This window comes from Phaenicophaeus curvirostris, chromosome 5 (assembly GCF_032191515.1).
Source record: "Phaenicophaeus curvirostris isolate KB17595 chromosome 5, BPBGC_Pcur_1.0, whole genome shotgun sequence".
NCBI classification, from domain to species: domain Eukaryota; kingdom Metazoa; phylum Chordata; class Aves; order Cuculiformes; family Cuculidae; genus Phaenicophaeus; species Phaenicophaeus curvirostris.
In genome coordinates this window covers 62,453,268-62,595,899 of record NC_091396.1, presented here as the reverse complement: position 1 = coordinate 62,595,899, position 142,632 = coordinate 62,453,268, and the positions used below count along the sequence as shown (strand labels likewise).

The 142,632-nt window shown below is 44.1% G+C and overlaps 6 protein-coding genes and 1 long non-coding RNA gene across 16 annotated transcripts; 5 read left to right on the top strand and 2 right to left on the bottom strand.

The window, feature by feature from the left end:
- The first annotated feature begins 24,185 nt into the window (after positions 1 to 24,185).
- Positions 24,186 to 27,007, top strand: LOC138720751 (uncharacterized). The gene is made up of 3 exons (XR_011337465.1): positions 24,186 to 25,153; positions 25,753 to 25,868; positions 26,734 to 27,007. It is a non-coding gene; the product is annotated as an uncharacterized lncRNA (long non-coding RNA).
- A 5,701-nt stretch (positions 27,008 to 32,708) lies between these two features.
- PPM1A (protein phosphatase, Mg2+/Mn2+ dependent 1A) lies at positions 32,709 to 63,730 on the bottom strand. Of its 5 annotated transcripts, none has more exons than XM_069856892.1 (6): positions 63,643 to 63,730; positions 47,404 to 48,255; positions 45,603 to 45,720; positions 40,563 to 40,671; positions 38,033 to 38,090; positions 32,709 to 35,746 (listed from the first exon to the last, which is right to left on the bottom strand). In XM_069856892.1, exons 2-6 carry the CDS (start codon positions 48,235 to 48,237, stop codon positions 35,699 to 35,701), a joined length of 1,167 nt encoding a protein of 388 aa, XP_069712993.1. In that variant the 5' UTR covers positions 48,238 to 48,255; positions 63,643 to 63,730; the 3' UTR covers positions 32,709 to 35,698. The 5 variants fall into 5 exon arrangements, with proteins under 5 accessions (XP_069712993.1, XP_069712995.1, XP_069712992.1 ...); XM_069856894.1 differs by having other exon boundaries at positions 32,709 to 35,674; XM_069856891.1 differs by having other exon boundaries at positions 32,709 to 35,630.
- A 22,257-nt stretch (positions 63,731 to 85,987) lies between these two features.
- On the top strand, positions 85,988 to 87,516 carry LOC138721376 (inositol 1,4,5-trisphosphate receptor-interacting protein-like 1; the record flags this gene model as incomplete). The annotated part of the gene is made up of 1 exon (XM_069858408.1): positions 85,988 to 87,516. A coding segment is annotated over one exon (1,476 nt), but the record flags the coding sequence as incomplete, so codon positions are not given.
- A 1,523-nt stretch (positions 87,517 to 89,039) lies between these two features.
- LOC138720750 (inositol 1,4,5-trisphosphate receptor-interacting protein-like 1) lies at positions 89,040 to 94,060 on the top strand. Its single transcript, XM_069857101.1, has 3 exons — positions 89,040 to 89,190; positions 90,529 to 90,605; positions 92,431 to 94,060. Exons 2-3 carry the CDS (start codon positions 90,585 to 90,587, stop codon positions 93,943 to 93,945), a joined length of 1,536 nt encoding a protein of 511 aa, XP_069713202.1. The 5' UTR covers positions 89,040 to 89,190; positions 90,529 to 90,584; the 3' UTR covers positions 93,946 to 94,060.
- Positions 94,061 to 95,537: 1,477 nt separating this feature from the next.
- Positions 95,538 to 100,522, top strand: LOC138720534 (inositol 1,4,5-trisphosphate receptor-interacting protein-like 1). The gene is made up of 3 exons (XM_069856861.1): positions 95,538 to 95,672; positions 97,010 to 97,086; positions 98,893 to 100,522. Exons 2-3 carry the CDS (start codon positions 97,066 to 97,068, stop codon positions 100,405 to 100,407), a joined length of 1,536 nt encoding a protein of 511 aa, XP_069712962.1. The 5' UTR covers positions 95,538 to 95,672; positions 97,010 to 97,065; the 3' UTR covers positions 100,408 to 100,522.
- A 1,479-nt stretch (positions 100,523 to 102,001) lies between these two features.
- DHRS7 (dehydrogenase/reductase 7) lies at positions 102,002 to 122,791 on the top strand. Its single transcript, XM_069856904.1, has 7 exons — positions 102,002 to 102,137; positions 108,660 to 108,812; positions 114,850 to 114,956; positions 115,950 to 116,189; positions 120,256 to 120,378; positions 121,717 to 121,932; positions 122,597 to 122,791. Exons 1-7 carry the CDS (start codon positions 102,011 to 102,013, stop codon positions 122,630 to 122,632), a joined length of 1,002 nt encoding a protein of 333 aa, XP_069713005.1. The 5' UTR covers positions 102,002 to 102,010; the 3' UTR covers positions 122,633 to 122,791.
- Positions 122,792 to 125,734: 2,943 nt separating this feature from the next.
- On the bottom strand, positions 125,735 to 142,333 carry PCNX4 (pecanex 4). 6 transcript variants are annotated; one of them, XM_069858982.1, is made up of 13 exons: positions 142,286 to 142,333; positions 139,109 to 139,185; positions 138,933 to 138,988; positions 137,533 to 138,259; positions 136,194 to 136,373; positions 135,585 to 136,099; positions 134,698 to 134,798; positions 134,428 to 134,550; positions 133,807 to 134,170; positions 130,997 to 131,100; positions 128,907 to 129,940; positions 128,148 to 128,334; positions 125,735 to 127,783 (listed from the first exon to the last, which is right to left on the bottom strand). In XM_069858982.1, exons 4-13 carry the CDS (start codon positions 138,219 to 138,221, stop codon positions 127,532 to 127,534), a joined length of 3,549 nt encoding a protein of 1,182 aa, XP_069715083.1. In that variant the 5' UTR covers positions 138,222 to 138,259; positions 138,933 to 138,988; positions 139,109 to 139,185; positions 142,286 to 142,333; the 3' UTR covers positions 125,735 to 127,531. The 6 variants fall into 6 exon arrangements, with proteins under 6 accessions (XP_069715083.1, XP_069715080.1, XP_069715081.1 ...); XM_069858979.1 differs by having other exon boundaries at positions 138,936 to 138,988; XM_069858980.1 differs by having other exon boundaries at positions 139,113 to 139,185.
- Between the last annotated feature and the right edge of the window lie 299 nt (positions 142,334 to 142,632).

Here is a 142,632-nt window from a genome sequence, read left to right as displayed (position 1 = left end):
CCAGATCACCACCTTTCACACTGTGGCCCCCGGCTAATAAACAGCAAAGGAGCAGTGAGTAAATTTGCTGAAAGATGCAATTAAAAGCAATCGGGACATTCTGCCCACTGAAAGCAATGTATTCTTTACTGCTTGTTTGTGGAGGAGGGAAAAAAAGAGGAAAGGAAAAGATTTTCTCCCTTCACTGTGGACCACCCAAGAAACTTTTTGTCTCCTAGTTCTGACACCAGAGAGAAATGAGGTGCTTGTTTCTTACATGTCTTGAGCTCTCATGCATTTCTCCCCACTCTCCAGGCTTCGGGAAGTTGATTGCATTGATGTCTTGTCCAAGTAAAAACAGGTGTTGCAATAGCTGCATTTTCTAAAGCAGAATTTCATTAAGAATCTGCATTTTTGGAGGACTGGAGGTGTGGTTTACACAGAAGTGATGTTTAAGGGACTGGGGCACAGAACCACTAAATTGGAAAGGTTAGTAACTTGTGCTGTGAAACCCTGCAGATTATTGACTACCAGAGCTAAATCCTGGATAGTGCGGAGTTGTCTGCAGGAATTCAGCATAGGAACGGTTTTCAGAAAGTGGCGGTGGAGTCAGTGTGTGTGATTAAAACCCTTCGGCCCATGCTTTAGCCTTTGCCTGACAACAGTGCTCAGCACTTTACAGGATGCAGCCCCTTAGAAGCCTGTAGAACTGAAGCCAGCAGGCTCTTTGCCACTGTCTGCATTCATGAGCCAGGTCAGAACGAATGAGGTAGCTCTCAGTGAATAAATATTATGGTTGCAAAGAACATGACAGAAACGGCAGTAAGGCTGGGAAGCCTCCTGGTACTGAGGATTTTCTAGGAACAGGGGAGCAGCTTATGGGATACAAGGGCTGAAGTGGAAGATCTGCTTGCTCACACGGGTAAGGACTACTGGCAGTAGGAAGGACTGCAAGATAAAGGTCTTAAGGAAGATGCGCTAATGAGTGATAGAGATGTGGCTCTGCAGTTGCATACAGAGTTGAGGATATGGCCAGTGACATAATACACTCGGCCATGCAAGCTTCATGTGCACATATCCGTGTCATAACACCAGCAAACTGCTAAGTGCAGACAATCCCTCCCATCAGAGACATGAGAGTTACCTCCTTGTAAAAAGCATGTTACAATCCTGAGAATACACACTGCCTTTTGCCAGCACTCACTCGTACACTGAATCATGGAAGGAGGGGGAATATACCTAGGCTGAGATACCCTTGATGCCCTCTTCAACCCTGGTGCATTTGGTAGCGTTCTAAAGGGTCAGAGCAGCTGGAAGAGGTTTGAAAAGCTCTATTAAATGTAGAAGGATGATTCCTGCAGTGAAGACAACAGAAGGTGGCAGAGCATCCACATTCCAGGCACAAGTTCTGGTGCTGAGTGTGTGCAGAATTGAGACCTTAATGAGGCAAACCACCAAACAGAGCTGAGTGATAACTAAGGTAACTTAGAGAGCTTGTGCAAGTACAAGTGAAAGCGGGGCTTTCAATCTCATGCTGCTGGTCCAGGCCTGAGATCACTTGGAAAGTGTTTAAAATCAATGTTGAGCTTTGGTGAGGTCCAGCTATGAGTCCTTTTGGGTACCACGGCCATACTTCATGCAGTGCTTCATATTAATAATTAACATCTAATTCAATTAGGTATTACTAAACTACATTATTAGCATTATTATTTCTACTACTACTACTACTATTATCATTATTATTATACTAATTACTTACATTCCGCCTGATCCTATTCTCATGATCTGTACATAAAATGCTGCATGGTTTCATTCAGGCTCATTATAGCTTTCAGCCCAGTCAGATATTTTGCTGAGACTTGCTAGCTGCCCCTGGCCACAGACAGAAGTGCTTTTATTCTCCCCCTGTCCTTCTGGGGGCATTGAGTTTCCCACCTGGGTTGCAGTATTTCCAGGGGACTTCCTGGACACACAGGCTAGAAATCCATCACAAGGGAAATAATTTTTTTACTAGCATCAATCAAAACATTTAGTTCAAATGCTTTATAGCACAGAAAAGCAGTGCCACGCTCTGTCTTCCCCAGGAAGCAGATTTGCCTTGTAGTGATTTTGGGACAAAGTTTTCCAAGGGGAAATGAGAGAGTGGCAGAAATGACTGACATCTGTTTCCTTCCTTCCATTGTGGGCTATTTTCAGAGATGATTGACAACGTCTTTCCCACTTGCTTCCTCTGAAGTCCACTTATTTTCTAGCAAATACGTGGTTCCTTTCTCCTGTATCACTATTAGCAAGAGCACAGATTCTCGGGAGCAGAACTTTCTATGTATGTAGATGGTGTGTTTGCACAACTGTTCACCGAAGTAGCCTGCCCAAAGCAGCCTGAGAAGAAGAACCACTGTGCACAGCGGAGTAGGCTGCAGCATGATCAGCTCTTCCCAGAAGGTGCTCCAGAAGCAATTTCCATGTGTGCTAAAGAGAGGAAAACTTTGCTGTCATGTAGCACTCTTCTCACCAGGAGATCTCAAAGTACTTCACAATGGCAGCATCACTTCCTCCTTTCCACAAAAATGATCAGTTCCCTGGCTGGTTACAGAATCACCAGGTTGGAAGAGACCCACTGGATCATAGAGTCCAACCATTCCTATCAATCACCAGACCATGCCCCTCAGCACCTCATCCACCTGTCTTTTAAACACCTCCAGGGAAGGTGACTCAACCACCTCCCTGGGCAGCCTCTGCCAGTGCCCAATGACTCTTTCCGTGAAAATTTTTTAGGTTTAGGTCATCATACAACCAAGAACAGAAGAAAAGGCACTAAAGGTCCCCAGTCATGGCTCCAGCCTCTAGGACACCCCTACCCCCTCCCCAACAAGAGGTAGGGAAGGTGGTAAAGCTGCTTTTGTACTGCTTGATGATGGCAGGTCAAGCCTATACCATAGAATCATAGAATGGTTTGGGTTGGAAGGGATCTTAAAAACTCCTCCAGTTCCAACCCCCCTGCCATGGGAAGGCACACCTAACACCACATCAGGCTGCTCAAGGCCCCATCCAACCCGTCCTTGAACACCTCCAGGGATGGGGCAGCCACAACTTCTCAGAGCAGCCTGTGCCGGTGCCTCACCAGCCTCACAGGAAAGCATTTCTTCCTAATGTCTCAACTAAATCTCCCCTCTTTCATCTTAAAACTGTTCCCCCACGTCCTATCCCAGCATTCCCTTATAAAGAGCCCCTCCTCATCTTTTCTGTAGGTTATTGTAGCATCCTTGATATTCACATTTAGGAAGAATCTAATTTAAGTCCTTGTTTGACAGGTATTGTTCACCTTGCAAGGGTTCTCAACCTATGAAGGCAGGGTTTGTAAAGCACAGGAGGCTGTGGGCATGCAGCTGCAGGGTGGCTTGAGGAAAACACTGTGGCACCACAACTTGTTGAGCCAATTTCCCCTCGGATCGGAGGGCAGCTGTGTCTTCCCGAGCTGAGATGCTGTTGCCAGGGTGCCTCAAGGCCATCTGCTCCTCTACGCGTGGACAGGGGACAATGGGCAGTGCACTCCGTGGGCCTGCCTGGTTCAGAGCATCAGCCTGAGGAGGAGATGAAGACTGAGTCAGGCTGCAAGAGCTGGAGCAGTCAGGGTGAACTTCTCTTGACCTTCCCCTAATCTGCCAGGGCTTGAGCACAAAACCTCAGGCTTTCATACGCCACGCGTTTTCATTCATTTTTACAGATACATTCAAGCTGCTATTATTCCAGGTTTTTCTGCTTCCATCCCCTGGGGAACAGCTAGCCAGGCACAGACAAGACATCTTCTGCCAGCAGTTACGTGCTGCTCTTTGTCATCACGCTCCACTACTAAACCATGAGGAAATTGCTCCTCTCAGCCTTGCTGTGCTCTTTTCATCAGCTGGGATTTTTCTCCTGGCTAAAGGAACTGGAGCCCTCTTGTGTTGAGCTGTGGAGCTTGCAACAATCCCTTCAGAAATCCCTTTAGCTTAAACCACCCCAGATTCATGGAGATGCCGTGGATGAGCTGCTATTAATAGGAACTCGACTGCTCTGCTTGTCTTTAAGAGCAACATTACACACAATGATACTCCAAAACAGATTTCAGCTTCAAAAGCCACAGGCTTAATTATAAGAAGATAAATAAAAATGTCTTATGATATAAAACAAGCCTACTCTAAACTCAGCTGCTGGAAAACAGCGGATTTTTTCAGTCCCTGGAGTTTAATTAGTATTGTAAGATATATGCCAACTGTGTAGGAGGTATAAATTAGGAAGAGCGGTGATGACTGCAGGATTTGCCATTTCACTTGAATTTTGAAGGCATCTAGAATAAATCAATCTCTGTTCACACAGAGCTCTGTGAAATGACTGATTTCCACTGAGGTGAAACTCAGAATGAGTTTCCCTAAATCTAAGAGCATAGAATCATAGGAAACCTCAAGCTGGAAAGGACCAATAAGGATGATAGAGCCCAACCCACTGCTCCTGCAGGACTATGGAACAGAAAACCAAACACCAGCACAATCTCTGCTGTCCTTGGGATCAGATGCTTTGGGCTACAGATGTTAATTTGTACTGGTAGGGGACCAGGAGATTCGTTTTTTACTGGAACAGGGCCCAGTCTGTCCTGGGAAGAGGCCAGGGGATCAAGTTTGTTCTGGGATCAAGTTTATACTGGGAGAGAATCGGGGGACCTGGTTTGTACTGGGAAGTAGCTGAGTGATCCACTTTGTACTGAGATGGGTCCCAGTTTGTACTGGGAGTGGTCTCGGTCTGTACTGGGAGGGGGGCAGGGGATATAGTTTGCACTGAGACTGGTCCTAGTCTGTACTGGGAAGAAAGCAGGGGGGACAGTTTGTACCAGGAGGGGTCAGGATCTTCATTATGTGGCTATGGTAGAACAGCACACACACTTTGGAAGAGGCAGCACCTTAATTGCTGAGAATTCCCAGGATTATTTCAAACCAACATAAATTTGGTGTTATTTTCATTTATTATAGTTATAACTTAAGATTTTCTGCCTCTTTCAATGATAACAGCTTGACAGAGAAAGCTAATGTTGAAGTCACTTTGAGTACCAGTACCAGTATTTTATTTTGAGAAACTAAAATATTTTTCAGAGTTGAGCAAATCCTAGGATTATATTTGCCTTAGATTTGCAGGCGGGAAGAAATTTTTACTTGTCGCAATCCTCTTCTGATAAAAGTTGCAGTAAAACAATCTGTTCAAAATGTTTAAAATAATTTCTACTGCAGACTCGTTTGAAACATCCTAAAAGAATTGTTACCTGTGCTCTTAAGACTTACATACAGGTTTCCGACAGTCTCCTGGGTGGGATCTTAATTCTATATTGAGACTTTTAAGGCCATTTTATTGGAAGTAATATTATTGTTGTTGTTGTTGTTGTGTGCTGCAAATTGCAATGGTATTTTACCATTGTGAGCTGACAAGGTCCTTGCCCGGTAACACCCTCTAGCTCAGAGACACATGATCTGCGGGATAACATCATGTATACGTGGCCTTGTAGAGACACAGTCCCTATACCTCCCTGCACCAGAGGAGGTTTAGACTGGATACTAGAAAAAAATTCTTTACTGCAAGAGTGGTGAAGCATTGGAACAGGCTGCCCAGGGAAGTGGTGGAGGCACCGTCTTTGGAGGTGTTCAAAAACAGGTAGACGTGGCACTTTGGGACATGGTTTAATAGGCACGGTGATGGTCTGTAGGTTGGACTGGATGCTCAGAGGTCTTTTCTAGTCTTAATGATTCTGCGATTCTATAATTCTATGAAGGTCAGCCCTAAAAGGTCACATGAAGGAAGCAAATTCTAGGGAGGGTTTGAATGTGGGGAAAAGGGAGGTTCTGTTATTAGCATGAGTTGAGCCCCCTCTACCACTGGTGCAACACATGGAAGACTGAGACCCAAGGCCTTCCCAGACAATGTACTCACTAACAAAGAGGCAGACTCAGTGTTGTGCCTTTCGCTGCTTTCATTGCACTTTGCTATCTCCTGCATCTCTAAGCCCAATCCAAGACCATGCATGAGAAAATCACGAAATTATAGAATCGTAAGATGGTTTGGGCTGGAAGGGACTTTAAAAATCATCCAACCCTCTGACATGGCAGGGACACCTCTCACTGGGTCTGATTGTTCAAGGCCTCATCCAGCCTGGCCTTGAACACATCCAGGGATGGGGCAGCCACCACTTCCCTGGGCAACCTGCACCAGTGCCTCACCACCTTCACAGGAAAACATTTCTTCCCAATATCTAATTCCCTTTCAGCTTAAAACCTTGACTCTCTAATCTTATTCCTGCTCTCCCTGATAAGGGGCCTCTCTCCATTTTTCCTGTATCCCCCTTTGAGTACTGGAAGTCTTCTAAATGATCTCCCAATAACCTTCTCTTATCCAGGCTGAACAACCTCAACTCCCTCAGCCTGTCCTCACAGCAGAGGTGCTCCAGCCCTCTGATCACCTTCGTGGCCTTCTCTGAATCCGCTCTAGCAGATCCATGTCCTTCCTGTGCTGTGGGGTCTCATACTGTACGCAGGACTCTAGGTGAGGTCTCACAACAGCAGAGTAAAGGGGCAGGATTACCTCCCTCAACCTGCTGGTCACACTTCCCTTGATGCAGTGAGAGAACCTAAGCTGTGGACCAAGCTTCTCTGAGTTTCTAGGGCTTTCAAGGCTCCCAGCTTGTAAGACAATACAGAGACACTGCTTTTTATGAATGGCTGAGACATCTTCCCAAAATTCAGGCCTTTTAAAGTGCTTCTAATTGTTCTCCTGAAAACAAAAAAGGCATTCATAAAAATGCCCCGAAGCACTAATCACTTGAAAAAATGTGTCTACATTTGGTTGACTATGTCGTTACATACTGTACAGGTGAAGGTCATGATCTTTCCCTGTTTTGCTTCCTGGTTCTCACCACATGTAGCAGATCATGATTATAATCTGACACAAAAGCATCTTCGGCGAGTGATGCATTTCCTCAGCTTGTGGTTAACTGCAACCCCTACAGACAAAACGAGTTCTTATGTTTCAAGACTGCAGGAACAACAAATGGGAGAGCTAACGTATAGGTATCTCAGCTTTTGCTGTCTGGATTGCAGAGCACATCAAAGATTGAACAACAGCGTGCAGTTGCTGACTTTCAGCCTGGCACATCTGAAATGGAAATAATTGATGGCAATAGTACCTTTCACTGAGGGAGACTTCCTAATGCCTCATGCACACAGCAGCTGCGTGTCTGAGAGACACGACAGTCCAGCGAAGCAAAGAAGGAAGACTCTGACAGAAGACATTATGGTAATGTACATTAATGGCACTTGCTGATTTGAATAAAGTAGCATGTTAAAAACTCCACAGTCTCTTTACTGTGTGCCACGGCCCTATTTACAACTCCATATTTGAGATATTTGCACTCAATACAATTCGAGACAAGTCAACACGCCCGGATTACAGCATTTTTCCATTAATTTTGGTTTTAATAATTTAAAAAGGAAACATAGAAACTTCGTCCCTTGGTGGAAACCTGACAGCTATGAACAAACTTTGTGGCACCATTCCCAATGTTTACCTCTTGGATGCATCTTCTGAAATGAAATGTTTGTTCCAAGCCCAAGGTCAGAGCAAAGTCACTTATCATTTATAGAAACACTGCTGGTCTCAGAAAACAGCAAACGCTTGGTTTTGTAGTTGTTAGAGCAACAAACATGCTTTATTGCCCATTCATAATGGGAAAAAAACCAAAGCAAATATTAATAAACTTAACCATTAATAACTACAAAGCACCATAACTCATGTTGTATGCATGTTGTTGTGCCTCAGCCCAGGCCCTAGCTGAGCACACATGTTCCTCTCAATGGAAACAAGAACACACTAGTAAAAATAGATGATGGAAGTGATGATAAATTATACCATTTAATGATTTCAGTCTACTACTCCATTCACCTCTGCAGTGCTTTGTTCTTCAACTATCTTTTGCAATCCAGCCTCTCCTTCTACAGCCAGGTTAGAGCATTCATTATTCTTTCTGGTGCTCCACACCCCTGACCCCATGTATCTCCCTCCACCACCTTCACCTTCTCAAACATAGAATCATAGAATCACAGAATCACAGAATGGTTTGGGTTGGAAGGGACCTTAAAGGACCTGTAACTCCAACCCTTCTGCAATGGGCAGGGACACCTCCCACTGGATCAGGCTGCTCAAGGTTTCATCCAACCTGACCTTGAACATCTCCAGGGATGGGGCAGCCACAGCTTCCCTGGGCAACCTGTGCCAGTGCCTCACCACTCTCATGGTGAAGAAATTCCTCCTTATGTTTAGTCTAAATCTGTTCCTCTCCAGTTTATACCCATTGCCCCCAGTCCTATCACTACAAGACTTTGTAAACAGACCCTCCCCTTCCTAAAATCCTCCAGCGGAGGCATGGATTTCATAGAATCATAGAATCATAGAATCATAGAATCATAGAATAACCAGGTTGGAAAAGACCCACCGGATCATCAAGCCCAACCATTCCTATCAAACACTAAACCATGCCCCTCAGCACCTTGTCCACCCGTGCCTTAAACACCTCCAGGGAAGGGGACTCAACCACCTCCCTGGGCAGTCTCTGCCAGGGCCCAGTGACCCTTTCCGTGAAAAATTTTTTCCTAATGTCCAGCCTAAACCTCCCCTGGCGGAGCTTGAGGCCATTCCCTCTTGTCCTGTCCCCTGTCACTTGGGAGAAGAGGCCAGCTCCCTCCTCTCCACAACCTCCTTTCAGGTAGTTGTAGAGAGCAATGAGGTCTCCCCTCAGCCTCCTCTTCTCCAGGCTAAACACCCCCAGCTCTCTCAGCTGCTCCACACAAGGCCTGTTCTCCAGCCCCCTCACCAGCTTCGTTTCTCTTCTCTGGACTCGTTCCAGAGCCTCAACATCCTTCTTGTGGTGAGGGGCCCAGAACTGAACACAGGATTCGAGGTGCGGTCTCACCAGTGCCGAGTACAGAGGGAGAATAACCTCCCTGGACCTGCTGGTCACGCCGTGTCTGATCCAAGCCAAGATGCCATTGGCCTTCTTGGCCACCTGGGCCACTGCTGGCTCATATTCAGTCGCTGTCAACCAACACCCCCAGGTCCCTCTCCTCCAGGCAGCTTTCTAGACAGACTTCTCCTAGTCTGTAGCTGCACAGGGTTGTTGTCCCCCAAGCTGCTCACAGATTTTCTGCTGTGCAGGAGCTTTTTGCTATGTGTGTTGTGGAACAGGATGGCCAGCAGCATCTGGCATGGGGGCGGGGGTCAGCCCTGACGTCAGGGAGAGCTGTGCCGCTGCGCTGCAATGTCATGAGCTGCTGCTGCTCGTAGGGCCGTGGAGAATACATGAGAATTGACAGAGAGGTCAGGGAGATAATACGAAGAAGCTAAAGTGGCTGGAAACCTGGAGAGAAAATGACAAGTTCTTTTGCACTTTTTGAAGCTGAACCTTATTTACTTCTGGGGACAGATGATCTGAAGAACTGATATAGAGTTAGAAATTCCAGGAAACTAAAAGACCATCCTCTTGGTAACCTGTGGGTAATAAGTAGCAGAGGAAAAAGAGGCAAGAGTAATCTTGGATCTAAAATCAATCCTACTAGAATTTTTTTCAGCTGATTTAAGGAAATATGCACAAGATGCCTCATTCGTAGAAGACTCAATGACAATACAGTGTGTGACCAGATCTGAAGTGTAATTCTCTCAATGACATGATGGACACTGGGGTGGTTTTTTTTGGTATAGCTGCGGGAGGAGTGAGACAGAAGTCAGCCAGTAGCTGTCCTGACCAGACAAATCTTTCATCTTGCATAAATCTAACATAATTCCCTTCTTGCTTTCCCACAGGAACTGTGCTGTGGACACTGAATTCCTGGTTCGTAACACTCTGTGAGCCCGTGTGAGAGGGCAGGAAGCACTTGGCACAGGTTAGGTTCAATAGAAAGAAAATTTGCTGAGTGTTCCAAGTTTAAGTGCATCATGTTTTAAGTTCTGCAAATGCAGGAATGCAAACTGGCCGACAAACTTTTGTGAATTGGACGAAGAGTCATGATTAATTTATCAAGCTGTTCTAAATACATCAACTAAAATAATGGCAATATAAACAAAAGTTATGTAATTCCTCCTTGCCCATGCTTGGTTCCTGCTTGTGATGGCAGAAACATAAACTGAACTGGAGCGCATAAAAAGGTTTCCAAGAAAAAGCCTTTGTTTAATGTTTCCTCTGCATCAAATATTCCACTTGCCTCCCAGTCGCATATATTCTAAATCATGCTTTTGCTGTCCACAGAAAATTCCTCCATCTACTTAGACTTTCAAATCTACGATTTTGCACATTAATAAATAGTAATGAAGTCCTGAAGTAAATACCAATGTTATGGTTTCATTGGCGATCTTGCTGACATTTATAAATATCTGCAGCTTTCATGGTTCAGGACACTGGAAGAGCTTCCAGATTCTGTTAAACTTTGTCACATAATTGTACATATGGTCTCTCTTTTAAAAGTATAATTTTTTAAGCAGCCCTGCATGTGTTTTCCTGCTTTATCAAAGGCCATGTTTCTGTGTGGGTGAATCTTCGCTGACCTACTAAACCCACCGTTTTTCATCCCAGCTGACACCAAACAGCACACACAGTCTGCCCTTTCCCAAGCTATGGAAATATTGCTGTCTTGTGGTTACTCACTGCTCTGAATTAGTCATCCACTTCTATGTCTGTCCGTTTATACGCTAAGAGATAATCCACCAAGATTAATAGCCATTTCACTTCTTGTGTATTCCTTTGTCTATCAATAGGATTACAGGACTTGGTTCCTGTGGTGGAAAGTTTAGCTCAGTGACCCAAGAAATACTTTCCAATCAAACACTATCGTTTCCCTGCTCCAAAAGGTAAGAAAGAGGAATTCCACAATACATCCTGGAACTGAACTGAGCATGGGACAGTCCTGGGCCAGGGATTTTGCTGCTGGGATAAAGCCAAACTGAAGAGCTGAAGAGCATCAGTAGCAAATGGTTTGAGTCTGGCTTCATTTAAGTGACCAAGAGCAAAGAACATGAGATGGAAATCAATTTCAGCCTCAGATTGCATGGTTAGACTTGATCTCAGAGGTCTTTTCCAACCTGGTGACCATGATTCTATGATTCAGGGGTGGTGCAGTGATCTCTGAGTCTGTTAATTGTCGAAAGCTCCTAATCATGCAATACTGCCTAACTGTGCAAAAAGACAGATGCCGTAACATATATTCCTTCAATAGAGTCCTAAGTATGCAGTATCTTGCATTTATACCAAACATGGCAAAGTTGGAGGGAATTCTCCACTTCAGAGAACTCTGTCGAAGCATGGGTTTGCTCCAACAGGGAGCTCTTGTCTTAGGTCTCCCAAAAGTCCTTCCATCCAAGCAGGAACAAGTAGCTGCAGTATCTCTTCTTTGCTCAGACTGGTAGGAAAGCAGTAACTTCCAAGAAAAACAATGGTAAGCGTCTCTTTTTACATGAATAACCTTTCCAAGTCCAAGAGAGTCCCATGATCAGTTGGCCCCCATATAACATTGATGGAGGCCTCAGGACAGCCAGAATGAGAGGAACTGTTCAGACAAAACTTCCATGATTTGTGTGCAGAAGCTGTTGTGCAGATACAGTTGCCCCCAGTAACTCTGCCCTGCCTGTGTGGGACGACAAAAGAAACTTCTGCCACTTGCTAAATGGATTCTGCCAGCACTTCTGAAGCCCTAACGCTATTTGCATTTAAAGAAAGTTAAAAGTGTTATGTGTAATCTCTTTGGGAAAGCTGTTGTGAACCTCTGGGAACAGCCACCTTAATCCCCTGTCTGGTCACTAGAGACACGAGACCTGTGATTGCCACCTTGAAGGGTATGGTCAAGGCAAGTGAGATGGACAACTATTGAGGTACATCATAGAATCACTTGGCTGGAAAAGACCTCTGAGATCATTGAGTCCAACCATACCTATCTGCCACTAAACCATATCCTTAAGTTCCTCATCTACCTGTCTTTTAAATACCTCCAGGTATGGTGACTCCTCCACCTCCCTGCACAGCCTCTACCAGGGTCTGATGACCCTTTCAGTGAAAATTTTTTCCTCCTGTCCAATCTGAACCTCCCCTGGTGCAGCTTGAGGCCATTCCCCCTCATCCTATCACCTGTCACTTGAAAAAAGAGACCGGCACCCACCTTGATAGAACCTCCTTTCAGGCAGTTGTAGGCAGTGATAAGGTCTCCGTTCAGCCTCCTAGATCTCAGAAACAGGTGGGATTTTTCTTGCAGGCTAGAGAAGGGCAGCTCTGAGCACAGTGTGTAAAGCTAGCTTTTCAAGAGAATGCATGAAGGACCTTTAGATTTTCTTCTCTCCAGATTTCCAAAGATGTATTTATACTGGCCTAAAATAAATATAACACAGAGGAAGGGAGAAAGGCTTGTTGCATATGCCACAATACAGATCAAGTCAAGTGAAAAAGCCAGTGTTGGTGGCACATGAAAAATTACCTCCCTGAAGCAAAATAGGCAACTACTTATTTATGCTGGCTGGAAAAAACTGCTTGTTCTGTACACTTGGTCTTCTCCTACCTATAGCTCTTCCTAAGTAAGGCCTGGTGATTTTGCATATCAGATCTTTTTATTATACACAATAATGTCTGTAGATGCTGGCTAATGAAACATGCGTGAGGTGAAGCACTTGTCTGTGAACCATGGCTTAAGAAATGTAGCTCCATCTCCAGTTATCTTTATTCTGATAAACGGAGGTAAAGCAGCGATGAAATAATTGTGTATCTAAGGAAAGGTTGTAAAGTCATGCTCTGATCCACATTTAGCAGTGCTAAATTGTGAAATAGCACAATGAAATCTGCTTACATTCAACAGAAAACTAGAGAAAATTGTTTGCCCTAATGTCCAACCTCAGAGATCTGCGACGGTTTGTATAGAAGAAGATCAAAAACTAAGTTCTTTTGTCTGTGCCAAACCATGAGCTGGCCCAGCAGCGAGTTGAGAATGAGGGTGAAACAGCTAAATTGCTTTCAGCATACACAGTGAGGCTGGTAGGACCACTGCCTCTGCTGCGAGCCCTGCCTCTGCTGCCTCTTTGCCTTCTCCACGGCTGAAGCCCGTCCAACACACAGGCACGTTGGGGCTGACCCCACCAAATATTTCATGGCACCACGGCGGGCAGAGAGCCCGTCTGGGACCCAAAGGCTGTGCAGAGGCAGGGGCAGGGGCAGTCCTTGCTCTGAACACCACCTGGTTGGTTTGAAACCAGCAGAAAAGAAAGGTAGGGTAGTGGGAGCAGGAGGAAAGGGCAAGTGCAGTTGAATGTGCAATCTCTATGACCCATTAAGGGAAAGATGGTTGAATATCGCTACAAATCATAGAATCATAGAATAACCAGGTTGGAAAAGACCCACTGGATCATCGAGTCCAACCATTCCTACCAAATACTAAGCCATGTCCCTCAGCACCTCGTTCACCCGTCCCTTAAACACTTCCAGGGAAGGGGACTCAACCACCTCCCTGGGCAGCCTCTGCCAGTGCCCAATGACCCTTGCTGTGAAGAATTTTTTCCTAACGTCCAGCCTAAATCTCCCCTGGTGGAGCTTGAGGCCATTCCCTCTTGTCCTGTCCCCTGTCACTTGGGAGAAGAGGCCAACACCCTCCTCTCCACAACCTCCTTTCAGGTAGCTGTAGAGAGCAATGAGGTCTCCCCTCAGCCTCCTCTTCTCCAGGCTAAACACCCCCAGCTCTCTCAGCCGCTCCTCACAAGGCCTGTTCCCCAGCCCCTTCACCAGCTGGAAATCACAGCTGGAAAAGCAGATTTTAAACATCTTTACCTGAACCCACTGACTTAGTGTATGATTTCTTTTATTGGTTGGAAAATCTCGCTACTAAACCAATCATTTCTTAGGCTATTTCCTTGCTAATGCGTATAATTGCTGCCAGTTCAGATAAGCACAAAGGTAACAAAATAAAATCCTTTCTACTTTTTGTTTATTTTGATTCTCCAAAGATGAGGTCTATTAAAGGTCATATCTTGACAGAATTCCTTTCCCCCCCCATCGTGCTAAAATAGATCAGTATTATTGACCTTGACAACAATGCCTGAAAGGTTTAGTGACAATCCGTTCTGTATCAATGAGCACATAAAACTGCTTTTATGGGCTGAGGCGCTCTCCGTGCATTTGATAGCAGGCAGATCAGCTTTTCTTGACAAGGCACGGAGTAAAAAGATTTAATGTATCCATCTCAATGTGAATTGGATCGTACCCTCCTGACATGAGATCCCCAGCCCCAGGGAGAGCCACGCTCAGCGCTGTGTTGCTGCATTAGTCACTCGTAATGGCTACAAGAAGAAACAGAGCATGACAAGGGCTAAATAACACTGTGAGCGCAGAACTGTCCAGGTTTCCCCAGCCTCTCTGCTTTCCCAGACTTTTTAAGCATGAAAAGCAATAAAATGATTTTAAAGGGGGCTCGTTTTTAATTTCGAAACCACTCATCTCTGGAGCGTGCTTTGTAAAGGTAGATCTTGCGCAGTGAATAACACAACCAGGGGTTCTGTTAAGAATCAGATGAGAACTCTCCGCTGGCTCTTTCAAGTGGCTCCAGATTTGGGGTGTTAAAGCAGCTGATCTGTTAATGTTTAACTGCTCTCCTGCTCCTGACTCTGGTTTCAAAGCAGCCAGTCCTCAGCCTGTCTTTGCCCTACACCTGCTTTGGGGCAATAGGTCCCATGCAGCTGAATTTTTCTTTTCCTCCAAATTTTCTTCTTCGCTGATGCCCCCTCCTAAATAATCACCAGAAGTACAGTTTCACTGCTGCATTTGGTGAAACTCTGGCCCAGAAGAAGGCAACGCAAATGTGCCAGTGGTGTCAGTGGGGGCAGGATTTCACTTGTTTAGCTAGAAACAGGTTTTGCTAGAATCCTGACTCTTTCCCCTTGAGTTATGGTGATTACTGGAGGAGAGGGGAGGGGGGAGGGAGAGGGAAGCACTACAACAGATAAAGAGATGAATAATAAAGCCGCACAGGAGGAAGATGTACAATGACTATTGCTGTTCTGATGGTTTGTATTAAAACTTGAGAAACAAGGCATGTGAAGAAGAGAAGACAAGATGGAAATTAAGACCTTTGTTTAGAATATACATGTCTCTGGTTTAAGGGGTTATAAATAATCTTTGCTAGTGGGCTGAGTTGCCTCCTGTCATTAGTCTTATCTCCACGATGCCTGTTCTATCATGTTGTTCACTTCAGGGTCAAAAAAATTGTGTGGAGAAGCAACAGCACACAGCAGATTTTCCTGAACCCAAGTGGAGAGACCTGTTAACCAGCCCTTTCTTTACTCCATCACTGGGAAGCTAACCAAATCTTTGAATGTTTGGCCACAGCCTGCCCTCCTCTTTATTACTGCGTCTAGAAGTGGGGTGGAAGCATCACAGCAACCATTCAAGATCTCTTCTGGGGATGCAGAATTATTGTTCAAGGATCAACAGCTTCTGTATCAATCCAAAGGCAACCGGTATAACTGAAAACAATATTTGGAGAGGAAAGGTGTAACTCACTGTGGCACAATCCCCAGGACTGGAGAAATGCTGAGTATAGGTACACCATTCATCCCACCTCTGGGAGAAGAGGGATGGAACTGGGATGAACATTTGTGTGCATACACATTACTGAGCATCAGGGTTTATGCAGAGACCCTTAAAAATCCCATTCGTTTTTCCTTCTCAAAAGAAAGAGAGCTACTCTCCCAGGAAAGGCTGTTTCTGCACTTTGTATTTCACCCTTTTGTGCTTGCTTGATTCCTGCAGAAGCAGAAGGCACAAAAAATGCCAAAAAAAGAGCTTATGGCAAGCTCAGCTGCATAACACATCTCAGTGCAAGTCAAGGACCACCACCATTGCTCACAACATCAGCTGAGCACGGCAAAGTTGCTGCAGGTCTAAAGAAATCCAACTCATATGGCTGGTAAAGCAAATTCACTGGCATTAAGATTCCTGTTTCAATCATTTAAAGGATAGTTTGCAGATCAAAGGGGTCTTGGAAAAAAACCAAGGACCCAGGTTATGTGAAATACAATCTTGGTTGGAATGAGCCACTGTGGGGTTCCTTTCCTAAGGCAGCCCCTACCTCCAGGTGCTGCTCTTGGAATGAGAACAAAGGGGAGAGGCAGGGGAGGATGAACAAAACCCCCCAAAAGTCAAGAAAAGAATGAAGAGGAAAAGAGAAAAGATTAATCATTCCATCACCAGCAGACTCCTGAGCAGGGTATTTGTTCCTCCTGCACGAAAAGTCCTTCCTTTGCCATCCAAAACAATCAGCTGGAATTTAGCTTGCCTTCAGCCCTTTCCCCCAATTTCAAGCATGTAATTATTTACACCAGGTGCTTTGCTTCAGCCCATCTCTTATGACGTCCCCATTCACAAGTCAAGGATTGTAATTCGCCAGCGTTCACTGAAGTTTCTTTGTACAAGTTTTCTACCCTGGGTGTAACGTTACATTGACAAGCGACATGGCACAATGGAAAGGGAAATAGAATTTACCCGGCAAACAAAGGGTATTAGTGCTCCCTGCTCTAACCCCAGGTGACCGTACAGAGCTGACTGCAGGGTCTCTGCTGACAGAAGGCTCAGGTCATATAAAAACTGTGAGCGTGGCAGCAGTGCTGGCAGACAGCTACACCTGCAGCCCACGGCTGTGTGCAGCCGCACTGCTTTGCGCTGTCGCTTTGGGTGTAAATTTAAATTTTATTTAAATTCAATTTTATTTAAATTTAAATAGGTTTAAATTAATGAAAGATTTCAGCTAGCGGGGTCCTCGGTGCTGATGGAGAGTGTTTAACCCAAGCAGAGCTCACCCCCTCCCTTCCCAGCCTCTAACAGAGGGTTGCCCCATCGCTGCACGATTCACACTGCAGGGTCTGGCCTTTTGTGCCCTGGGCTTTGCTGGTGGCTGCATTCAGGGTGAGGTGCTGTCATAGAAGTGCTGTGAAAAGCCAGGTCTCGTGGCACCCGTGATGCTGCCTCTTTGTTCCACTGAAGCTCCTGGAACGTGCCTGTTGCACCCACACGCGGCAGGACCTCTCCCTGTGTGTCTGGCCAGGGCTGATGCAGGACAGATGCCCTTGGGCTTTGCTGTAAAACAAATAAGCACTGATAAGGATAAGGAGGGGAAAGTGAGAAGTGGGATTATTACAGTTTGCAGCTCCTGTCCTTTGATTTGGTTTGATGCTGGCCTCTTCTCTCAAGTGACAGGGGACAGGACGAGAGGGAATGGCCTCAAGCTCCACCAGGGGAGATTTAGGCTGGACGTTAGGAAAAAATTTTTCACAGAAAGGGTCATTGGGCACTGGCAGAGGCTGCCCAGGGAGGTGGTTGAGTCACCATCCCTGGAGGTGTTTAAGGCACGGGTGGACGAGGTGCTGAGGGACATGGTTTAGTGTTTGATAGGAATGGTTGGACTCGATGATCCGGTGGGTCTCTTCCAACCTGGTTATTCTATGATTCTATGATTCTATGTGGCAAGTCCAGGCATGGATGAACTCGGAGAGGAAGGGAGTCTGAGCGCTCCCCCTTAGCCCTGGCTCCGTAGCACGTACACCACTGCACGCGAGCACAATCCCTTTTCACCTATCTAAATCAAGGGCGTTTCCTGTCTTTCCCTCCCAGAAAAATCTCAAGGTCATGGACTGCCCAGAGATGCAAATAAAAATACTGAGACAATGATGGCAGATAAACCCTGTCTCTCCCATCACTTCTAATTCTTCTTTTCCCTGAAAAGTGGGTGCAATAAATTAAATGAGTCCTAGATTCTAAAGTGGAGAAATTCCTGCTTATTCAACTTCAGTCTACATCTCCCAGCCTCTGTTGTGTCATCTACACTCACAGTGGATGCAGTAGGAGCCCTGGTCGCTTCTTTTCAGAAGCAATTCTAGTTCTGTGAATATGAGGAGTGCTCTGGTCAGACTTTCTTGTGATCCTGCCCCAAAACCAGTCTTTAAAAAGTGGCAGCCCAGTGCTCCCAGCCTGCCCTCCAACCAGGAGGCCAGAGGGGAGAGAAAGGTGCACCAGAGAACACCACCATGACTCACACGTCGCACCTGAAACACTGGTGTGGCCCAGCGGTCGATATAGGGGCTGATACTGTTTAAGCTTTTCTCCATTACCAACCTGGGCAATGGGAAAGGATGCAAACCTCATCAAGCACAGTATAAAAAAATTAGGAGGAGTGGTTGATACACCAGAGGGTTGGGCTGCTGTTCAGAGAGAACCTCAGCAGGATGGAAAAGCAGCTCAACAGCAGCCTCACTAAGCTCAACAAAGGGAAATGCAAACTCCTGCACAGGGGAGGAATAACCCCACGCACCAGCATAGGCTCGGGGCTGTGTGGTTGGGAAGCTGCTATGCAGAATCACAGAATCATAGACTCATAGAATCACCAGGTTGGAAAAGACCCACTGGATCATCGAGTCCAACCATTCCTATCAAACACTAAACCATGCCCCTTAGCACCTCGTCCATCCGTGCCTTAAACACCTCCAGGGAAGGTGACTCAACCACCTCCCTGGGCAGTCTCTGCCAGGGCCCAATGACCCTTTCCGGGAAAAATTTTTTCTGAATGTCTGGCCTAAACCTCCCCTGGCGGAGCTTGAGGCCATTCCCTCTTGTCCTGTCCCGTGTCACTTGGGAGAAGAGGCCAGCACCCTCCTCTCTACAACCTCCTTTCAGGTAGTTGTAGAGAGCAATGAGGTCTCCCCTCAGCCTCCTCTTCTCCAGGCTGAACACCCCCAGCTCTCTCAGCCGCTCCTCATAAGGCCTGTAAATGTCAGCAGGGCTGGGGGTTGGTGGTGGGACTGGAAATCTTCACACATCTGTGCAGCGTGTATGGCAGCAGAGCCAAGAGTGGGACCACCACTGCTGCAAAGCTCCTCTGAGCATCCCTAAAGCAGCAGCTACAAAGGCTCAAAGAGGATGGCGCTGGCTGCTCCAGAGGGCAGCTTTGCTGGACTCAGCACAGCTTTCTGCTGCCTGGCTTGCCCCTGCTAGAGCACTGCTCCTTCTGACACGAGCGTGCCTGTTGCTTACGGTGAAATGCGCTCCCAAGGCACCTTTCCGTTCTTCCTGCAGATGCTTCTGACTCATGCTGATCAACCAAAGATTAGGGAGTCCAGCTTTTGAAGTGCACTGAAACACGTGCTTTAAAAGTAAATAAATTAATTGAAGCAACATTGGTCCGAGCCCTATCAAGGAAGAAATCAGACAGAGGCGGGAATAATGTCCTTGAGGCTTTTTTTCCATGGCTTCCTCTGACCCACAGACTGTAGGAAGAAGAGGGCAAATGTTTCAAATAGAGACATTACATCACTGTTTTATTTATATTCTCCATCTGTGTGATCTGTAAGATATAAGTGGGGCCAAGTATAATTACTCCTAAAGAAATTAAGGTACAAGCAAGGCACGTGCACAGCCCCAAGGTGTAGCCTGCAATGCAGGGAGAAGTTTGTCTTCCCTTTGGGGCAAGTGAAGATCCCTTCCCTCCTTTCTATCACCTCCATCTTCTCCCTATAAACCTGGAGCTACCTCTAGAGCTCCCAGGACCCATGGCCATGTCCAGAACCATCTGCACACTCGCTGGGTCTGGTGTTAGTGAGATAAACCCAGGGGTACTGGAAAACAATTTTCTTGAGGGATGCTTTCAGGGCATTTGAAATAGCAGTCTCAGCTTTGCTGTTTGATGCAGTAGATATTTCTCCCATGGACAAGTTATTTTAAATTGGAAAGGAATAGGAGAAAAAATTAATAAGAACTGCCTGTCTCCAAGCTGGACTTGGTCCCAAGGACTGCAGGAAACGGACCCGCTGGTGGGATGAGGATCTTATTCAATATGCAAGCACTCACCAGGCTTTTGCTTGCCTGTTTCTTCATGGGTTTCCCAGGTCCCTTAGAGGTTTTCCTCAGCTGCTGAAGAGTGCAGAAACACTGGTTGGAACCAGAGTTAGAACACATTGCCCAGGGAAGCAGTGGATGCCTCATCCCTGGTAACAGACAATGTCAGGTTGGACGGGGCTCTGAGAAACACGATTGACTTTAAGATGTCCCTGATCCTGCATGGGGATGGGATTGAATGACTTATAAAGGTCCTTTCCAACACAAACCATTCGATGATTCTATGAAATGGGTAAAAGGCTGCAGTTCAGCACTCATGGAGTTGTCAGGTTCCAGATGTGACAGCAGCGTGTCTCTCTCTCCCACTCCACCAACTCCCACTGCCTGACTCTCGCAGAGGAGGAAGCGCTGTTGTAGAGCTGAAGAGCAGAATTGGAGACATCCTCCCCTTGGAAAGGCTTTGACATCCCTAGGTGAAGGTTTTTCCTCAGTCAGAAGCATTGCAGACCATCGGCGTAGGTTTATCACAGTGCAACATTTTTGAGCACACTGCAAATGCAAGTCTTTTTATCAGAGACTGCAGATTTAAACTATAAGACAAGTAGGAGACAACCAGCTTTTGATTTACTGTTAATTTTCTATCAATTCCATTTGATTTTTATTCGATTTTATTAATTATAATTTATTTTCTATAAACTTCCTATTATTTTTTCTATTTTGATTTTCTATTCCACTTCCTACGCTATTTTTATATCATTCTGCACTACAATGAGTTGCGATGAACAGGCAGTTCTGGCTTCATCCTATTTGTTACATGGGATTGTTTTGTTTTTCATCAACTTGTTTCTCTCTCCACTGTTTTTTTTTGTTCTGGAAAGTCTAGTCTGTCTGCAAAGAGAAAGAGAAGGCAAGTGCAGCATTTTGACCCTCTAATTTTTGTCCAGATTTCTACTGTTTGGACCTTGTCTTCATCCTGGCTGCATTTTCTGCTGCTCCAGCCTGCAGCAACAGCAACAGACTTAGTGGCAACAGCCCAGATCCAGCATTCACCACTAACCAGGAGAGAGGCCATCTGATTCTAGGACATCTCCCTGAGAACAGGCAGACAATTATTTGAAGCACAGGAGGAAAGAGGGTGAGAAAACTTCAGCAGTGACAGCCTATTTTACAAGCATTTACATTTATAAAAAGGAGATTACTGCAGGAAAATTCAGTATTCACATCTGGCTGGAAAATTCCCTCAAATACAGTTTCCTTTGACTCTCCCTCCTGCAACAGTTGGGACTTGGTCTGAAATTCAAATTAACTTTCATACCCAGCCTACAATTCCATTTTGTGCCCCAGAGCAAAATTTCCTGCATAATTGTGTGTATTTAGGTCAGTTCTCCATTGTTTGCTTCTGCAAAGAAAATAGCTGATTTGCCAGCGGAGAAAATTCCTAATGCAGTTTTCAAAAGCACTTTTGCAATTAGAGATTGAGCTCTGAAATGAGACTGGAACGTAGGCATGTATTTGCTTGGGTAATGTCTCGAGACTTTTAATGTGTGTTTTAAACAGCAGGGCAACTCCATTTAAACCCAGAGCATATTTGACATTTATACAGGAATAGCTGCTTTGCCAAACTATATTTTAAAAAGTAGTTACCCTATTTGCATACTTTTATCGAATATTAACCGTAAGTATGTAATATGTGCAAATATTAATCTAATTAACATTTAATCTCAAAAAGCAACACACATAGTCTTTTTCTGTTCTAAGGTTCTTCCCACTGCAAATCTCCCCTACATTTAATTTGTGTGGATTTCTTGTTTCTAACTTTCTGCTGTGAGAAGTCCTCTCTTAGTACATTCTAATTATGTTTGACTGTAGAGCACAAACGACATGCATAGGCAGATCTATATAAACATTTTAACTCATGCAGGTATCTAATTAAAGCAAAATACTCTGAGCTGAGTTTAATGAATAAGAAAGCTCTCTTGATTGCTTGTTTAATTGGCTTAGACCAGGGATCTACGCAAAGTGACGTCTTTATCTCTGTATCTTGCAAAGAAGCAGGGAGCATGACTCAAAATGTGTATTTCCTCTCCATCTTCGAGACCCAAGGTGTGGTCTTGTGCCTTCATAAACATTTTTGTGAATGCACTTCCAGAACAGATCCAAAGAGTTTGAACACACCACACAAAGGCCCCATCAGGGCTTAATTTAGGGCAATGATACTAAAGGTTGGGCAGCGGAAAGTAAAGAGCTGATGTTACATGTAGATTTCTAGGCATTAATTAAAAAATCAAATTAAATGTCTACCACCCCACCCCCCGAGATGCTTGTGAGGGACAACAAAGTGTGGCAGATCTACCTCAGGATGCTGGGAGCGAGGGGGAAAAAGAATCAGGTCAAAGCACACAATATACAAATCCTTGGGATGCCGTAGGGCACAGTATGCAACGACCTCAGACTGTTTTGAAAATCGATTACAGAAGGCCTTCAGCTGAATGGAGTCAATGACCCTGTCTATGCATGGCAAAAGGAAAACAGCTACATCTTCTCTGAGCTAATACGCACGAGGTTTCCTGGCCCAAGATCCCCACGGTGGCTGGCAAAAGGAGTCCTAAGGAAGCAGCCCCTCCCCGCTGTTCTTCACACCAGGAGAGGAAAACGTTGGGTTTCTTTTCAGAAAGGTTTGATTTCTATGATATCAAAATAGACGAAGCCCTGTTTTCCCTTCAAAAAAACCATCACCAGCTGTGCTAAGGGTCACGGTGTAATAGACAAAGAACGTGTGTAATTCGGGAACTACAACTGCCTAATGAAATATATGTCAAAAGAGACAGCTGGCCTGAAGGCTTGGGCTGCCCAGTCTTTGTCTTAGGGTTTTCTCTAGCTAGAAGTACAGAAGAATTAGGACTGGTGAAATCGGGTGCGTTTTATCTGCTAAATCCAATTGCTGACGTCCCCTTTTTAGTACTTAAGGTTGTGTCCTTCAGGATTTGTAACTGCCATCCAGTTAAAGCTTTTCTGCTTAAACAGTGTAAGCCATAACCAACACAAGGGAACGAAAGGGTTTGCTCACAGTGAGCAGAGCACTCAAACACAGGGAAGAACTAGTGTGTGTGATTTGGGCAGCAAAGAAGTGGTGGCATTAAGACTCAGGATGCTCCAGCAGACAGAAAAATTAATCTTATAGTGTTACTGCTTTGGAGAGACTGCTTCCAATAGCATCCTCATTAGAGCAGGAGATCTTGATCTAATAAAGATCTTGGTTCACTGATACGCATGGAATCTTCTCTCTCCACCAGTGCTTAGAGCATAAAAGACAGATAAAAAGATATTTATTTGCTGGAGTGTGTCCAGAGGAGGTCAACAAGGCTGCTGAAGGGTCTGGAGAATAAGTCTTGGCTGAGAGAAATGGGATCGTTTATCCCGTAGAAGAGGAGGCTGAGGGGCGACTTTATCACTCTCTACAACTATCTACAAGGAGCTTGTAGCAAGGTGGGTGTTGGTCTCTTCTCCCAGGTAACAACCAATAGGATGAGACGGAATGGCCTCAAGTTGTGCCAGGGGAGGTTTAGGTTGGATGTTAGGAAATATTTCTTTACTGAAAGAGTGGTGAAGCATTGGAACAGGCTGCCCAGGATAGCGGTGGAGTCTCCATCCCTGAAGGTGCTTGAAAAATGAGTAGATGTGTCGCTTTGGAACATGGTTTAGTAGACATGGTGGTGCTGGGTGGTGGTTGGACTGGATGATCTTAGAGGTCTTTCCCAACTTCAACAATACTATGATTCTGTAAGATATTTACGCCAACCATACATAAAAACATTTTTAAACTGATAAAGATGAAGGAATTGGGAATAAGGTTGAGACAACTATGTCTAAAAAACTTGTGAACTGGAGCACAGGGATTATATTGCCTAAAAGCATTTACTCTTAAAGCACAGAGAACATGATGTGCCAGCACCAGTTCACTAAGCTAAATATATTTTCCAGGCAATGATGCAAACCCTTTTGAACCCAAGCAATACTGAAGTGGAAAAAAAAAAAGGGTCAAAAGTAGCTCCATTAACTTTCTTTGCCTTAGCTACCGTAGACTGTACTTTTGTGTCTTCCTTTGTTTCTCTTTCTTCTTTCAGAAAAACCCATGGCAACAGCAGAGGAAATGAATTGTGGGTTCTGTGCCACAAAAACATATGAATGGGGTTACATTTAAGCACGCGAGCAGCTCACAGGCTTCGTCTGGGACTGAGTGTTCGGTATGTGCTGCAGGACTCTGCCAACGCAGGACCTGATGAGGGGATGTGGGTAGAATCTCTGCGCGTGGTCAGGTAACCTGAGACAAGATATTCTAACTACAGCATGAATGAGCTGCCTGGAGAGATGGAAGAAAGAGTTTAGCAGCTGACCTAAAAGCCTCAAACCCTACTAGACCAGGTGTTGAAGAAAGCAAGCACGTGCTATTCCTAATACAAGCAAATGTAGAAAACACACACAGAAGATGCAAGAGGCAATATGATAACACCTAGAGGATGTGCAGACTTTTATAAAACGCTCTGGAAGCTTCAGGGCAAAAAGAGATGGCGTAAGGAAGAAAACTGAAAGGGAACGGTTGTATGCGAGAGGCAGCAGAAGGAATGCGCTTCATCGCATGCAAAGCAAGCACCGACCACAGGACAAGACCCAACTGATTTGTGTAAACTGGGAATGTAAAAATCATGCTAAAGGTTACAGTCTACCTAGAAATAAGGTGATAAGGTGAGCACAGTCCCTTATCGAATTTTAATGGGAAAGCTTTATATTAGCTTCAAATGATAAAAGCTGGGCTGTGGCCAGCAGCAGCGTTCTTCTGGCACTGACCTCATGCCCTTGCCAAGATTTTCAGATGCAGGTAAATTGAGACCCTCATCCTCAGTTTAGCATCTGAAGCTGGGGGCAAGATTCATCTCTGCTAGGCTGGCCACTTATTAATGTTTCCTAACAGCAAAAAAAAGTTGATATTGAAACTGCAAGTTTTAGAAGTGGAAAAGCATTAAGCTAATATGCTTATGTAACTAAATATTTACATTATTTCAATTCATTCTGTATATTTTCTTGCTAATCTTTTCAGTAAATGTCTTCTGATCAGCCTTCTGTTTCGTTTTGTTTCCCAGAAACGGATTCCTGAAATCCTGCCAGTCTCCAGTTCATTACTGGGAGTCAAAACCAACCCACTGGAGGGTGGCTTAACTTAACTTTCCTGTTCTGATGGTATATGGCCTTCTAAGACAGCTGAAGGTGAGCATTAAAATCTCCTAAATAAACAAAACAGTGCAAGGACAGCAAACCAAAAATTTCTTGAGTGCACCCTTCCTTCAGGATTCTTATAATATGAAAGAAATCATGTCAGGATTAACACTGATTTAAGCCAATTGCGTCCCTTCATATTCTTCAAGTCAGAGACTCCCACTGTATCAATGATAGGGGCAAGCACAATAAAACCGATTAATTCCTCTTTAAAGGAATACTTAAAAATGCTTCTGGCCTTTTGGAAAAAGTAATTTGGATAAGTAGGAAATGTGGGGGGAATAAAAGCACAGCTACAGAAGACCCAGGGGACAGCCATGTCCAAATATCCTACTCCTATTGTCTAGTTCTTAGTCCAGGGACTCCTCAAGTTATTTAAAATCAGATCAGAAAAACAGTTGATTCCTAAAATGCCTTCTTTTTTTTTTTTTTTTTTATGCTTGTAACATGCCTTGAATTATTTTGTTGAGCTAAATGAAACATAGCTGGTTTATCCTGTACCTTCTTCCAGTTTACGGGGCAGGATTCAAGTTTCAGGGGAAGGTGACTTTTCTCATCACTAGCCAGCAGCATCAAACTGATTATTTCAGAGGAAAGAGGAAGAACCACGATGCATCTTTGGCAAGGTGACACGATGACAGTTCCAAAAGAGAACCAGCAGGAGCCTGGACAGTGTCACAGACACTCCTGTTACTCAGAAGTGCAGGTAAAGACAAGAAAACACATACAGCAAATTGTATTTACTTCATATCCACTCTACTGTATAAACAAACTCATTGGTTTAAATGTCTGTTTAGCAAATTTTGAACTCAAGTCTAAGTTGTAGGTCAGATCACAGCAGTTTTCAGCCCTGTTTAATAGGACTAAGCACCTGGTTAGAAAATATTGTCTTAAAGGAAAGGACAAACATCAGACAAAGGTGCTAATTGGGAAAAGAAAATAAATCTTGCTCACAGCTGTGGCTCCTAAGTAGGATCTTTGAAAAGCTGGAGATGATTTCTAAGCTCTCTCACTTTCATTAAGAACATTGGGAAGTTTGCAATAAAATTGGTTAGTGCAAATTAACTTAATCAATATATGAATTCTTGTTATGTTGATAAATACCCAGTCCTGCAAGCTCACATATGACAGACATACACCAAGTTCACTCAAATCCCAGAGCCTCTCTTGTGTGTGCATATTTGCACTAGTAATTGTCTTTGTTATTTCAATCAGTAATTGCAAACACTTCTTGCTACTCTTTGCCAAATTCACCTTCATTCCTTCAGAACATCACATTAGAATAAACTCTTATATTCTTAAAAATCGCTGAAATCTAAAAGTGAATCAGTTAAATCATTTAACTGGGCTTCAGGGTTCCATCTTTCCTAAATTCTTTCTTATGTCTAGTCTCAATCTGCCTCTCTCCAGTTTATACCTATTGCCCCTAGTCCTGTCACTACAACCCTTTATGAACAGTCCCTCCCCAGCTTTCTTGTAGCCCCCTTCAGGTACTGGAAAGTTGCTATAACATCTCAGAGCCTTCTCTGGAAACTCGCTTTAAGATCTCATTGGAGCCTTCTCTTCTCCAGGTTGAACAATCCCAACTCTCTCAGCCTGTCCTCACGTGGGAGGTGCTCCAGCCCTCTGACCATCCTTGTAGCCTCCCCTGGACCTGTTCCAACAGTTCCATCTCCTCATGTTGATGATTCCAGAACAGGACGCAGGACTCCAGATGAGGTCTCACAAGAGAGGAACAGAGGGGCAGAATCCCCTCCCTCGACCTGCTGGCCACTGCTATTCAGACGTACATTATTCTTTGGCTTTGAGAAAAAAATACAGTAAAATGTAAATTTCTAATTGGATGAAATATTCTTTTTATAAACTTTGAACTAGAAAGCAAAGGTTATAACTTTGTCTCCCATGTTTACTACATTAACATGAACCAAGGCTATAGTCAATCATTTCATTAATAGACAAGCATTTTCAGGTTTTTAATGCATAGAAAATATTCCCTCATGTTTTTAGACAACTCGGCATTTTCCAGCTTTAAACCTTAAAGGGGTGGGGCTGAACCTCTAGAAAAGCCAAGTTTGCTCCAGGTCACAGATGACAGAAGATCCCCCCCCCCCTCGCCTCTGGTTTAATTTCTACAGTGCATGTAGACTGGACTCAAGACTTCCAGGGAAGATAAACATGAACAGATAACATATCATTTTCTCTCTAAATCATACAAGCTAAAACCAATGTAAAGATTTATTTTACCCTTTAGTATCCTTAAATTCTTACAAATTCTGTTACAAAGGTCTATGCTGTGTTTTACAGCACTCAGTCAGGACAGAAGATGCAAATCTATTTTGCTCCTGTGTGACTTGGTTTTCCGAAAGTTGGAAATTAATCCCTAGCTCTCCCAAAAACCCCAGACCAGATGACTTCTGAGGAACATAGTGGCTGGATTCATCTTGGAATTTCAACACATAAAGGGAAAACCAGTGAAAAGGGGGAATTTTTCTTTTTTTTATATTTTATTTTATTAAGTAATAAAATTGATTTTATTCATATTTATTATTGTAACTAAAAATGCTAGAAATAAACACTCAATATACCACTTGAATATAACCAGCTTGAATCAGGAAACTGAAGGAGGCCTGATAAGTTTGTAAATGAGCAAATCACTCAAATACACACACATGATGTAATTGCCTGTTTTATTTAGTGGAATCACTCTTTCAGATTAGAAATATTTCCAATTCCCGTGTACTCCAACAGAAGCCTCCACCATCAACAGGCAAAATGCAGTTTGTTCAGCTGATTCCAAACAAAAAAAAAAAAGGAAAAAAAGTACAATCTCAAAAGTTAAGTTAGAAACTAAGTTCACACATTTTCTTTGGGACCAGGAATCTGTACATAGTACAAAATATACATTTATTGAACTTTCTGTAAACACACAGTTTGAATTGTGTAAAACTGTAAATAGTGGGTGAACTATGTGGAGAATAATTTATTATATATCGTTATACATTCTACTTAAGGAAAATAGTTATGCTCTTGTATATCACACTGTTAAATTTATAAATCCCGTAACGAAGCTGTATCATCTGCAAACATGGTTTTTTCAAGCTTAAATCTCTCCATTTGTAACACAAATTTATACAGGTCATCAATGAAAAAAGTTACACTTTCTAGGTAGATAGAAAAATAGAAAGAGGTCATGAATTTTCTAAAAAGACAGGCACGGCATGTCACTACAAACGAGACTCTTCTGATAAGACGTGGACTCAATTCTGTGAGAAAACAAGTGAGAACTCTCTAATTCAGCATGTTTGTATGTGGTCTTAGTAACAAGACAGATGCTAGAACCCCATATCTCTGCTTAGATTTATAAAGCAGCCAGTTCTGGAAACCACACTTCACGTTTTTCAAACATCTAGTACTCCCCGACTAGGAGAATCTATGCTTTTGTCTCCTATTAACCCTTCATTGCTAGTAATTTAGTTTTCCAAGTAATGAACTACTCAGCACGATTCACCAAGAACGTTTGCATAAATCAGCCCTTAATTCAAAAAACTGAATTCCTGGCACCGGAGTTGGATCCAGTTAATAAATACAACTCTTGGTTCTCATGTTCATTGCGATTCACATCATCAGCAATAAAACTTATGCTAAGAAATCCCAACTTCCAGCATCAAACGTTTGCATGGCTTTAACCCGCAGAACGCGTGGCAACAGGTATTGCAGCACCTCCCGCACTGCGGACTCCATGGACTAACACCCAGTTTCCTATTTAAGAGTCTGGGAATTTCAAACTGCAGCAGACTCGCCAGTCTAGCATCAAAGACTTGGCAAGAATAATAAGTTCCCCTAAAACCACCAGCAAAGATCCCTCCAGTAGGTCCATCACTGGACATGGAATTAATGCTAACTAAATTCAGCACATTTCTAGAGCTTTCGGGCCTCTTTGTTTTCCATCCCAGGTAACTTACTTAACTTACTTTAGGTTCCATTCTTTTATTTATTTTTTTAACGGTAAAAGCACTGCATGAAAGACCAAACCTTTTTAACTGTGCCCTTCTGATGTTTTAAAGAAAACAAGGCTGATTTAGGAGTTTAAAGAATAATGAAATTGTTATTTCCAATTAATCTAACTTTTTGCTTTACCACTATCCCTTTGGCTTTGAGAAGCTTTTTCAAAACCAAAACTGAATAAGGATTCCATTTTGTTTTCATTCCAAGACGAGGGGGGCAGTTAAGGCCCCAATAATACATGTGCAAACTGTGTATATTGTAAGTGAAGCTCCATCAACGCCAGCAGGATGTAAAGTTAAGTACAGGCCTGATTTTCCCAATTCCCCTGTTAGCTGAAACACAAATATTGTGCCTCAGCCTGGAAACCCAACAGTGAAAATTCAGTATTTCCATTGCTCAGATGGGGTTGAATTCAGCAACGCAAGTGAAATTAAACTCTGAAGACTGTCGTCTATAGGCATGGACAGAAGTAAAAGCATGTAATGTTTTATGACTTGCCAGCCTCATTTTCTCAAAGACGTTTCTCGAGAGACCCAATAGAACCTCCTTCAGTTTTAGTCACAATATGTATCAAGAATTCTGTTTCCTTTAGCTGTAAAAAGACTGTGCTCTCATCAGCTCTTCCGAGGTGCTCACTTAATGGAAGCAAAAATGAATTTCAGTTTTGGCTCAATGAGCGAGCTGAGAAGTGCTGATGGAGTGCTCTTAAAGGAAAATGTTCTACTACCTGACACAGCACTCACCTTTATAAATAAATGGTTGGTTACACAGTAGTAAGGACATTGGTTCTATTTTTCTTTTTTTGGGGGGCGGGAGGAAAGATAAAGTAGATGTCTAGTGATATTTTAAAAAGCCTTTGGGCAGGAATCAGTACAAGTAAAGTGTAAAAATCTGGCTAGGCATAAAACAAGATATACTCTAGAAACCTGACCTGTCACCCCACCAATGTTGAAGTTTCCACACTTTCAGAATAGAACTATTTCGTTAATTCTATAAAAGACGTTTTCGAATTTAAGCTCACTTTCCCAAATTTTGTGGTTGCAAAGGTTAGGAGTTTTGCTGTTGTTGCTGCGTTTAAAACAAGCTTCCCACAAAACACTTTCCTAAGACATTGCTGTCACTCCTGTTCTCTTTGCTTGGAAGCAGAGACTTTTCTTAGAAGAGTGTCTCCATGAGAGGGAAAAAAAAAAAAGAAATGCTTTACTGCTACTCCAAAAGACATAAAGCTACTCAAATAAAGACATAAAGCAAGGAATATGCATAGAGCTTAGGTCACTATAGGTCACCAACTCTGACACAATCAGGAGATTAAAGCTTCAGACTTTTTTTTTTGTTTCCCACTTAAGTAAATAGTTGACTTACAGATTTTTCTGACAAGTTTTCAGCAGGACATGATGTAAACCCAGCTTCTAGCATGCAGTATATTTTTTTCTACTTGAAAGTATTTAGTGGTCCATTAGAATAAAGCAAACTTAAATTTTCCTACAGCTTCTTGAACTTCTGTGAACAGATGCCACGGTCCAGGTGATGGCAACCTCACTTACAATCTGACATTATCAACCAAAATAAGGCTAGGAAGAGGTTCAGAAGGCGCAGGCCTGGCTCTGCAGAGACCTCCAGACCCTGCAAGCACTCCAGAGACAGCTCTGAAAGAGCTCATCCAAAAATCGGATTCTCTGACCAATATTTCATTGACAGGTCAGTCAAAAGTACGTAGTCTCAGACTTTTAGTTTTAAATTTTACTCCACTTTCACAGCTTATAGCAGGAATCGCATTCACTTCATGCACTACAGCATCCTAGAAATTCAGGTGTGGAGCCTCTTACTGCCACTTTAAGAGTTAAAAAACCACAGCCAAGTAGAGACTTTACACCCTGCATTGGTATATAAAGGCTTGGGTTACCTTCATCTCAGATACAGGTGGCTGCAGGAGCAAGGAGCTACTAGTTATCTAAGAGACATTATTTTCACACCTCATGAAGCTTGGCACTGAGTAACAGTTTCATTTCATAGAATCATAGGATGGTTTAGGTCAGAAAGGACCCTTAACGCTCAGGTACAGCTCTACACAGTTTTGCCATTTCTGAACCTATGCAAGGTACATCAGGTTTGGGTTAAAATTTTGTATTTGCCCAGGGTAACATTTTACAAAAGGTCAGCCCGTTACAAACACAGCCAGGCTTAAATGCTGAGAAATTTAAATACACCAAGTCATTTGTGCATGAAAACAATTCAAGAAGGTGCAGGTACAGACGGAGGTGAACATCTCAGCATGATGAAATCCTGATGTACGTTGAAATAGGGTAAACTAACAAGCACATCATTAACCTGATTGTGGCAGCCCTGCTGTTTGCCCCACAGGACACAGCTATGTAAATCTAGAGAAAGCAAACAGAAAGTAAGCTTGTCAGCACGGAACTCGTACACAAGACAACATTAAAACCAAAGTCTCACGATTCCAGTTTTAAGAATGTTTATCAATACAAAATTAAGTACAGAGTGGAGGAAGATCTGCAAAGGCTTTGATGCTCCCTATACAGGTCAATCACTTATCTGCACTGAGGGTGTGGTTTCCCAAACTGTGGCAGAAGGAATGGGTGGTGCAACCATTCCTTTGCTCTCAGTCCGGTCTTCCCAGTCCAGAGCTGGCCCTAAATCCAGCTGTGGGTTGCTGGCACATCAACTTACCCTGCTGAAGAGCACAGATTACTTTTTTCTCCTAAGTGCACAGACTTTCAAATTTACAGCAGTTCAGTCTTAATACACATTGAGCATGAAACCACACCATTAGTCCATAAATTACTTAAGAATGAAATGCATCGGGAAATCTATCCTTTTCCAGTGTATCACATTAAGACGGAATTCTTATGAGAGACTTGATTCACGTGAAAACTGTTCCCTGACTTTGTTAAATTGCCTTTTGAAGTTTCTAATTCTTGAACTGAGCAAAACATCTCAGATTCTAACCTACATAGTTGAGACGGCACTAGCTTTGCAATAAACATTTTAATGGGCGCTGAAGTGAGTTTATCATAAGTACAAGTTGAAATTACTTGCTTTGGCACCTACATGAACTATTGAGGCAAGTGCTACCATCATTCTTCTGCTGTTTAATTATCACCAAGCACAATGCTGGTATGACACAACCCAGGGTTACTGCAATCCAGCACAGTTTAAGGAGGCAGATGAAAACTCTCTCTCCGATTCTGACTTTTGCTGGAAGATTAAAATGAACGATGGCCACACATCAAGATCTCTGTGGCGCTACTTCCCAGCTAGGTAAGAGCAAGCCACATAAAAGGCTCCACAACTTGCCTAGGACCTGTGGATTTCTGCCCCACCACGTGTACCGGGGACTCTGATACAATAGATTTACAAAGCCTTGCAAATCTAAGACCCTGCTTAATGTAACAGCATTAAGTTAATCCAACATTGGTTTTAAAACACATTTTAGAAGCCTCTGTCTTGAGCATATTTCAATGCTGAATTAGTGAGGATTATTTGAAACAGTTGTCTCTAAAGCAGTACAGGTATTCTCCCAGAATGATCAGCAAAACATTTAATCTGACTACAACAGAATTGACAAAAACTGAAGCCAGTGAAGCTGTCAAATGTAGAAAGAAAACAGTTGCACAGCCTATGAAGCAAAGTAGCTTTACAAATGTCATTTCCTTTTAAAAACAAGCAAATTGGGACCATCCTATTTGAACATGTATTTAAAAATACATCTTTTAACATCATACAATTTTCATTTTTGTCACACAGGAATCTTTTTCCAAGAGGGAAATAAATAGCACACAATACTTAAAAATAAAAATAAGATTGCTGCCTTGCCCCTGAGGTGCTAATGTTTTTAGCATTTAAAAAAAAAAAAAGTTTCTGGTGCAAGAAGGAGATGCACAAAGGTGCAAAAGTGCCTTTTTCTTTTCAGAGCAGTGAAAACTATAGCTTGCCTCTTCCTAGGATGCTTTATATATTTAATTCGTGTATCTTGTAATCAAAACCTGTATCTAAAATGGCAGTGTTTATGCATACGTAGTAGATTCAGTGCTCTGACCTCATCAAAACGCTGAACACAGGCAGGAGAGAGAAAGGCCTGAAACGGCCTTTCTTCCACTACCCTCAAACCTAGTTACATCGCCTGTAGCAATAGCAGAATTATTTTCTTTGTAACCTTTAGGAGACCTCATAAGAGGCTTCAAACACATCATTTGTCACTGAGACAGTTTAAGTGATTATGGTTTGAAGTATGGCTTTTCACACCACAGTTTTGCTTCTGATTTTTAAAGTTTAAAACTCAAAGGTTCCACAGTCCATTTCAAGGTTTTGCAGTTTCCAAAACTAAACTTTCATCTCTATGAAAAAGGACAGAACTTCATCTGCCTAGTCCTAAATTAAGTTAGCTTTTTTGCACTAACACACCATGTATTATTAAATATGCTTAATTAGGTGCCTGTGAAGCTAAAACTTAACATTATTATAGTTTTGCACTCTACAACAAAATTAGACACTTGAAGCATTTATTCATAGGTAGGGTAAGGAACTGGTTCTTTAAGCAAAAATTGCTATAAATTTATAAATACAAATAGTGCTTATGTTTTCTTCATTCATGCTTGAACAGATTACAAACTGAATACAATGAAGTTACGTTTAAGCACCCCACATAGACAAGAGGGAAAAAAAAAAAGTTTGCTGGTATCTACTATACTTGATTCCAAGACACTATAAGTTACTTTTTCACTGTTCAGTGTTCCCTAACTCTGCATTAGTTTTAAGGCTATATATACAAATATGTATATTTCAAAGTTAGGGATAGACAAATATAGCAAAATGCATTGTACTACATTTTCCTATCAAAAAGTAATTATACACCAAGTTTTGATTCTGTTTAACTGCAGTAACAATCTACTTGTTTTACTGGTTTTCCTTTTGGGGAATCTGCCTACTAAATGAGTAAACTACACATTCAATACAATATTCTTAACCAAAAAGACAATACAAGGTGCACAAAACAGCAGTTTTGCAAACACGACTGACTTGAAAACTTAATTTTTGTATGCTCAATGGGAGAAAGCTAAGCTTAAATCAATTTAGTTTATTATCTTATAAAATTTTAAATTAGAATTTTAAACAACGAACAGTTAAATATTGTCAACATGCTATATCTCAAATCACAGGTACGGTTTAACCACTAGTCTCTCATTCTACATAAGTGGGTCAATTAAAAACACACACCATAAAATGTTAAAGATTGTCAGGCTGTGACAAATGTATTTTTATCAAACAGTAGGCAAATTCAAACCAATGCACATCTTCAGTGGGGAGAAAAAAACCAAAAACAAACCACAAAAAGCCTGAAAAACCCCACACTTGTAAAAAACAGGGTAACATTAATCCCACATCATCCTCTAGCATATGGCTATGTCTCGGGCAATAATCAAAATCCTTCCCATTTTAAAAATGGGCTACCAATTAATAAAAATATTCTTCCACAAGTAAAATATCATTTACAATGGCACTGACATTTTAAAAGGCAAGAAAAAAGGAATTACACATTTATGGATAAATTTCTCGTTTGTTAAATCAAGCTTTATTGATAAAACGGAATTCAAAATATTTTAATTGGAACAGCAGCAGACCCAGCCGATGAGGATTGTAAAAATGCTGCAGACTCCTACTGTATGTAGAAAGCTGCCTGTTTGTGCTCAGTGATTAGTAGTTTCAGGTAAGGGTTAATGAAAAATAAAAAGAGGTGCAAAGAATCAAGGCATTCTAATCTCAAGATTCGAACAGGTATGAGCATGATACTCTTTATAGGGCATGATTTAACACCCACTGAAGTAAAATTCACAGCTCCCTTTAACTCAACGTGAGAGTGGGAGTGTGTCCAAGCAAATGAGATACATTTGTTGAAGAACGTGCACTGCTCTTAATTATTTTTCCATTGCTAAGCCAATTCACACTCCATAACGTCTGGTGAGCTGTCCACCAGCTCTGCTTTCATGTAAAGTAAGTAGTTATTCTTTACAGTTTTGTGCACCTCTTGAGCACCTACCTGGCTAGGCTGCTGCTCCTTGCAATCCAAAACCACAACAGGAATTTAAAGGGATATATATTGTTGCATCACACAAGCCAAACATTTCTTCTAACCTTTATAGTGATTTAAAGCAGTTCATAATTAAATATGAGCATTTTGTACAAAGACAATTGCACTTTACAAAACCAAAATCATACAACATAAATTGCTGGAGTCTGATTTATGTTTATTCACAACATGAATAATGGTTCAAAATCACGTTTACAGAAGTCTGTTTTACAAAAAGAGATCAGTTCCTGGGCTAGATGTCGTACTGCTGTAGTCAATCATATTCCCTTCTTTAATTAAGGTTGAAGATGGATGTTAAGAAGGGTCATTGAGGCTGGGCTGCACTTCCAATTGAAGGATGAAACGTGAACTCCACAGCTAGATGAGCAGTTTTACCACATATCATCAGTTGATGCAGAATCCTTAAAAAAAAAAGAAGGAACCCTTTAAAGTCTGGAGTGCCCACAGTTACAGCAGTTTCTGGATAATCCAGACTGAAAAGGGTAGACTTATATCATTTTAGGTGTCTCTTTTCTCTCCCTCTTCAGAAACAACATCTATAAGTATCTAAAATTTAAACACGCATCCTTAATTAATAAAGCATTAAGTACCAAGACATTTCAAAATCTGACCAAGTGCTTTACAATAACCATATCACTCCTCAAAATAATATCCCAGGAAAAATATTCAAGAGCATTCCCACAGTAGTTAGAAGTAAGAGGATACGGATACATTTACTACACAGGTGCTAAAAGAGCAGGATGCGCCTCCTGTCACTTGTACCCTTACCATCTTCTGTGTTCTCAGTCCTTCCTCACTGCATAGGAAGATGCACTCTTCAACTGACATCTTGTTATAATTCAGATCAATGTTAACACTTCTAATTTAATTTTAGAGAAGTGCAGTTTGGGTAAACTTTGGGAAACCCTAATTTTGGATGGTAATAAAACTGCAAGGAGAAAAAGAAATATATAATAAAAAGCCGGAGCCAGAGACACACCATAAAAATCATGCTAAATCATAACTGTATGGTCACCAGACCATATAACAACCAGATGTTCAGTACCTGAGTATCCCTAAAATTTGGCCCAGTTAGGCCCACAGGCAACAGTAGATTTTGTGTAACTAGGACATCCCTAAAAAATAGTTAACTGATTCCTGTTATCAGTTTAAAAAAACTTGGTTCAAATCAAATATTTTTTTCTAGTAAATGTTTTTTTTAGTCCACTTGTCTTTGTGTCATGTCTGTCTCCTCCTGCCTTCCTTAGGTTGTTCTACATTCTTCCTCTGCCTGCCTCATGAGGTGTGTACATATGTTAACATGACGACAAAGTGGGACCACAGCTCAGTAGCTGAAGCAACAGCTGAGCCTGTAGCAGAGGCATCAGAGCAAACCACTTCTGCACAGTAATTATTGGTTGTTTCAACAGTATCTGCTACCTTCTCCTATGTAATTAAGGGCCACAGCGGGCTTCAACGTGCTGGTGCTTCCACAGCTGCATTTCCCTACCATTACTAGAACCGCAGGAGGGAGAGATATGACTCCTCTTCAGAAGCACTGCCTTACTGATTCCTTTCAGAGAAAAGGAGCTAATTAAGTCTCTAGCAATGTCACATGACAATTTCTTAGCACTAAGTTCTGCACCCTTCATTCAAACTTGCACACAGAATTTCTTGCAAACCATACAGAAGAAAGGTTGGCACGGAGGTGTAGGAAAAAAAAAAAAAGCCAAAATCACTAAAATTACCCTTTGCAGAAGTACCACCTCCAGTTTTTCCTTCAAGACCAGAAGTAGCAAAGGAGAGCAATTATATGAAAGACCAAAATGGTTGTGTTTGTTTCAAGCACAAGGATGAAGTATAAAAGCAGTAGTGAGTAAAAAACACAGGAACTGCATGCCAGCTATTCAGTATGCAAATGCCAGCATCCAAGTTGCCAACATCATCACAAAAAGAAGTTTGTGTACTGCACATTTGTAGAACAGTAACACACTATAGCATGTATTTTGAAGGTAAAGCATCCTCTTTCAGCCAGTATTCAGGAATTTTTATGCTAAAGATGTAATGAGAACTGCCAAATAAGCCATAGCACCCAATTGTTCAGCCAATGCACAGTTCCTTACATCTGGATGCGTTCCACTTCGGTGGCACATCAGCCAGCAAGTAAAGGATCAATTTAACTACTTTATGAAGCACAGCACTTTTGGTGACTGAACATTGTTTCCAGTGATCTAACTGCAGTTGCGATCACTGTTCGTATTTTGGAGTTTTGGGTTTTTTTCTCCACTGACAGTGGATTCATGTCACACAGATGACTGACATCAGAAATTAAACTGTGTGCTTGCTGTAAGATGCTTTATGCTTACAAATGCTTACACAATCATTCGGAAAATTAACATATGCCTTAACTTGACAGTTACAAATCTGTTTAACCTACAAGGACAGTGTTTTTCTTCTTGATATTTGAGGAAAAATGTCTCCCATAAGAGGGGAAAAAATGTGCACTACTCTCGACCACTGGACAGGAAAGTATTTGGAAACCCAGGCAGAACTCAAAAACTCAAACTCCACAGGACAAATCAACCATACTGGAGTTTTGAGACTATGATCAGCAGAATGCAGCAGAAAACAATTACACAAGATAGTCCAAAAAGCACAGCATTTCTGTGTCTGTTTTTGGGATCTTTGAACAAGAACCAGAAAAATGTTTCTTTACAGAACACCTGAAATAATTGGGGTGCAGGGAAAGATAAAGAAATAGAAAGAGAAAGCATACTTACAGTATCATCATTCCTGTAGGGGTTCAGTCTGTTATAAACAGCTTCAATCACACTCCGTCTAGAGCAAAAAAAACCCAGAAGAGTTTAAGGTTGTGCCTTAAAAAAAAGTCCCTAAGTATGATTGTAATTTAAAATGCAAACTTTAAAAGGTTTAAAATGCACAGAAACAAGTTTACTGCAAGTTAGCACTAAGTGTCATTAAGCATTGAACACAGCTACCATATCCTTTAAAAATTTTAGTTTCAAGAAAAACAAGGCTGAATACCACTCAGAGTTCAGCAGAAGAGCACGATCTGATATTCAATGAGGCTGAGATGCAGTTCTGTTTGGCGATTTGTCTCTTGACTTTGAAAAAGGGCATCAGAAAACTTGATGGCTGTCGAACGCCCTGGTCATTTGTGTCTGATGAACACAGCAGTTGCATTTCCTTTATTATGGCACTTGCATAGGCAAACAGTGATTTTTTTATTTTCTGGTTGCACAAAAATTGCATTCTGAAGTACATTTTTGTTCATGTTACATTCCAAAATGTACTTTCCATATGCAAACCTGGAAAAATTACTCCTGAAGCAATGCTCTTTTACAATAATGTCCAATAATCCCTGCAACTTTTTTTTTAAAAAAAAATTCAGTGCAAATAGCAGTTCTACATCTTCAGACTAAGAATTCTGTCTAGTAAAAAATATTAAGAAATTCATTCCGGCATCTTGACAGCTTCCTTCTTTAAAAGGAAATTTGCTTAGCATATTTACAATAGCTTGTAGTTAACTTTTGTCTCTGGGATTCTTGGTTTTTCTAATATTGATAGGAAATATATTGATAAAATATTAAGAGAATTGCAAACATCATGTTTACAAATCGGTGAAAGTTTTCCTTGAAAACTGATAAAAAAAGAAGAAAGACTGAAGGAAGAGGAAGCCTCTGCCTTACCCAGCATATAAGCAAACAACTTTGGAGGGGGAGCAGGAAGGAAGGAGGAGAGTAAACCAGGAATTATACAATGCACTTGAAAAGCAACTTTCTTCCACATCCCACTCCTGCAGAACCAAATATGACAAAGCAGCAGACTACAACTGTGGTACAGAACAACCTTTTAACTGCCCATGAATGCATGCAGAGCAATCACAGAGGAGTGCATTAGAAGAAAAAGAGCAGCTGATAGGCTTTATGATCATCCCATAACACTAAAAAGTCAGGAACCACCATGCAGCAGTATAAACATCACAGTGAATCTACTGAATGATTACAGCACATTGAAAAGAATCTGAATTTAAAGCAATAAAACCAAGCAATTACACACATAGCATATCGCATACATGAACTGGAAAGTTTCCCTATCTTTCAAGAAATAGGTATCCTTGATTCTAAATATGGCAGGTTTCTTGAAAAGCATTATTTTCCTTCTAAGGTAGGGCTTTGAGTTCTGCTAACATCCAAATACATCCATCCTTCCATTAATTTCTATTCAAACTAGCACCGCTAAGACCAAACCCCACGGAAGTCAGTCTCTTCAGTGACTTCAGTGCTTCCTCACAACCACAATATCACTGCTAGCCAAAGGAGATTAAGAAAAATCAATTTGTATGCCATATTTCATGAGCACATTCATTGATAATATTTCCAAGACTACAGCAACACATCCTAAAAAGATGCTATTATATATACAATTGCCATCTCCTGTTTTCCACGTCCAACAGCTCATGTTAGAACAATTTTGTTTTGCATAAGTCATCATTACGTTATTTATTCAATTACGTACTTAACAGTCTTCATGTTTTGGTGTAATGATAAAAAAATCACAGTCCAAAGGGTTAAAAACATAAGCTGTGTCATATGTGCCCGATTCATTTTAACGTGGTACAGGTTCATGAACAATCTTTTGAACCAAAAACCACCTAGTTCGGTGAACAAATGAGCTAAGCACAGTTTCGATAAATACTGAACATCAATTTCAGAAGCCACAGAGCATCAACACTGAATTTCTTCAAGGACAAAGCCTACATAAAGCCATGAATTTAACTTCCCACTTTTCTTTCCTGATAGACTTCTATATAGTTTTCAGATTTGTCACAAGCGGAGATACAAAAGCAAACTTTTAAGCAATTACAACATTGCTTTAGCAACAGATAAGAAAGCTGCCAACCAAAGCATCATATGCATATCACTTCTCGCTGAAGTATGTAACTACATATCCAAGTAACTGCTAGCGTCAGTGCATTATTTCTTCATCTTCAGATGTAACCTCCCACCCAGAAACCCCAGTTAATTACAGAAACCAGACACATTCAGGCCACCCTTAAAAAACTCTGTCCTCCCCAAAACTACAGTTTGACATTTAATTTTAGCAGTGACTCACAGTCAACTCTGTTCTTATGCTCGTCCTTTTTATTTAGAACTGAGTAATAAAAATCAGAACAGATCATCACCTTTTGTCCTGTGCCCTTCTTCCCTCCCCCCACTTTTAAGAGTGGCCTTACAGTTACAGTTTCGATTTAAATCAAACCCCACATTTACATGGATGTGCACTCACTTGCTTGCCAATTCACCCCCCGGCGGGAGGTTTGGGATGCTCTCAGTTGCTAACGTACGCATCACGTGGACTAAGTCTGGGACTCCTTCACCCTGCTTCTTTATGATCTCTGGGAATCAGAAGTACTTTTTTTGTAAGTGCAGTCCAAATTTAACTTAAAAAGATTGAAACACTCAGTTTTATAAAAAGGCAGCTTAACTTCTGTTTATATATACATATATAAAAAAAAAAAAAAACAGACCACATTAAACATGGAAAATACTAACTTTGGTTCCGTAAGAAAATTAACATGTAACAGATTTGACAAAGATACACTGCTTTTAACATGCAAACCAGGTTAGGAAATACACAGCTACCTAATAAAAGTGGGAAACATTTCTTTAATGACCTTCCTGCTATATATTAGATATCATAGATGTAATATCTTCCCAACAAAACGCTCTGGGCATGAGGCAGATATTAACAGCTGCCTTACTGCTGCAACAGAAGATCAAAGATTATTGCTGTCGTAGCAAGCACAATATTTTTTAAGAAACAGAAGTTCAGACATCAAAAATTACTCCCATGGATGTACATACATAAGCAAATACTTGTACCTCACTGCATTATAGCACCATGCAAATTTTAAGAACTATTGTGCCCAAATTAAAAGCCAGGGACACCACATCTAAGACCATTCCATCCTCAACTCACTTTGGGAATATGTGAATACTAGGCAGTTATTTGAAGTTGATCGACTCCAACTTCAGTGCGAAGAGACTCTGTACTGTAGCCACAGTCACATTTATATTTATTTGTAATTCCTTAACTTTATTCTTACGCTTTTTTTTCTTCTCAAGTCATAAGCGCACAGTTTTATTTGAACTGAAAGAGATTTCACACCATACCACCCTTGAAGAGTCACTCCTTTAACAGGGATTCTTATGAAATGTAATGAACAAGCACATTTTTAAAATGCATCTGTTTCTCTGTAAACATAAGCTTTTAAAACTTATAAGAAATATGATTAAGACTTGGCATTGTTGCCCTTCAAGTGAATGCTGCAGCACTCATACAATAATGTGCACATACGTGCATATATACACACATGCACACTATTCTTCACATAGTAAAGCATTTACACAGCTTGAAGAGTAGCTGGAATTCACCAGTACAACTTTGAAAAATACTCTGGCACTTTGATTTTGCCCTAAACGATCATTCCAGAAGAGCATACCAAGTTTTCACTTCATAATTAGTGAGATAAGGCACATTAAAATCTTTTAAAACCAATACGTATCCAGTCCTTTTTAGTTAAAAACTTAAAAAGAAGAATTGTGAATTACTTTTTGTGAATAGTTTTTCCATGCTTTGTGTGTGTTTATGAAAGTAATCAGCTCTATTTTGCAGTCAAGCTGCGTAAATTATTTGCAAGGTACAGTGGAAACACTGTCTAGCCCTCAACCAGCACCAAACTCTGCAGCACAAAGCCTTCAGCTGTTTCCTTCAAGACCTACATTTTAAATACACGACACCACACACCATAGACACCTCAAGAACTTGCCACTTCCTCAAAACCTATAGCCAAAATTCATTTTATCATCTAGTATTTAGTAAATAAATAAGCTAACGCTCTTAAATCTGAATAAGAAGCAAAGATCTCAGATTTGGTTTGCCAAGTTCCTTTATTGTGCAATTTTGAACATCTAGTATATTCTACATTGTGCTAGTGCTAAAGTTCTGCTGTACAAAAATAAGGAATTTATAGTTTACCTATACTACACAGTTTCACAACTTGTAACTGTCGTACATTTAACATACAGTCTCCACTAAATGAACACATTTATATTTTGATAAAACTATAGATACAGACTCAATGAACACTGAAGACACAACAAATGGAGTAGGCCTGCTAGCTGTGTTTAATTTATTGGAATTATCTTCTTTCAACACATCTTACAACCCTCCCCCCAGCCTTTAATTTACTTTTAAACCTTCAACACATCATCATGGCATCAAGTACTGGATAAATGTACTTAAAAACCCTAAAATCAAGGATTTAAAACATATCTGCTTATTTTATACTCTGATTGGGAATTTTACACAAAGTTTAAGAAAAAGCCAGAGCTTTGATTTTGTGAAAATACGGGAAGGAACACATAACAGCTAACTTAAAATTATTTGTCTCTATATAAGTATAAATATCGCAAGGATTATCTATTACGGAATGTTTTTATGTAGAAAAATGAAAACAGAAAAAAAGACAAATTTCTTTTTAGAGTCAACACATCAACAACACATTAGTGCAAATGATAGCAACACATTTTGGAATGATTGATAACTTCTGCTATGAACTTCACATGATATTTTAGGAGTAACACTGATTTATTGCAAGTAATGGCACAATGATGCTTCTCCACACTTGCTGCTTCTTCCATTATTATTTACTGTAGCTATGAATTCAGACCACAAAGACATCAAATCAGTAAAAAGGAGAGTCCTAGGTGGCACGGCGAGTAGAAAACCTTGTGTTTTCAAAAATCTTAGTTGCCTCGCCTTATTCAAGATGGCCAGCAGTACTAAGCCCTGTTCAGTCATAAAGTTTGCACTGCTTCTTAACAGCATAAAGGTATATTAGAAGCTGACGGAATAGAAGTACCACCAGAAAAAAATGCCTAGTTCTAAACATCAAACTCATTACTTGTTGGACTACCTCGAGCACTGATGTGCATAAAGATACATAATTCGCATTTTCACAAAGTTTTCATTTTAATGAATTTTAACTTTAAATCAATATCACAGATTAGTAACATCATTTTAGAAGTACTCTTTACATTTCCTAGTTCCTCAGCTGAAGATCTGGCTTTTAGAGTTAAGCACTGCCATTCCTAAAGTACCCTAGGACAACAGCAAGATCATTCACTGCAGTGTTGGAAGTTTCAGATGCTGTTGCAGTCCTGCCCTACTAGCCAATGCTGCATTATCCATTTCCACCAGGAAACAACCGAACTGCACAAGCATTTCTAAGTTAAATATAACAAATTTAATAGACTCCTATTCTTGAAGTTCTGCTTTAGTTCAGTCTCTCAACTTCCCTCCTGAGCAAGACCTAAAAGGCCAAATCCAGCACACAGCTGATGCAGGTCACTGCTGGGTTGAATAGTGTTTTCTACATATTCATTAATTTAAATAATCTTTGTGCATCAGTAGACAAAAGATTGAGGGCAATCTAAAAAAGAAGCAACGACCCTCAAGGGAAAATACAATGTATTTCCTCAGGCGGTCTTGACATCATCCCATTAAATTAGTATTAAAGTGCTTTATAACTACATACAGAATCCTTCTGCCTCTAAGCAAGCATCACACCTTGCTCATTCCTGAAATTTGGTATTTGTATACGTGCAAAGCACTGGCAGCCAAATTCATTGAATGTACCATAATCACATGCTTAAATTCTCCATTTACAAAATGAAGTGTCAGTACAGAAATGTCAGCTTTACTCATTGTCATATTCCTGGGTACAATGAGGCTGCCTGAAAACGCAGCCTTAACTTGAACATGTTTTCATGTTCTAGGTCACAAGTCTCGCTGAACTCTGAGAAAGTATGTAAGACACAAAGGCAATACTTGCCCAGATTAGGAGAGTCAGCATGCTGTAAATTAATGTGTGAATTTACAGCATACTTGTTCCTCACCGGTTCTGCGAGTGGGCACACACAGCACTCTTCATGCCTGGTGCAAAACAACTCATCACTTTGGAACAAAGTCACCTAACTCAACTAATGCAGTGCTACCCTGCACTTGGACACTCCTGCTACACTGTCAAGAAGATTCACACTATTGCTCACCATGCACCAACTTCTATTAGGCAATAAAACACAGAAATGTCTGTCTGGACACTTGTTCAGGGGCTGATGGAGTTTGCCAAGACTTTGCAAATGAGGCCTTTGAAAAAGGTGACATTTCTGAAGGAGCAACACCACAGACAGCAAGTGCTGTAGAGCTGTGCAGTAATTTGTCTGAACCCAGAATTCAAGCCCTCTGAAAAATTTCTGAGGCCGCACTGTTATCTCTGTGCAAGCTAACGAGGAAAAAAGTGCACAATATATTCCTCTAACTTACTAATCGCTGATGCCATAACTGTGAAAAACTCTGCGCGTCATGCCTGGTGTGCTATTAAGGGTTCTTGGAGTATATACACATAACTCTGCTTATAACATGTAGGTCTAGAGGAGTCCACTTTCAAAACAGACTTTAACTATGCAAACAATGCAAACAGCGTGTCTTAAGTTTCAGCAACAAACTCCAAGCTGTGTTTGACTGTAAATACCGCAAGGCACTATAAATCCATTCTTAATAAGAAATCTTTTAAATCAAATTGCTATCAAATATTATTTTTATTTAGGTGACCCAAAACACCTAAGACATGCAGTTTCAGTTTCAAGTTTAAGAACTCCTGAACTACAAATTTGAAGAAAAATGTTGAACTTATTATCAGTGTAAGATGAGCCCCTAGCTTTTGTTCATCATGAATGTTTAAAGACTAACTCTGAGAAATTTCTGAAGTACGTTCAAATAAGTAAATACGTTAGCAGGTGCCTTCAAGATGACAGTAATCAAGTTGTAATCCTACCATAATTGAATAATAAGATATTACAGTTAATTCGCCCATAAATATACAGGAAAATGGCACCAAAACTGCCATTTTCACAGACTCTTGGCAAGATGTTCCGATTACTTCATTTAACTCCACATAGCTGGAAGTAGGATTTACTGATTGGAAGTTAACACTGTCAATGGACTCATGAAGAACACTGAGCACAAGCAAATTCTCTCTCTGCCATCCTGAATAATTTTTAGGGCCATAGGCTGCTTCACTTTCACAGCAGCATTTTTTCAGGATATAGAGCAGGGCAATACGAGTACCTTTTTCAGATGGCCAGCGGCACTTGAAGATCTATTAAAAAGCCTGCATGTGTTAAGAGTTTGGTTGTTGGAAGGGGAAGGGACCAGGGGTTCTGTTTATAAACAAAGCTACTTATTTTTTTTTAAATGATCCACCTTCTACTCTGCTTTCCAGGTACTTGTCCAACTCTGCCTCTCTTTTCACCGCCTCCGGTGATACCTTTGGTGCATTCGGAAAACAGATCAGTATCACACTCATGTTGTCCCGACTTCCCTGGTGGAAGAGAAAAAACAATTTGAGAATGGACACGTACCAGACTCAATACACAAAACACTTTACACAAAATTTCACATATCGTGTGGTATTAAAATACAACTTTTACTACTATGGATTAATATCAGTTTTAGCCTTAACCTCCCTCATGCCCTTACAGAACTCCACAAGTCTGGCCATTCATACAGCTTTTGAAGTCACACTGTTCTTTGCCCTTCCCTGGCCTGAAGACAACACAGAGCCAATTAGCTAGAGCGATTTGTAATCACAAAGTTGTGCTCCATCTTCTTTTAAGTACTATCAGTTATTTTGGGATCACAGCTGAATATTAGATGGGTAAACAAAACCATTAAAAGCACTAAGCAGGGTGGTATTGAACTCAGACAGTGCTTCCATGTAAAATCACAGCTACTGGGTACTTTATCCCCTTTTCTTTAAAAACAAGAGAAGTTGCAAGCGAGAGAACTGGCTAAAAGACCAGCTGTAAGGAGCCAAGGCCCTTACAAAAGCATTCTTTGAAATGGAAAAATTTCAAACTTCAACTAAACAGAACCCCAATACTCGAATACATTGAAAATACAAACACATTCGACTTATGAAAAGTAGCTGTTTAGTTTACTTTCAGAACCCCTGCGCTCTGGTCTACAAACACACATCCGTATGCTTGACTTCTAACACCAACTAAATCCTCTGAAGTCAGCAAGATCAACAACAAGCCGGGGTTTGTAACAAGAGAATATGGGTGTACAGGGAGGTGCTGACAGCTGGCTGATGCAAAGCTTACAGCATCCACAAGCCACTGTTCCTTCCCTGGTATTTGTTTTCAGGATGACCAGACAAAAATTTTAAACAAAAATGCACACATTACCAATCTGCCAAAGCACTGGAAAGCAGAGATGCTGTCTTGTGTATTTCATAACAAAAACATTGGCTCTTTTATGTAATGACCTGTAGATTGCCTTTGAAAATCTGTGAAGCTATCAAACCGAATACTTCAAACCTTTTCTGTAACTGTACCACCTTGCAACTCACTAATATAAAGTACAAGTTATCGTAGGCAAAAATCACACATCTGTTAAACAAAACAGTACCGTCTTCTACTTGAGCTGGTTGCACAGCTCAATCACACAGGACTAAATAAGAAATACAGTAATTAAACCACCATAAAAACTAGCTTAGGAAGTCAGATCTTCGTATAGCAAAGAAGAAAATTTAAACTGCAAAACATGAAGTCAAGGTTCAACCATTTTGCATTAAACTTGGTGCAATTATGGCAGTAATATTATGACTATATGCCCAGGAAAGGAGGGGAAGAGCAGGAAAGGAAAGAATATTCTCTAGCCTGATGAAGAGTTCAAGTTTTGTAAGGTATGCTGTGTAACAGAAAAGGGTAGTTAATGTCCCTGGCTTGCCCATAAATTCCTGTCAGCTTCTAGTTTCCCAGGGATCATGGGATTTTTAAGTCTTCACTAACCAAAACCACGCAGAAAGCCATACTGTTTCTGCCATGTGCTCCTTTCCCTTCTATCACCATTTTTCTGGGAATCACAGTAATTACTGTCAAAAGTCATGTTAACATAAACCATTGTGTACTTGTAAAATGGAACCCAAACGTATTCTTAACACATTCATGAACTTGTAATAGTGAAAACACAGTAAACTACTTCTCTCAAGTCTGGCTACCTTGTACAAGCAGGTGTCAACTATCTCATTGCAAACTTTCTCAAGGTCATCAGTGACTTCAAGCCTGGATCTGACAAAGTCACATAGCTCTTCATTTCCCATAACATCCCAGATACCGTCGCAAGCCAGTATGATGAACTGATCGTCTTCTTCCGACCTCTCAATTTCATAAACTTCAGGCTCCGGTGAGACTAGCTGTTCTGTAGGACCTTTCCCATGGACACATTTGTAATCAAAGTCCCCAAGTGCCCTTGAAACAGCAAGAGAGCCATTCACACGCTGAATCATTACAGAGCCACCTGCGTTCTGTATACGCTCTTTCTCCAGTGGATTACTTGGTTTGTGATCCTGTGTGAAGAAGTGAACCTTCCTGTTCCTACAAAGTAAACCTCTCGAGTCTCCACAGTTGATGAAGTATGTGTGTTGGGGAGAAATCATGACACCCACAGCTGTTGACCCACTTCTGTCTGCACCATGTTTCTTCTCAGAGATGACTCTCATGTGTTCATCGATTTGCAGAAAACCTGTTCTGATGCCACTCTTTACACTTTCCACAGATGGTGGTCCATCTGGCCCTTTAAAATCCTGGTTGCTCGTGATGTGATCTAATAAATGCTCACAGCAGTACTTGGCAACCTGTGATCCAGCGTGCCCATCATATACAGCAAAAAACGACCATCCATCGAGTCCATTTGGCAAACCAATCACAGCCGTGTGTGCATCCTCCATTTCGACTCGCCAGCCTTGCATACTACTCAGACCGTAACGAAGCCCATTCCCTTCCCCCTGGGCATTATGCTTCTCCATCTTTGGCTTGTCTAAAAACGCTCCCATGATGACGCTCCTTCAGTTCTGAAAAATAAAAAAAGGATTATTAAGATAATTCTTAAGTACCTCTTGTTTAAATACATGATTGTACATATTAAATAATAGCCCAAATAATGTTAGGATAATAAAAATACACAGATATTAATGCTGACTTTTCTGTGTAACTCTCAAGTCAAATTTGCATTGCTTTCATCTAATTTCGACAGTAGTAGCTGAACCGCACATTTCATATTGTTGCAATTATTTTCAGCTGTTTTACTTGGAGAACTTCTATTCCACTTTCATTCACAGTTCTGACAAAAACCTCTAGTATGAGGCAGTATAAATCAGTCTGAAAGAGGACCTGTTAACTGGCACACATCTGAAAAGCCATGTTCCCAGTGAGTACTGAGCCAACGAGACAGCTGAGTGCTGCCAGCACACTGGCATTCCCTAGATCCCTACCTGCTGGCCGCAAAGTCAGCTCACAATCTGCTTTTCCAACAGTGATGGGGAAACGAAAGCAAACAGACGAGATTTCCTTTTGGAGGAGGAGGAGGCTTGGGGCTTTTTGTTTGGTTGGTGGTTTGTTTTGTTCTGTTTTTAAACAAAGTGATCTGAATGATCAAGATGATGCCAGAGTCTGCATAAAGGAAGAGGCAACAATGAATTACCAGGAGCAGGAGTTGGAAGGAGCAGCGCAGCTGTCCCTTTAGGCAGCAGCAAGCCATTAGTTTGGCTAGGCTATCTTGTGAAAGCTCATCCTTAGATTTTCAGTTAAATTACGCAGCAAGCTTCTCAGATGTCTGTGCTGCAGATTTACTTAAAACCTTAATGTATTCATGCTTCACTGAAAGACAACTTCCCCTGACAAGTCGAAGGAAATCTGTTTGGAAATAAAATCACCAGTATTGTAAATCCACGCTTCCTTATTCAAGCCAGACCAATATTCCACACACCCTGTCCTCCTCCACCTCCCATCATTGGGATGTGATGCAGCAAATATTCATGCTTAGGAGAATACGAATTATATTCACAGGCAGTGTAAACTGACTGGTTTATCTTCATGGCTTTCACACCCTAACTGTTCAACCCACCCTTCTAATCCACATCTGTTTATTTGTGCATTCATTATTAAAAAAAAAAAATCATACAAAATAGGTCACACATTTTGTATACTTGCAAATTCTGCCCAGGAAAGCATCAAAGAGCGCGCAAATCCCTGTTATACAATGCAAGGTAATGGAACAAGACTATGAGCTTTCCTATTTGAAGACAGTGGAGAAAAATTAACCGTGAGAAGAGTCTCTGAAACGGATTTTACCTGGGGCCCCAATTATGCAGCTGTACAAGCAGAAAAGTTAGACTACTAGGGGTTTCAGAAGGTTTTTACCTTGTAGATTGAATACATTTAATCAGTTTTCTAAGTGATATCATCACTTCTTGATAATGCGCTTTTATTGCAATACAGCTCCAGCTGTGACACTGTATATCCAACAAAGTCTTTCATATTGCCTCTTCCAGCCACTATCAACCTTTCTAAAACATCTGTATGTGTCAGAATAAACAACCGAGAAATGTTTTTATCTGATCTCACCACAACAGTGATTCAAATGTGAGGCGCATGGGCTGGATACACGTTCCTTGGCTCACATGCTTTGTTAACAAACACAAAAGCTGCACATCCTTCAGCTCTATGGAGAGATGTCAACAGCAGGACACCTCTGCTCTTAAGTTCTGTCTCTTCTTAAGCAAACAAAATACTGATGCTCACAGAAACTGTAACCAGCCAACAAAATACAGTGTATGCTGGTCTCGTATCCTAAGCGTAGGCTTGAGGTTAACGTTACTGCAGTTGCTAGGAAAAAAATACGACTTAAGACTCTCTTATCTTCACATGCAACTCAAGTGAAGTCAAGTGATCAAAACAATTACAGAATGACGTCATAAATCAAATTAAGAATTACTTTGTGGAATAACAGACTTCTTATTCATCCCAGAGTTTAAACTAATGCTGAATGCTTTCTTATTACTGAAGAGAACATAAAACAGAATGCAAACATTCAACTATTTCACTTCAATCTAGAGCTCAAAAAGTTCTGAACTACCTTGGCCAATACCACATTTCCATCAGGTATTTTACATTACTGTGTTTAAAACAAAACCAAAAAGCATTAAGAACAGGACACAGTTAAACTGACCACAAGCACAGCCAAATTTGCACTAAGACAGGTAGTGCACTCCAATTTGTACTGAATATTACATGCAATATTCAGACAGAGTTGTGCTTTGTAGGCTTTTTGTCCCTCTCAGCAGTTTGTTATGTAAAACACAACTGAAAATACACACAGACAGGCCACACACAGTTCTAACAACTCACACAGAAATGCTAGCATACTTCAAAAATTAACAAATCTACTCTCCATTTAAAACCAAATTGCCTTATCCCTCCACATACTGTAAACTGAGAGCTGTTGCTGTTGTAAGTTAAGCCTTGTACGTGAGATACTGGCACATGATCCTTCAAGGCTGCAAGCTACCCACCATAGAGGCAAATACAGAGAGAAGGATAACCACAATGTGGTCACACAACTTCTGCTTAGGAAACTATTTACACCCATAGCATAAAGTGGTCACCTTCCAAAAACTACCATCACAGACTGCACGTGCTCTCTTTGCAACACTTCAGCTCACCGTACTTCCACCAGAGCAACAGTATAAACCTCTATGAGAGCAGGCCAGGTTTTCAAAATCCTGTGTCTGAAGGGAAAGCATAGTTCACTTGTGGATAGGACAAACATGCCAAGACTTTAGTTTTTCCAGGATTCCAATTCTTGTTCAGAAAAAAATTAGTTTAGTATGATCAATCTGTGAATTCTTATGATCCAGAGCCTATCTGCTACTTCTTCCCCTATATCCTTACGTATTGCTAAAACCTGAAGAATTTCAAACCCCTTAGTTCTTAAAAAAATCTTCTTAGCTTTAAAAGAAGGACACACACACACACAAAGGCTGACATAAAGCTGTGCCTCCTTCCTACTAGAAATATCTCCTAGGCCTCTTTTTGAGTCCATATCTGCAAAAACATCTTTCACACATCAGTGCCTACCCAAACTCACTAGTATGCTTTTCATTCTTCCGTGAGGTGGTTTGTGCACTCTACTGATTAAGCTGGAATGACACCTTCAGTTAAGCATACAGCTCTGTATGCAGATCAGATTAAACTGTAGCTGTGCAAGCACCCGAGTTACAGCATGACTTCATTATGTAATGACACTACAGAGAGACGCCAGACTCAGGAGAGTCTGCGTGCACAATGTGCAATAAAGCAACAGATTCCAAACATGGCTTAACTCTCATATTTTTTTAGTCACCTTCCTAAACAGGAGTCTCCATCTTATAACCTTTACTCTCCATAAACAATTCTACTGCCCTTTCCCTTTGCCCTTCCCAACCCAGCCACACATTTCTGAAGCACAGTGGAAAACTTGCAGTCTCATACTGGGAGACAGGAGCAGCCCTCTGCTCTGGAAGCCTCAGCTTTCAAGATGCCACAACGATAAACGCATGTACAAAAGGATTCAGACATTCTCCCTGCTCCTATTAAAGCCAGAGTAAGAGAAAATGCACTTTAATCATGAAGTTGGAATGTGTCCAGAGGAGGCCACAAAGAAGATCTGAGGGCTGGAGCACCTCTGCTATGAGGACAGGCTGAGAGAGTTGGGTTTGTTCAGCCTGGAGAAGAGAAGGCTCTGGGGAGACCTTATAGCAGCCTTCCAGTAAAGCGGGGGGAAGGACTTTCACAGGAGCATGAAGTGATACGACGAGGGGGAATGGCTTTAAATTGGAAGGGGGGTGATTTAATTAGACATTGGGAAAAAATTCTTCACGATGAGGGTGGTAAGACACTGGAATGGGTTGCCCAGGAAAGTTGTGGATGCCCCCTCCCTAGAAGTGTTCCAAGGCCAGGCCAGAAGAGGCTTTGAGCAGCCTGGTCTAGTGGGAGGTGTTCTTACCCATGGTGGAAAGATTGGAACTGGATGGGCTTTGAGGTCCCTTCCAACCCAATAATTCTATGAAATCTCCCCTATCCTCTGTTTTTTGTTGTTTTTTTTTTCTTGGAGAAGGGCAATTCTGAACAGTCTTATAGCAGCAGTGCCTCGTAAGAAGATCAGAGATGCAACATTTTCTGCAGAAATCATAACTCCAAAACATCATCTGGCACTGCCACAATGATACGTCAAGCAAACTTCAACATTAACCCAAGATGATTCTTGGCGTGCCATCTCCATACCAGTGCCTTCAATTAGTTTCTCCTACAATAGAAGGGCTTTCTGCAAAGTTTCTGGGTTTTGGCTTCGAAGAGCAGAGGCTTCTGAACAAAACTATAAGTGAAAATGGACTCCATTGCATGAAAACAAATATGCAGGGGACATATTTACAAGTGCATCTAAACATGGCTCCTGAAACACTGATTTCGTGGAGGTCGAACTGAAGGTCAGCCTCTACAGAAAGCGCATGAAAAGCCCAAGTTGCAGTTTGCAGACAGAAAAGTGAGAATACTGTACTTGGCCTAGAAAAATCAACACAAGTAACAAGACCTCGGATAAAACACAAGAGTGCCAAAATTCAAAGGGCTGCAGTATTAGAAACAAAACTGAAATAATGAATGGAGTATGCCAAAGAGTCAGTAGCTCAACTCCTTGAAAATAGACACAACTGGAGAACAGAGCGGCAAAGAAAAGGAGGGTAATTAGTATACTGGGCCATGGACTACCACGGACAACCACTGATACACCACTGGAATGCATGAAATCTCTTTGCCCCTTCATTTGTCCCTCGAATTGCGCTATCCAGACAGCACAACTACACTGCCTTCTGATACAAACAAAAATAAATTTTACTGTTTTGCTATCTGCTTGAAGACTGAAAGAACCTAAGTCTAAAATCGCTCACAAAGGACAGTTAACGCAACTCCTTTTACCTCTGTAAAGGGACAATTTATTCTTCCAAGGAATTCAGACAAAGATTAGATCATCTTGTCCAAGGAAACCAACCACCCCCTTCTGAAACTTGTACCTTAACAACAAGCAATTTAATAATACTTTTTAAACAAAGTTAGAGTTGTATTCCTTTCCTAGAATAAGCTGCTTATATGAACCACACTGAAGTCATAGGCATTTGTTCAAACTAAGCTGAGAAATATCCCCATACTCCAATTTCCTGGAACAATTCTCCAAGTGACGCTACACACTGTGTGTTGTAATGAGCACCATAAAGAAGGATTACAATCTTTACTTGAACTACAGGACCCAGAGCAAGTCACTGAATTATACAGACTGCTACTGAATAGAAAAAGGGCATTTGATCACTTCAACTCCGATCTGATCTGTGGTACTTCCCCCCTGCCTCGCTCCAGCCTTAAGCAGGCTGGACGCAGTAACCAACCAGCATGGAATAGTGCAAATGTGGAAACACTTTCAGAAGGTAACACCAGTTGAATGAAACACTAACAGTACACACTGGATGCCCCAAGTCAATTAATGTTAACAAACAACATGTCAGAGATCATCCCAGGGATCGGAAGAATGACTAAAATAAAACAGAACACGCAGATGAGGAGACATAATTACACCACAGTCATGGGCTGAATGAAGTCATGAAAAAGCTTCTTGCCAACAAAACTATTTAAAAACTATTGGAGGCTATACGATTGAGGTCTGGCACTCACGCTTCAACAACATCAATAAAGCACTGAATATTACAGTTGGTGTTTCTGAATGTGTCCTTTCAGACACCGGAATACACGGCCAACTGGGAGACGTAAATTGTCTATGAAAAAGAAGAAATAAAATACAGAAACAGGGCTATTTTAACACACGTGGACTAACACACAATTTCCCCACCAGAATACTTGCTTCTTGGAGACGCAACCAAAGTCTGCATTCTATTTCAGTAAGACAATTGTAAATAGAAGAACATAAGAATAAACTACCCATAGGGGTAAGAAAGTTTGTAATTACATCAATAATTTCTTTGTTTATGACAGATGCAGCAGCTATGGCATGTGCCAAAGGGAACAGGAAAAGGTAGACAGCCGGAAACATTAGCTTAAAGAAAGTAAAGAGAAATATCAAAGCTGTCAGCAACCAGCCTTCATACAGGCATGAACATTCCTACAGGGACGCAAGTGAGAGGGCAAACAAACCCCGAAGGTAAACAAGTTAATGACTCTGCGTTCTAGGGAAAGTATGAATCGTTTCCACCTTTCCCCACTCATCCTCCTTCTGTCTCTCTCTCTCTGTAATTAATATGCAGCAGTGATTACAATCACAACTTCACACCACAGCAGAACACACTGAATCACTGCACTCCTGATACAGACACCTATGAGCTCTGACCCCGTGACAGCTGGTCACAGGCACTGCCATTTCACTGAGCTAGGCTGGTTTGTGAGTTGGTTTGGTTCATAAAAATAACCACTCTTCTGATTAAAATCCTTTATCCTTGGCAAGGAGCAAACAGCCTTTCTGAATGCCCCCCCGTACTAAACAGCAAAGTAGTTTATCACACTTGTTTACCTATGCCAATGTATTTTTCTTGTGCGCGTCCAACAGGGTAGGTAGAATTTAGGAGAGGATTGCTAAAGCCCACAAAGGTTTTCTGGAATGAAGAAGGTAACAATTTCTAAGTCAACACCCTCTCTCTAACAATGTTTCAGGTTTTTCTTAAAACAGCTTTTTCTGCTTCTACCCTGCAGACAACTAAACCTGTTCCAACGCTAACCTAGGAGCTGCTGTTCTTGATATGAATGTATGTTGGATTAAGTTTAAATTCTCTCCAAAGGAGATGCATGCAATCTGATTTGTGAAAAATCGAGCCCTGGACATTGAAGAAAGGTAATTAATCTTTCTAACAAATTGTTCCTGCAGAAATTTGTAAGACTGTAATGTAGTTCAGAGATTTGTTTATGGAGTTGTTTTCGTTTTGCTCTATGTTCAGTTACTGAAGAAAATTACTTCTTTCCAGAATCACTAGGACCACTGCTGAGAAGAGAAAAATCACTACATTGATTCTGAGAGGAGACACAACTTGCATACACAAGTACCAGTCACTTATTAGGATCCTGACACAACTGGCACCCTCAGAACACAATTAAGGTAATATTTCTTGGACCAGACAGAATTCTTGCTTCTTTATACATACTTCTACTATAAATTGGGGGTGGGAAAGCATGAAAAAAAAACACTAGACAGCAGTTTCAGAGTATGGGCAGCCCCATCACTTAAAGAACTGTAGACAACCAAAATGGCATTAATAAGTCCTATGAAAATCAATGAGGTAGCTCTGCATAAATTCGTATGCTGCAGTCTGAACAATATGAGAATGAAAAAGCCAAGGTCCTTGCTTGAAAGTGTTAATAAGCTGAAAACATGCCCATGCTGGTGTTTAGTTCAGCACCTTTCTGGTTATACCTCATTTTCCAAAGATTCCATACTTAAAAGTGTTGGAAGATAAACAAAAGGCACTCATTTCAGACACTGCGATTAGACAACTGCTTTGTTAACAGCACACAAACTCGTACAGACTCCAGCAAAATTAGAAGTCCCATTGAAGCAAGCACTGTAAGAACTGGAAGATCCAAGGAAGCTGCAGCCTATGTAGATAGAAATCAGGAGAAAGAAAGGCCTCGCTTAATTTTATATACCAATGAGATGCAGTAAAATTCAACTTTTCTGAACGAGCAAAGCAAACAAGTGAAAATAAGAATTCCAACCAAATTGCTCCTGTCAGAGTACACAGAGCTATGCAGCTATTCTGACAGAACTATGCGCAGCAGCATGTTTCACCTGAAAAAAACCACGGGCGTAGCGGGAAGAGAAAAAGACAACACAGAAGAATGGAGTTATAGTACGTCATAAAAGCTGAATTACAATCTTCTCCAGTACTTGTAACACCAAGACTGCTCTGTCGCTGCCATCTACCATATCAGAATATTACCCCACTTCTAGACATCATGGGCCTAAACAATTCATACTTGAGTACAAGCCACTGAAGGTCCAAGAACTGAATGGATCTGAACATATCAAATGCTTCAAGTAACAGCCAAACCCCCATGCTCTACATTTCAGTCTTTTTGATCTCTTGTTTACAGCTTGAAGCCTCAGTATCTTCATTCACTTTCAGCATGACCAATCAAGCGACACCTGCCACCAAAGGGAAAAAAAAAAAGTGTTGAAGATTCCCCAAGGAATGTTTTCTTTAGTGGAAGAACCACACTATTCCACTGCTATTTCTGTGTCAAAAAGAAAAATAACAAAACCAAAAAAGTAAATGCTTTTTGTTTGTTTTATCAAGTTCATCTAAGCCTATTTATAAATATCACAGCAGAATTGGAGCCCTGGTCCGTCCTGCCACTCAAAGAGAAAAATGAAGCCATTTGGTAAAAACCCTCTAGACTAGAATGACTTATTAGCATGACCAGAACTGTTCATGTTGTTCAAAGCCACTACAGTGAAGTCAAGCTACAATAAATTTCTCTTTGTCAGTGTTTTAGCTAAAGTGTTAAAGTAAGCTACGAAAAAAATATGTGGAAAAAGGTCCCAACGGGATTATTCGCTGAGACTGTAAAAACAAAGGAAGCATCAGCCTTCTATTTCTGATTTGCTTATGAGTAATTGATTTATCAATATGGAAGAATGAAACCATATAAAAAATAAGTTCATACCAACAGTGCTTGGGAGTGAAATAACCTATTTAGAGAAAACAGCCACTATGCACATGCCCAAGGATTAGAAGATTATGCTTGCATGAAGGTCCCAAAATTTTTTGTTTCGCCAAGCACTCAATACCACAAAATAATTCAAAGATACAGAAGCAATTTCCCAGACCCTTCATTTTACATGAAAATATTTGCGAGTTTCTAATCTCAGCGACATAACCACTGTTCTGGTGAGGATACAGGAAAAGCAGCATACAGCAGGCTTAAAACCTGCTGGCTACACATGAGAAATAAAATGGGAAGAAAATAGGAAATGTTCTGAAGTGTGCAGCTGTAACCTGCCTTTGCTTGCAAAGAAATGACATTAAAACTATGCCAGCAGCACATTAAGATCTGGAAGTCAAATCCTCAAAGCTTAGGAAAAGCCAGAGTTTGTTCATTTGTACACACACAGAGCCTTTATTTACAAAGCTATTTTGCTCTCACATCCCCAGCATTCCTATCTCATTAGAAGAACAAGGATCGACAATGACTGCTGCAAGAAAGCAGGTCCTCTCCCCAAGACTACATAAAAAGAGAAAAAATGAAACTAATTGGAAAAGCCCTACTGTTTTAGCTTTTTATGCAGACAATAACTTGCAAGACAGAAGGCTCTCCTCCAAGGGACACACTGATAACCAAGTTTTGTCACTATCAGTGCAGAGCTGACAGATTTGCCTATGACGAACGACACAGCAAGGTGCTCTCCAAGTCCAAACTTGAGCTCACTGCAGCTCTAAACATTCTGGTCACCAAATGAGACATTATTGAATTCACTGGTTCTTCAAAATACAAGCAGTGCTAATGTCAATGCTTGCCAGGTCTTGAACACCTCATCTCTTCACGAAACGTTCTACAATTTAATACTACCCACTTACCTGCCCACATTGTTCCACATTCTGCACTCCTTTGCAGAGGTTGCGTTTTATTTAACTTAGCTGGAGCTCCAGCTGGAGAATTCCCCAAACTCCAAACACCAAGAGCTTGGGCACAGTTTACAAAGTTGTCATGGCTACTGCCTCTCCGGGTATTTTGTAAGTAAAAAAAAAACCCAACAGAATTTTATACACAAATAGCTATGATACATGGCCAAGAAGAACACGGATCACCAATTCAAATTCCAGATCAGAAGTGCAGTTGGCAGTTAAAATTAACTGTATGCACAGACACAGAAAATCCTTCCAGTTACAGCTGAGACCCAACCATGAAAGTAAGTTTCATCCTCTAGGTCACAGCCCCGCAAGGCGTTTAAGCATGAAAGCAACATCATACATCTGGGTAGTCCCACATAATTCAGTCGCATGTGGCCTATCAGCATGTATTTTTTTCCTATATGTGTAAACTGCATTTCTCTACATTTCAATACTGAAACTGGGCTACCCCGTTGTGTTTTGTTCTATGTTATTCTTAGATACTCTTTTGCTACTGCTATGAAGTTTACATCCTTCCCAGTTACTTCATTGCAACTATCTGTAGACAAAGTAAGTTCTTACTCTGTCGTTTTAGTCACATGTAAACATCTTTTAGCAGAACTGTTAAAAAAAAACTGAGCAACTGTTTCATATATTTATAAACACACACTCTTGTAGACTTCAGTAGCAAGTTGAAATATCCATCAACTTCACAAGCACGGTGAAAACAAAAAAAAAATATGAACCCCCCAAAACCCAAAACTTTGTTCAGTTTATACACAAACAGAAATTAATTAAAAAAAATTAGAGACTTGACAGACATAACTTAGTGTGTGGTTTAACACAGAACAGAGTTTAGCGAATAGAAACACATAAAACCAGACCTTACAGCAGACAGAAATACAGAAAAACCAACCTTACAGCATTGGTTTAACACCAGTAACACTGAGCCAGATACTACCTCTGTCCAGGAATAAAAATCAGTCTACTTACTCCTATGCTATCCCACTTGCTTTCTCTTCCTGCCTCGATTACAATTCTTTATTCTCAGCATTCTTCCCAGTCTTAAAATCTTAGCATTTTACTCCAGCAATATTAATCTTAGCAAATCTCAAACTGTTCCTTCGCAGACAGATAGCAACAAGAACATAAAGAAGCTACAAGGAGATAACGACATCTCCACTGGGATCCACACAACATTGTGGCTCTCACACAATGTTTTTATGCAATCAAACAATGTTTTTATGCAATCTACATAAAATGCCACAGAAATGACATTCTATGAACGTTCCCTGGATCTTCTAAATATCCTAAGAACACTGGCATTTTTTCAGGGGTTATGCATTGTTTACATAGACTTTATACTTTGCCATTCTTTGAATGAAGAGCGTTGTAGTTAAGCATGTTTAAATTTTACAGGAGATTATTTCTTATCCTAGCATTCTTAACTGCAATTTGGATCATACGACTGGAACTACAGAGATCAGTAAGAATTCAGCAAGAAAATTAGTATCCAAAACCCACTTCATTTTCAAAAGAATAAATGAGACTGCAGTCCCTGGTGACACACCAGTGTTTAAAAAAAAAAAAATAAATGATGCAAAAGTGAGGTACGATTTATGAGAAAAGAGAAGCAAAAACTACAAAGGGGCACGCTCAATAGTAGGAATAAATGTTGTTTGGCTGAGGTATAGCTAAGTTGCTATTGTCTTGACTTCAAATACTGTCACTGTTCTAGTCCTTAAAATGTGCTGCAGGTCTGCAGAAACAATGTGAATGCAATTACATCACAGTAGTTGCCATTCCCAAACTTGCTTATTTAATAGCACAATCGGCATTATTCAGTCACTTAGTTCCAATGCAATCTTGCTTAGCCAGTTACCTACAAAATACCGAACATGTAAAAATTAAGTCAATACTAACATCAATATTTCAGTAAGAACTAGGTTATTGTTAAATTACTTATATTTAGGTCATCTTCTGAAAGCAGCTGCTTTATATTCCCTAGCTCCGCTAAAACTGAAAAGTGCAGTAAGATCTCTTATTGACAGCGGCATTCAAAAACATGGCAGTTACATAAGTTTGCAAATTATACCGTGCCAGAGTTAACTATCTAAGCATTTTAAGGACAGTTCTTAAAATGCTACCTCAGCAAGAATGACTCAAATTCACTGCACAAGCTGCACTTCAGATAGGAAGCAACTAGCTCGATTTTATAGAAAAAAAATTCTTTCTTGTATTCTGCTTTAATTCAGATGGCGCTAAGTCAGTTCTGCTTGTTTAGACCTGCAAGCTTCACCAGTCACTGGCATTTCCATCTTCCCTCCTCTGTTTCAACAAAAGTATCCCAAGCTCACCTGCAAACAGGTAAGAAAATACTAGGGAAAACAGGTATAGTTGTACCTCAAGAGGAGATTTACTAGACAATCACCAACCAAAGGGCTAAATCTATGAACCAGACTGGGCCTTGTCTGTATATACGTAAGACATGCCTACGCCAGAGAGGCTGAGAGTACAGACTAACTCTCTCCAGCACAAGCTGCATTTATTAACAGGCTTTATCAGAGATCTATCTTTGAAGAAAACATTAATAACTGCCGCGATGCATCAGCAAGTCTTCTACTCTTCGCCAGTCCCATACACAAAAGGGAAACCTAGAAGGCCTGGGAGGGAAAGCTTTAAGAGCATCCCTACCCCTGTGAAAAATGCTGTTTCAACTACAAAATTTATCTTCCTTCAACATCTTTCGTTTGAGTGCTACTTTGGCCGGAGAGGTAACATGCAAAACTTCCTTGCCCCATGTTTTTTTCCTCATCGCCTGACTCTGCTGTTATTCATAGAAAAAAAACTACGAATAGTAACAGAAAGGAAGCGATCAAAGAAATGCGGGTAGGACTTGCACAATTCTTGGGCACTTGGCAATGCACACAGGGGCCTGAGAAAGAGCAGCCCTCTTGCTTTAGTTTCACTAGTCCTTCACCAGTCCTGCTTCTGCCACCTAACCACTCAACCGTGGCTGTATAGGCTCAGGGAAGTGCTTCACGGGCTCATAGCTGGAAAGTTACTTCCTAGAATCACACGAGTTAGAATTTCTACTTGAGAAAAGGATTCTACTTACTCGGATGTTAAATATCACAACCTAAGGAAAACATATCACCTACCTTCCAACCTACTGCTCTCAGGACCTAAAGCTGCCTTCTGCTCAAAGAATTGAAGATAAATTCCTTTGTATGACATAAAAGACCTTAAACCCTAAGGTTAGCACGCAAGACATCAGAATGACCAGGAAGAAAGGTACAAGTCCAAAAAAAAAAACCAGTTCCCCACAAGTCCTACTGTAAACTTGAAAATTAGTTCTGCAACAACAAAATTCTGCCTTACACATGGCAACACAGAAATATTTTAATCGTACTGAATAAACACAAATGCATAATGAACAGATGCCTACAAAATCAATTCTGCTGAAACCATTAGCCCACAGCCAGTTTTAAAGCTGTTATCATATCTACTGCAACACAAGCAAATGTAATGAAAAGGTAAGATGCCTGCTCAGAACCTCTGGCATTTAACACACAACCCCAATTATCCAGCACAACACTGGGCAACTTTTTTATCGAGGAGATAACGTTTTCTTCTCTCCACTTCTGACACACACGCTATGACAGATCACAGACCATCAGCACAACCTTTGCTCATGACGTTGTTTTCAAAGGCAGCAAAATCTCAAACTTTAAACGCCTGAAAGGCGTTGGCAAGGGAAAACCACCCACTGCGTGATAATGTCACTATGTCGATGCTCTGACCCTCGCTAGGGTGGGGTGCTTTATAAATAGATGCGCAGTTGCATTTTTTTTTTTTCTCTCCCTGGTGCTGTGCCCCAAGCGTTTGGGTGGCGATGGGAGAGGAGGCTGTTTATAGCCACTACTAAATGAACTCTGAATCGGCTGAGAAAAGAATGGGAATGGGGGGGAGCAAAGGGAAACTACTGCTACCTGCACCAGGCCCCAACCCCTCCCCTCAACCTCTCTCCCAACTTCCTTTCCCCATGCTCAGACTCAACGGGTTCCATGCCAGGCCCTAACCCCTTTTCCTCATCCTCCTCCTTTCCCTATGTCCAGCCCCAAGAAGCTCCATGTCACCTCCACCCTGCAATGCAGGGGCTGCACAGCCCAACCACCTTCAGGTCCTGGGAAGGAGGATTCTGGAAAGCCAGGGTTAAATCAGGGGGCTGGGGAATTTTGAAGGTGGAGTATATGCCAGAAGGAGTGCTTTTAAAGGGAGGATTAGGGATGCATCATAGTTTTGAGGCTGCGCAGAAGGAATTGAGTAAAACAAGGACATTGAGGTGCTGGAGTACATCCAGAGAAGAGCAACAGAGCTGGCGAAGGGTCTGGAGACCAAGTCCTGTGGGAAGTGTCTGAGGGAACTAGGGTTGTTTAGCCTAGAGAGAAGGCCGAGGGGAGACCTTATCACTGTCTACAAATGCGAGGTGCGTGCTACTGTCTCCTCCCAAATAACAAGAGACAAGACAAGAGGAAACAGCCTCAAGCTACACCAGGGGAGTTTTAGACTGGACATGGGGAAGAAATTCTTCACCAAAAGGGTTCTCAGGCGCTGGCAGAGGCTGCCCAGGGTGGTGGTAGAGTCACCACCCTTGGAGGGGTTTAAAAAACAGGCAGATGAAGTACTCAGGGATCTGGTTTAGCAGTGGACAGGTACAGCTGGATTCAATGATCAAAAAGGGCTTTTCAAACAAACGATCCATGATTCTTCTCCCAATCCGTGCCGCCCCCATCCCCATTTCCCTCAGGGCATTGGTCAGCTTTTCATCCACACTGCAGGAGGAGGAAGCAAACACACAAACACACACACACACACACAACCACGCAGAGGGACACACAAGATACACCATCACACCCAAGACACACACATGCAGGCACAATCACAGTCATGCACAATCACATACACGACATACACACGCAGACACAATCAGACAAGACAGTCACACATGAGATGCACAAGCAAACACACAAGACAATTGCGAACAAGAGATGCACAAAGACACACACACACCACACAGACAAGACAATCACACACATGCAGGTACAATCACACAGAAGAGACGCGCATGCGAGCACACACTCACACCATCACTCACAAGACAGACACATGTGTGCAGGTGGAATCACACATAAGAGACGCACATGCGAGCACACACACAGAGAGCACACACCAGTCACACAGCAGGGAGACACACACACACTCACATAGCACACACACTCACATTCACCTTCACACACCAGACACACATTCACACTCACTCTCACTCACACATCACACTCACTCTCTCACACCAGACACACTCACATTCACTCACACACCAGACACACTCACATTCACTCACCAGACATCACACACACATCAGACACACACTCACTCACACATCTCACACACACACTCACACATCTCACACACACACTCACACATCTCACACACACACTCACACATCTCACACACACTCACACACATCTCACACACACTCACACACTCACTCACACATCACACACACTCACACCACACACACTCAGACACACATTCACTCACACACCAGACACACACCCTCACTCACAGCACGCAGACACAGCACGCACACTCCCGTAGCACCCCCCCCCTCACAGCACACACGCAGCAGACTCACACACACCTTCACCCTCACCACCCCCCCCCTCACACTCGCACCCCCCCCCCCCCCCCACTCACCGCGCGCCCCGAGGCGGCCGAGGCGGAGGCGGCGGGGCCGGCGCGCGGCCTGTCCCTCAGCTCACTGGCGGGCGGCGGCGGCTGCCGCGGGCGGCTCCGTGCGCAGCGCGCGCCCCGCGCTCATCCCGCCGCTCGCTCGCTCGCTCGCCCTCCCCCCGCCCCCCCTCCCCGAACCCCCCACCCACCCACCCACCCACCTACCCAGCCCCGGCTCAGCTCCGCGCGGCGCCCGCGCGAGCTCCGCGGCCCCCCCGCCTCTCTCTCTCTCTCTCTCTCTCTCTCTAACCCCCCCTCTCTCCCTGCCTCTCTCCGCTCCCCCCTCTCCGTCTCCCGCAGGCACCGCACGCGCACTGCGCCGCCGCCTCCCCGCCCCGCGCAGGCGCCGCAGCCCCACTCACACCACCCCCCACATCCCTACTCCCCGCCTAGAGATACCCGGATGTCGGGGCTGGAAGGGGAGGGGCGGCCGCGGGAGGAGGCGAGGCGGTGTCGGCGCGGTTACTTCACCCTCCGTCCGGGCGGCGCGGCTGCGCCCGGCAACGGCGCGTGCGCAGGGAGGGGGTGTCAGCAGAGCCGAGAGGGGAGGGGCTGGGGGAGGAGGAGGGAACAGGGGAAGGGAGGAGGGAAGAGAGGAGGGAAGGAGGGAAGAGAGGAGGGAGGGAGAAGAGAAGAAAGGGAGGAGGGAAGGAGGGAAGAGAGGAAGGAAGGAGGGAAGAGAGGAAGGGAGGAGGGAAGAGAGGAAGGGAGGAGGGAAGAGAGGAAGGAGAGAGAATAGAAGAAAGGGAGGAGGGAAGAGAGGAAGGGAGGAGGGAAGAGAGGAAGGAAGGAGGGAAGAGAGGAAGGAAAGAGAAGAGAAGAAAGGGAGGAGGGAAGAGAGGAAGGGAGGAGGGAAGAGAGGAAGGAGAGAGAAGAGAAGAAAGGGAGGAGGGAAGAGAGGAAGGAAGGAGGGAAGAGAGGAAGGAGAGAGAAGAGAAGAAAGGGAGGAGGGAAGAGAGGAAGGAGGGAGAAGAGAAGAAAGGGAGGAGGAAAGAGAGGAAGGGAGGAGGGAAGAGGAAGGAAAGGGAAGGAGGGAAGAGGAAGGAAAGGGAAGGAGGGAAGACGAAGGAGGTGGGAAGGTGATAAGGAAAAAAAGAGAAGTGGGAGGGAAGGAAGGCAGGGAGGGAAGGAAAGGGAAAAGAGGAAGGAAGCAAGGAAAGAGGAAGGAGGAAGGAGAGGATGGAAGGAGGGAGGAGAGGATGGAAGGAGGGAAGAGGAAAGAAGGAGGGAGAAGAGAAGAAAGGGAGGAGGAAAGAGGAAGGAAGAAAGGAGGGAAGAGAGGAAGCAAGAAGGGAGGGAAGAGAGGAAGGAAGAAAGGAGGGAAGAGAGGAAGCAAGAAGGGAGGGAAAAGAGGAAGCAAGAAGGGAGGGAAGAGAGGAGGGAGAAAGGAGGCAAGTGGCAAGGTGATAGGGAAGCAAAGAGAAGAGGTGGGAGGGAAGGAAGGTAGGAGGGAGGGCAGGAAAGAGGAAAGGAGGGAGGTGAGTAGAGAGGAAGGAAGGAGGGAGAGAAGGAAGGGGAGAGGAAGAAAGGAGAGGAAGGAGGGAAGAAAGGAAGAAGGTGGGAAGGTGATAGGGAAGCAAAGAAGAGGTGGGAGGGAAGGAAGGAGGAAGGGTGGGAAGGAAGGAAGAGAAGGAGGGAAGCGAGTGAAGAGAAGAGAGAGGGAATCAAGGGAAAGGAGGAGGAGGGAAGAGGGAGGGAATCGAGGGAAGGGAGGGAGAGAAAGAGGGAAGGGAGCAGGGAGGAGAGAAGGAAGGAGAGAAGAAGGGAAGCAAAGAAGAAGTGATGAGAGGAGGGAGGGAAGCAAAGAGAGGTGAGAGGAAAGGATGGAGGGAGGCAGGGAAGGAAGGAAGGCTGAGGAAAAAACACCAAAGGAAGGAGGGAAGGATGGCTGAGGAAGAGTCATCCTGCTCGTGTCCCGTCCCCAAAGCCGTGGGCAGGCACAGGGCCACAGGGACACGCTGGCATAGGGACAGGGACACCCACCTAAAGCAGAGCCCTGCAGGCTTCCCTGCAGAAAGCACATCTGCTGGCAAAATCAGCAGTGAATTGCCAGTAATGAACATGTAATGGGATTAATAATCCCATGATTTTCAGCTGCCCTTTGATAAAGACTGCGCTGATGAAAAAAGGGATGGGAGCACGCTCAGGGAGTGACTCCCCCTGCCAGTCTGCAGGGAACAAGTTATGGGGATGAGTTGTTACAGAAACCTCTGTATTGTCTAAGAGGGGGAGCTGGGTGTGGTGGGACTGTTGGGAAGATGCTCAGATAGGCTCTGCTAGGAGCAGGGGTGCCCTGGGGAGGGGAGCGCTCTGTTCAGCTCATTCCAGAAAGCCAGGGTTAAATCAGGGAGCTGGGGATTTTTGAAGGTGGAGTGGATGCCAGAAGGAGTGCTTTTAAAGGGAGGATTAGGGATGCATTGTAGTTTTGAGGCTGTGCAGAAGGAATTGAGTAGAAAGGGAGAGATACTGAAGAGGGCTGGGGGAAGGTGAAGTGGGTACTTCAGGAAGGCTGTCTTCTTTAGATCACTTCCATCATTAACAGCAACGAGAGCAAGCAGCTCTATGTTAAGTCTCCCCTGAACTCAGTGTTTGGAAAGCTCTCATGTTGCTGGTTCTGTTCCCCTAAGCTGTTGTAGGTGACAGTAAGTGCAGCATCAGCCTGAGTGTGCCAGCGACCGAGGGCTGTGGTGCAGGCAAGACTGATAAACCCAGCAAAGCCCTACCTGGAGATACCTGAAGAAGCCGTAACAAATAAAACCTCATCGTTGTATGGCTTTCCTGTAATAAACTGACTGTGTTACACTGTAATTACAAAACCTCCAGTTTCCATTGCTGACTGTGACCGAAAGACACATTCAGAACTGATCTCACTGTCTTCCCCCTCATCACATTTGTCAGCGTGATAGTGAACAGCACTCAGTAGTGGTCAATGTTATGTTCACTATTCCACGCCTTTGAACGCAAGTTTTGTTGGTGGAGACAAACCTTTAGGGAGATTTAAATGCAAAGTAGTCTTAAAATATGTTGTGGGGGAGCAGAGCCTGTGCAGCGAGTTCCACAATGAAAGGGACATTTTGGAAGGTTATGGAGTAATTCCCATAATCTTTGTCAATGCAGTTTTGGATTTCCTTTTGGTGTCCAAAGGTAATTGGCTACAGTTTTGATATCCTGGCTTGTATCAGAAACAGCACGGCCAGCAGGACCAGGGAAGTCATCCATACCCTGTACTCTGTGTTGGTGAGGACACAGCTTGAATCCTGTGTTCAGTTTTGGGCCCCTCACTACAAGGAGGACATCGAGGGGCTAGAGCGTGTCCAGAAAAGAGCAATGAAGCTGATGAATGGTCTGGCTCCTCACAAGTCTGATGAGGAGCAGCTAGGGGAACTGGGGTCATTTGTTCTGGAGAAGAGGAGGCTGAGGGAGACCCTATCACTGTCTACACCTCCCTGAGAGGAGGTTGTAGTGAGGTGCATGCTGGTCTCTTCTCCCAAGTAACAAGGGATAGGATGAGAGTAAATGGCTTCAAATTGCACCGGGGGAGGTTCAGATTAGGTATCAGGAAAATTTCTTCACCAAAAGGGTTCTTGGGCACTGGCAGAGGCTGACCAGGGAGGTGGTTGATTCACCATGCCTGTGGAGGTACTTAAAAGATGGGTAGATGAGTTTAGTAGTGGACAGATACAGTTGAATTTGATGATCTCAAAGTTTTTTTTTCCAAACAAATGATTCCATGATTTTGTGATGCAGCTCAGATTTTAAAAACTGCATTTTTTCCCCTCGAAACTTCTCCACTATGCAAACAAGGTAGAGATTATGCAGAATTGTTCCTGCAGGCATGTGCCATGCTTATTTAACTTCTGCACTTAAACAAAAATTTAGTTTTTCACCCTCCTTTCCCTCCTAACATTTTGAATTATATACAATTGTGGATTTCATTTAGATTCTATTAAGTGCTACCCATAGGTGGGGTTTGTGTGTGTGTGTGTGTTTTTCTTTTAAATAAAAGTGAATGAAAACATGCCCTAGCTTATTTTGTGATGCCCTAGTTTTAAGCTGCAGGAACGTAACAACAGCAGAGAGTTTGCTGCTGTCATTTTCTATTTATATGTTTTTCTTGAGAAATCGGATGGAGTCAAATTACTACAGTATTTTCTTAGAGTGTAACTTTTATTCAGTTTTGCTTGGCCTGCTGTACTGGGAATGGCAATAAATATTTAGAAGAAATTCAAATGTCACATTTAATTAGGATCAAACAGCTATGTGTAACGTAACACTCGACTGTGCATATTGTTAGCTCATGAGACTACATCCCCCAGCACACAGCTCTTTATTTTCCCTTTAGCTGGAGATTAAGATGGGACACAGCTCATTGTGACCTGTAGTCGCTGGAGATATTAGCAACACAGTCAAGTAAAGAGAACCACTCCAAACCTCTTTCTGCATCATAAACCAAGAATCATATTTCACTGCAACAATAAATTTTTATTTGCATAATAATGCATATTTTAAATGCTGTGCTGTTCTACGGGGTATTTTTAGAGAATGTTATTTTTAGAGGATTTTTTTTCTGCTTCCTGTTACAGCTTCAGATGGGTGGTGTTTTTAAGAGTATTTTGTAAAAAAATCTGTCTCTAAATAAAGATATTTACCACCTGTGCATACTTGGTTACTGCATGCGGGGGAGGATGATTTTGTCCAGTGTTTTCATTGAAACTGTCAATTTAGAACATTCCACACTTTGAAGCTGTTCCCGATGACATCATTTCCCATAAAAGAGAATACGGGACTGCAGTTGCTACTCGGATCACATAGCAATTTAACTGCATTTTGGAATTGGTTTCCATTGCAGTGGCTGTATTCTGAACAGTCTACTGTAATGTCTGCATGTTGGTATTGCCTAATAATCCTTTTAACTCTTCTAGTTTTAATACCAGTTAAACTTACTCTGTTATATATTATATCATGAGATACAGGAATTTTGGCTGTATAATCTTTAAAAAGGGGACAAATACTAACTGTTGTGTGGCATGATTAAGATTTCTTGATCCCTAAGTGGAAAAGCTGTATTTTTTTCAGTGTCTCACATGTAGTTTATTCCAAAGGTCAGGAAAAGCAGAGCCCTTTGGTTTCATCTTCTGTTCTTACTTATTGTCCCTGTGTCTCTTATTGTCTAGCATGAATATTTGACATAGACGAGAAGTAATTTTTTCAAAGTTATTCTGCAGCCTAAAACCTGGTAGATTGTGGAGTCCAGTTTTGTTTTGAGTAGGATTATATCACCTAGTAACCCTCATCTAAATATTATATGTGTAATCAAGCTGTTGTCCAGGCTGCCTTGGTTCAGCGGAGACAGGCAGGCACCTTCCTATGATCAGTACTCCCATGCTCCCCTGGGTACCCAAAACAGGTTGGGTGAGTTGCCTTCTGAAGGTGCCCTTTTCTCTCCTGTAGTTTCAGTGACTACAGAAAAAGCTGTGACAAACACCTAGACTGGACATTTAATTTTGATATGGCTAAAATTCATTAATTACCTGTGGTCCTTAGAGGTTATCTAACAGAAATCCTCATATTAATGATATGTGTGGCCTCTAACAGTGCGATCATGAACTTGCCAGAACTTTACACTTGGATTGTGCAGTCCTGATGCCCTGCTCCATCTCTCCTCCAGTGGGCTGTCCCTATTTTTGGAATCTAAAAGCCAGCTTGATGACTGTGCTGCAGGCTTTACGTTTCCTTGGTGCTATTCCTGCAACACCCTGGTGTGATGACATCTGTAGGTATCCACTTAGGCAGCTGTGCCATTGGGAACTGCAGGATTGTAGCTATGATTAATAACCACGTGATGTTTACTTCATCAGAAGTGCACACCTAGGGTGTATCCTGTGTTCGAACTGAATTTATCTGAAAGATGTCACAAAGGCTTTGGATGGACTTTTGAAGAACATGGAATGCTGACATCCCGCATTCCTGAAATGTAGCCGTTCTGATAATATTTGCTTTCTTCTAGCATCTTGAAAAAAGTGCTACATGAATTCCTGTGCTTCAGCCCCTCTGAGGTGAGATTTATGCTCACCTGATAGCTTCTTAAAACAATATTCAAACAGTCAGGACTTTGCTTAAAAACAAATGCCAGTCATTTTCAATCTACAAAATTAGTTGTGAAATTATTAGGGCATCACAAAATGCTTTTCTTATTCAAGCGGGAAGAGTATTTGCTGATGGAAGGAACCTGCAATTCAGGAAAACTAGCAAACTGAAAGTGTAGTAAAGACCTAATTATCAATAGAGGGAAAATTATTTTGCACTGAAAATGAATATAAAGCTTAATTTGAGAATATTGTTATTTTGTTCCACCATTTTTCTCCTACTTTTTTGTATGTGAAATATGGGAAAAGCATGAGACCTCCCCGTCTCTATAGAAGTCCAAAACTGACACAAAAGTAAGCAGACCAACATTCAGGCAGCTCAGGAAGGTAAATGCAGTTTGTCCAGGTTTTCAAAGCTCATCTGCAACTCACAGGCAATTCATGTAGTTCCTTCTATCGGTAGCAAAATGTCACTGAAGACCTGGTAGCCAGGAAAATTTGCTTTTCACTTGAAACACAGAAATTAAAAAAGAATGTCAGTATATTCTACAAGCATTTTAAAGAAAATGAAGACTGATGTGAAAAAAAAATTGATATCGAATATTGATTTTCAATGTTGAATATTGATTTTCCCTCCTCCCTGTCCTCCTTAAGAATCTCAGCTGCCTCAGTGATCTTGCTAGAAAGCCTGCATGTTCTGAACCTGTTGTATAAAAAGTGACAAAACAGACATGTATGATGCCTGAAGAAGTGTTGGTGTGGCATTGCAGGGTATGCTGATTCATTTTGGCCCCTGTGCTCTCTACTGGATTCATGATCACAGAAGCACAGAATCACTAGGTTGGAAAGGACCCACTGGATCATCGAGTCCAACCATTCCTATCGATCACTAAGCCCTGCCCCTCAGCACCTCGTCCACCCGTCTTTTAAATGCCTCCAGGGAAGGTGAATCAACTACCTCCCTCAGCAGCCTCTGCCAGTGCCCAATGACCCTTTCCGTGAAAAATTTTTTCCTGATGTCAAACCTGAACCTCCCCTGGCGGAGCTTGAGGCCATTCCCTCTTGTCCTGTCCCCTGTCACTTGGGAGAAGAGGCGAGCACCCTCCTCTCCACAACCTCCTTTCAGGTAGTTGTAAAGAGCAATGAGGTCTCGCCTCAGCCTCCTCTTCTCCAGGCTAAACACCCCCAGCTCTCTCAGCCGCTCCTCATAAGGCCTGTTCTCCAGCCCCTTCACCAGCTTCGTGGCTCTTCTCTGGACTTGCTCCAGAGCCTCAACATCCTTCTTGTGGTGAGGGGCCCAGAACTGAACACAGGATTCGAGGTACAGTGCAAACAGTCTCACTGGCACCATCTGCATTACTGTTCAGTACAGAAACCATGAAACAGCTTAAATCAACATGAGTAAAAACTTAAATCAATTTGAGGTGTTCTAAAGGCTGGGTGGAATTCACATACGACAGGACTACAGCACAGATACCTTTCCATGGTTCTTTCATAGAATCACAGAATCATAGAATCATAGAATAGCTTGGGTACGAAGGGACCTTAAAGATCATCCAGCTCCAACCCCCCCTGCCATGGGCAGGGACATCCCACTAGATCAGGCTGCCCAAGGCCCCATCCAACCTGGCCTTGAACCCCTCCAGGGATGGGGTGCATGTGGATGTCCATACATGAAGGGGATGCACCTTATGTAGTCTTCATCTGTCAGGAATGAAAGCTTACAATGCCTTTGTGTTCAATTGCCAAAAGCTTAATTTTTTTGACAAGATCTTCTGCTATAAGAAATAAGGAATGACAGATAGGCTTTATCCTATTCTGTTCATTAGGTGGTTCTTCTACTTTAAAAATGCAAGGGTGTATTTAAGTTGCTGTTTCCATTTGCTATTTGTAGTCCATGTAGAAAGGCCTGTATCCTCACTGCAGTGACCTCAGTGCTACAGGATCAAACCTGTAGTCATTAGCAGGCTGTAAAAACGGCTGTCATCCCAACCGCATTTAATGGGCTTGCCTACAACTGTCAGTTGTTTAACCTAAAAATTAGCTTAGCCATCACAGCTAAAATTACATGTCAGACTGTTGATGTCTAAGAATACTTCATACTGAGTCATCAAGAGTCTCATGATGCTCTTAAGGGTTTTGTAATTATTAACATTCAAGCAAGAGATTCTGAAATTCGATAAAGACTGGAATATCCAGATGTAAAGGAGATTAGTTCTGATGAGAGGATAAGATTAAAACTCTGTAAACTCTGTGCTTGTGTTACTAGTCCTTTTCTTTAAATAGCCGGATCTGGTCACCTTTGTACAACCAAAGACAACTTACTTCTTGCTGCATTCATTCATTTAAGTCCATCCAATCAGTTGTCTCTTTTAACAACACTTTTAGCTGGGACGCATCTGAGGAACAAGTTTTTTTTTGTGTTAATTGAATAGTTAAACTAAAAGCAACATGTCAGAATCAAATAGCCATGGTATGGAGATACCTGAAATCCGAACACTGCTTAGTATTTTGCAAAACAAGTGTTACACAGTACCAGGGATTCTGGAGTGTCTGGGATTTAAAGGATAATCCTATTCTGGAACTGGATTTTGCCATTTATGCCTTTTTTTTTTTTTTTTGGCTTGACAACAGAACTGAAGTTCAAATTTAGCTTCACGACATAGGTGCTGATGTGGTTTGACTGAAAGAGGTAAAGACATTGTTTCATGTTTGCTGGCATAAGGGACATGATAAAAATGGATATGAGATCTGTTGCCTTCGGGGGGCGTTGCCTCCCGAGGCGTGGCGACCTGGTTCAGGAACGACACGGTGACCAAACCCAGGTCACTCGGTCCATAAGCTCACAGACACCAATGTGGTGGACGGCAAATGGCGTTTATTGATACGTAACACAGCCTTATATAGCCTGGGCTTACGACGTCACTTCCGTCTGCTTACATCATGAACTAATACGCAATTGGCTACCCGGGAGGGGGTCCTACCTTCCCGTACATCGCGAGATCTTCCGACCGCCGGGCCCTAGCTACCCACATTTCCCCCCTCCCTATGCTTAACGAAATAGCCAAAAATTATAAAATATAAAAATCTTAGCAAATATAAAATCTTAACAAGTCTCAAATGTAACATCAAAAGTCTGAATTTAAAATATAAAGTCTAAAACGTGTAAACAACAGTTTCATAGTAACAAACACTTTGCACACTTGGGCCCATGGTAACTTAAATGTAACTGGGTGTAGCGCTAACCCAATACCTTCTTAAAGCAGCTGCTGGTATTCTACAAACATAATTTTAACCTTCGCTGGCCAGCTCTTAACAAACGACGCAAGCTTACTCAATACACAGGGTCTAAAGACCAATACCAATATGATTATTACAATCAGTTCTAGAATCAAAATTACACAAACAGATAGCAGCCCCTTCCCATAGAGGCTACGTCGCTGTTGTTTGGATTCCGCCGGTGCGGTACTCCCAGGTGCGGACAGGATGCTTGTCGACTTGTCGTCTTCTCCTGTCACCAGGGCGTACGGGTTACAAGGGCATCTGATAATCTGATCCTGTGGATAGAAACTCACAGTTTTCGTTAGCTTTGTCGTGTAAGTCCGGTTTAATAGACTTAAGCGGACACCACTTAATTTTACCATCTTTCTTGATAGCAGCATACCCTCGCCCTGTCAGGACTAGCCTCCACCCTTGTTCCCATTCTCCCAGCTCATTTCTAATTGTGACCAACGGGCCTTCCTCTAACGCTCGGGTGGCCCAATGTTTTTGGGTTGGGCTATTCACCTCTTCCCCCCGGGGGAACTGATTTAGTGCTAGCAGAGCAGTCGCTAGCAGGCGTGCTTGGTTTCCCGGGGGAATGGCATTGACAAAGCCTTCCGTTTTTGCTAATATTTCTAATTTAGATTTCAGCGTTTGATTTGCTCGTTCGACTATGGCTTGTCCTGTGCTATTATACGGGATGCCGTGTATTAAGGTGATACCCCACTTCCAAGCAAATGCCTGGACTGATTTGGAGACAAAGTTCGGACCATTGTCCGTTTTGATCTGATTAGGGATGCCAAGCCATGCCATAGCCGTCAGCCAATGTTGGATGGTCGCTTTGGAGTCGGTCTTAAGGTGTTGTGTAGCTACAATGACTCCGCTATATGTGTCTACGGTTACTGCTAGCCATGCTCGAGGTTTCAGCAACTGACAGAGCGTGAAATCCGTCTGCCACACCTCGGAGGCCTTAAGGCCTCTGGGGTTGACTCCACTGGACCACAATGGTGCTTTCTGACAGTGGGGACACGTGGCTACTATGTGTTTCGCGTCAGTAACTGAAATCCCACACCTCTTTGCTAGCGCTTTAGCTCCAATATGGAGAGACTCATGCAGCTGACGGGCATCTCTTAGCGTCCACAGCCCTTTCGCTGCGGCGTCTGCTTTGTCATTACCAGTTTGGAAGAACCCTTTGATTGGGTTATGGCTATTGACGTGGATGACCGATATGGTACCTTTTTGGGAAAAAAGTGCTTCTTCCAACATTAAAGCTGCTGTGGATGTTGACACGCCAGGCCCCGACATGGCTAAGCAAAGCTTGGCCACGAACATCGAGTCAGTCACTATGTTGAGGTGTTCCATTGGGAACAGTCCGCACGCTAGTACTACGGCCGTCACTTCTAGTTGCTGGACTGAAAGCGCACGATCGGTCATTTTAATGCAGTGCCATTCTTCATCCGATTGCCATACTGCTGCTGCAGTTGAGGTCACTGAGGATGCGTCTGTGAAGATCGTTGGTCCTTGTTGGGGTCGGTCCATGATTTTCCGTGGGAGGTCGATGTCGACAATTGCCAGCATCTGAGTCCAGGGGGGCTTTGTAGCATACCGGACTTCTCCGCCAAATCCGACAAGGGCTATGGCCAGATACTCTGACATCGCTACCGATTGCGTTGGGAGCTGTTTGCGGAAGGGTAGGTATATCCTGGCGGGTTCAATTCCTAGGTGTCTTAGGGCGAGTTTTCTGCCTTTCATGATGAGGTTACCAAGGCACTCGATTCCTGGAGAGAATGCACGTGACGGTTTTCCTAGGACTATCCATTGTATAGGTTGAGCTTTATCAGGGGGGCCCAGGGCTAGTGCCCCTACTCCCCCTCTTTCCGTGAAATGTACATACAGGTCAAGTGGTAAATTCGGGTTCCATCTGGCAAGTGTGCTTGACGATACCTGTTGTTCAATGAAGTCGAGAGAGTTCATTGCTTCCGTCGTCAGTGTTTTTTGCTCCCATGGATGCTTTCCTTTTAGAAGATCATGCAGAGGGGCCATGGTTTCAGGAGGGATCAGGACGATATTACGGAGCCATTGCAAAGACCCCACTAGCTGCTGCATATCATGGAGTGTTTTGATGCGTCGACAGATTTTTATTTGGGGGGGGGTCACATAAGAACTTGTGATCCCCACTCCCAAAAAACTGACACATGGCCCTCTCTTAATTTTCGCGCTCGCAATCTCGAACCCGTTTATTTTTAGAGTTTCTGAGACTGTCGACACTAGCTGATCCACCTGACTTTCTGATGGTGCAGCGATCAGAATATCGTCCATGTATTGAATGATTGTCACGGTCGGGTCACTGCACCGGACCGGTGCTAACGCTCGATCCACCGTAATTTGGCAAATAGTAGGCGAGTTGATCATTCCCTGAGGCAGCACTTTCCACTGAAAGCGCAAGTTGGGGCGTTGGCTATTCGGGAACACGACAGAAAAAGCAAACCGCTCCTTATCTGCCTCGTGTAGAGGTATCGAGAAAAAACAGTCCTTAATATCAAGGACAGCACAAGGTTGTCCTTCCGGCATCATAGAGTTCATGGGCAACAACGTTTGGACAGGACCCATTGGTTGAATTTTCTTCTTCACTGCCAGGGCCATCCTGGGGTTTCACCCCCAGAGGGTTGTCCTTGCTGTCCCTGAAATAAGGGCAGGTTCGACTGGACCGCTGGTTGGATCATAAAGTTGGTTGCTTCTCGGGGGGGGCTGCAGGTTCGGGGGCGCTTCGCCCCATTCGGGGTTGGCAAGTTGGGCTGCCTGGTGTCCCAAGTGGGAAAGGGCCGTGCGTGGCCCAGGTGCCCTCTCCCCCTCCTGTTTCCCTGAGTTTTAGATCTGCATTCCTTGGCAAAGTGCCCTTGCTTCCCGCAGACCCAACACGGTCCTCTGGGTCGATTCCAGCGCAGGGGGAATGCTGTTGGCAAGTCATTAAACCGAGGGCAGTTAGTTACAATGTGACCCACCTGGCCACATTTAGAGCATGCCATCACTTTGGCTATTGCAGTGCTAACGGCCATCTGGATTGGGGCTAGATGCTCTTCCTTCACGACATGCTTGATCATGTCTGCGATACTTGACCCCACCGGCAATGACCGCAGAATTTCTTTGGTTGTCAAGTTGCACTGCTGACGCAAGCATTCTGCTACCACCGGGCCTTTTGCTTCCGCAGGCAGGCTCGAAGAGTCGACTGCTGCCTGGAGACGGTCCACGAATTGTGTGAAACTCTCACTTTCACTTTGTTTTATCGTGGACCATGGTGATGGCTTGGCGATGACTCTAGAAGCTGTGCGAATGGCTTCTCTGGCCGCACGGGTAGTTGCCATGACTTCATGGGCCCGCAGGCCCTGAGCTTGCGCCTGAGGGGTGATCATGGTTGGGTCTGTTCCCATGAGCCGCTGCAGGCTGGAGCCGTGCAGTGGGTGATCTGCCCCAGCTACTTGGGCCAGCTGCTTCACGCAGTTGTCCTCCCATTCTTGTTTGAACACAATCATCCCTGCCCCGTCGAATATTAATCTGCAAGCTTGTTTTATATCAAAGGGCAGCATATCATCTCCACCGAAAACGCTGTCTATGAGGGTGGAGACCATGGCAGAATTAAGTCCTTTATCTGCAATTGCTTTAACAATTGCTTGTATGTCCTTAGGGTTTATTGGTGAGTGGACCCTCTGTCCCCCGTCTGTGACCCGGACCGGGAATGCCAGTGTGGCTGATGGGGCCCAATCGGCACATGCCATCTTTATTTTTCTCCAATCCGTGAGAGGGATTTGTCCCCCTCTCGGCTTTTCTTTAATTTGAGTGGGGATGTGTCGGCTTTTAACTCTATGCACCCCCACTTCCTCCTCCTCTGAGCTCGAGTCGGTTGTGGACCACCCGCCCGGACTAGTGTCCGAGCCGGGGTCAGAACTCGACTGACCGGCCACTTCCGGGCCCCGATCTCCTTTTGTTGGGCCCCAGCCCCGCCCGCCTCCCTTGCGGGTGGGGCCACTCCCTCCCCCTGGCTCGCCCCGCCTGCTGCTCGGAGCAGACGGGCGCTGACTGGCTCTCCGCCCCTCGCGGGCACCACCCTTCTCTTTTATGTTCTCCTCCCCCTCACGCTTGCACGCGCCATTCAATTCCAGCGCTACCTCCCTGTTCCCGCCGCGAGCGTTCTCACCCCGCCTTTCCCGCTCGGCGCCATCTTGGGCCGCATAAGGTGGCGGTTTCTCCGAGATTGCCTCGGGCTCCGCTTTTCCAGCGGCGCCCCTGGCCTCCTCGGCCAACCCGCCCCAGAAGGATTCCGCTCGTTTCTGTCCCTCCGTAAGCGGGCCGGGGTTTGAGGATTGAGGGGACGCATCCCCCTCTCGCAAACATTTAGATTCTGCATAATCATCACCACGTGGGGGGTGCACAGTCCGCGGGGCCGCCCCGACCCCCAATCCCGGGGTGGCCGACAAACAGTCCCTTGCCGCCCCCCAGGTCTCCTGCTCCTCCATGGCCTCCTGCAGGGCCTGTACAACTTTCCCCCACGACTTAAGGCTTTTCCCACAACCCGAGAACATCGCCTCCTCGGCTAACGCTTTGGTGCATTCATCCCGCACCTCGGGGTGGAGAATATCCACCGGCTGGTCAATGACCCCAAGCTCTAAAAGCCTCGCAATGGCGAGAATAAAATCTTTAGGCTTACACTCTGTCTTATATAATTGCGATACGACCTTCACAAGGGCTTCCATCTTCCTTGCGGGTCCGGGAGCGTCCTCCCCGCCGGGCTGGTCCAGCCGCACCGGCCGTCGTTCACCCGATTCCAAGCGACTTCCCGATTCCCGGAGCTCCTCCCCGGTTCCCGGGTTTCGGCACCACTTGTTGCCTTCGGGGGGCGTTGCCTCCGGAGGCGTGGCGACCTGGTTCAGGAACGACACGGTGACCAAACCCAGGTCACTCGGTCCATCAGCTCACAGACACCAATGTGGTGGACGGCAAATGGCGTTTATTGATACGTAACACAGCCTTATATAGCCTGGGCTTACGACGTCACTTCCGTCTGCTTACATCATGAACTAATACGCAATTGGCTACCCGGGAGGGGGTCCTACCTTCCCGTACATCGCGAGATCTTCCGACCGCCGGGCCCTAGCTACCCACAGAGATCACAAGTTACATGTGATGGTTTTCTTAGGAAAGCAAAACAAGTACAAATGTGGATTTTTAGCATTCTTATGACAACACCTGCAGCCCCACCTCCACCTGACGGTGGTGTGTTTCTTTGGGGATGGAGCAGAACAAAAGATTAGCCCAGCAATCGGGACAATGATAAAAAGAAACAGCCAGTGGTTGTGCAGTTCAAGCTCTGAGTTTCAGGAGGAAGAACCTATCAGGGAAGGAAAATTGCGTATTTCAGGTCATATTAGCATAAATTCTTTTGTAAAATATTTAGCTGCAAGTACCTTGGTGTCGTATTACTCAAAACACATATGCTACTTGGAGATAATCTCACTCTCCACCCTAAACAGAAAGGTAAACTTTCTCAGGAAATGTCAGTTAACCCAATGGATTAGGAGTACAACTTCTTCTTGAGAGATATGGGAATGTGATTACATTGAAGGATTTGAAATATGTTTGTTTTCTTGTTAGTTTTCATACATTGTATTATAACAGTCATGTATTCATTAAGATAAATCTATGTTCCTATTACATCTCTGTTTCTAAAGGCACGCTTTTTTTTTTTTTTGCAAGCACATTTCTTTTTTCAACTTTTATAGGAATAATGAAAAATAATGAGCTAGCACTTGACATTTATTGTGCCGTCTTGTAATTACTCCCTGGTGTTGTTTGATGCTGTTTTATGTTCAAATAAATAATATTATCCTATGTCAGAGCCAAGATAAGGAAGAGGAGGAAAAAACCCAACTTAGAATCATAGAATTATAGAACACTTTGGGTTGGAAGGGACCTTAAAGGTCATCCAGTTCCACCCCCCCGCCATGGTCCCGGATATCCTACTAGATCAGGCTGTCCAACACCCCATCCAACCTGGCCTTGAACATCTCCAGGGATGAGGCAGCCACAGCTTCCCTGGGCAACCTGTGCTAGTGCCTCATTCCTCTCATGGTGAAGAAATCCCTCCTTATGTCTAATCTAAATCTGTCCCTCTCCAGTTTATACCCATTGCCCCATGTCCTATCACTACAGGCCTTTGTGGACAGTCCCTCCCCAGCTTCCTTGTAGCCCCTTTAGTTACTACAAGATCGCTGTAAGGTCTCCTGTGAGCCTTCTCTTCTCCAGGCTGAACAACCCCAACTCTCTCAGCCTGTCCTTGTATGGGAGCTTGTCTTACAAAGATGAGAAATATGATGAAGTGGAAAAGGGGAATCATTTGTGCTGTTAATTCACAGCAGCCTGCTGAAAATGGGATTGGAATCATCAGGTCACAGGATTGTCGTTCTATGACATACATGACAATTAATATGGACAGTGTCTCAACACGGGTGCAGCGTTTGACCTGAGCTGAACTCAAGCCGGATGAGAGGCTCCTGACCAGTAACAGCTCCCAATTAGGAATTTTTCCTGCACTGGGAACTGAGAAGTGAGGTTACTGAGGAGTCCCCAAGCTCTTGAGGTAGCTGTCACTTAAACAAGGTGTGGAAAGGAAAGTTCTTTGTGGAAGGAACCATGTGCTGGAGGTGGAGCTACGGCTGGGCAGGGTCTCAGAGCTTGAGAGAACAGCTTCAGCAACACCTCAGCCGGTGCTGCAGGCAATCCAAAGCCCAACAAATAATTGAAGGCCCATCTGTTTTCGTTGAAGACCAACAGAGTTAAAGCTTCGCTCTCTGCAGGGGTGAGTTAAGGGGAAGAGTGAGCAGGAGAAAAGGTAAGAAAGGGGGAAGTAAAAGAAAGGCAGGAGTGGAAAAAACATAGGAAAGTTAAGATCTTTTCATCTCCCTTGGAGCCTGAGAACTCTTGATCCATAGATACTGTGCAGCAATAAATGCACGTCTAATCCTAGTTGTTAGTTGGGATCTTACTGAGATGTATAAGGGCTTGGATTTCTTGAGTTAAGTCTTTATGTAGTGTATTAAAAGTGCTGAAAGAGCTTTGCAGTAAATGAACTTTTCCTGGTGTCCCTGCCCACGGCAGGTGGTTGGAAGTGGATGATCTTTAAGGTCCCTTCCAACCCAGTCATTTTGTTTCCAAAGGCTTGTGTTTGTTTATGAAGGCTTGTAGTGATAGGACATGGGGCAATGGCTATAAACTGGAGAGGGGTGGATTTAGAGTAGACATAAAGAGGAATTTCTTCACCACGAGGGTGGTGAGGCCCTGGCACAGGTTGCCCAGGGAACTAGATGGGCTTTCGGGTCCCTTCCAACCAAAACGATTCTTTGATTCTATGGTTTAATAGGGGGCTAAATGGTTGGGCACAGTAGGAGCAGACACAGCTGGCCTTGATGATCTCAAAAGTCTTTTCCAACCCAGTGATTCTATGATGGTATTCCATGCAGAGAACTTTCCAGAACCCCTAGCAAGGCAGGCACAGGGTCCCTGGTCAGTCTCAGCCCCAGGGGTGGGACGGAGGCGGAGCCCGGGACGCCCAGAACTTATAAAGGGCAGACTGGCACATGTTGTCATTTCGAGCTGCTCCCCTCCATGCTGATTATGTTATCACGGAATCACAGAATCACGGCATAGTTTTGGGTTAGAACTGAATTTGAATGTTTCCAGGGATGGGGCATCAACCAAGCTCCCTGGGCAACCTGTTCCAGTGTCTCACCACCCTCATTGTAAAAAATTTCTTCTCATATTGAGTTTAAATCTACCTCTCCTTAGTTCCTTTCTCCTTCTGTGTCTCCTTACTCGACGTAGCTTATGGAGTAGCTTATGGAGGGAATATCTCCCAAAAAAACCGATGAAAAGATACTAACGGGAACCAGTCCTTCAGTAGCTGTTAGCCAATGACAGAATCAGATAACAAAAATTCTTTTCCTAATCCCCACATTAATATTTTTCCTTAATTATCACTATTACTTTTTTATAGTCTCTTAATAGTGCAATTTTCCTAAGACAGTTAGTTTCCCTTTATTTTTATTAATGTTTTTCCCCTTGGTTATAGAATCATAGAATAGTTTGGGTTAGGAGGGACCTTAAAGATCACCCAGTTCTGACGCCCCTGCCATGGGCAGGGACACCTCCCACTGGATCAGGCTGCCCAGGGCCCCATCCAACCTGTTCTTGAACACCTCCAGGGATGGGACATTCATGACTTCTGGCAACCTGTTCCAGCGCCTCACCATCCCGATTATGAAGAAGTTCTTCCTTCTGTCTAATCTAAATCTGCCCCTCTACAGTTCATACCCGTTGCCCCTAGTCCCATCAATATATGCTTCTGTAAAACGTCCCTCCCGGCTTCCTTGTAGCGCCTTCAGTATTGGAAGGTCTCTTTGGAGCCTTCTCTTCTCCAGGCTGAACAACCCCAACTCTCTCAGCCTGTCCTCATATGGGAGGTTCTCCAGCCCTCTGATCATCTTCATGGCCTCCTCTGGACCCATTTCAACAGCTCCATATCCATTTTATGTTAAGGATTCCAGAACTGGACACAGTACTCCAGGTGAGGTTTCACAAGAGAGGAATAGAGGGGCAGAATCACCTCCCTCACTTGCTGACCACGCTTCTTTTGATGCAGCCCAGGATACGATTGGCCTTCTGGGCTGTGAGTGCACACCATATTCCTAAACACTTCTTCTCCTTGTCTTTTAAATCCCTTCAGGGATAGTGACTCAACCACCTCCCTGGGCAGCCTGTTCCAGTGCCTGAAATGCTTTCTTGTTGCTCTGGGCAGGGATATCTGGAATGGGTCAGTGGGCCAGTGCATGCTCAGTCTTTGCTCTGTGCCACTTGGAGCTTTGCCCCTGCAAGCCCACACAAGCCCCTTTGGTCGCTCAGACCCTCTGCTTTTCCGAGGTTCCTGTACAGGGATGGTACACATGCTCTGGCACCATCCACCCATCAGCAGGTGCTGTTGGGAGACACTGACCTGCAGCATAGTTTCAGGCACCTGGTGCCATCCAGTGCACTTTTGGGCTCCTGAACTCAGCCATGAATAACTGTCACCATTGCAGCTGCCTGAGACAAATGTCCCAGCTGCAGCAGGCTCTAACAGTTGGACTTGTGGGTACTCGCAGACAGTGCTTGTGGAATGCTTCATTCTCAATTTGCTGCAAAAGCAACCTACTGAGAAGCCCACAGGAAAAAATACCACCACTCTGGTGCAGTTTATGATGGTGTCTACAAAAATAAAGTTCAGATTCTTTTCAGAACGCGAATGCTAGAAATGTTGAAGTTGATCCAGTGCCTTTCAAATTAAACTCAAGATTCTCGGTGCTTTCAGTACATCTGGATAGGCTTTAAATTTCTTATTTGCTTGGGGAAGCATTAGTACTGTCAAAATGACTTTCATCAGTTTGAGCTGGATTAATGATACAGTAGTCATTTATAAAATCATAGAATAATTTTGGTTGGGAGGGATTTCTGGAGGTCATCTGGTTCAACCCCTGGCTCAAAGCAGGTCTGGTGAGATGGGGTTGCTTAGGGTCTTTGTCCAGCTGAGTTTTGAATATCTTTGAGGATGGAAATGCCACCTCTCTGGGCACCTGCTCCTGTGTTCCCAACCAGAATTTGCTATGTTGCAATTTGTGTTCATTGTCCCTTGTCTTGTCACTGCATGCCTTTGAAAAGAGTCTGCAGTTGAAGACAGCAATAAAATCTCCCCTATTCTTCTCTTCTTCCAGTTGAACAAAGACGGTTCTCTTAAGTGGTGACCCTCCACTGTACTGTCCCCAGTATAATGAAGAATTTGCTTACCCAGGTAAGACAACAAGGGGCTGCTTACACAGCTGTGATTTAAATAACTGTGGCTGATACCTTGTCTGTTGCTGTCTAAGATGCTATTTAACATCATTAAAAGAACTCAGCAATGCAAAATAGAACTATACCTTCTTTTGCAACTCTGCTGAGCCTCTGAGAAAGCTGATGGATCCTCAACAAAGCATCCACTTGCTTGCCCTGAGGCTTAATGTCAAGTAAAAGTTGATTTGAGAAAGTGGAATAGGTGAAATGCTCATCAGGTCCTGTGCACATCTTGGATTTGTGTTCCTGTAGCTTTTAAACTTAAGTTTTTGCAGCATACCATCCTGTACACTTTGAGGAAGGATAGGGCCAGGTCCATGTCTGCCTCATCCTGGGCAGTGCAGGAAACTTTTAAGTGTTGGTTTTGGTTAGAGCAGTCTTAGAGCTTCTTTTTCTTGGTTTTGGTTACCAGAAAGGGACTGCTGGAGTAACAGGTGCACCGAATACTCTTTCCCAACACCAGCAAGTCCTGTCCTTCAGCTGACGAAGAAAGCTTGATGCTCTAATTTATTTCTGTGACACCCAAGGATTTTCCTAGATGAATAATTAGAACAGCTGTTTACTGTGTTGCCAGAATGGGAAGCTACTACTTACCCACTTTACGTTCTTAGTTCTTTATCTCCTTAAACTATCTACTGTCTGCAGGACCACTGCCCACGACTTCTGTTAACCAAGATACATAGGAAGAAGGGCCCCAGTAGCGTATGCCTCTGGAGCTCCTTAATATCTTCATTAAAATGCCAGTCACAAGGTTCTGCCAAGAGCCAGGTCAGACCGTGATCAGCTTTTTAGGCCGTGTTGACTTTTGGACTCTTTGCCTGTGAAATTCCACAGGTTCACATGCTTGATTATGCAATTATTTTCTTGAATTCATCAGATTTCCGCCCCCCCCGCCCGCCCCCATCCCCCAACCCTGCCTCAGTTTACAGCCCCACATGTGATCTTCCTCATAACAGATTTTCTGATAGTAAAAGGTTTAGAAACAGAATCTGGATTTTTCTCTTAGAAATATAGCTCAGTCATAAAAATTCTCAGCTATTTTGTGTTTTGCTTTGGGAAGACCAGCAGAGGGTGCTTGAGCCAGGGAGCGAACCCCGTCCCAGATTTGTGCTGGAGCTGTTAACAATGCGAGTGTAAAAAAGAATTAAACTTTAATTAGTTTTCTATTGTCCCTGCCCATCGCAGGGGGGCTGGAACTGGATGATCTTTAAGGTCCCTTCCAACCCAAACTATTCTATGATTCTATAACCAAGGGGAAAAACATTAATAAAAATAAATGGAAACTAACTGTCTAACTAACGTCCAGCCTAAACCTCCCCTGACGGAGGTTGAGGCCATAAAAAAAAAAAAAAATTACAACCTTCATCCAGGTCATTGATAAAGACATTGAACAGGGCTGGAGCCAGCACTGAGCCCTGGGGAACCCCACTTGTCTCTGGCCTCCAGCTGGATTTCACACCATTTCCCACCACTCTCTGGGCCTGGCCAGCCAACCAGTTTCCCACCCAGGAGAGTGTGCGCCTGTCCAGGCCAGAGGTGACAGTTTCTCAAGCAGAACGCTGTGAGAAACTCTGTCAAAGGCTTTACTGAAGTCCAGGAAGATACATCCACAGCCCTTCCCTCATCCAGCAGCCAAGTCACTTTGTCATAGAAGGCGATCAGGTTAGTTTGGCAAGACCTGCCTTTTGTGAACCCGTGTTGACTGGGCCTGATCACCTGGTTCTCTTGCATGTATTTCATGATAGCATTCAAGATCACCTCCTCCATGACTTTCCCTGGCACTGAGGTCAGACTGACAGGCCTGTAGTTCCCTGGATCCTCCCTGCGACCCTTGTAGACGGGCACAACATCAGCCTCCAGTCCAGTGGAACTTCCCCAGTCTTCCAGGAGTGTTGGAAGATTATGGAAATGGGTTTGGCCAGCACATCCGCCAGCTCCTTCAGTACCCTAGGGTGAATCCCATCTGGCCCCATAGACTTGTGATGGGTGGTTACGAACCAGAGGTCATTTAATGAGCACCCCAAGCACTGAGCAGCTTATGCTAAATGAAATAAAGGCACTTTAGCATAAGGCCTCACAGCTTTTGCACCAGAATTAAAGCTAACTTTGCAGAAGAAGCAGCTGCTGTAAATGACAACTGTCTTCAAGGTTTCTCTTTGCAACAATAGAGAGTTGTTCTGCCTTATACTCCTCTCGTTTCTCACCGGAAGCTTTCCTCGGTAGTCCTTGACTTATTACTTTGTAGTCTATCAATTTGTAGACCAGAATACTCATATAGCTGTTTCTCATGGGAAAATATAATAATGTATTGTAACTAATGATTACTTGCTGCTAATGGAGAATTGTCAAATCAGCTTGCAAAAGAATGGCTTGCTTCAGCTAAATAAGGTATAAAATGTGTTATGAACTTTGATTAAATGGCTTCACTTGGGTCATATTGATCGCTGCGTGTTGTCCCATTTCTTCCGTCAGACTTGTGGGTATCTAGTCGGGCTAGCAAGGCTCTGACAACCTCCTCTTGGAAGTGGCAGAGCAGGAGCAGAGATCCTGTTGGGGTGCTGTCTGCCCGGGACAGGTGAAAGTCGCTGAGCCGGGGGTGGGGGTGAAGGCTGGGGCTGGCTAGGCAGTGAGCCCGTGGTATGCTCTGGTGCCCGTGGTGCGCTCTGGTGCCTGTGACATCACAAAGGACTAGTCACCACAGGGCAGGTTATAGAGGCACCGGCAGGCAGCCCTGACCAGTGCGGCGTGGGAGGGTGGTGAGTGCATGCATGGGGGAGGCTGGGCTGGACAAGGGCTGAGGCAGAAACATGGGTCCCAGGGAGGGTCGGTTCTGCCCCAGCACCAAGGCCCCAGCCGCTTGCAGGAGCACCTTGGGCAGGGCGCGGTTCAAAGGCATCACTGCCTCCCAGCTGCCTTGTCCTCACTCCTGCCTGCCCCAAAGGTCCCTCTCCCCTGCCACCAGCTCCCTCCAGCCCAGCCCCTCTGAACCCCTCTTCTCCTTCCTCCTGCAGGCCATGGCTGTCACTTCATTCCTTGTCCGTGTGTTCCTACCCGTCATCCAGAACCTGCCTCTGGCTGGGGATGAGCTGGATGAGGCCACGCGTGAGCGCATGGCACAGCGTGCCCAGTACCTGAACCAAGAGACAACTCGTCTGTGGCAGGAGATGGACAAGATGAGCCAGGAGCAGAGTGGCTTTGTAGTCGCAGCCCTGCTTGTTTCTGCCTTGCAGCGCTGGCAGTTCTGGTTGTTTGCCGGAGACCTGGTCCTGTTCTTTGGGCTCTGGTGGTGGCTCAGGAAGAGAAGCCAGGAGGAAGACAGCAGCAGTGAGGAGAGTTTCAGTCAAAATACAGAGGAGGTGAAGGAGGAGGGAGAAGAAGAATACTGTGAAGATGCAAATGACCTGGAAGGCATTTCTGAGGAGCAGAGACAGTGGCTGAAGCAGGACATGGCCAGAGGACGCAATGAGGCAGAGGTCCTGATGTTAGGATTCGTCCTTACCATCAGACGCCACTTGTCAAATAGTTTCTTCCCTGTGCTGGAACTACCCATCGGGGTAGGCAGCGCCTTTGAAGGTTGGGGTCCTTGTGGGGGTGATCCACTCTACCGCCTCCTCGTGCCACTGAAGCCCCGCCATGGGTACACGTTCCACCTGGAGCCGGATACTGCAGGGGAGATGCCAGCAAGGAGCTTCCGTATCCGTGTGGAGTTGCTGTGCTCCTGCACAATGGAGCAGAGGTTGGAGATCACGCGGTGCCTCCTCCATCACCCTGAGGAGGATCTGAGGGGGATTCAGGCCCCTGCCCCCCTACACACCCTATGCACTGGGTACTATCTGGATGTGGAGAAAACTGTCTGCTGGTTCAGTGACAATTTGAAAGCGGTCTGGAAGGATTTGCCTGCGTCATCTCAAAGCCTTCTAACAATGCTGCCCTCTGACCGCTCCTGCAAATTCCAGGTGACCAAAGGCAACCGGAAAATCTTCACAGTTGACGTGGTGTTTGGTGTGCAGCAAGGGAACTCAGACATCTTCCTGAGCAGCCAGGCTACAGAGGCCACCTTCACCCCAAGCACGACGTGGCTAGAGAGCTACGATGTGGCAGAGGTGAAGTTCTTCAGGCATATAGCCAGGCAGGCCCCGTACAACAACTTCCACCTGAAATGCCTTCAAACTGCTGCCAGCAGCCTGGTGGGCATAGGCTTCACCACCTACACCCTGAAGACAGTTGTGATGCACCTCCTGACCATCATACCCCTCTCCGGCCAGCACAAGGGCGATCACCTGCTGCTCTTGCTGGATGCCTTGCAGTACCTGTGCTGCTGCCTGGCAGAGAAACGCCTCAACCACTTCTTCTTTGGCAATAAAAGCGTACCCAAGGAGATCGTCTTGCCCTCCCATTTCCAAATGGCTGAACCACTGAACCTCTTCCAGCATCTTGCACAGGACCCGGATGCCCACACCAAGGCATGGCGGGAGTTCCTGGTGCTACGAGATCGCCTGAGAAACGTGCTGATGTATGGATATTGAAAGAGGTCTCCGCGCACAGTGTGGGAGTGACAACAACTCTATGGCAGGGTAATTGGGACTAAGATAAAGTGTGAAGCTGTTACAAGGCATATTGTAATAAAGATCATTAAAATGACCGGGTGTTGTGAATTAGACGCACGGGATAACACATCTTGAACGTGTGAGAAGGCCAGGCTGGAAAAAAAACGCCTGGGAATAAGTGGATTGGAGATGGGACTGATGATTGGATATGGCAACTGTCTCAGAAGTAATTCCTCTGCAACCACATATATTTTATCTTGTGGGGACTAATATGTGTGGGCCTTTACTGACGGGATATGCGGGACTGATTGTAGGGTGTCTGAGTATTCAAAACCAAACTTTATGTGCATCACTGAGAATAATTGGCTCAGACTCTATAGGTGAGATTCAAATAATGCTAGCTGCCTTGCAAACCTCATGCTGCATACCAATCAATCAGAAGGCTGCACCAATTATTTTTTCCCCAAAGTTCCCCTCAGATTCAAGGGCAGGGATGATTTGGCAGTACTAATTCTGCCCAGGAATCTTGGGCTTTGCAAGTCACAGAACAACCTATGCTTGCAATTAACATTCAGGGAGAGACATTTACAGGATCATTGGATACTGGAGCGGATGTTTCTATCATTTCTCAAACTGAATGGCCTCCTCAATGGCCTCTTGATGTCGCTCTCACTACCAATGCAGGCACAGGTGGGACACAAATTGCTGTGAAGAGTGCCAAACTATTACCAGTGACAGGCCCAGAAAAGTCACAAGCGTGGATTCAACCACATGTGATGCCAACATCAATAAATGTACAGGGAAGGGACTTAGTAAAGCAGTGGAATGTATCCATCACTACTGCAGAAACAAATTGATCCTAAAGGTCACCGATGTAAAGCCCCCGTTCAAACTCTCCTGGTTGACAGAGAAACATGTTCTGGTTTATCGCTGTTCTCCTACAGGGGAAAAACTTGTTCAACTGCAACGTGTAGTAGAACAATGAGAAGCTGGGACATGCTGTTCAGAAAGGGCGTGACCAGCAGGTCCAGGGAGGTTATTCTCCCCCATGTACTCGGCACTGGGGAGACCGCTCCTCGAATCCTGTGTTCAGTTCTGGGCCCCTCACAGCAAGAAGGATGTTGAGGCTCTGGAGCGAGTCCAGAGAAGAGCAATGAAGCTGGTGAGGGGCTGGAGAACAAGTCTTACGAAGAGCAGCTGAGGGGGGTAGGGTTGTTTGGCCTAGAGGAGGCTGAGGGGAGACCTCATTGCTCTCTAGAACTACTTTAAGGGAGGTAGTGGAGAGGAGGGTGCCGGCCTCTTCTTTCGTCTCTCTGTTTCAAGGCCTTGTTAGAGTTGTTCAGTCTCACAGCATCCAGGCCTTGTTCTCTGTAAAACGGTCCCACAACTTGTAAGACGTTTCTTTCCTCCTGTCCAAGCTGAACCCCTCCTGGGACAACTAAAGGTCACCCACCCGCTCTCCCCTCGTCCCGCACGCCCCGTGCGGCTCGGGGCGGAGCTGCCCGTGTCCGCAGGAGGCGGGGCGGCCCCGCTGGGCCCTTAAGGCGCGGGCGGGGGTTGTGCTGTGGCGGTGGCCGTTATGGCGTGGGGCTGCGCGCTCTGCCTGGCGCTGGCGGCCGCGGCGCTGCTGGCCCTGCTGAGGCGATGGCTGCGGGCGGACGGGGACCTCGCCCTGCTCTGGGCCGAGCGCAGCGGGAGGAGGCCAGGTAACGCCGCATCGGAGAGGGGGGGAGGCAGCCCCGGGGAGGGGGGATGGAGCTCGACCTGCAGCTGGAGTTGGAGCTGCAGCGGCTGGAGCCGCCGCGTGCACCGAGGCGAGAGCTGCTACGGGGTGTGTTTCCCCCTTGACAGCGAAAATGCTGGGAAATAAACTCCCCAGAGCTCGTTTTGGGGTTTTGGAAAGCAAGCACCCTCTCATCAGGCTTGGGAAAGAAGAGGGAGTGCTCTCTGTCAGTGATGTGCAACGAGAAGGGAGCTGCAGACAGTGTGTGTTTCCCACCTACTAGTGGAAGTGCTGGCAAATAAACTCCCCAAGACTCATTTTGGGGTTTTGGAAAGTAAACGACCTTTAATTAGGTCTGGGAAACACAAGAGAGTGCTCTCCATCAGTGATGTGCAATAGACAAGAGCCTGGGACGGTGTGTTTCCCCCTTGACAATGAAAATGCTGGCAAATAAACTTCCTAAGGCTCGTTTGGGGCTTTTGGAAAGCAAGCCCCCTGTAATCAGGGCTGGGATACAAGAGGGAGCGCTCTCTGTCAGTGACGTGCAGCGAGAAGGGAGCTGGGAAGAGAGTGTATTTCCCACTTACTAGCGAAAATGCTGCTAAATAAACTCCCCAAGACTCGTTTTGGAGTTTTAGAAAGCAAACAATCTTTAATCGGGGCTGGGCAACATGAGGGAGTGCTCTCTGTCAGTGATGTGCAACAGACGAGATAGGGTTAGAATGTGTATCCTCCTTGATAGCAAAAATGCTGGCAAATAAACTCTCTTAAGGCTCCTTTTGGGGTTTGAGAAGGCAAATACCCTTTAATCAGAGCTGGGCAGCGTGAAGGGGTGCTCTCCGTCAACCACGTGCAGTAAGACAAGACCTGGGAACAGAATATACTTCCCACTTGATACTGAAAATGCTGGCAAATAAACCCCCCAAGACTCATTTTTGGGATTTTAGGAAGCAAGCACCCTCTAATCAGGACTAGAAAACATGAAGGGGTGATCTCCATCAGCCATGTGCAACAGACAGGAGCTGGGGACAGAATGTATTTCCCACTCGGTAATGAAAATGCTGGCAGGTAAACACCCCAAGACTCGTTTTGGGGTTTTGGAAAGCACTTGCCCACCCTTTAATTGGGGCTGGGCAATGCAAACTAGTGCTCTCTGTCAATGATGTGCAGGGAGACAGGAGCTGAGGACAATGTGTTTCCTACTTATTAGTGAAAGTGCTCGCAAATAACTCTTGTCACTTGTCTTGTCACTGCATGCCTTTGAAAAGAGTCTGCAGTTGAAGACAGCAATAAAATCTCCCCTATTCTTCTCTTCTTCCAGTTGAACAAAGACGGTTCTCTTAAGTGGTGACCCTCCACTGTACTGTCCCCAGTATAATGAAGAATTTGCTTACCCAGGTAAGACAACAAGGGGCTGCTTACACAGCTGTGATTTAAATAACTGTGGCTGATACCTTGTCTGTTGCTGTCTAAGATGCTATTTAACATCATTAAAAGAACTCAGCAATGCAAAATAGAACTATACCGTCTTTTGCAACTCTGCTGAGCCTCTGAGAAAGCTGATGGATCCTCAACAAAGCATCCACTTGCTTGCCCTGAGGCTTAATGTCAAGTAAAAGTTGATTTGAGAAAGTGGAATAGGTGAAATGCTCATCAGGTCCTGTGCACATCTTGGATTTGTGTTCCTGTAGCTTTTAAACTTAAGTTTTTGCAGCATACCATCCTGTACACTTTGAGGAAGGATAGGGCCAGGTCCATGTCTGCCTCATCCTGGGCAGTGCAGGAAACTTTTAAGTGTTGGTTTTGGTTAGAGCAGTCTTAGAGCTTCTTTTTCTTGGTTTTGGTTACCAGAAAGGGACTGCTGGAGTAACAGGTGCACCGAATACTCTTTCCCAACACCAGCAAGTCCTGTCCTTCAGCTGATGAAGAAAGCTTGATGCTCTAATTTATTTCTGTGACACCCAAGGATTTTCCTAGATGAATAATTAGAACAGCTGTTTACTGTGTTGCCAGAATGGGAAGCTACTACTTACCCACTTTACGTTCTTAGTTCTTTATCTCCTTAAACTATCTACTGTCTGCAGGACCACTGCCCACGACTTCTGTTAACCAAGATACATAGGAAGAAGGGCCCCAGTAGCGTATGCCTCTGGAGCTCCTTAATATCTTCATTAAAATGCCAGTCACAAGGTTCTGCCAAGAGCCAGGTCAGACCGTGATCAGCTTTTTAGGCCGTGTTGACTTTTGGACTCTGCCTGTGAAATTCCACAGGTTCACATGCTTGATTATGCAATTATTTTCTTGAATTCATCAGATCTCCCCCCCGCCCCGCCCGCCCCCATCCCCCAACCCTGCCTCAGTTTACAGCCCCACATGTGATCTTCCTCATAACAGATTTTCTGATAGTAAAAGGTTTAGAAACAGAATCTGGATTTTTCTCTTAGAAATATAGCTCAGTCATAAAAATTCTCAGCTATTTTGTGTTTTGCTTTGGGAAGACCAGCAGAGGGTGCTTGAGCCAGGGAGCGAACCCCGTCCCAGATTTGTGCTGGAGCTGTTAACAATGCGAGTGTAAAAAAGAATTAAACTTTAATTAGTTTTCTATTGTCCCTGCCCATCGCAGGGGGGCTGGAACTGGATGATCTTTAAGGTCCCTTCCAACCCAAACTATTCTATGATGCTATAACCACTTCTGGGAAGTGGCAGAGCAGGAGCAGAGATCCTGTTGGGGTGCTGTCTGCCCGGGACAGCTGAAAGTCGCTGAGCCGGGGGTGGGGGTGAAGGCTGGGGCTGGCTAGGCGGTGAGCCCGTGGTGTGCTCCGGTGCCCGTGGTGTGCTCCGGTGCCCGTGGTGTGCTCCGGTGCCCATGGTGCGCTCCGGTGCCTGTGACATCACAAAGGACTAGTCACCACAGGGCAGGTTATAGAGGCACCGGCAGGCAGCCCTGACCAGTGCGCGTGGGATGGTGGTGAGTGCATGCGTGGGGGAGGCTGGGCTGGACGAGGGCTGAGGCAGAAACGTGGGTCCCAGGGAGGGTCGGCTCTGCCCCAGCACCGAGGCCCCAGCCGCTTGCAGGAGCACCTTGGGCAGGGCGCGGTTCAAAGGCATCGCTGCCTCCCAGCTGCCTCGTCCTCACTCCTGCCTGCCCCAAAGGTCTCTCTCCCCTGCCACCAGCTCCCTCCAGCCCAGCCCCTCTGAACCCCTCTTCTCCTTCCTCCTGCAGGCCATGGCTGTCACTTCATTCCTTGTCCGTGTGTTCCTAACCCTCATCCAGAAGCTGCCCCTGGCTGGGGATGAGCTGGATGAGGCCACGCGTGAGCGCATGGCACAGCGTGCCCAGTTCCTGAACCAAGAGACAACTTGTCTGTGGCAGGAGATGGACAAGATGAGCCAGGAGCAGAGTGGCTTTGCAGTCGCAGCCCTGCTTGTTTCTGCCTTGCAGCACTGGCAGTTCTGGTTGTTTGCCGGAGACCTGGTCCTGTTCTTTGGGCTCTGGTGGTGGCTCAGGAAGAGAAGCCAGGAGGAAGACAGCAGCAGTGAGGAGAGTTTCAGTGAAAATACAGAGGAGGTGGAGGAGGAGGGAGAAGAAGAATACTGTGAAGATGCAAATGACCTGGAAGGCATTTCTGAGGAGCAGAGACAGTGGCTGAAGCAGGACATGGCCAGAGGACGCAATGAGGCAGAGGTCCTGATGTTAGGATTCGTCCTTACCATCAGATGCCACTTGTCAAATAGTTTCTTCCCTGTGCTGGAACTACCCATCGGGGTAGGCAGCGCCTTTGAAGGTTGGGGTCCTTGTGGGAGTGATCCAGTCTACCGCCTCCTCGTGCCACTGAAGCCCCGCCATGGGTACACGTTCCACCTGGAGCCGGATACTGCAGGGGAGATGCCAGCAAGGAGCTTCCGTATCCGTGTGGAGTTGCTGTGCTCCTGCACAATGGAGCAGAGGTTGGAGATCACGCGGTGCCTCCTCCATCACCCTGAGGAGGATCTGAGGGGGATTCAGGCCCCTGCCCCACTACACACCCTGTGCACTGGCTACTATCTGGATGTGGAGAAAACTGTCTGCTGGTTCAGTGACAATTTGAAAGCGGTCTGGAAGGATTTGCCTGCGTCATCTCAAAGCCTTCTAACAATGCTGCCCTCTGACCGCTCCTGCAAATTCCAGGTGACCAAAGGCAACCGGAAAATCTTCACAGTTGACGTGGTGTTTGGTGTGCAGCAAGGGAACTCAGACATCTTCCTGAGCAGCCAGGCTACACAGGCCACCTTCACCCCAAGCACAACGTGGCTAGAGAGCTACGATGTGGCAGAGGTGAAGTTCTTCAGGCATATAGCCAGGCAGGCCCCGTACAACAACTTCCACCTGAAATGCCTTCAAACCGCTGCCAGCATCCTGGTGGGCATAGGCTTCACCACCTACACCCTGAAGACAGTTGTGATGCACCTCCTGACCATCATACCCCTCTCCGGCCAGCACAAGGGCGATCACCTGCTGCTCTTGCTGGATGCCTTGCAGTACCTGTGCTGCTGCCTGGCAGAGAAACGCCTCAACCACTTCTTCTTTGGCAATAAAAGCGTACCCAAGGAGATTGTCTTGCCCTCCCATTTCCAAATGGCTGAACCACTGAACCTCTTCCAGCATCTTGCACAGGACCCGGATGCCCACACCAAGGCATGGCGGGAGTTCCTGGTGCTACGAGATCGCCTGAGAAACGTGGTGATGTACGGATATTGAAAGAGGTCTCCGTGCACAGTGTGGGAGTGACAACAACTCTATGGCAGGGTAATTGGGACTAAGATAAAGTGTGAAGCTGTTACAAGGGATATTGTAATAAAGATCATTAAAATGACCGGGTGTTGTGAATTAGACGCACGGGATAACACATCTTGAACGTGTGAGAAGGCCAGGCTGGAAAAAAAACGCCTGGGAATAAGTGGATTGGAGATGGGACTGATGATTGGATATGGCAACTGTCTCAGAAGTAATTCCTCTGCAACCACATATATTTTATCTTGTGGGGACTAATATGTGTGGGCCTTTACTGACGGGATATGCGGGACTGATTGTAGGGTGTCTGAGTATTCAAAACCAAACTTTATGTGCATCACTGAGAATAATTGGCTCAGACTCTATAGGTGAGATTCAAATAATGCTAGCTGCCTTGCAAACCTCATGCTGCATACCAATCAATCAGAAGGCTGCACCAATTATTTTTTCCCCAAAGTTCCCCTCAGATTCAAGGGCAGGGATGATTTGGCAGTACTAATTCTGCCCAGGAATCTTGGGCTTTGCAAGTCACAGAACAACCTATGCTTGCAATTAACATTCAGGGAGAGACATTTACAGGATCATTGGATACTGGAGCGGATGTTTCTATCATTTCTCAAACTGAATGGCCTCCTCAATGGCCTCTTGATGTCGCTCTCACTACCAATGCAGGCACAGGTGGGACACAAATTGCTGTGAAGAGTGCCAAACTATTACCAGTGACAGGCCCAGAAAAGTCACAAGCGTGGATTCAACCACATGTGATGCCAACATCAATAAATGTACAGGGAAGGGACTTAGTAAAGCAGTGGAATGTATCCATCACTACTGCAGAAACAAATTGATCCTAAAGGTCACCGATGTAAAGCCCCCGTTCAAACTCTCCTGGTTGACAGAGAAACATGTTCTGGTTTATCGCTGTTCTCCTACAGGGGAAAAACTTGTTCAACTGCAACGTGTAGTAGAACAATGAGAAGCTGGGACATGCTGTTCAGAAAGGGCGTGACCAGCAGGTCCAGGGAGGTTATTCTCCCCCATGTACTCGGCACTGGGGAGACCGCTCCTCGAATCCTGTGTTCAGTTCTGGGCCCCTCACAGCAAGAAGGATGTTGAGGCTCTGGAGCGAGTCCAGAGAAGAGCAGTGAAGCTGGTGAGGGGCTGGAGAACAAGTCTTACGAAGAGCAGCTGAGGGGGGTAGGGTTGTTTGGCCTAGAGGAGGCTGAGGGGAGACCTCATTGCTCTCTAGAACTGCTTTAAGGGAAGTAGTGGAAAGGAGAGTGCCGGCCTCTTCTTTCGTCTCTCTGTTTCAAGGCCTTGTTAGAGTTGTTCAGTCTCACAGCATCCAGGCCTTGTTCTCTGTAAAACGGTCCCACAACTTGTAAGACGTTTCTTTCCTCCTGTCCAAGCTGAACCCCTCCTGGGACAACTAAAGGTCACCCACCCGCTCTCCCCTCGTCCCGCACGCCCCGTGCGGCTCGGGGCGGAGCTGCCCGTGTCCGCAGGAGGCGGGGCGGCCCCGCTGGGCCCTTAAGGCGCGGGCGGGGGTTGTGCTGGGGGGGTGGCTGTTATGGCGTGGGGCTGCGCGCTCTGCCTGGCGCTGGCGGCCGCGGCGCTGCTGGCCCTGCTGAGGCGATGGCTGCGGGCGGACGGGGACCTCGCCCTGCTCTGGGCCGAGCGCAGCGGGAGGAGGCCAGGTAACGCCGCATCGGAGAGGGGGGGAGGCAGCCCCGGGGAGGGGGATGGAGCTCGACCTGCAGCTGGAGTTGGAGCTGCAGCGGCTGGAGCCGCCGCGTGCACCGAGGCGAGAGCTGCTACGGGGTGTGTTTCCCCCTTGACAGCGAAAATGCTGGGAAATAAACTCCCCAGAGCTCGTTTTGGGGTTTTGGAAAGCAAGCACCCTCTCATCAGGCTTGGGAAAGAAGAGGGAGTGCTCTCTGTCAGCGATGTGCAACGAGAAGGGAGCTGCAGACAGTGTGTGTTTCCCACCTACTAGTGGAAGTGCTGGCAAATAAGCTCCCCAAGACTCATTTTGGGGTTTTGGAAAGCAAACGACCTTTAATTAGGTCTGGGAAACACAAGAGAGTGCTCTCCATCAGTGATGTGCAATAGACAAGAGCCTGGGACGGTGTGTTTCCCCCTTGACAATGAAAATGCTGGCAAATAAACTTCCTAAGGCTCGTTTGGGGCTTTTGGAAAGCAAGCCCCCTGTAATCAGGGCTGGGATACAAGAGGGAGCGCTCTCTGTCAGTGACGTGCGGCGAGAAGGGAGCTGGGAAGAGAGTGTATTTCCCACTTACTAGCGAAAATGCTGCTAAATAAACTCCCCAAGACTCGTTTTGGAGTTTTAGAAAGCAAACAATCTTTAATCGGGGCTGGGCAACATGAGGGAGTGCTCTCTGTCAGTGATGTGCAACAGACGAGATAGGGTTAGAATGTGTATCCTCCTTGATAGCAAAAATGCTGGCAAATAAACTCTCTTAAGGCTCCTTTTGGGGTTTGAGAAGGCAAATACCCTTTAATCAGAGCTGGGCAGCGTGAAGGGGTGCTCTCCGTCAACCACGTGCAGTAAGACAAGACCTGGGAACAGAATATACTTCCCACTTGATACTGAAAATGCTGGCAAATAAACCCCCCAAGACTCATTTTTGGGATTTTAGGAAGCAAGCACCCTCTAATCAGGACTAGAAAACATGAAGGGGTGATCTCCATCAGCCATGTGCAACAGACAGGAGCTGGGGACAGAATGTATTTCCCACTCGGTAATGAAAATGCTGGCAGGTAAACACCCCAAGACTCGTTTTGGGGTTTTGGAAAGCACTTGCCCACCCTTTAATTGGGGCTGGGCAATGCAAACTAGTGCTCTCTGTCAATGATGTGCAGGGAGACAGGAGCTGAGGACAATGTGTTTCCTACTTATTAGTGAAAGTGCTCGCAAATAACTCTTGTCACTTGTCTTGTCACTGCATGCCTTTGAAAAGAGTCTGCAGTTGAAGACAGCAATAAAATCTCCCCTATTCTTCTCTTCTTCCAGTTGAACAAAGACGGTTCTCTTAAGTGGTGACCCTCCACTGTACTGTCCCCAGTATAATGAAGAATTTGCTTACCCAGGTAAGACAACAAGGGGCTGCTTACACAGCTGTGATTTAAATAACTGTGGCTGATACCTTGTCTGTTGCTGTCTAAGATGCTATTTAACATCATTAAAAGAACTCAGCAATGCAAAATAGAACTATACCTTCTTTTGCAACTCTGCTGAGCCTCTGAGAAAGCTGATGGATCCTCAACAAAGCATCCACTTGCTTGCCCTGAGGCTTAATGTCAAGTAAAAGTTGATTTGAGAAAGTGGAATAGGTGAAATGCTCATCAGGTCCTGTGCACATCTTGGATTTGTGTTCCTGTAGCTTTTAAACTTAAGTTTTTGCAGCATACCATCCTGTACACTTTGAGGAAGGATAGGGCCAGGTCCATGTCTGCCTCATCCTGGGCAGTGCAGGAAACTTTTAAGTGTTGGTTTTGGTTAGAGCAGTCTTAGAGCTTCTTTTTCTTGGTTTTGGTTACCAGAAAGGGACTGCTGGAGTAACAGGTGCACCGAATACTCTTTCCCAACACCAGCAAGTCCTGTCCTTCAGCTGATGAAGAAAGCTTGATGCTCTAATTTATTTCTGTGACACCCAAGGATTTTCCTAGATGAATAATTAGAACAGCTGTTTACTGTGTTGCCAGAATGGGAAGCTACTACTTACCCACTTTACGTTCTTAGTTCTTTATCTCCTTAAACTATGTACTGTCTGCAGGACCACTGCCCACGACTTCTGTTAACCAAGATACATAGGAAGAAGGGCCCCAGTAGCGTATGCCTCTGGAGCTCCTTAATATCTTCATTAAAATGCCAGTCACAAGGTTCTGCCAAGAGCCAGGTCAGACCGTGATCAGCTTTTTAGGCCGTGTTGACTTTTGGACTCTGCCTGTGAAATTCCACAGGTTCACATGCTTGATTATGCAATTATTTTCTTGAATTCATCAGATCTCCCCCCCGCCCCGCCCGCCCCCATCCCCCAACCCTGCCTCAGTTTACAGCCCCACATGTGATCTTCCTCATAACAGATTTTCTGATAGTAAAAGGTTTAGAAACAGAATCTGGATTTTTCTCTTAGAAATATAGCTCAGTCATAAAAATTCTCAGCGATTTTGTGTTTTGCTTTGGGAAGACCAGCAGAGGGTGCTTGAGCCAGGGAGCGAACCCCGTCCCAGATTTGTGCTGGAGCTGTTAACAATGCGAGTGTAAAAAAGAATTAAACTTTAATTAGTTTTCTGTTGTCCCTGCCCATCGCAGGGGGGCTGGAACTGGATGATCTTTAAGGTCCCTTCCAACCCAAACTATTCTATGATTCTATAACCACTTCTGGGAAGTGGCAGAGCAGGAGCAGAGATCCTGTTGGGGTGCTGTCTGCCCGGGACAGCTGAAAGTCGCTGAGCCGGGGGTGGGGGTGAAGGCTGGGGCTGGCTAGGCGGTGAGCCCGTGGTATGCTCTGGTGCCCGTGGTGTGCTCCGGTGCCCATGGTGCGCTCCGGTGCCTGTGACATCACAAAGGACTAGTCACCACAGGGCAGGTTATAGAGGCACCGGCAGGCAGCCCTGACCAGTGCGCGTGGGATGGTGGTGAGTGCATGCGTGGGGGAGGCTGGGCTGGACAAGGGCTGAGGCAGAAACCTGGGTCCCAGGGAGGGTCGGCTCTGCCCCAGCACCGAGGCCCCAGCCGCTCGCAGGAGCACCTTGGGCAGGGCGCGGTTCAAAGGCATCGCTGCCTCCCAGCTGCCTCGTCCTCACTCCTGCCTGCCCCAAAGGTCTCTCTCCCCTGCCACCAGCTCCCTCCAGCCCAGCCCCTCTGAACCCCTCTTCTCCTTCCTCCTGCAGGCCATGGCTGTCACTTCATTCCTTGTCCGTGTGTTCCTAACCCTCATCCAGAAGCTGCCCCTGGCTGGGGATGAGCTGGATGAGGCCACGCGTGAGCGCATGGCACAGCGTGCCCAGTACCTGAACCAAGAGACAACTTGTCTGTGGCAGGAGATGGACAAGATGAGCCAGGAGCAGAGTGGCTTTGCAGTCGCAGCCCTGCTTGTTTCTGCCTTGCAGCACTGGCAGTTCTGGTTGTTTGCCGGAGACCTGGTCCTGTTCTTTGGGCTCTGGTGGTGGTTCAGGAAGAGAAGCCAGGAGGAAGACAGCAGCAGTGAGGAGAGTTTCAGTGAAAATACAGAGGAGGTGGAGGAGGAGGGAGAAGAAGAATACTGTGAAGATGCAAATGACCTGGAAGGCATTTCTGAGGAGCAGAGACAGTGGCTGAAGCAGGACATGGCCAGAGGACGCAATGAGGCAGAGGTCCTGATGTTAGGATTCGTCCTTACCATCAGATGCCACTTGTCAAATAGTTTCTTCCCTGTGCTGGAACTACCCATCGGGGTAGGCAGCGCCTTTGAAGGTTGGGGTCCTTGTGGGGGTGATCCAGTCTACCGCCTCCTCGTGCCACTGAAGCCCCGCCATGGGTACACGTTCCACCTGGAGCCGGATACTGCAGGGGAGATGCCAGCAAGGAGCTTCCGTATCCGTGTGGAGTTGCTGTGCTCCTGCACAATGGAGCAGAGGTTGGAGATCACGCGGTGCCTCCTCCATCACCCTGAGGAGGATCTGAGGGGGATTCAGGCCCCTGCCCCCCTACACACCCTGTGCACTGGCTACTATCTGGATGTGGAGAAAACTGTCTGCTGGTTCAGTGACAATTTGAAAGCGGTCTGGAAGGATTTGCCTGCGTCATCTCAAAGCCTTCTAACAATGCTGCCCTCTGACCGCTCCTGCAAATTCCAGGTGACCAAAGGCAACCGGAAAATCTTCACAGTTGACGTGGTGTTTGGTGTGCAGCAAGGGAACTCAGACATCTTCCTGAGCAGCCAGGCTACAGAGGCCACCTTCACCCCAAGCACGACGTGGCTAGAGAGCTACGATGTGGCAGAGGTGAAGTTCTTCAGGCATATAGCCAGGCAGGCCCCGTACAACAACTTCCACCTGAAATGCCTTCAAACCGCTGCCAGCATCCTGGTGGGCATAGGCTTCACCACCTACACCCTGAAGACAGTTGTGATGCACCTCCTGACCATCATACCCCTCTCCGGCCAGCACAAGGGCGATCACCTGCTGCTCTTGCTGGATGCCTTGCAGTACCTGTGCTGCTGCCTGGCAGAGAAACGCCTCAACCACTTCTTCTTTGGCAATAAAAGCATACCCAAGGAGATTGTCTTGCCCTCCCATTTCCAAATGGCTGAACCACTGAACCTCTTCCAGCATCTTGCACAGGACCCGGATGCCCACACCAAGGCATGGCGGGAGTTCCTGGTGCTACGAGATCGCTTGAGAAACGTGCTGATGTACGGATATTGAAAGAGGTCTCCGTGCACAGTGTGGGAGTGACAACAACTCTATGGCAGGGTAATTGGGACTAAGATAAAGTGTGAAGCTGTTACAAGGGATATTGTAATAAAGATCATTAAAATGACCGGGTGTTGTGAATTAGACGCACGGGATAACACATCTTGAACGTGTGAGAAGGCCAGGCTGGAAAAAAAACGCCTGGGAATAAGTGGATTGGAGATGGGACTGATGATTGGATATGGCAACTGTCTCAGAAGTAATTCCTCTGCAACCACATATATTTTATCTTGTGGGGACTAATATGTGTGGGCCTTTACTGACGGGATATGCGGGACTGATTGTAGGGTGTCTGAGTATTCAAAACCAAACTTTATGTGCATCACTGAGAATAATTGGCTCAGACTCTATAGGTGAGATTCAAATAATGCTAGCTGCCTTGCAAACCTCATGCTGCATACCAATCAATCAGAAGGCTGCACCAATTATTTTTTCCCCAAAGTTCCCCTCAGATTCAAGGGCAGGGATGATTTGGCAGTACTAATTCTGCCCAGGAATCTTGGGCTTTGCAAGTCACAGCAGAACAACCTATGCTTGCAATTAACATTCAGGGAGAGACATTTACAGGATCATTGGATACTGGAGCGGATGTTTCTATCATTTCTCAAACTGAATGGCCTCCTCAATGGCCTCTTGATGTCGCTTTCACTAGCAATGCAGGCACAGGTGGGACACAAATTGCTGTGAAGAGTGCCAAACTATTACCAGTGACAGGCCCAGAAAAGTCACAAGCGTGGATTCAACCACATGTGATGCCAACATCAATAAATGTACAGGGAAGGGACTTAGTAAAGCAGTGGAATGTATCCATCACTACTGCAGAAACAAATTGATCCTAAAGGTCACTGATGTAAAGCCCCCGTTCAAACTCTCCTGGTTGACAGAGAAACATGTTCTGGTTTATCGCTGTTCTCCTACAGGGGAAAAACTTGTTCAACTGCAACGTGTAGTAGAACAATGAGAAGCTGGGACATGCTGTTCAGAAAGGGTGTGACCAGCAGGTCCAGGGAGGTTATTCTCCCCCATGTACTCGGCACTGGTGAGACCGCTCCTCGAATCCTGTGTTCAGTTCTGGGCCCCTCACAGCAAGAAGGATGTTGAGGCTCTGGAGCGAGTCCAGAGAAGAGCAACAAAGCTGGTGAGGGGCTGGAGAACAAGTCTTACGAAGAGCAGCTGAGGGGGGTAGGGTTGTTTGGCCTAGAGGAGGCTGAGGGGAGACCTCATTGCTCTCTAGAACTACTTTAAGGGAAGTAGTGGAAAGGAGAGTGCCGGCCTCTTCTTTCGTCTCTCTGTTTCAAGGCCTTGTTAGAGTTGTTCAGTCTCACAGCATCCAGGCCTTGTTCTCTGTAAAACGGTCCCACAACTTGTAAGACGTTTCTTTCCTCCTGTCCAAGCTGAACCCCTCCTGGGACAACTAAAGGTCACCCACCCGCTCTCCCCTCGTCCCGCACGCCCCGTGCGGCTCGGGGCGGAGCTGCCCGTGTCCGCAGGAGGCGGGGCGGCCCCGCTGGGCCCTTAAGGCGCGGGCGGGGGTTGTGCTGGGGGGGTGGCTGTTATGGCGTGGGGCTGCGCGCTCTGCCTGGCGCTGGCGGCCGCGGCGCTGCTGGCCCTGCTGAGGCGATGGCTGCGGGCGGACGGGGACCTCGCCCTGCTCTGGGCCGAGCGCAGCGGGAGGAGGCCAGGTAACGCCGCATCGGAGAGGGGGGGAGGCAGCCCCGGGGAGGGGGATGGAGCTCGACCTGCAGCTGGAGTTGGAGCTGCAGCGGCTGGAGCCGCCGCGTGCACCGAGGCGAGAGCTGCTACGGGGTGTGTTTCCCCCTTGACAGCGAAAATGCTGGGAAATAAACTCCCCAGAGCTCGTTTTGGGGTTTTGGAAAGCAAGCACCCTCTCATCAGGCTTGGGAAAGAAGAGGGAGTGCTCTCTGTCAGTGATGTGCAACGAGAAGGGAGCTGCAGACAGTGTGTGTTTCCCACCTACTAGTGGAAGTGCTGGCAAATAAACTCCCCAAGACTCATTTTGGGGTTTTGGAAAGCAAACGACCTTTAATTAGGTCTGGGAAACACAAGAGAGTGCTCTCCATCAGTGATGTGCAATAGACAAGAGCTGGGGACGGTGTGTTTCCCCCTTGACAATGAAAATGCTGGCAAATAAACTTCCTAAGGCTCGTTTGGGGCTTTTGGAAAGCAAGCCCCCTGTAATCAGGGCTGGGATACAAGAGGGAGCGCTCTCTGTCAGTGACGTGCAGCGAGAAGGGAGCTGGGAAGAGAGTGTATTTCCCACTTACTAGCGAAAATGCTGCTAAATAAACTCCCCAAGACTCGTTTTGGAGTTTTAGAAAGCAAACAATCTTTAATCGGGGCTGGGCAACATGAGGGGGTGCTCTCTGTCAGTGATGTGCAACAGACGAGATAGGGTTAGAATGTGTATCCTCCTTGATAGCAAAAATGCTGGCAAATAAACTCTCTTAAGGCTCCTTTTGGGGTTTGAGAAGGCAAATACCCTTTAATCAGAGCTGGGCAGCGTGAAGGGGTGCTCTCCGTCAACCACGTGCAGTAAGACAAGACCTGGGAACAGAATATACTTCCCACTTGATACTGAAAATGCTGGCAAATAAACCCCCCAAGACTCATTTTTGGGATTTTAGGAAGCAAGCACCCTCTAATCAGGACTAGAAAACATGAAGGGGTGATCTCCATCAGCCATGTGCAACAGACAGGAGCTGGGGACGGAATGTATTTCCCACTTGGTAATGAAAATGCTGGCAGGTAAACACCCCAAGACTCGTTTTGGGGTTTTGGAAAGCACTTGCCCACCCTTTAATTGGGGCTGGGCAATGCAAACTAGTGCTCTCTGTCAATGATGTGCAGGGAGACAGGAGCTGAGGACAATGTGTTTCCTACTTATTAGTGAAAGTGCTCGCAAGTAACTCCAAGATGAGTCTTTGGGAGTTTTTAGAAAGCAAGCACCCTCTTATCAGGGCTGGGAAGCATGAAGTAGGTATGTCCTATCAATTGTGTGTAGCGAGACAGGAGCTGTTACAAAATGTATTTCCCACTTGACAGTGAAAATGCTGGCAAATAAACTCTCTAAGGCTTGTTTTGGGGTTTTAGGAAGCAAGCACCCTTTATCAGGGCTGGGCAACATGAAGGGATGATCCGCATCAACTGAGTGCGGCAGCCAAGAGCTGGGATAGAATGTATTTCCCACTTGATAGTGAAAATGCTGGCAGGTAAACACCCCAAGGCTCATTTTGGTGTTTCAGAAAGCAAGCAGCCTCTAATCAGGGTTAGGCAACACAAGGAATGATCTCCATCAGCTGTGTGCAGGAGACAGGAGCTGTTACAGAATGCCTTTCCCATTTGATACCAAAAATGTTGGCAAAAAACCTCTCTAAGGCTCGTTTTGGGGCTTTAGAAAGCAAGCACCCTTTAGTCGGGGCTGGGCAACATGAGGAAGTGATTTCTGTCAATGCTGCACAGGGAGACAAGAGCTGGGGCAGAATATATTTCCTACTCGATAGCAAAAGTGCTGGTAAAAAATCTCTCCAAGGCTTGTTTCGGGGTTTTAAGAAGCAAGCATTCTTTAATCAGGGCTGGAAAACATGAGGCAGTGCTCCCCATTGATGATGTGCAACAGACAAGAGCTGGGGACAGAATATATTTTCCACTTGATAGTGAAAATGCTGGCAAATAAACTCTCTGAGACTCAATTTGCAGTTTTGGGAAGCAAGCACCCTTGAATCAGGGATGGGCAACACAAGGACTCCGTCAACTGTGTGCAGTGAGCCAAGAGCTATTACAGGATGTTTTTCCCACTTATCATAGAATCATAGAATAACCAGATTGGAAGAGACCCACAGGATCGTCGAGTCCAACCATTCCTATCACACAGTCATGTTGACCCACAAAAGCAGCCATCTGAGCTGCTGTCCTTCCCACAGAGCTGACAGCATCAGTCTCTGCCCCAGCCTCTAACATCATCCAGGTGATGTCTTTGTTTCCTGAGAGTCCAGCAAACATCAGGGCAGTATATCCATGCTTATGTTCATTGCAGTTATCATCAGCTCCGTGTCGCAAGAGCAACCTGCACATGTCTACTTTTCCTTTGTATGCTGCGTGCATTAGAGGGGTCATGCCATGCTCCTCCAAGCAATTGACACGGACATTCTTGCTGCCCAGTAGCCTTCCAGCCTCCTCAGTGTTTCCTGCGGCGACGGCTGCCAGCAAGTCCCTCTAATAATTTTATGTAGAGGCCCAGCTAATTTCACTGGCAGTTTTGGTTCTTTATCTAAGCCCTGTGGTTTAGTATAGTAGTCCAGCCTTTCACGTGGCCAGGCAGATTTCTAGACAGACTTCTCCTAGTCTGTACAACTGCACAGGGTTGTTGCGCCCCAAGTGCAGGACCCTGCACCTGGCCTTGTTAAACCTCATGCCATTGGACTCTGCCCAGCAGTCCAGCCTGTTCAGATCCCTTTGCAGAGCCTCCCTACCCTCCAGCGGATCAACACTTCCACCCAGCTTAGTGTCATCTGCAAACTTGCTAAGGGTGCACTTGATGCCTTCATCCAGGTCATTGATGAAGACATTGAACAGGGCTGGACCCAGCCCTGAGCCCTGGGGAACCCCACTTGTCACTGGCCTCCAGCTGGATTTCACACCATTTCCCACCACTCTCTGGGCCCAGCCAGCCAACCAGTTTTCCACCCAGGAAAACCTCTCCAGGCCAGAGGCTGAGAGTTTCTGAAGCAGAATGCTGTGAGAAACTGTGTCAAAGGCTTTACTGAAGTCCAGGAAGATACATCCACAGCCTTTCCCTCATCCAGCAGCCAAGTCACTTTGTCATAGAAGGCGATCAGGTTAGTTTGGCAAGACCTGCCTTTTGTGAACCCGTGTTGTATGTGAACCCTTATATGTATGTGCATAAATTTTACCAGAAATGTTATGCATTTTCTATCTTACGCATGTTCTGTTGCTTCCCAAGGACTCATTTTAATGTTATTATGAACTTCCCAACAGTCAGATCTCTTGCTAAATAGAAGCTTTGGCTCCAGGTCTGCCTGACCTTGCATTTGAGATAGAGATGGGCTGCAAAAAGACATGGCTAAAGAAGACACATCTGTTCAGCACAGGTCATGCTTTATATAAGGTGTTATCATCTCCAGGGAATGAATAGTGTCTGGAAAAACACTGTCTAAAAGAAAACGTGCTATCAGAGGGGCATTCTGTCTGACTTTCAAAAAATGCAATTACTTAGATGAAACTAGACTCTGCTTTAGCTTACATCAAAAATATCCTACTTTATGTAATAGTAACTGCTTCTTGTATGAAAGTCTCAGAGTTTATTTACCAGCATTTTTGGTGTCACTGGAGCATGGCTGGAATGTATACAACAAAAGAAATGAATAAAAGCCTGATGATGAATGCATAAAGTGATTAGTGTAATCCAGATAATACTGAAGATGCTGGCAGATAAACTCTCCAAGACTCATTTTGGAGTTTTAGAAAGCAAACATCCTTTACCAGGCCTGAGCAACACGAGGGAGTGCTCTACGTCTTAATCTAAGTAAGATTGGTTCCATTTCTATGATTCAGTTCCATAGGGAGATGTCAGTTTTGGATTTTGCCATTGGTAGGTGCTGGATTGTTTCCCGTCTTCTAAGTATTTGTGTTGTTAGAAGACAAGGGTTGTGTGACTTTCCTTACGCGTTGTGTTTCGTTGAGCAGTGGCCACTCTAAACTGTGCTTTTCACAGGCCAGCATCACGTTATCCAGCTGAGGAGGAACCTTTTTACGTATGAAAGCCTATATAACTGCCAAGTCCGCTCTTAAAACTGGGAATAATGGTGTGATTCTGTAAAGATATAGGAGGAATGTTCAGTTTTAATCCTTCCCGCCCCAGTTTTTTTCCATGAATGAAATGGCACAGCAACCTTGTGCTATAGGAGCTACAAAATATTGGGACAGAGACTAAACAGAGCTACAAAAGCACTTCTTGGGTCACTTGCAGTATGCCTCTGTTCAGCCTGTCATTTGTTATGGCTTGTAACACAGTAATTAATGGTTAGTAATAGCATAATCTACTTTTATTTTTTAATTTGATGTGGTTAATTTTTAAACTCATTTCCAGTAACAAGAGGGCATTTACTGTAGAGCAAGCTGGTGGTTTGATACTTATTCTACAACATCATTTGACCTAGGTTTTCCATTATGTTAACTCCCAGTAGCTCAGTGCTTGGTAACTATCAGCACTGGGGAATCATTGCTTATCTTAACTAATTATTCTGTCCACAGAACAAGATCCTGAATAACTGCAGTGAAGCAGCCCAAGACAGGTTGGAAGCAGGGAAACTAAGTGGTAGGAGGAAGCAGACTGGTTTTCAGTAGCAAGAGGAGATGAGTGTGGTAAGCAGGGTTGAAAGTGTGTCCATGTGTTCTTTCGTTCATGTAGTGTTTGTCTACAAATATTTTTTGCCAAAAAAATGTAACAGGAAAGATGAGCCCTCAGGTTTCTTGTGGGTAACTCAATGAAATGGTAACGTATGGGAGGAAAAAAGCTGCAGGAAAAGTGAGAGTAAGTTTTACAGACAGCAGCCATTTGGTGTAATTATTAATACAATGCTTATTCCTGCAACTCCGGCAACACCTCTTTCCCCCTCTCAAGTTAGTTCATAAGCATCCTGCTTTGGAAAGTGACTGTTGTTGCTGTTGTTATTGTTTTTAAAAGCAAACAAAAAACCCCAAACAATGCAAAAACTCCAAAGCTTGGGTTTAGGAGGGATTTTTCTTTGGCTAAAATACAGTCAGCTTAATAAAAGAAATAATACTCCCTTCCAGTCCCACAATCTCAGCTTGAGCTCTGATAGTTAGTCTCAAGTGCTCTCTGCTCTTGTTGGAAGGGTGGAAGCTTTTGGTGCTGGTCTCTTTATGGGATTTACGTCGCTGAGACTCTCAACGTAAAACTTGAAACACAGCATAGTGTAAAGAGAACGAGGAACTGATTACGGAAGTAAGCAGGAAGTAAGATCAATCCCAGTCACTGCAGTGAAAAAGAAATAGTTTTACCAAATTAAATGAAGGGCTAAGTTTCAGTGAGCTGAAAAATGCCCTTCTGGCCGTTTTCAGAATAGAACTGGCTTTGAGTGTCAGAAACAGCATTTGGCTCTGCTATTTCAATGAAACCATGACATCTTCCTTAGTTGGCTAGACATAGTTGAGATATTTTTCTGTACAAAGGTGAGAAATCAAAGGAAGAGCTGTTCTCAGGAGCACTCCAAGTTCTTCAGTCAGATTTTCACGGAGACTGATTTTCACTCTGATCTTGAAAACACAGAATTTAGGCAATGGTACCTTCTGGGAGGTGCTCTGATATTTGGGGTCGTTCATCCCTAAGTTGTGTTCTGGAATTAAATGGATGATTTCCAACCATCTGTTGTATTTGATGATTTTGGATATATCTAAGCTAAGCCTTTTCCCTGCACGTGGCTGTATCACAGAGAGGGGATGATTGCAAAGAAGGGGCAACAGGCGTGTAGACAGAGCAGTGGAAGGAGTAAGATGCTGTTATTTTTAGTACAGATTTAAAAAGCACGGCTGGGTAGGAACAATGAGTACATGGAAAATACACGCGTGACCTTAGACCTTGGAAACTGTGTGCTGCATACTGACCGATGCAAGAGTTAACCTGCATGAGATGCAAAATAACATGGGTGAAAACCTCTTTGGTTTGTTCCGATTAACTGTCTTTGCTCAGAATTTTGTTCTGTTGGCAATTACTTTGGAACATTTCTGAGTTAGAATGTTATTAGGAAAGGTTTGCTTAGGCTTTTGTTTGGATTTGCAATACAGTGACTGTTTCCTGTCATTTCCAAGAATCCTGTTCTCCCTTTTCCTCTGAAGCATTTTTGATGAGGTTAATGGAAATGCTGTTTGTGGATGGCTTGCAGAAATTCAATCAGATTTCTTCTATCAGGTAGATAATCAGTGTTTGTTCAGATTAACCTTGGAACAAAGTTCAAGTGGCAACAGAACAGATACGAGTGATTTCACAACTGCACATGACCAACAAACAAAGAAGTCAAGATTTTGTAATAGTCCCCCAAAATCAGCATGTTTCTTAAAACCAGTACTGGATTGTTCTGACAGTGACTTAGATGTTCATCCAAGCACTGGCAATGTGTGAAATGCTGTCTTGATTCTTTTGATAGAAAATGAACTGCGTGGCAAAGTTGTCTGGGTGACAGGAGCTTCTAGTGGAATTGGAGAAGAATTAGCCTACCAGCTGTCAAGGATAGGAGCCTTGCTTGCCATCTCAGCGAGAAGAGAGGATGAGCTGGAAAGAGTGAAGAAGAAATGCCTTCGTAAGTACTACTTACTACGTCCTGTGAGCCGTTCCACTCCTGCTGTGGTGGAGATGCCACAGAAATACTAGCCTGCACATCACATGAATAAATTTAATGATGAAAGTAAAACTTATACACAGCTTAAGCTATACATAAACCACATGGAGCTTTGCTGTGCATTTGAGGCCTTTGAATAGACTGAGATTATGAGTTCCTTCGTAAGACAGTGTTACCAAAGAATCATCAATTTCAAGTGGTCTTGTAACATGCTAGATTAAGAAAAGGAATAAATACTGCAGGGAAGGGAGGAAATAATCTAAGGGACATCATCCTACTAAGAACCCAATCATGTAGCTGTGTGCTGCTGAGAAAGCCTTTTTTCTGCAGGGTCATGCACATTACTGTCAGACTGATAACTGACTTTCCTATCTGGAAAAAGAATGGATAGGAGTGTTCAGAAAGAGTTGTTCTGAGCAAGTGCAAGAAAGAGGATCTCCTGTAGATGAAGAGGAACAAGTGTGAAGTGGGATGTTTAACTATTCAGTTACCTTTTGTAAGTCTGCTGAGTCAGTAGTTTGGCTTCCTTCCACCTTTTTTTCTTATTTCCTCCAGTTTTCTGACTTGGCAGCAAGTGGGATAGAGAGTTAATTCATGCTGATAAACAGAAGTTTTGAACATGACTAGCTTTATGTCTTCTTCGGATTACATGTCCTCTGTAGCTCAGTAAGCAGTATTTTCTATTTGGTATATTGACAGTGACAGTTCATTCCTGGTAGTGCTGACAGAATGTCTGCAGTTTACTTGGAGTGAGTGCTGGTGAGTAATGAAACATCTGTCTTGGGCTAGCACCTAAACCTGTCTAGAAATGTAAAAGTTGCAGCAGGCCACTATGCAAACCTGTCAAGAAGATTCAAAAATGCACAGCTCCTTATTTCAGTTTTCTGATGCTTCAAAAAGATGTCCCTTAAAAGGTTATCTTCAAAAAGAAGCAAGGGAAGTAAGATGACAATGTGCTTAGGTTGTAATCATAGCAAAAATCCAGTGCTGTATGGCACAATGTTTAGCAGTCAGAAAAGTATGCAACCATGTTTGAGTCCACAGCAGTTGTCATTGCAAAACCAATACCAGGAGTTAGGCTGGCAGGAGCCATAATCCTGGACATCCATTTTCAGGCAACCTTCGTGTGAGAGTGAAGGATGCTAAGGAATATTCAGAAAGATTAATTTGATTGTTATGAACCAAGAGTAGGTTTGTGTGATATGATTTCTGCCTCTGCCAACTTGAAGGAACCCCGTGAAAGTTTCAGCTGTGGTACATACAAGCTCTAAAGTCTAGTGTAGCCATGTATTTTGCAAATATACCCTACAGAACTTTATTTTAACTATAAATAAGATTAAGAGGAGTACTGGAAACTCTTTAGTACTGTAGTTACTCTGTATTTTCTGTAGCCAGCCTCTAAGTAGTGAGAGAGAGTAATTGGGCCCCCTTCCACTCTTATCCTTCTTTTCTCAAGGCTATATAAACCCAGCTTTCCACCCCTTTCCTTGATTATCATGTGCACTAGACCCCCTAACTACGTCACTGGCCCTGTGTTACGCTTTCTCCAGTTTATCATTTTTATCATTTAATATCATTATTAGTTTGTCTTGAACTAAGAGGTCCAGAAGTGGGCACAGTACTCCAGTAAAGGCACTTAAAAATCACTTCCCTCACTCCGCTCTTTCTAGTGCAGCCTAGTAGCATTTGTAATTGCAAGAGCTGACAGCTGACTTAGTTTGACTTGCTGTTGTCCTTCCATCAGGACCTCAGGTCTTGTTTGGGGAGCTGATACCCAGTCATTTGGACATTGGCCTGCAGTATTGCATGGTGTTATTCTGTCCCGGGTGTGAAGTTTTGCATTTGACTTTGTTGAGCTTAATGCGGTTGCCAGATCGTTCTTACAGCTTGTTAAGTTGCCTCTGAATGGCAGTCCTGCCCTCCAGCATAGCCACTGCTCCTTTGAACATGATGGTAGCGGAAGATTTGCTGAAAACTTGTGTGTTTTGTCCCATCACAGAGTCGTAGAATGGTTTGAGTTGGAAGGGACCTTAAAGGTCATCTAATTCCAACCTCATCTGAGTAATTTAAAAGACATTGATCATGGAGAGATACCATGTTTAATTGGTTGGTTGTTATTCATCGAGCCTGATGATCCAGCCTGTTTTTCACTGGCTTTGTAATCCACTCGTCTAGGCCGCTCATATTTCCCCAGTATAGCCACAAGGATGCTATGGAAGGCAACATAGAAAGCTACATGTCAAGTTGAGCAATTCCACTGCTCTCTCCTTCACAGAGCCAGTCATCTCATCACACAAAGCAGTTAAGTTGGTCAGGCAGTATATGTCCATGCTAAACTCATGCTGGCTTTTCCCAGTCACTTCCTTGTCCTTCATGTACTTGGAAAAGGCTTTCAGGAGGAATTGCCACGTAGTTTTCCCAAGGACTGAGGTTAGGCTGTGTGACATTTGTTTTTCTCGTGACTGGGGAGCTACGCTTACCAAGTACCTTCCAGAGATGGTCAGCTCGTGTAAATCTTGCCTCTATATATTGCCCTGCTCATACATGCAGTTTGTCCCTAACTTCTGGTCTTCCTCTGATGCTGGTAGTGTTTCTTTCCCCCAGAGCCTGGCCTCCAGAGCGTGGGAGGCCTGAGAGGAGATCTTACCGGTGAAGACTAAGGCAAAGAAGGCGATGAGTACCTCATGGTTTCCTGTGTCCTTTGTCACTTTATCGCCATCCCTGTTTGGCAGTGAGCTTGCTCTGTCTTTGCTCTTCCTTTTGTTGGTGCTGTACCTTTGAAGCCCTTGTTGCCTTTCATGTTTCTCACCAGTTTCAACTCCATATGAGCATTCATTTTCCTGATTCCATTCCTGCATGCCTGGGCAGTGGGTCCATGTGCTCCCTTGGTGGCTTGTCCCTGCTTCCACCTGCATGTTTTCTTTTTGCATTTGAGTTCAAGAGTATTCTGTAAGATTTAAGTAGCATAGGACGAATTAAGATCAAGCTGCAACACGTAACATCAACTTGAATTTGGCTGAATTATATGGCACAATTGGAGCAAATAGGCTTTAACATGGCAGTTGTAGATGCTACACACAGCAGCAACTTAACTGGGCAGTTTACCTGTCTATGTCAGAAGCAACCACATTTGTTTTGTTCAAAATTCAGTGACTTCACCCTGTGATACACGCTTATGCATTTTACACAGCTTAAAAAGGGAGAGAGAGAGAAGGAAAGTCCCATAAAAGCTATGGTAATGTGTTGAGTCATGCATATGCCAGCTGAAGATATCTCTGCAGGAGGGGGAGAAAACAACTTGGGTAGTTTCCATGGTTTCTGTATTTCCCCCAGCCGCTCTCTGTAACATGAGTTGAATTTCACCAATAATTTTGGAGGCTGTTTTCTTTCAAAAGCCCCCCAGATAAATAAAAAAATAAGTAGATGGGTTATGAGTTTCTTGGTTTGACAGAGCTTAAATATGATTTAAATATAGATAGGCCAAATGAATGACAGACAGTCTAAATTATAGGATTATACAGTAATTGAGGTTGGAATGGACCTCAAGGGGTCATCTTGTTCAATCCCTGCTAAAAGCTTCTCTTCTGTTAAAGGACAGCATACAAAATGGAAATAAAAGATGAAAGTGCTGAATACGTGGGAAATAAAGGGTCTATGCTGTGTAATAGCATTTATTGTGTTATGAGAAAGTGCTGTCTTGGATTAACATTTGTTGAAAAGAGTCACTGAGCTGAGATCCTTTAGGGAGTTCCACAGGAAGGAGGTGTACACTTGATGTCATAACAAGATATTTAAGTCAGCATTACTTATGCAGCTGTCCTTCAAAAAACGAGTGGGATTGAGGTGATTGAAACCATGTTTTGGTTACAACATAACTAGAACTTAATGAACCATCAAGAGGGAAGGGGCAGCCCATGTCCTTTGGTAGGACCTTGATAGGAAGATGCCAGTCAGAAGCCCTGCTGCTTAGTGGTTGGGCAGTTTGATCCTGACAAGAAACCATGTTGTGTGAAGCTGCTGTGTAAGGAGACTTTACAAGACCTCCAGAAAGTACATACAAATGTTTGGAAATGGCTGTTGTTCTGGGCAGACTGAGCTTTTGAGTGCTCAGTTTCAGATCCATCGCATCCAAAAGCAGGTGGCTGCATGCAATTTGCTTTGCAGCTGGAAACACTTCACTAAAGGATGGTAAAGGATATTAATTAATGTGTGTTAGCAGTTGTGTAAAACAATGAACTCTGAAGTCTCCCACTTGGAAGCAAGTGGTTTTCCAGGTTATCATAATTATTCCTTTAAAAACATCAATTTGGTAGCAGGCAAAAAAAAAAAGAAGTAGGATTATGGAGGTTATTAGTAAAAGAAGTGGAGAACATAATTCATTCCACAGTGTAGAAACTGGGACGTGTACCGATTCAGTTGTCTGCCAGAAATAACAAGGGGATTGATGGTTAGTGGAAGTCATTTAGAAAAGGGGTAATGAGGTTTGAAGCTTTGTAAAAGATGTATGAAGAGTCTGATATCTGAGGGGGCTGATGGAGTTGTATGGTCCAAGTGCTTTGAGGGTAGAAATCAAACTGGACTACTGACTGCGCCAAAATAAGAACTAGCCCTCTGGTTCGATATTTCCTGGAATCAGAAGTTTCTTACATCGCATAAAAAAGCATTTCCTTCCCTTCCTTGTTTGTGTCTCTTCCTCTGCTTTTTTTCTTTTCCCCTATGCAGCTTTCTTGGCTGGGTTGACTGTGTGGTCTTGTTAATCCACGGCAGAAACACTCCGTGTCCCAGCAGGTTTCAGTTGTGCAAATCTGCTTGGAGTGCGAGGCAGAGTGTGTCTCTGGGAGGGTAGTTTAAACTATATGGATTTTACTGCTGTCTTACTGGAAGAGATGGAGGGGAAATTGCACATGGAGTGGTTGAAGGGAGCAATACAGGGAGGTAGTGGTAACTTTAAACCAGGCAGATGGATTTATTCTAACTTGTAGCCTGAATAGGAGTGACCTTTGCACAGAGGCCACTTACAAGTTTAAGTAACCTCCTTGTTTGTACATGGCTTTTGTAAAGACAAACTTCAACCATACCTGTATGCAAGAGGTAGCAATTAAAAAAATCAGATCCTTAGGCTCTCTAAAGAGCGCAGCTGGTTAAAGGGAAGCAGGTACGCTTACTTGTGTCTAGGAATCAATTTAGGAACAAAATTAGCAGTATCAAATTAGTATAAATAAAGTTAAAAAAAAGACAAACTCCCCCCAAAACAGCTGAAAAGATTAACTTTGAAAATGTTTTATTTTTGTGAGTCATCTCCCCTAGAACTCTAGGGTAGCAAGTCGCTGCTCCAGAAATACTTTGTGTGGAAAAGGTCAGTTGTGCACAAGAGACAGTGGTAGAAACACTCAGCATAAAGGCTTGGACCTGATGACAGCTGACTTTTATTTCAGGAGATGGATGTAGTAAAAGCTGACAGTTAACCAAAACCTTCTCCTTCTACCTCCTTCAAGAATCCAGCTTCTCTAGACTTTGCCGCATAGCTACTCATGTGCATATGTTGTTTTGGGTCTTAGTTGTGCTGGTCCTGTCATCAGAAATAAACATGCTTGACCTGCTAACGTACAAGCAAAGTGTCAAGGCTGCCAATGTGCTCTGCTTCTGAATGGCTTGGTGAAAACTTCTCAATATCAAATCCTGTTGCATGTTACTTCCAACTATTGCAATTTACTTGGAGAAGTGAATGCTCTATATTGTGCTATACAAGCCTATTTAATAAATTCAGGCTTTTCGCAGGCAAAAACGTAATGATGAGAAAATAGAGACTTGGTAGGAACAAACAAAAAATGGATTCTGTGTGGAGATAAAATGAAAACAAAGCAAGCATTTTATTTCCAACTTAATGTTGTGATTTCTTGGTGTCTTATGAAAATGTGATGTTTAAAAGCACTTTACATTTCCCACAATTGTTATGTTAACAGTCATATTGTTTGCCATTCACTTCATTTGTTTTTAGAGATCAGCAACTTGAGCGAAAAAGATATCCTTGTTCTGCGTCTTGACCTGACTGATAGAAGCTCCCATGAAGCTGCAACCAACAGTGTCCTTAAGCATTTTGGCAAGGTAAGAGGTGCTTCTGGGATTAAACTTCTCTGTCTTCTGTACCTGCATTTATGCTGGTATTTCATTTTTATTTTATCACATGATTAGTTCAGCAGTGTCTACATATTTCTTGGGTTTCAATATGTATCTGCCAAAGAGTATTTGGGTTTTCATTCCTTCTGTGACTTCCTTCTGCCTTTCAGCAGGCTTTGCAGAGAGGCAGCAATGGACAAATCATCATTGGTTATTACCAAGAACTAAAAAAATTCACTTGCTTGATATCACTGAATTTCTGGACCATCTGGAACAACACTCAGCTGTGTATTTGGGGCTTAAAATTGCATATGAAAGGCAGAACCTTTATTTTGTAGTTTCAGTAATGCATGTAAGCAGGGTTCAGACCCACAGGGGACAAAACTGGACACCACCGGGCACAATTGTTCTTATTTTATGTGGTGTTTTCTAAATTGCTTGTCCAGAGTATGGAGCTAAGAAAATAGCAGTCAGGTGTAACTAACATTAAGTACAGCATGCAAAGCTTCAATCTAGGCCTTTAGTCCGTTGATGTTTTGGTTTCACATTGAAATTTTTTTTAAGAGAGTTGTTTCTTCTGTCCTTTGCTCTGGTTGGTTTCTGGGTTTGCACAAAACCTGTTTTCAGAGGTCACCTTGTGGGATCTGAGCCCAAAGTGTTATTTGCTGTAGTGCCATAGAGTTGAAAAAAAGTTATGTGGAAAAATGACTTTCCAGCTGCTGGTTTTCCTGTACTAGGAGTTAACCTTGTTTGGCATCAAACACCGTGTTCCTGTTTTGTTGATTCTGCTTGAAATTGGCCAGCCCTCAGTTTGAAGCGGAAGTTTAGCAGGGGAGAGCAACTGCTGAAACTTCAGCAGCTGTTACCTCAGACTTGTGTGTGGCAGAGGTGACGCTAGAGAAAATAGGATGGTCACTTAGCAACTGCCTGAGGAAGTGCCAACACATGTTACACACATTTATCCTTGTGATTTTCCCCAAGATTGATGTTTTGATCAACAATGGTGGACGTTCCCAGCGCTCTCTGTTTGTGGATACAAACCTGGATGTCTACAGTGCCATAATGGAACTCAACTACCTAGGTACCATCTCTTTAACAAAACATGTCCTGAATCACATGATCCAAAGGAAAAAAGGAAAGATTGTGACTGTGAGCAGTGTGATGGGTATCATGGGAGCTCCTTTGGCCTCTGGTTACTGTGCCAGCAAGCATGCTCTGCAGGTAAGTTAAATGTCTGAGATTAACTAAGGCTTCTTTTGTAACAGAACAGCATCAGTGAGTGCTGTGCAGGAAAATTGCACACAGCATATGTAACTTCCTCAGGTTTTGATAGTCCTTTAAAATTAATTTGCTCTGAAATGCAATATCTTAACTCCCAACATGGATTTATTTTCCTGACTGAATTCAGATGCCATCTTAGTTGGGCCTAACCCAACGCATAGTTAAATTCCAGTGTGAAACACAAGACATAAACTGGCCTTCAGATGAAGGAAGACCTAAATCAGAAGATTATTCTGTTGCATATAGAAGCCCTGATATTCTCGCCTTAATTCAGCTACAGGAAGTCTTGAGGACAGTGCAGTCAGAACAGCGAGTGGTGGAGCAGACTGCTTGGAGAAATGAGGGTCCCTGATCTAGCTGGGAACATCTGAATGAATTGTCCTAACAGTTCTGAGTCTCCCTGCAGTGTGAAGAGCTGGCAGCTCAGAGTGTCCTAGGAGGGGATTTTCTGCATAACGCTTACCTTTCAGTATTGCTTGGAGTTTTTGAAAGAAATCTTCTTGTTTAGGAAAACCAAAAAAGAAGAGCTCAGAAAAGTATCTGGGGAAAAAAAGCTACCTGTATCATTGAGGAATCATTTGTTTAACTAGTAAATTTGTTTAGACATATTTGTCTTATCACTGTTTGCCTTCCTGGTAATGTACCTTTTGATCCCAGTAAAATAAACCTCAGCTGCGCTTAGTGAGGGTTTAAAAAACTGGCACCTTCCTCCCTAGTGTATTAAAGCACATGAACTGAGTAAATGGCTTTGCTTAAGCTATGGGATCAGTATCTTTTTGACAATTTGACTAACAAAAATGTAACAAGTGGCTAATGCTCAAAGCCACAAGACACAAGAATGAAGGTATAGAAGGTAGTGACAGGTCTCTGCTAATAGAACATTTTTATTTAGTGACAGGGAGAGGTCACAGTCACGGAATGGCAGTTTGGAAGGGACCGCAGGCATCATCTGGTCCAACCTTTTAGGTGATACATAGTTTAGATGAGACAGCGCAGAACCCTGTCAAGCTGAGCCTTAAAATTGTCCAGTATAGAGGAATCCACTGCTTCCCTGGGGACTTTATTCCAATAACTGTTCTCATGATGACAAATTTTCTTCTGGAATCTCCCCAGGAGCAACAAATAGCCATTACCCCCTGTCTTTTGCATGTGACTCCTTGTAGAAAGGGAGTCTCCGTCCTCTTGGCAGACACCCTTTATGTACTTGTACATGGTAATAAGGTCTCCCTAAGCCTTCTCTTCTCAAGGCTGAACAAACCCAGTTCTCTCATCCTTGCTTCATATGGAAGGTTTCCCAGTCCTCTGATTGTCGTAGTGGCTGCTCTTCATTTGAGTGGCAGCGATGAAATTGCTTGCTTTGGGTTTGAGTCTAGTAGGTTTAAATTAGAAGAATGCAATGAGAAGAAGCATGAATTCCTGTTATACTTCCTTATTTATTAAGCATTCTTTCAGTTAAATTATCTTTTGGCTGTGCTGTAGTTGGTCTGAGCGTGGCTAATCAGTTGCAGAGCACAAGGAATTCACATGTTGCTTTAAAAATTCCCAGAACTCTGAATCTCTTGTTAAGATCAAGAACAAGCAAGAAGCTTTAAAGAGATAGTTTACTAATGTTTCTGGATAAATTAAAACAAGCTAGCTGAACTGCTTATATCTTGTTAGCTTCTACCACTGCTCAAAAAACAGGCCAGATTCCAAAACTACTTTATTGTTCCTTTCACAGTAATTCTACAAATACCAATGGCAGATGTTAAAACATGTGATTTGCAATACAGACTTCAAAAAGATTCTGTCTGAGAGTCTCTGATCAGTCTGGAGTTGTGGATAGTTGTGGGTATGTACCCCAAAAATCTAGAATAGTTTTTCTGAAGCACCAGACTTCACCAGTGCATTTCAGGTGAAGGAGGTCTGTGGGAATAGCCATCCTCTGCAGGCAGCCCCGTAGCCCACTGCTAGCGGTGACTGAGATGAAATGGCTAGAGAGAGGGTAGGGGAAAATGAGATGAAGCATAAAGTGATGCTTCTCCTGTTGTGCTTTTCCAGCATGTATCAATCCTTATTCTAAGATCTTACTGACACAAAGATTGCATTTTGGCCATTAGTTATTAAATGTGTGTGCCTCTCTATCACAAATTCATCTGTTATAGTTTATTTCTTTTTTTTTAATTCATGCCTTGGAGTCTCCTACAGCTGACACAGTTACACTGCCATCTTCACTATGCCTTTTTTTGAAAAAAGTCCCTCTTTTTGTTCAGCTTGGTGGGGTTTTTTTTTTATAAATTTATTTTAAATGGCAGTTGGAGGAGGAAGGAAAGAATTCTGTTAAGAATTAAATTCTTGAAACAATCACACTTTGATTCATGCCAACTGGAATTCTTAGTAATAGCATTCTACTGATGAAGTTAAGCTTTGTTTCAGTTCTGGGAGTGCTGTGAGAGCGTAAGTCCACGACAGTCTGAATCGGACTGGTGCAGTTTCTCTCCTAGTGTGATGATGCTCGTGGAGATCATGCGTCATCCTTATGTCCTGTGGAGTGGATTGGAAATGATGGCTTTCAAAAAAGCAGATTGAAGGAAGTGACTCTGCCCCTCTACTCTGCTCTCTTAAGACCTCACATAGGTTACTGTGTTCAGTTCTAGAGCCCTCAGCACAGGAAGGGTGTGGATCTGTTAGGGCAAATCTAGAGGAGGCCACAAGGGCTGGAGCACCTCTGCTAAGAGGACAGGCTGAGACAGTTGGGGTTTTTCAGCTTCTAAGAGAAGGCTCTGGGGAGATGTGATAGCAGCCTTCCAGAGCTGCAGGTGGCGGGGACACTGGGCTCTTTATCAGGGAGCACAGGGGTAGGGTGACAGGGAGCAGTTTTCATCTGAAAGAGGGGAGATTTAGATTAGATATTAGGAAGAAATGTTTTCCTGTGAGGATGGTGAGGCCCTGGCACAGGTTGCTCAGAGAAGTTGTGGCTGCCCCATCCCTGGAGGTGTTTGAGGCCAGGTTGGGTGGGGTTTGGAGCAACCTGATCCAGTGGAAGGTGTCCTTGGCTGTGGCAGGAGGTTGCAACTGGATGATCTTTAAGATCCCTTCTGACCCAAACCATTCCATGATTCTGTGAAAACGCTCCTGCATCAGTTACTTGTCTAATTGAGCACATGCACTGCACTGAGCAGCAACTGCTCTCTTTATTCAGTCTCTTGTCATTAGGGGAATTTCTGTGTTTCTGCTGTAGCAGGAGTCAGTTGAGCCTTGCCTTTTTCAGCCTTGTCTAGGGTTTGGTCACGGAGCTGGAAGGGCCCAGGGACTGTTTAAAGCAGTTCCTCTTCCACAGATGCTGTGTCTGCTTCAGCCCAGGCTTAGTGTGAGCACTCAGGTTCTTCCCCTTGCACTTGAGTTCCTTTTCTGCTCCCAAACCTGGGCCTGTTCCTGCCTGAATTTAAAGAAGAGAGCACTTTCTTTTCTTACTTATGAACTTTCAACTTTTCTTCTGGGAGGAATTTCATCCCACCTACCTTTGGATATAGATAAGCACTAGAATTAGAGAACCTGTATATACTGTAGATAGAGCCCCTGCTGAAAAGGTTTCCTCCTCTCATATAAAACCTGTGCCACTCACTCAGAACAATTTGAAATCTGTAATCTCACCACAAAGAACACCTCACCTGTAAAAGATCATCTCCACAATATTACAGTTCTTGCGGATGGTGGAACTTACGATACCAAGACAGTGAGGCTTGGTCACAGTGCAGGGACAGCAGAATCTGGCACTGATTTAAAGAAATTACTGTGTTTGAGAAGTCTGGGATAGTCTCAGTGATTTAGATATTGATGTCTGTCTGTGATTGCAGATATAATTAGCCGTTGAATGTGAAAAGTCAAACTAAGTGGTAGGAATGGCTTTTAGTGGAATACTGCTGTCTTTTCAGCATAGAATTAGAATGAAAAGATGTGGTCAGTTAAGCGTTGCTACATACAGAAATACAGCAAAGGAAGATTACAGCATTGTCTTTTTCTCCAGGGTTTTTTTAATTCACTTCGGACTGAGCTGACTGATTACCCTGAGATCAGTATTATCAACATATGCCCAGGGCCGGTACAATCCAAGATTATACAAAACGTCTTTACAGAGAATCTCGGAAAGGTAAGGACTCAGTTCTGCTGTGATAAATTCAACTTCTGCTGCTGGCCCAGTGATGCTACCATGGTTTTCTTTTCTTTTTTTTAAACTCTTAGCAAACACTATAACCTCAGCTTCTTACTGCGAAGTGCTTCCATTGGTGCAAAACTATGTATAGTCTTGTAGTTCTTTGAGGTATCAAGTCTACATTAAATGAAAATAAAGTTTGTGGGTTTTTATGCCTTCTCTCTTCCAATATGTGCATTTGACATCCAGTAAAATTTACTGTGTGTCTATCCTGCTGCACTTTTGGGGGAAAGGCCAGGATTTTCTGGACACAGTTCTGTGTGCAGAACAGTATTCTGCACAGGTAGCTGTTTGTTTGCCCTAGTCACGATGTCCCTGTTGGGTTGACGAGGTTGTTGGCAAAGCTGCCAGCGTCAGCTGATGCGAGGCACGCATTCCTTTCCTGTTAGCGATTGTTCGAGGAGAAGCAACAAAACCTTCCAACTGCACAATTGCTTTTAATAAAGGCTGACAAACAAAGCAGCTGGAAAAAACTGTTCTTATGATACAATTTGGTAATCTGTCCTAAATTCAATTGATTTAAAGCTCAGGATAACCCACCAGTGAGAGGGGGGGAAAAATAAAATCTCCCTTTGTTGAATCAAGTTCCGCAAGGATTTTTGGCTTGAAAAGCTTCATACTTCTGTGTGAGCAAAGATGTTCTTTTTGAGCAATCTGGAAAGCTTGCAAAACAAATTCCTCAGATTTCAACATGGCAAAAGACCTTGGAGAAACACTGAAGTGCTGTTCCCCTGGGAAAGATAAGAACAGATTGACAGAGCTCTCTGTTGTTGCTGGAGTGCAATGTATATAAATTCACAGGGCTGTGGCTGATGTTCACCAAGCAATTAGTGTGGACAAGATTTAAAGTGAGACATCCCTGCCACTAAAGCAGCCTGTTGCTTTTCTCTTGTTTGAGATGGCTGCCCAGGTATATTTAAGTTAACAGAGAATGTGGCCTTATCTACTAACTTGGATACTGAGTAACTTGTAGTGATAATGGGGGGGACAGGTGGGAACAGGAAAATTCCCATTTCTCTGAGCCCTCAGCTGCAGAATGGGTAACTTGTCCTGATAGGTCATTTTCACGATAAAGCTGAAGCAGGATGAAGTCTGAACATCCATTCTTTTAGCCTTTGACCCATCAGTCAAGGCGTTAGTTAAAAAGATGCTGTATTTAAGCGTATGCCCGGTGGAGAAACTGGGAGGAATGTGTGTTGCACAGAGCGTGACCCTTTCTCTCCCACAACCAGAAGTCTAGTTCTAATCGCCCCTTGTGCCCTCTGTCCCCTCCAGGCCATAGAGAGCAGCGGTGATCAGTCTCACAAGATGCCAACTGACCGCTGTGTCCGGCTCACGCTGGTGAGCGTAGCCAATGACCTGAAGGAGGCTTGGGTCAGCGACAACCCCTACCTGGCCGTGTGCTACCTCTGGCAGTACGCACCCACCTGGGCGTGGTGGCTGATGAACAAAATGGGCAAGAAGAGGATACAGAACTTTAAAAGCGGAGTGGTAAGTTTATTCATCTTTCCTCTGCTTGCTTGCTTCTTTTTTTTTTTTTTCTTACTCTGCTAACACTCTTTGGCAGTGGGAATGCTGGGATTGCATTTTGGATCTGTTTCCTTTTTCTCTCCTCGCTTCCTTAGCAGCTGATGCCAGGCCAGACTCCATCTTGTAGTGCCAAAGGCCTTGCTCCAGTCATCTTATGGCTGTAGGTTCTGAACGCAGAGCTGACCAAGAAGGCACTGGTGTAAATTATTGAATGCAGCTTGGAACTAGGACTGTTGATAATCTCTCTCTTGGTTGTGTCTAGTTTTTACATCAGGCACATAATCGGGCCACTCCCACAAGTGTGCTAATATTGATGTCTGTCAGGGCTCATCACTCGTGTTCACATCCCTGAGGGTGTTTTCAGTGCTGTGTTCTGTTCTTGCAGTACCGCTTGGTAGATCCTATTTTTCCTATTGTGTTTTTGGTTAACTTGGTACAAAAAAACCCCTTGTGCAAGTACTGCAGAAGCAGGAAATGCAAAAATAAGGCTGGCACGTGCAACTGAAAGCTTCCTGCTTCCACACTGACTGCTCACTGTCACTAGCTGGGTCAAGCAAAATAGCACTGCACAAAGGACTGAAATCGGGGCAGGGGGAAATACTGATTTAATGTCCTCTCACTCCAGGATGCTGATGTCTCTTACTCAAGAAAGAAGAAGTAAGGATAAATACGTACAAAATCCTGCTTGCGCTAAGGCTGAGAAATGTTTTTCATATTGCATGCCTGCAAACAAAGGTTTTTTTATCTGTTTTACCTTTGTCATCATGTAACTTGATAAAACTATCAAGCTGTATAAAGAATAAAAATCTCTTTCTAAACATACCTGTTTCATGTCAATCTCCTAGAGGCTGAATTTTTAAGCTTACAAGAGCTGAGACAGATGTGGCCAGGCAGGATTATTTTGTTTTTCTGCTGCCCTGACATTGGCAAATACTTGATGAGCAGGATAAAAATGATATACCCACAGGATCTCATTTCCTCCACTTTCATTCCTGAAATAAACCCTCAAGTAGAAGCTTGTGCTGTGAAGGGTAAGGATGTGTACTCTGTGTTACTTTGGGAAAAGGAGATTGCATTTTGTCTTTGCATCCAGCCCCAGGGCTGCTGTACAGGTGGCCTGAGAACACAGCGTGTATTTAGGGCTAAATCCCTGACCTTCTGGCACAGTGTTTAGAAGTGCTTAATTGTTTGGTCTTTCAGTGCTGCAGTCCGGTTGCTCTGTGAAGTCTGAGGAGTGGGCAGTGTCCAGAGAGGCAGTGGGGATGGGAGAGAGCGAAAGTGGAGTTGTAACCCCTGTCAGAGGCAGCGCTCAGCCTTGCTCTGCCGCTGGCGCATGTTAGATCCATAAAGCATCAGGGAGAGAGGAGCAGAGGAAGGCTCTGCAGCAGAACAGCCTCTCGCTACAGGAAAGGGCAAGTATTGATGAGGAATCCTTTTCTCAGCAGGCTGCTTATAGCCAAGTGCTGATGTTCAAGCTGAGGGCAGACAGCACCTCAGAGGCAGTTTAAGCATGAACCAGATGTCAACTTCCCAGCTCAATCAGAAGCAAACCTGTACAGAACCAGTCTCAACGGTTCTGGTGTCTTGGTGCTGGAGAGCAATGGCCCTCAGGAACCGAGGGCTGTATTTTTGAGAACATTTACCACCATCCCACTGACACCCAATGCAACCATGAGTGAGAAGGACCTCTGCAGTGGTAACTCATCTGTACTGGTGATCTTCTTACTGTTGACAAAATCTGCAGTAACGTTTGGATACACCTGAGGCCACACGCTATCCAGGTAAGAAAAAATCTTGCTTCTATCATTGAGAGATAATAGTCACCTGTTTGAAATGATTGTAATTTTACAGCCCTAGCAAAGAATGACCTGTGAATGGCATTTTTTAATGTGATTTTTAACAAAGATAGATAGAAAGAAAAAAGGCTGCTCAAACGAGGAGTGTCAGGTCTTCTGCAGTTCTGGAAGAACAGAAGGGTGTTTAAATTGCTGAGACACCAGTTCCCACACTGTAGTTTGGAAATGTGCTGAAGAGGTAGCAGTCAGGCTGCAAGAAGAAGATGCAGCTACTCTTGATACAGCACATATGCAGATGATGTTCCTAGGATGCCTTAGCTTCCATCCTCCAAACCAGAGATGTGGCAGTTCTGTACACAGCAGGCTTGCTCTCCATGTACTACATACACGTTTTCTGTTCTCTGCCAAAAAAAGGTGTGAATGTTGTGCTCAGGTAGGAAGATTCTTTCTCTTGCGTGCGCTACAGACAGTGGCTGCCAGGTGTGTAAATGTGGGCCCCCCATCCTGGACCAGGCAGTGGCCACCACTGGTGTGGGAAAGAGCAAGATGGAAGGAGCAGCAGTAGAGGCGACAGGGACCAGGCGAGAGGACGTTACCTCTTTCAGGAAGGAAGCTGGGATTCAAGCAAAATGCAGGAAGCAGGATCTTTTCCAGAAAGGCAAAGCATTTGCCATTGGAAAACTTGGCTTCCCTAACACTGTTCTATTAAACCAATTGCTGTTGTTTTATGGTATGTGAATGGTACATGAATACTGCTACAGAAGGGGTCCTTGGGTCTTCTGAGGGGAGACCTTATCACTCTCTACAGTTACCCAAGAGGAGGTTGTAGCAAGGTGGGTGTTGGTCTCTTCTCCTAAGTTACAAGTGATGGAACAAAAGGAGGGGAGGTTCAGACTGCTTATCGGGGAAAAATTATTCACCAAAAGGATTCTTGGGCACAGGCAGAGCCTGCACAAAGCAGTGGTAAAGTCACCATCCCTGGAGGGGTTTGAAACACGGGCAGATGAGGTGCTCGGCAATATGGTTTAATAGTGGACAGGTATGGTTGGATTCAGTGATCTCTAAAGTCTTTTCCTACCAAACTATTCTGTTCTCTGTAAAGGCTAAAAAAAAAATAGATGAAAATTCTGTAGTAAGCACAGAAGAGTTGTTAGAAACATACACAAACTGCTCTGGTTAAATAAAGGTACTCCAAAGCCATGCTGAAGGCGCCTTACACTTAGCTTTGAGTGAACATGGCAATCTGTAAAGCAAGTCGGTGTTGACAGGAATTTAGTGAAGCTGATTCACACACATGGTTAGGAAATGGAGCAGTTCTTAGCGGTGACACTGGAGAGCAGTGGGTGGCCTCGTGTAAGCTCAGTCCTAGCTACTTAGTCCAGTACCAGCATTCCATCAGCAATCCAAGTCACAGCATGTATTATATGCTTATGAGAGCTGCAGACAAGACCAGGCTTGAGGGTGCTCTAAATTCCTGATAAATCAGAGAAATGCTCCAAAAGAACAGGACACAGCTTGAGAGCGTGCAAACACCACCAGGCAGGGGCACTTGGCTGCCCAGATCCATGATAGAGAACATGAGGCTGTAACTCTTGTTTCTGCCAAAAAGAGAATCTGAGGAGGATTACAGGAAATCAGGGTGAATTAAGAGTCAGGCTGTTACAAACCACACTTGAATGTGTGAACTGGCTTGGGATATTAATGAGTGAGGGGCTGTAGGATGCGGTGGCTGCGATACAGGATGTTAACAGCGCCTTAGAGCCCAGCTCCACATTCCTGGGCACAGACAGGGATTCTGCACATAGCGAATGCTGTTCCTCCATCTGGTGCCAGTTGAGGTCTCTGCTGGAATGCCAGGGCCAGCTACGAGCAATGTTTTTCAGGAGGGCTGAGTACCAGATGGAGCAAACCAGAGGAAAGGAGGAGAAGATCACAGCACTCTTGGGTTTTTTTTGACTTGTTTATTTGGTTTACAGAAGACACAGAATGAGGGCAGAGATCTCCAAATAACAGGCTGCTGCTGCTGAAAAGAAAAAAAAAAGAAGAAAAAGGTAATTCAATTTTCTGTGACCATAGAGAAGCCAAGCAATAAGAGGCTTATGATGAGGCAGGGAGGTTTAATTAGATTTAGGAAAAAACCCAACTTTCCATCTGCTGCAAGAACAGCAAAGAACTGGAGCGAACTTCTCTACGAGTTCATGACACTCCTGGTATTGGAAGTCTTAAAATCTGAGTAGTTTGCCAGATGTAGTTCCTTTTGAGAAAGAGCTGAAATAGGTGTCCTCTAAATGCCCTTCCAGATGTGGTTCCGTGATTCTGTACTTCCAGAGACAGTTCATGGGCAAGAAAGATGGGGTTAGGTTATCAGCACCATTATTCACATTACCACACACCAATCACGTGCTAAAAGCTGCTTCCATTCATGTTCTGTGTGACTTTCATCCTGTACAGTTGTGTTACACTCTGGAGTTTGATGGGTGTTTCCTCCCTGTGTCTAAATTCCCACTACAGGATCTGTGTTTATGGTCACCGATCAAAAGGAAGGGCTAATAGCCAGGGACACCGAACACAGGCCTGTGCCACATCTTAAACAGCACAGGAAGGTCTTAAAGGTGAGGAGTAAAAGTAATGAACGTTACTCCAACTTGTACAACTCTGAGTGTTCTGAACCTGTCTGGATCCAGTTCCAGAGCAGATCCGATTGAAATCAATTCTACAGGTTAAAGATGTCAAGCAGTAACGACAGCAACAGTAACTGCTGACCCACAGGGAAAACATTGTGTGCTAAGGCTGGGGGGGGTAACAGGATAAGCCAGGCCCTGGGGAGATGACAGAGACCTGCAATGTTACAGACCAACTGCCAGGCTTGCTTCTAACCTCTGGTACGACTAAAAAACTTAATTCTGGCACAGACAGCTGGATTCCCCCCAGCCCATCGTGAAGCTCTTGCTGTATTTGTGGAAGACTTAGTGACGTGGGTATCGGTTTGTGAAAACGAATGTATTTTATATATATAAAATACACAAATATTGGAAGGAGGAAATAAAATTCATCAATTCGGATTTAAATTCCTTCTCTACCCTCATTACACACTTTTGTCTGTAGTCTCACAGGTTATTAATGTGCCAGAATGCACCGTTTTATAGAAATTCTCTTTGCCCCCCAAACACCAGTACTTTGGTGGAAGTTCTCCCTTACAACTTCGTTAAAGCACAGCTGATAACTCACTGCACCTAAAGAAGATCAGCTAAGGTCAGATATTGTAACAAGTGCTAAAACTGGACTCAGTTCAATATAAAATGGCCAGAATAAAAAATAAACCGTATAAATAGTCCTATGTACACTTTGGTTACCGACCCTGGGGCTGGCGGTTCTGCTGTGAGCTGTAACCTGTCAGTGCAAGTCACCTGTCCAACTACTTAACAGGAAATGTAACAAAATCAGAATGCACCAAAAACAATGATCAGAATAATGCTGCTCTTCTTGAAACAAGAGAAGAGAATTTCAACATCTCCTGGCTTAGCAGCCACACAGACACTGCTGTCTCACGTGTTCCAGCAACAAGAAAACAAACCTTCCTGCCTGCTGAAGGTTCTGGCTGGCACCATTTCTGTCCTGCGCTGGCTTCAGCACTGCCATCCTATGCCATTTGGAGAGTCAAATCTTAACACTAGTGTATAAATGTAGCATTTGAATCCCAACACGTGGATGGAAAACACAAAATAATAGTAACAGTAAACCAAAACAAATATGCCACCAGCATTCTAGAACAAAGGCAGATGGAGAAGTTCAGATGAATAAACAGGGTAGCCAAGAGGTGGGTCGGCAGCTTGCACGGTGAGGTTTCGCAGCAGCACGGGGTGTGCCTGGATGCTGTAGCGTTCTTCATCGTCATTGGTAGCGTACAGCAGCTCCCAGGACAGATTTGCCCACTGACCTCGGACAGCTTCATCGTTAAGTTTTCCCACTTGCACTAACAATTCCTGGAGAGTGAGGACTCGCCCAGTGTAAATGCCCTTTAAGAACAAAGAGATCAAGATGTTCAGCACATTCTCAAAGAAGATACACAAGCATTTTGCTTACAAGCACTAAAATGAAGCTTTGGGGCTACACACTATGAACACCATCCATTTAAAAAGGGCAAAGTGTATAAAACTGTCTCTTCAGTTCAATTCTTCCACCTGGGAAGGCAGTCAGGAAATATTGCTGCATCTGAAAGGCCCCACAGTGCCATTTTCAACAACGTTTAGGTCAGCTCCTGTCTAGTACAAAAAAATCTGGTTGCACAGCCTTCATGTTTTGGGACACAATTAAAAGGGGGAAAAAAAACCAGCAGTGGAAAAGAAAACCACCTTCCTTACTGGTGATGGTTCTCCTTACCGTGACTGGGTCATGCCCCAGTGAGAAGAGGTATGGCTTTTCCTGAAGAACTGCTTGCTGCCACTCAAGATCTGACGCCAGTCCAATGTACCAATCGTTTTCATACTCTTCCAGGTAGTTAACCAGCTCTTTGAAATTCTCAACCGGACCCAGGCTTGCTTTGTCCACCATAAGTTTAAAAGTGTATCTGGAAGGCACAAAGAGCCACACAGTGAGTACCACAGCGAAAGACAAAGGGAGAGAAAAAGCCTCTTCAGGCTACAAATGGCAGGCAGGCACCATCAAACATTATCAAGCACCAGCAGCTTTATAAGTTACTGCTCAGCTGCATCACTAGAAGTTAGTGCAAGCAGGCTTTTAGCTCACCCAGATGTGAAACACATTAGCTTGAACATCTTTCTTTCACTCAAACACCGTTATCACTGCCTGATGATGGAAAGGGCCAAGCGTCCAACTCCACAATTCCTTTAGATTATGGAGACAATGAGAATGGGTCAGTTTTTCCCCACTTAACACAGCAGTTTTCCAGCATTGGAAGCAGCTGCTGTAGGAAGGGAGGGAGGGAGGAATCTCCATATCTTCACTCACTTCACATATCTCCACATCTTCACTGCCTGTGGATACAGGCAATGTTTGTGTAGTTACAAATGTATTTAAATTATAGGGATTTGACATTAGCTACTCTTAGTGAAGCGATACTTTCAAAGCACAGGGCACTTTATAACAGTTTTATCCTCTGAGAGAGTATTTTTCTTTTACCTGAATGCTTTCAATGCAAGCTGGAATAGCTCCGGTTTGCCAGTCAGCCAGTCCAAACCACCAGACCATGGAATTCCACTAGTGTATGCTCTGAACACGTGGCTTGGGGCAGGTACGGCATTATCCAGTTCAAACAGACCAAAACAACATGACGATACTCCATGGATGTACAAGTCTTTCAAAGCTTTATCTTTCATAAGGTCTTCAAGTAAATTGGCAGGCTTTTCTTTCAGATAAAAGAAGTCCAGCTGACTCAAAATGAAATGGTACCATTCTTCTGGAAACCTCTGCCTCATTTCATGGACTTTGGAAGCAGGAACTGGAGTTGATCGCCATTCTTCAGGGATGCTCAATAGCTCTGAGTAAGAGCAGCTAAATTCAACCTGAGGTAAAACTTGTTGTTTCCCTTTGTCTACAGCAGGGAGCCCAAGCACAATAGCCTTGTGTAATTTATCTTCTGTTGACATTTCTTGTGGGACATTTTGGCTCTCTGTTTCTACAGATCCTGGAATAGAGAGACGTACTTTTGGTGTAGTTCCCAACCACCCAGCTTCTCTTCTGTCTTTTATTTTGCTACTGAGTTCAGGATCAAAAATATCACTATCATCAGTCCAGTCCTCAATGGTATCCGCACTAGAGCTATCTTCTTCCCTTGAAGTCCTGGATCGTTCTATGGCACCAATATTATGGGTTTCTGGAAATGAACCTTTGTTGCTTTTGCCAGCATTTCCCAGGCTTTTGCACATTTTTGATTTGTTATAACAATATTGGACAAGCATCCATACAAGCACTTTAATGAAATCATCTTTCAGATGCTTTAAATTCTCAGGAGAGTCAATTATCCCAGACAGCACATTTCTGGCGTCAGAATACAGCCGCACAGGTAGAACAGTACAAGGAGTTAAAATGTGCCCAAAATGGTGATTGGGAGAAAGAATCTTTGTGTGCTCCTGATGTTCAAAGGCCATTTCAAAAATTTCATCAACTCTGTGAGCTTCAGCAGTGTGACAGGATGTTTCCTGCAGTTCTAGGCCCTAAAACACAAATGAAAACAACGTGGGTTTTGCCTTCACCCATACACATCTCCTTAAAGGCTGGCAAGCTCTTTTCTTACAATCACAGAATCATAGAATAGTTTGGGTTGGAAAGGACCTTAAAAATCATCCAGTTCCAACCCCCCTGCCATGGGCAGGGACACCTCCCACTGGATCAGGCTGCCCAAGGCCCCATCCAACCTGGCCTTGGACACCTCCAGGGATGGGGCAGCCACAGCTTCCCTGGGCAACCTGGGCCAGGGCCTCACTGCTCTCATAGTGAAGAAATTCTTCCTAATGTCTAGTCTAAATCTGCCCCTCTCCAGTTTATACCCATCACCCCTAGTCCTGTCACTACCAGCCTTTGTGAACAGTCCCTCCCCAGCTTTACAGAATCACAGAATCACAGAATAACCAGGTTGGAAGAGACCCACCGGATCACCGAGTCCAACCGTTCCTACCAAACACTAAACCATGTCCCTCAGCACCTCGTCCACCCGTGCCTTAAACACCTCCAGGGAAGGTGACTCAACCACCTCCCTGGGCAGCCTGTTCCAGTGCCCAATGACCCTTTCTGTAAAGAATTTTTTCCTAACGTCTAGCCTAAACCTCCCCTGGAGGAGCTTGAAGCCATGAATATAGCTTTCCTATAGTCCCCTTCAGGTACTGGACAATTCTTGCAACAATTTTGCTCTGAACAAATAAAGATAATGTTTGGTTGTCAATATTTCCACAACTGAACCTGCAAATCCAACCAAAGGTAACAGGAACAGCAAAGCATCCACAACAATATTAGGCACAGGCCGATGTCTTAAAAAAAAAAAACAACAAAAACTCTTAGCCTCATACAGATCATCTTTTTAGCCAGCTTATTGAAGATGTGTAAAATTTCACATCTGCAAAGCATGTCAGCTGCAAGACTAGTTAGTAAAGCAATAACGCTCATCTTAAAACTGGCTGTATCATCAGGTAGATTAGTTTAAGTGTTGAAAGTTTATACAGCAAAATGTCCACACGATTTCAAAATATTAATGTCAGTTCTCAGCATGCACTTACCTTAATGTTAACGCAACAGTAAGTGAAGCCTTTTTCTAGCACTAATATCCACATCAGTCTGTCCTGAAAACGGCACAAATAATGTGATCCAGGGAGAGACAGGCCTAGACAAGAGAAAAACAAAGCAAAACCTATGGTATTACTGTGCATTATATTGATGAAAACCTTTTCTACTGCCACTTGAGGGAATTCAACTCCAAACAAAAAATATTTCTGCATCAAAATCAGTTAAAACTGGTTAACTCATTCCCTAGAACATTAAAGGAACAAGCTGCAAAGCTTGATCTTGAAATTGTAGAGCTGCCTCTGAAAAAGCTGCAGAAATCTGGGAAATCCTCATACTGCAGGATTACGATATTCATACCAGACTGGGGTTAAGCAGCCCCACCCTCAATTCCCTTTGTAGACACAACTTTGATGATGAAAGATGATCTTCAGTTGCATTTCCAAAGGCACAGTTCCCACTGACGTCACCTGGAGAACTAAAATTCTTATGAGCACTGAATACGCTCAAGAATCATCATCTAGTATGTAAGTATCTTAATGGCCCTATTTGCTGAGGAGTAAGAAGTTTATTGTTACGGGAGAAATAAAAATCTGACTCAGTCTGATTTGTTACCTCCACTACCAGTTCCTAAATTGACCTGTCTGTATTCCTGAATGATCAGAAAATATCCTTTAGGATGCAAAATCCAGAGTGTAAATGATTTTGCTCAAGTGACAGCTTCCCATTGACATAATAAGACACTCATTTTACAGGTGCATAAATAGAGGCAGAGAGATAAAGAGCCACATTGTCAAGGGCACCTGCTCATCTTTATAGTCACTCAGTATCCTACACACTGAACACTAACAGTAGATGCAACAGAAATCACCTGCATGCAGTCTTTCTGAAGTACCTCTGGGGCGGGTCTGTGTGTGTGGAATGAATCTGATCTCACTGTCTTAAGTCTGACATCACCCAAAATACGGCCACACAAAATAAACTGGGATTTGAAAACCAAGTCGTGAACAACTTCAGGTCACACATCAACTCAATCACCGCTCAAAAATCCCACAATCAGGCTCTCACCCTAAAAATTAGACGACACTTAGGTCCAGAATTCATGGTATTCTTTCTCTCTTCTACCTGTTTCAATAAAAAGTTGCTAACATGTTTATACCACATTTCTTTTAAGTTGTAGCCAACTGCCAGCTTCCCCAAGACAATGGTGCTGTCCTCAAGCATGATGTTTGCTGCCAGTTAATGACCTGCTTCTGCTCTCAATCATGTCTAAGTGATCACTCACTTGTACAGAGAATTTTAGTTTCAGAATGTTGTAAGATGAAAGCAGTGAAACCAACCATTAAGCTGTAGTTAAAATTTAAAGTAACCTTTTCTGTCCCACTGAGCTAATGAAGTGCATTTCCTTGCTAACATTTTGCAAAGATTTTAATTCTTCTCCTGCTTGCTGTTAAAGCTACTAAAACGCCTTTACATTGAAAGTATGGTTTTAAATTAAAATAGAGGCACGCAAAGTGGTAACTCTTCATTTTGAGCTCATCTACGAACACTACAATTTTTCTTGCTTGAAGACATTAATTCAAATTTTCCCATTAAAGAGGAGACTTCCCCCCGCAAAAGACTAGTGGTTTTAATTATTTAATCTGAGCCATACATGCCACCACAGTTATGAGGGCAACGAAGAAATATATATATATATATAAACTATATGGATACAACATATATATTTATATATAATAGAATATAAATATATCTATATAAATATATCTATGTGTTTTATGTATAGAACATACATAGACCGATGCAGTAGACAAACTAGAGTGTCTCTTCTTTAGAGGGAAAAAACTTCCTAGCTTTATTTTTTTAATCTCTCTCTTTCCACCAGTACTAAAAGCACAGCAAATGTCTCCTAGTAAAGCACTTGCACATAGTCTTCAGAAAAGTGTGAGTGAGGTTAACTTCCACTGCCTGTAAATATTAGTCCTTTTTTTTAGTCATAAGCCATTCTCTAAGAGGCTTATGTAAACGTTTGCCTTTTGTCTAAAGGCAATGATCTTTTGATTATTAACAAAGGATGTTTCTCAAGAAAATGAGCTCACAATTTTAACAGTTATTCTGTCTCCAGCAGGGAAAAAGACTGGCCATTTCTTCACCTCCGTTGATATAACTCTGAGTACCCATTGTGAGGTCTCTCAAAGTTTTAAGACCACCAGTGCTGCTACAATCCTACTCTAACTGCACAAGGATGCAACATTAAGTCTTATGACCTGGTTCAGTTCTCAACTGTTTACTGCTTGCTAGGCTACATCATGTATTTTACAAATAGCTATTTGATACTCACCAACCCTACCTAACACAGCCAAATAAGCCAAGTCACTTTCTGGATCCTGAGTTATGGGTTTGGTGCAGAAAAAGACACACACATACACAACCACAAAAAAGTAGTCTCACACACCTCTTTCTCTCCATTAAATGTCAAGAGAACCCCTCAATTTACTGCCTCCAGCTAGGTGGGATGAATGCACAGCATCCTTTTTTGTTCAGTATGAATAGATGAGGATTGATACTGATTCGCCACTTAGTTTCTCCTTATTTTAAAGATAACAAACCAGAATTGTTTTCTTACATGAACATAACACGCAGATGCATGACAAGGATAAAAGTAATCAACTGAACAACCTCTGAATATCAGATTTAACCTACACCATGAAACGTAGCTTAAATCAGATTGTATGATTCTCCTCCAACAAACCCATGCTTCCCAAAACAAGTAACTATTCATTCACAGCGTTGCTAACCCACCTACCTAGGCTACCAGCTGCTAGAGCAGCCTGCAGAGCCACCACCAGACTTGGAATCAGCTGCTGGTAGTACACGGTATCAGAGCAAACACACGCCGTAGCACCCACTGGTCCTGGCCAGCTTCTGATAGGCCTAGGAAACCCAACTAAAAATACCGGTAGTGTGAAGAGCGGCAGCAAGGGAGAAGAAAGGAGGGCAGAGATGGCCACGAAGGTCAGCAGGATTGGGAAGAAAACAATATTGAGCGTGATTAACGTGGCGGTAGATTTACGACGTTGTTTTTCCTCTGTCCACGATGTCAAAAGAATAGCCATAGCGAACTGCAGCTTTGAGACAAACCGAAGCAGTCGATCCCGGAGGATGCCAACCTGCAAGATAGATACAACGAGCACATGTTGATTTGTATTCCGTATCATACTCAGCGCTGCCAAGGCTGTCTTATCAACAGCAACGTTAAGAAAATGAAGTGTGATTATCATTGACTGGCATTAGAATGGGTATCTTAGCACACAGGTATTTAGGTTCTCTTTGTTAGGCCCTGGACTCTAATTCTCTAATAGGGAAGGGCAAGGAAATAAGATCTTAAGAGACAGCTATCTGCTTAAATGTACATTATGACAATTACCAGCAAGAGTCTGATTCCTGTATCCAGGCTCCTATTCCACCAGAGGTCTGGATTCAACACCAACATTTGTGCAACTGACACAATCACTATGTCCACCAGGGCATTTTCTGTATGCTGCCAGACCTAAAACAGAACTATGTTAGACATACACTTAAAAATGTATTTATTGATCTCTGCTTTCATGACCTGGACTATTTCTTCCAAGTCATCTTCATACTTAATCATGTAGGAGATGATTTCTTAGGCTAACATATTTAAAATTCAAATTACCATCCTAAATATTCTTGTGAATCCAATGCAAACAGACACAGAATGAAGATTTTGTAGCGCACGGTCTAGTGACAGGAATGCTATCATAGCAAACGGAGACACTGTAATTGAAATAAAAGAATCATTGATTTCCTTTGAAAAACATAAGTCTACAGAGGTAAGCAGTCTTATAGAATCACAGAATTATTTGTGTTGGAAGGGACCTTAAAGCCCATCCAGTTCCAATTCCCCTGCCATGGGCATGGACACCTCCCACTGGATCAGGCTGCTCCAAGCCCCATTCAACCTGGCCTTGAACACCTTCAGGGATGGGGCAGCCACAGCTTCCCTGGGCAATCTGGCCCGTGTCTCTTCACCCTCACTATGAGGGTGAGCATCGGTTCCCCCAACTGATGCTTCTTTATAAAATTAAATAATTCAGATCAAATTTTGTTCCCCCTAAAGTGGATGCGTTTGTCCCTAACCTACCAGAAAGGAGACTGTTCCCTTTACCAGCAAGCTGTGGGAACCAAATATTTAGTCAGCTTGAAGACTCAACTCATTTTTGTGGCCAAGATTTTTTAAAAAAATCTACAGGAGCCATTTTTATTCAAAAGTGACTTCTGGTGTTCTAACTAAAAGCCTTCAGAAGGCCTTGCTTTCTGAGCTGGACTTTTAAAAGCTTGAAATTAAGGTCTACCCCTAAAGCAAAAAGTAACTAAAATCACTAATCACTTTTAAGGCAGTAATTTTGATCTCAACGCACAATTCAGCAAAACATTAACAAATATTCCCAGCTGGTTTTTCTTTAGTACATTCACAGAATCCTGCACATACAGCATTTCTAGAATTGTTTCAGTCTTCTTACAATCATCATCTAACAAACAACAAACAGCACGTATTCCTACCTAGTGTTAGTAAAATCCTCCTGACAACACCAACTTTCATTAGCCTTCTTTGCTTCTCCATGAACACAGTCACAGTCCTGACATCCTTTGGATAAAAGGGGTTTCGGAAGACTCCAAACAAGTACACTCTCTGAATCTCTCTAAGAATCCACATCATTATAAGCAATACGATCAGAACGTAGCTCGCTATGGTTTGAGGTCTGGCTTTGGAAAACGATGAAAAGCCTGCAAATTGATGCAGCAGGCTAGCTTCTACGAGAGCAACTGTCAATACAGTCAGATAAAACATCAATTCCCTCCACCCAAATTGTACTCTAAGACATCTCTGCATATTTTTAGATTTGCTGGAGGCTAAATGGCTGATCACGGTGTGTTTGAAGGCAAAACCAATCTCGCTTAGGTTAAGACTCAGTATGAACCCAAATCCAGTCATGAAGAGGAGCACACCGAGAGTGCTGGGAATGAAATACGATGCTATTGCTGTTCCAGCAGAAATGAGAAACATTACTAACAACCTGTGAAGGAGAAAATAAAAAAAAAAAGATTTGCTCGAAAAGAAAAAGGTTACGAACAATATTGATAAATTTAAGTTACATAAACAACATTTACTTTGTGTTGCTTGACATAGGTGAACCTCCTAGTCCAAACTCCAACAGTTGTTCCATTCCCCATAGAAAAAGTGCATCAAGTGGGGGCAGAATTCCCATTGCCCATAAGAATGGCAGAAAGAGAAATATGACGTGCAAAATCTGGTTTGTCTGTTCTAGAATGGGTGCGTTGACGGCAAACCTGGATAAAAGAAGAAACGTGTTTGACATCTGTGAAGGAAAAAAACCCTGATGTGTGGGAAGGTTTTTACAGCAAACCCATAAGTATAAACAGTGCATATTCTATCTACAAAATCTCAAATTGCATATTTTAAAAGGAAAAATAGAGACATAAATTTATACATGGGATAGTAACTAGTAACATCAGAGCACAGGATAGTTGCTGATTCAAAAAGCTTGAAGACTTCCAATTATACAGAAAACTAGAGTAAATTATTATTAAGAAAAAATAATTAATACTTATCAAAGACACATTCTAATTAATACTAACAAAGACACATTCTGGTGCAAAACTAGTAAAATCAAACATGCATTCAAAAAATGCATCAAAAAATGCATTTGAAGTACCCCAACAATAAAATATTTACATGTGACAAAGTGATATAAATGTCAGCTGGCAGGGAGAAAGAATGCATACAGCAAATCTAAAAGCATCTTGCTTTAAGAGATTCTACAAATACTTTAGCTAAGGCAGCAGTCTCAAAAGTGGAAATGTGAGTCTCCTGTTTGTAGGCTGACATAGTTGTTTTGTACCGTAAAAGCACTTAAAAACCCAAGTTCAAAATCCATGTAATAAAGATACAGTGACATTCACGCTTGCTGATCTATTCATTAAAACCAAAGTCATGGTCCTTTTTTTGCCTGTAAGTTAAACTCCCTCACAATCACTTTGCAGAGATTAAATTAGAAAATATTCCAGGATGAAGTCTGAATGTAAATCCAGCGCTCCTGAAGTTGCAGTGTTTAGATCCATGATTCCAGGTCAGGAACATGTTTTTTTAAAAGCACATCCTTTAAAAAGATATGTATACAAATGCTCTTGTACAAAAATACCAAAACTGACACAGTAGGAGACAACTTTAGCTGTCCCTTACTTAGAAAGCACTCTAACTGCTCTTCCTAATTTACGTGGAATGCTCTAAAGGCTTAAGAACAACCTTTTACGCACAACATAGAGCCTCAATTTTTACCATGCCCTCTTCTAGCTTCCTGCTTTGGTTTTCCTACAGTTGATTAAAATCTCCCAATAAATTTTCCTTAGAAGAATAATTTCATCTTTCTCATTAAAAATATCTAGAATAACCATTACTTTAATCAGCCAAGTGCTGTATTATGTTTACCTGTGTGCAAGATCCACTGCAATAAAGACAAAAATGTAGAAAGGTCTCATCAGAGCAGTGATTTCATAAGTATCCAGGGCTTGGAAAGTAGCTGTTTCGGTTGCTGTATTTATGATTAACGAATACTCTCCTATACATACAGTCACCCATCCAAACACAAAGATCACAACAGTTCCTCCGATGTTGCTATAGAGTAAGGTTATTCTATTTGGCAGCAAATACCAAGTTCCCAACCCACACATTACTCCTGCCAGAAGGGAATGAAATACAGTGTTGATTATATACTTCTTGCCAGGAATAATAAATTTTACTGTCTCTGAACCTATGCAGCTGGAAAATTCAAACTCATCTTCATCTGTTAGGGTACTGTGAATTTGCATCCTTTCTACTGTCATTGTTTTCTGTCTTGCATAGAGATTTGTCATCTGAAGAATAAGCGCGGTAACAAACATCAGTCCTCCTGAAAGCGCTGCGGTACAGTAATCTTTCATAACGCCTAACTGGTACAAAAGTGTTCCTACTCCTCCCAAAACCCATGGTGTCAGGAAAAGAATAATCTGATTCACATATATGTAAGGAGGAGCACAATAGCCCAATTTAAGCCGGGGACCTCCCAGCACAGTCTGTGGAAAGCGCTTCAAGAAGAACTCCTTTTTGTAATCATTCAGCAGAGGTACATCTGGACCCATTCTTATTACTCAGGAATGCTGGATGAATATCATTTTTCCTGCAAGAGAACAGAAAGAAAAAGACAGAAACATTACTGAACCTGGAACTTAGAACTTAACCAGGGAATTCTTTTGTCCTATTTTCATTTTTTAAGTTTATACTGGCATGAAGACACGTTAGCATTGGTAGACATCATTCTAAAGCACCCACAGAATCGGCTAGAATACAGCTATTGAGCAAACCTACAATGGGAAAAGACTAGCTATTTCAAAATAAAGAACATGAACATGGTCTGAAGCTTTAGGCAATACATAAAACCTGTAATCTGTTGAGATATCATAAAACCAACTCATTCCCATACCAGAACACTAAACTGAAATCTTTTTCATCTGGTCTGATTCCAATCACTTCTTGCCACAGATCTCCAAATCCAATTAATCCTGTTAAGGATCTCCATATAAAAAGAGAAGTGTCAGAGATTTCAGTGAATAGCCACATAACTGCATGGATACAGTCACAATTGAGGTCCCGGTCAAAATTAAAGCCTTATGAAAGTATAAACTAACTGTGACAAAAAAAAAAAAAAAAATAGTAGAAGCATTAAAAAGGGGTTTCCACATCAGCACTGTTACACAGCCCAGTCACAGAACAGGATCTCACCATACTAAGCACTACACAAGACTTAAAATAAACTGTTCTGCTTCTTAAAACACATAAAAAAATGAACACACTACTTGTGAGCTGTAGTAGAATTGTCACGTATTCTTCTCTGTGTCAGTGGAGAGAGCTGAAAAAAGGAAAAGAGATAACTGTAAACATTTACAATGATTCATTAAATAGAAATCGGATATAAATACTCATTTAGAAAGGATCAGGCAATGTAGAAATAATGAATGTAAGATGGTACCTACAATAGTCAAATACAGTTTTATGCTCCTAGCCATGAAAGCAGGAACCCATAAATGACAGGTAGAAATACTCAAACTAAGAAATCTAGTGAAAAAAAAAAACCAGCACAAAAATGCAGTTCTAAAGCACTTCACTAGCAATAATTCTCAGTGTTGATGCACATTAGGAGATGTGCAGGTACTGAAATTCCATCTTTCTTCTACTGGACCTGTATAATCTGATGAATACCTAACAGGTATCACTGCTGATATATTTAAAATTAAACACTCCACTGCCACAGAGTTTTCAAACTACTATGACCTCTTTTTTCTATAACACCAAGCGCTTTTAGGTGCTTCAGAGAACAATATACTCCTTACATTTAAACAGATACTAGTCACTTTACTGTAGGCAGGTACTGGTCATCATGGGATTAAGTTAAAAACAGTGTTAAAGGACATTCATATGCATGATCACGACTAGAAATTTGGATTCAGGGTCGACTAAATCATTACACTCCACAAGGCAAAGCAGGACCCCACAGGCTCTATAACTGCCCTCCCTGTAGGCTGTGGAATTATTACGCTTTGTTTTTAGGTAAAAATTCCAAGTTGGAATCCTAAATCAGAATTTTTACATGGAATATTGAAAATATTGAAAACAGAGGTTTTTTGGTCATGCTATTTCAAGCCATTGAAACTTTCTTAAGGGAAGAAGGCAGCATTCAGTCTTAATGGAAAAGACACTGTGACAATGGAGAGAGGAATTTACAGCACAGCTCAGGAATTTAAAACTGTAACAGAGACACACCCCAACTAAACACAAATTTCAAATGCCATTAAAAAAATAATCACAATTCAGCCAATACTGTTAAAAAAAAAAGAAACACTGTTTAGAGGGCAGGAAACCAAGTTGCTGCAGATATTACATGCAATAGGGGATTTATATGCATGAAAATTATAGAAGCTAAGTTCTAAAAGAAACTTGGAACCAAAAGGTGCACAGTTTTCCTTGAAAAGCAGTTTTCTAGCAGCTGCGTTTTCCTGCTCTAAGAGAGGCTCTTTCTGTTTCAAGCTCCAGTCTGCATTTGTGTTTGCCAGTTTATACTTCTAACAAAATGTTAACAAAACATTCCTCTTGCAGTTTCTGTGCAAACAATAAACATCTTTGTGCGAAACACAAAAATCTACGCATATAAACAACACTCTTCTACTTGGCTGTAGTCCAAAATGAGCCATAAAGAGATGCAGATTTATTTATAAATGAAAATCCCAAGACTCCAGCTCACAAACTACGGACACGACACTCGTAACACTCCTCCTGGCTTCCAAAGAGTCAGGTAGCACACTGGGACAAAGAGGCGCTCTTGCCTGCCTTGTTATTTCTGTGCAAAACAGAAATAACAATACTGCACACATCAATGAGTGGTTCCAGGACCTGGCTTCAACACACATTCCTAAAGCACAGGGCTGGCGTGACAGCAAGGGCTTCCCTGGTTACCCAAACAATCTGCACACAACAATGACTCCTCAGCAGCAGGGAACCGTTCGACCCACAGACTGCTTTAACAAGGACAGCAAAAGTACTCGTAACACCATAAAGTCATTTAAGAAATCCCCCTTCTCTGCACTACCCCCTCTGCGTCCTTATTACAAAAAGAAACCTGGTCTTGGAGGTTTCCAAGTGACCTTTCTCATCCAGCCTGGATGAGGCTTTGAGCAACCCGATCCAGTGGGAGGTGGAGCTTTAAGGTCCCTTGCAACCCAAACCATACTATGATCCAATGAAACAAAACATGTATTGCTCATGGGTCTTTTCCAACCTGGTGATTCTATGATTCTATAAATCCAGGCAAAACTTCACAGGAGGGCATGATGTTTTGTCTAAGGAAACATCATCCTTGATGTGCACTTACAGTGGGCGAGCTTGGGATCCAGCTTGGTCCAGCTTTACGTCAAGCAGACTACAGCTCTCCGCCATCCCAGCCGCTGAAGCACGTAAAGCTTAAGAATACTCACCTTGGTGGTCTTCCAGGTCTGTTCCCACAAGACTACGGAGTGGTTCCAGACTACCTGTAGCACAGGCAGTAGGAAGGCCTGGGCAGGAGGCACGGGGTAGCTGTTTATGAATCCATATGCACCCCACAGACAGCCCTGTGCCTGGACACCCACACCTCTACCCCATGGAAGACGTTCCAGCTGTGCTGCAGGCTGGTTCCCAAACCCAGAATCACCAGGTTGGAAAAGACCCACAGGATCATCAAGTCCAACCATTCCTATCAAACACTAAACCATGCCCCTCAGCTCCTCATTCACCCGTCTTTTAAACATCTCCAGGGAAGGTGAATCAACCATCTCCCTCAGCAGCCTGTTCCAGTGCCCAATGACCCTTTCTGTGAAAAATTTTATCCTGATGTCCAGCCTAAACCTCCCCTGGAATAGCTTGAGGCCATTACCTATTGTCTTGTGCCCTGTCACTTGGGAGAAGAGGCCAGCTCCCTCCTCTCTACAACCTCCTTTCAGGTAGTTGTAGAGAGCAATGAGGTCTCCCCTCAGCCTCCTCTTCTCCAGGCTAAACAACCCCAGCTCCCTCAGCTGCTCCTCGTAAGACTTGTTCCCCAGCCCCTTCACCTGGAGCCAGGTGGAGCCTCTCCCCAACACTATCTCTGCCATCCCCTAGGGAGAGTGGGGCTGCAGCATCTTAGGCTGCCAGGCTCCTGTTATGGGAAGAGCACCCCAGGACCACCTTCGGGAAGGGCTGTGGAGCATCTCCTTCCAGAGGCACCTCTGCACCTGCCAGATGCGCTCCCACGCTTTCTACCCAGCCACCTCTCCCTTAGATCATAGCATGGTTCAGGTTGGGAGAGATGATGAAGGTCACTCAGTTCCAGCCCTCCTGCAGTGAGCAGGGGCATCGTCAACTCCATCAGGTTGCTCAGAGCCCCATTCAATGACCTCGAATGTTTCCAGGGAATGGGGCATCTCGATCCGCAAAAATGGAAGTCAAACCATCAAGCAAACAACCACAAACAAACCAACCCCCTGCTGTTTCCAGCTCTGCAGGGGATGGGGAGCTGGGCAGAGCCCAGTGGGCGCCCCCAGCCCTGGTCCCTCCGTGTGTCCCATCAATGTCCCCATGAGCCCCCAAACCCGGGCTGCTACCCCTGGGTGGGAATGAGCCTCTGCTAGGAGGACACCTACCTCTGGCCCCAGCTGGAGCAGGGGCTGAGCAGGGTGGGAGAAGGGAGGAGGATGGAGGGAGAAAGGAGGGAGGAGAGTGGATGGAGGGAGGAGGATGGAGGGAGGGAGGGAGGAGAGTGGAGGGATGGAGGGAGGGAGGGAGGAGAGTGGAGGGAGGGAGGGAGGAAGGAAGGAGAGTGGATGGAAGAGAAGAGAAGAGAAGAGAAGAGAAGAGAAGAGAAGAGAAGAGAAGAGAAGAGAAGAGAAGAGAAGAGAAGAGAAGAGAAGAGAAGAGAAGAGAAGAGAAGGAGAGTGGATGGAGGAGGGGGAGGAGGAGAAGAGATGAGGAAGGAGGAGGAAGGAA

Excerpts from the sequence above, each read along its gene's own strand:
- PPM1A (XM_069856891.1), bottom strand. The coding sequence starts at position 48,237 with ATGGGAGCGTTTTTAGACAAGCCAAAGATGGAGAAGCATAATGCCCAG. Across the intron at positions 38,091-40,562 it reads GGGGGTGAATTGGCAAGCAA|ACGGAGTGTGATTGAAGCTG; the intron begins GTGAGTGCACAT and ends TTTTTGCTCTAG. Across the intron at positions 35,631-38,032 it reads CCTACAGGAATGATGATACT|CTGTGGAGTTCACGTTTCAT; the intron begins GTAAGTATGCTT and ends CTGCTCATCTAG.
- LOC138720750 (XM_069857101.1), top strand. The coding sequence starts at position 90,585 with ATGAAGAATTTGCTTACCCAG. Across the intron at positions 90,606-92,430 it reads TGAAGAATTTGCTTACCCAG|GCCATGGCTGTCACTTCATT; the intron begins GTAAGACAACAA and ends TTCCTCCTGCAG.
- LOC138720534 (XM_069856861.1), top strand. The coding sequence starts at position 97,066 with ATGAAGAATTTGCTTACCCAG. Across the intron at positions 97,087-98,892 it reads TGAAGAATTTGCTTACCCAG|GCCATGGCTGTCACTTCATT; the intron begins GTAAGACAACAA and ends TTCCTCCTGCAG.
- DHRS7 (XM_069856904.1), top strand. The coding sequence starts at position 102,011 with ATGGCGTGGGGCTGCGCGCTCTGCCTGGCGCTGGCGGCCGCGGCGCTG. Across the intron at positions 102,138-108,659 it reads GCGCAGCGGGAGGAGGCCAG|AAAATGAACTGCGTGGCAAA; the intron begins GTAACGCCGCAT and ends TTCTTTTGATAG. Across the intron at positions 116,190-120,255 it reads CCAGCAAGCATGCTCTGCAG|GGTTTTTTTAATTCACTTCG; the intron begins GTAAGTTAAATG and ends CTTTTTCTCCAG.
- PCNX4 (XM_069858982.1), bottom strand. The coding sequence starts at position 138,221 with ATGGGTCCAGATGTACCTCTGCTGAATGATTACAAAAAGGAGTTCTTC. Across the intron at positions 131,101-133,806 it reads TCTAGCAGCTGGTAGCCTAG|GCCTGTCTCTCCCTGGATCA; the intron begins GTAGGTGGGTTA and ends TCTCTTGTCTAG. Across the intron at positions 129,941-130,996 it reads ACTGTTGCGTTAACATTAAG|GGCCTAGAACTGCAGGAAAC; the intron begins GTAAGTGCATGC and ends TTTGTGTTTTAG.